The 121,896-nt window shown below is 32.8% G+C and overlaps 3 protein-coding genes across 7 annotated transcripts; 2 read left to right on the top strand and 1 right to left on the bottom strand.

The window, feature by feature from the left end:
* The first annotated feature begins 25,065 nt into the window (after window positions 1-25,065).
* LOC143079260 (ADP-ribosylation factor 4) lies at window positions 25,066-36,793 on the top strand. The gene is made up of 6 exons (XM_076254503.1): window positions 25,066-25,328; window positions 28,164-28,244; window positions 29,116-29,225; window positions 29,859-29,930; window positions 33,371-33,496; window positions 36,599-36,793. Exons 1-6 carry the CDS (start codon window positions 25,262-25,264, stop codon window positions 36,683-36,685), a joined length of 543 nt encoding a protein of 180 aa, XP_076110618.1. The 5' UTR covers window positions 25,066-25,261; the 3' UTR covers window positions 36,686-36,793.
* A 13,126-nt stretch (window positions 36,794-49,919) lies between these two features.
* Window positions 49,920-62,120, bottom strand: LOC143079252 (microtubule-associated protein RP/EB family member 1-like). The gene is made up of 8 exons (XM_076254490.1): window positions 62,036-62,120; window positions 59,168-59,301; window positions 54,497-54,535; window positions 53,761-53,867; window positions 53,100-53,307; window positions 52,247-52,368; window positions 50,910-51,062; window positions 49,920-50,442 (listed from the first exon to the last, which is right to left on the bottom strand). The coding sequence occupies exons 2-8, from the start codon at window positions 59,286-59,288 to the stop codon at window positions 50,380-50,382; spliced, it is 813 nt and encodes a 270-aa protein (XP_076110605.1). The 5' UTR covers window positions 59,289-59,301; window positions 62,036-62,120; the 3' UTR covers window positions 49,920-50,379.
* Window positions 62,121-68,512: 6,392 nt separating this feature from the next.
* Window positions 68,513-119,777, top strand: LOC143079218 (stathmin-like). 5 transcript variants are annotated; one of them, XM_076254451.1, is made up of 8 exons: window positions 68,513-68,614; window positions 94,413-94,455; window positions 96,617-96,739; window positions 110,211-110,368; window positions 112,415-112,606; window positions 117,208-117,354; window positions 117,673-117,813; window positions 118,944-119,777. In XM_076254451.1, the coding sequence occupies exons 2-8, from the start codon at window positions 94,446-94,448 to the stop codon at window positions 119,004-119,006; spliced, it is 834 nt and encodes a 277-aa protein (XP_076110566.1). In that variant the 5' UTR covers window positions 68,513-68,614; window positions 94,413-94,445; the 3' UTR covers window positions 119,007-119,777. The 5 variants fall into 5 exon arrangements, with proteins under 5 accessions (XP_076110566.1, XP_076110589.1, XP_076110573.1 ...); XM_076254458.1 differs by lacking the exon at window positions 68,513-68,614 and adding an exon at window positions 90,083-90,199; XM_076254474.1 differs by lacking the exon at window positions 96,617-96,739.
* Window positions 119,778-121,896: the final 2,119 nt, after the last annotated feature.

The following is a 121,896-nucleotide window of genomic DNA, read 5'->3' on the forward strand; positions in this document are numbered from 1 at the left end:
TGTTTATTTGTCCTTGCAGTTCACTAACTACATCAGTTTTATACTTGTTTACATCTTTCACCGCAGCGGGTGTGTTATTGACAGATTTACTAACAGCAGCCACAAGTGGTACATCGTCCTTTCGATAACCATAAGCTTCGCCCATTTTGGCAGCTGCTAGGCAATTTGCGCTATCACTATGTTGACCTACCCGAACAAAAAAGGCGAGTTGATCAGGCAAACCCTTTATAAATTTAATCAATATTTCGTGATCACTTTTGTGCTAAATTGTTGCTTTTTCAAGTAGTTGAGCATAAAAATCGTCAATTGATTGCCCTTTTGAAAGTTTTAATGTTTCAAATATTTCACCTTCAAGAAGTATAGTTGGACTTCGAAAATCAATATCAATACATTGCTTCTTGTAAACCTGTTCAAAAGTTTGCCATAATTGCTTATTGTCGGCTGGAAGAGTATTGAACCAAGTAAGAGCTGGGCCACAAAGGTGTAAATGAAAAGCGGCAATTTTTCTAGCATCCTCTTCCGGTAATATATGATGTAACACGGCATAAGACTCAAACTCACTCAAAAACTGGAATGCATTTTCATGTGGGTATCCCCCAAATTTACGGCAATTGGCTAACTTTTCCATTTTGTGAAAAGAATTATGTTTAAAATTTGATGTGGAAGGTTGAACTTCGTTGTCAAGTATTGACGAAACTACGGTATTTGGCGTACTAGAATTTGTAAAATCTGAGGTTTGAAATTTATCAAATAGTGTCCAGACAGGGGTAGCTGGCGTCTCTACATTTGGCAAACTGACCGAAGTATTTAATTGTAGCGGAGAAGCCAGTGGTTGCAATAAATAGCCAATATCGGGTTCTATGTCGTCTGTTATTTGGTTATATAATAGAAAATCGTCTGTAAATACAGACTCGTTGTCAGATTCCGACATTTACCCAATAAAAATACAATGTTTTATATATATATCACACGGAAAAATCAGTAATGAGAAAATCTCACATACTGTACGCTCAGCTGTAAGTAGACGAGCAGAAATGAGATAAATCTCACATTCTACATAAATGAAAATAAATACAGGCAATGCATACTATAATTAATCTTTATTTTTGCAATCTCATATTATTCCAATTTACTCCGTCTATACAAGACCATATATATTTGATTATTTCTTATGCAGCAAAAATACTGCAATCTGATTGGTTGACTACCCCGGTGTAAATAACACCCCACCCTCGTTCACCCGGAGATAAAAAAAAAATTGAAAAAATTGAAAAAAATATGAAATTTTGCCCAAATTAAAAAAAAAAAAAAATTGAAAAAAAAATAAAAGAAAAGAAAACTCAAAAGAACACAACAATTTTCTGAATTTTTCCAAAAATAAAGTAAAAAAGTATTTGACAATGTGCAGCAACATGGACATTGAAAAAATATTACGCTGGAAATTTTCCATTACCATTTTTACAATTTTACATCCTGGTTTCAAAATGAGTAAAGGAATTGTTCATAAGAAATAAATTCGTTATCTTGGTGTAATCAGGGGTGTACGGAATTTTACACCGTTGTTGAAAATTCATACATCCATTCGGCTGCGCCTCAGGGTGTATGAATTTTCAACAACGGTGTAAAATTCTGTACACCCCTAATTACACCAAGATAACTAATAATATACCCACGGACGTCCATGATGTTTTCTGACACGGGGAAGAATCATCTACTATGTATAAATGACGATTCAATGTATTAAAATAAATGTCTCTATATATATGTTTGTTTGGATATATAGTTTTAAAATAAATATTTGTTCGAATAATTCACTAGTCTAATGCTCTCATAATGTATCCATATTGACGAATCAACCACGTGTGTCGTCCTCGTGTATGGGGTCTACATGTATTATCAACGGGAGTCACATTTTCAAAAATAATTAAAATGTCTTTTAAAAACAGCAAATATTCTCATAAAATTGATAAAAGTCTCCTAATAATCTTTTTAGGGTCACTCCACCATGTAACGATATCGCCTCGTCTTATTAATATTAGTGTTGGGGTTGCGACTAGCTCATGAACAAAAACACATCTTACGTTAACGACATTTTAATAAGAGAGAGAGTAAAACAAAAAGGCGTTTCCGGACATCACTTGTACAGTTCCGTAAAACATATAAACTGAATTACACATCTATACTATTAAACGAGAAGACCTCATTTTTGGTGTCGCTTCTCTTCTTTCCACAATAAATTAATCAACACGCCTCTGTGTCCTATAGGTACAGTGCATAGTCGCATTTGTCATCCATTCATATGATTATTCAGATTGAGTTATTTTAGGAGAAAAACGAGAAAAAAGGCATCCGGGTATTGTCCCGTCATTGTACGAAATTTTAAATCAGATTAAACTTCCGGTTTGCGTGTTTCTGTATACTTTGAACATACATATACTATGAATAAAGTGTATTTTCAGAATTTTATCTGCTATCATTTTCAAGTTTACTATCCACGGCAGTCACAGAGTTTATTAAATAGAGAGGGTCTGTATACTATATCAATGATCACCATGGATCGATTAGTAAACTTAGAATTGAAAGTAAATACGCTTTATTTATATAGTAATGAATCGGTTCATAATATACAGATAAGCGCTAAAATTATTCATATGAACTTTTGATACTTTTTCTGAAATTCTCCAGTCATTAAATCTTTTACAAAATTCATTGATTACAAAAAAAAAAGAAGATGTGGTATGATTGCCATGTTGAGACAACTCTCCACAAGAGACCAAAATGACACAGAAATTAACAATTATAGGTTACCGTACGGCCTTCCACAAAGAGCAAAGCCCATACCGCATACTCAGCTTCAAAAGGCCCCGAAATGACAATGTAAAACAATGCAAACGAGAAAACTAGCGGCCTTATTTATGTACAAAAAATGAACGAAAAACAAATATGTAACACATAAACAAACGACAACCACTGAATTACAGGCTCCTTACTTAAATAAATGTTCATAACATACTAAATGTATGTTCATATTGAAATTGATAGAAAACCAAAAATTGGGAACTTTGGAAATAAAGGTGGAGGGTAAAAAAAAATATTTTCCTGTCCCCAATAACCTATGACTTATGATACTTTTGCTGAAATTCTCCAGTCATTCTGTATTTAACAAAATTCTTCCAACAACACTTTACATACTGATACTTTAAACTACGCTCTGAATGCCCGCGATTTCGCGGGTGTGTTCTAGTATACATATAATCTATAATACTAAAATTACGAGGTCCAATTTGTCAGCCGTCATCACGTAAAAACGACGAATCACAGAATTCAACTTTATATATAACTAATATAGTACAAAGGTGTAGTTTAAAAATTACACCACTCCAGGCACTTTTGTTTTCCACGTTATTAATATTGCCAATAATTAAGAAGTTCCGGGTCGAGTCTGCTACCGATACCAATAGTATATTCACCTGTTACCTATTACCTTATCTGTACGTTCCGCATCTGACAGGCGCTCCACCAAACGTTGTATTCAGGATTAATATTCTATATACACGGGTCATAACCACAGGGTTGACACTACTAAATTGACAAATTGTTACCTATTGTAGTATTTTAATCAGTAAGACTTTCTAAGATAACAATACAAATACTAAAAATCTGGACAAAAAATAAGGCGTATAGGTACAGTTTTCAATTTGTTAGTGGGCATGACGTAAAACAGCGAAGCAAAGAATTCAACTTTATTTATAACTTATATTGGACAATGCTGTTGATTTAAAAATACTCCATTCCAGGACCTTTTGTTTTCCAAATAATTAATATTATTGTTTCAGTTCGACGGGTTCAAACAGAAAGACTTGAAAGCAGAGAAAAACTGTGTATCTTATAATCGGCATGACTTTATCAGATGACAATACTAATACTAAAATAAGGCTTGCACATAGTTATATACTTTAATTCAGTCACGGACCCGTGATATCACGGGTGTGTTCTAGTATATATCTAAATATATAACATTATCATGACAATATTTTGAAACTTACTAAATAACATAGTATTTTGATACTTCTTTTACAACTTCTTTGATATATTTAGATATCTTGTTAAGTTTTTAAAAATTAAGGAATATTTCTGAAAACTTAACTACTTTCTTTCTTTATATATATATGATTTGTACAAGTAATATTCTTATCAAAGCATGTGGCTGCGATATTTCTCGAGAGTTCACAAAGTTGCTTATCTCTAGTATTATATGTCTCTGGTTGAAGTACTTTTTAATTTGGCAAATTGTAAGATCAATGACTTAATATTCAGGACACAATGATTTTCAGTTCAAACAAAAACATTTAAATATTTGTTCATTATAGATCAAATTCTTTTAATGCATGTAAAGGTCACAGTTACATAAGTTTTCATTTAAAGCATTATCGAAGAATTTCATTTAGCTGAACCATGTAGCCAACCTTTATATATAAAAAATAAAGATAAAACAGGGAATGGGAATAATTCGATATAAAACATCAAACAGCACCAACACCACCAATCAAGACATCAAAATAGAGACATACAGCGACAACACAAAAAGGAAAATGTACAGAAGGAAGAGAGAATTCTACATTGGCTAGAGGTATAGGGGGAGGGTTGAGATCTCACAAACATGTTTAACCCCGCCGCATTTTGCGCCTGTCCCAAGTCAGGAGCCTCTGGCCTTTGTTAGTCTTGTTTTATTTTATTTTAGTTTCTTGTGTACAATTTGGAAATTAGTATGGCGTTCATTATCACTGAACAAGTATATATTTGTTTAGGGGCCAGCTGAAGGACTCCTTCGGGTGCGGGAATTTCTCGCTACATTGAAGACTTGTTGGTGACCTTCTGCAGTTGTTTTTTTTTCTATTGTCGGGTTGTTGTCTCTTTGACATATTCCCCATTTCCATTCTCAATTTTATAATAAATACTAAAATAGTTAGAGGATCTACAGATCTGTACGTTGTTCGTGTACTACCTCTACACAAAATGATACAGTTATATATAACCAATATACCACTTTAAAGCTTAAAGTTGTTGAAAGTCATGGGGTTTTATAAGATTAAGTATATAAAGAAGTTATGCAGTTATCCATTTACGTTCAAGATATGAAGGCAATTTAGTAAATTACAAATAAGTTTTAATAACCAGTTTAGTTATTTCTTTCATTGACTTCCAAACATTCAAGATAATAATCAGGGCCGTAACTAGGGTTCAAATTCAGGGGAGGCAGGGGTTTGGCGACCGCCAATTGAGGCTCCCAAGGGGTTGGGGCGCAGCCCTCCGCTGATTTTTTTTCTCTCGGTAAAATGGCTAAAAATAACCCGTATTCCTTCGATTTCCTTACTTTTAGAAACATCAGTATTGCTTGAACCTGGAAGAAATTTTTATGCAAACAATTATTATCTGTATTTAAAGATAATTTTGTTAGAAAAAATCAAACTGGTAAGTTTTAAAAAAACATTTAAAGCAAGATCATAGAACGCAAGATTTTTTTTTTATCGAGGACCTTGAATTTCAATATCGTTGTAAGCTGAACAGACATGTATATAACTACAACCAGGGACTTTCTATTCTAAGTAGATACTTAGTATAGAAAGTCCCTGCTACAACGAATGGGAGTGTTTAACTACTAAGGCATTGACCATAATGTTCTCAGGCGTACGATTGGGTGACGTAAAAAAAACGATCTAACAATTGATTCAGCCGGTAACGAATTTCCGATATCATAAAAGATTCACAATACGAAGGGAACTTCCTCTGCTTAATTGAGCCCCTAAATGAATGTGAATAGTTAAGTTTTATTCAAAATAGTCGAAAGCAAAGTTTCGTAATTATGTGTTCTCGTACGAATATATATACTGAATAACAGACAGACAGCCTCACGAAAAAATAAATAAAACTATACTGAAACGGTTAACTTTCGATCGAAAATCCGGAAACTGACAGATATATCACGTATCATGATAACACTATTAAAACTGTAAATTTGTGTTGTTTATAATATAAATTCAAGTTCTTCGTGTACATATTTCATTTTATCACTTCAAAAATAAAAGATTTTGATGTAGAAACTTCAGGGCTGCCTCCCCTGCCTCATAGGTAGTTACGGCCCTGATAATCTATTCCAAAGTTAGTATTGCTTCTTATCAATTGTTGAGTTAAATCCAGCCTGCATTGACCACTCATCATGTGTGCAAGGGGTCCAAATATTGGTCTCTCGCCCTCTTCTACATCATTTTGATCCACATAGCCTTCAATTCCATAGTCTTGCAAATTTGCTTCTCCTTCGGTAATTCCTACGGAATTTTGAAGTTGACCTGAAGTCCACAAGCTCAATGGAGATGAATTAAAAGTGCGTAGTCTATGACCAGCCCATGCCTCTGCCCAAAATTGCAGCTTCCTGTTTATTTCGTCCATGAAAACAAAGTGGAGAGCAGCTAAGTTTGTCAGTTTTAGTGGGTCTAGATAACCTTCATCTTCCATGAAATAAAATAAGTTGTAAAAGTAACTAAGCACACCTTCATACACATCTCTCCATAGTCTTTCAATCCGTTGATTATGAGTGCTTTTTCCCGTTACCATACTGTTTGGGCCTTTTTGAATCAACATATAGTTTGCCACAGAAACATTTTCCAATCCTTTGTCAGACCTAACTTTATTGGGTATCCCATACTTTGCAACACCGGAGAAGAAACAATCCAAAACTGTTCTTGATGTGTTGTTGTCGGTACATTTTTAAAATGTTATCAATCGACTAAACCCGTCAATGCTACCTCAATCTAATTAAAAACCGATCTCTCATCGCTCCTGTTTCTGATATGTCGCGTGGGACGCGACATATCAGAAACAGGAGCGATGAGAGATTGGTTTTTAATTAGATTGATGCTACCTACAATTACAAATCTCCACTTTTTAGAACAGACTTTGGAATATCAAATTTCGGAGGGCCGCATTCAGAGTTTATTTTATTAGGAGCGGACGTTCCGTATTTTACACATTCAGTTCTTAACTTCATCATATCTGCCCTACTAGATACACCTAATATTTCCATGTCATGTGTCGAAAGCCTACATACAATGTCTGGAGTGATTTTCTCTTTCTCAAAGTTTGGAAATGCTTGCTGCAAGTTTAATTTCTGTAAAACATTTAACATTTTAGTATTCACAGCCATGGCCGCCATGTTGGTTCGGTGAGATTCAAATACACGCCACGCTTCCGGTTAATCATGGGAACCACCATCGTATAATAAAAAAGCACCTTATAATAAAAAAGCACCTTATAAAAAAAAAGCATCTTAAAATAAAAAAGTACCTTATAATAGAAAACCACCATCTTATAATAGAAAAGCACCATCTTATAATAGAAAAGCACCTTCGTATAATAGAAAACCACCATCTTATAATAGAAAACCACCATCTTATAATAGAAAAGCACCTTCGTATAATAGAAAACCACCATCTTATAATAGAAAACCACCATCTTGTAATAAAAAAGCAATAAAAAAGACACATAAGACAGCTATGGCGTTCCATAAAGAACCATAACCAGAGACATATATGTGTATATATGTCTCTGCCATAACTGATGAACGGTAAAAGTCAAAATCGACATTATTGAACTTGACCTCCATTTTGTCATTAGTAACAACATATTAAAATTTGAAAAGCTTTGGTTGAACAGTTAATGAGTAAATGCACGGACACGACTGGAAAAGCCATTTTTCAATCTTTCAAGAACCATAACTCCTGAACGGTAAAAGTCAAAATCGTTATTATTGAACTTGACCTTCATTTTGTTGTCAGTAACAAAATATTAAAATTTTAAAAGCTTTAGTTGAACGGTTCATGAGTAAATGCACGGACAACATTTGGTTGCCGCCCGGCGCCCGACCGACCGCCCGACTGCCCGCCGTACATCCCCAAATCAATAACCGACATTTGTAAAAAAAATCCGGTTAAAATTCAAGTCTAATATTTATAAAAAAAGAAAAAACAGAAACACTTATGAACTACATTTTTTGTACACTAATAAACGCCTGACAACCACTGAACAACAAGCTCCTGATAATTTTTTGTACATAAATAAGCCTGTTATTTTTCTCCTTTGAATTGTTTTACAATTCATTTCGAGACCTTTTATAGCTGACTATGCTGTATTAGCTTTGCTCATTGTTGAAGGTTGTGCGGTGACCTGTAATTGTTAATTTCTATGTCATTTTGGTCTGTTGTTGAGAATTGTCTCATTGGCAATCATATCACATCTTTTTAGCTCACCTGGCCTAAAAGGCCAAGTGAGCTTTTCTCATCACTTGGCGTCCGGCGTCCGTCGTCGTCCGTCGTCCGTCGTCGTCCGTCGTCGTCCGTCGTCCGTCGTCGTCCGTCGTCGTCGTTAACTTTTACAAAAATCTTCTCCTCTGAAACTACTGGGCCAAATTAAACCAAACTTGGCCACAATCATCATTGGGGTATCTAGTTTGAAAAATGTGTCCGGTGAACCGGCCAACCATCCAAGATGGCCGCCATGGCTAAAAATAGAACATAGGGGTAAAATGCAGTTTTTGGCTTATAACTCAAAAACCAAAGCATTTAGAGCAAATCTGACATGGGGTAGAATTGTTAAACAGGTGAAGATCTATCTGCCCTGAAATTTTCAGATGAATCGGATAACCCGTTGTTGGGTTGCTGCCCCTGAATTAGTAATTTTAAGGAAATTTTGCTGTTTTTGGTTATTATCTTGAATATTATTATAGATAGAGATAAACAGTAAACAGCAATAATGTTCAGCAAAGTAAGATTTACAAATAAGTCAACATGACTGAAATGGTCAGTTGACCCCTTTAGGAGTTATTGCCCTTTATAGTCAATTTTTAACCATTTTTCGTAAATCTTAGTAATATTTTACAAAAATCTTCTCCTCTGAAACTACTGGGCCAAATTAATCCAAACTTGGCCACAATCATCTTTTAGGTTAGTACTTTGAAAAATGTGTCCGGTGACCCGGCCATCAAACCAGGATGGCCGCCATGGCTAAAATAGAACATGGGGTAAAATGCAGTTTTTGGCTTATAACTCAAAACCCAAAGCATTTAGAGCAAATCTGACATGGGGTAAAATTGTTTATCAGTTCAAGATCTATCTGCCCTGAAATTTTCAGATGAATCGGACAACCCGTTGTTGGGTTGCTGGCCCTGAATTGGTAATTTTAAGGAAATTTTGCTCTTTTTGGTTATTATCTTGAATATTATTATAGATAGAGATAAACTATAAACAGCAATAATGTTCACCAAAGTAAGATTTACAAATAAGTCAACATGACTGAAATGGTCAGTTGACCCCTTTAGGAGTTATTGCCCTTTATAGTCAATTTTTAACCATTTTTCGTAAATCTTAGTAATCTTTTACAAAAATCTTCTCCTCTGAAACTACTTGGCCAAATTAATCCAAACTTGGCCACAATCATCTTTTGGGTTAGTAGTTTGAAAAATGTGTCCGGTGACCCGGCCATCCAACCAAGATGGCCGCCATGGCTAAAAATAGAACATGGGGTAAAATGCAGTTTTTGGCTTATAACTCAAAACCCAAAGCATTTAGAGCAAATCTGACATGGAGTAAAATTGTTTATCAGGTCAACATTTATCTGCTCTGAAATTTTTAGATGAATCGGACAACCCGTTGTTGGGTTGCTGACCCTGGATTGTTAGTTTTAAGGAAATTTTGCTGTTTTTGGTCATTATCTTGAATATTATTATTGATAGAGATAAACTGTAAACAACAATAATGTTCAGCAAAGTAAGATTTACTAATAAGTCAACATGACCGAAATGGTCAATTGACCCCCTTAGGAGTTATTGTTCTTTATAGTCAATTTTTAACAATTTTCATAAAATTTGTAAATTTTTACTAACATTTTCCACTGAAACTAATGGGCCAAGTTCATTATAGATAGAGATAATTTTAAGCAGCAAGAATGTTCAGTAAAGTAAGATGTACAAACACATCACCATCACCAAAACACAATTTTGTCATGAATCCATCTGCTTCCTTTAATATTCACATAGACCAAGGTGAGCGACACAGGCTCTTTAGAGCCTCTAGTTTTATATGTATTTGCTAACTATTTGTATGGTTCTATTTATATATCTTTGTGGTGGCTTGTCAGTATCATTAGTAAAACACTTTTGTTGAATTGATCCTCAGATTAGAAGACATTTATTGGTTTTTAGTAATGACAATGCCTAACATGATGCTTGGGCCTGATGAGCTAGAAAGTAAGCTTCTGTGCTGTTTTCTATCAATTCTGTACCGATTATCAGGTTGTCTGCATGTTGATATCGTAAAATATCAGCTGCGAGACATAATATGAAGCTTTTTGTCGAGTAAGCCTTCATATTATGTCGAGCAGCTGATATTTTACAATATTAATATGCCGATAACCTGATAATCGATTTATCGGGCTGTATTTGCGTCTTTTGGAAGTATTGTCTTAGTTTTACCAGCAACCGGAAGTTGACTTGATAAATTCGGGTCAAACTTATCAACGTCGGTTCAAACATTATGACGTCGCTGATATGACCGGGTCAAAGTTATTAAGGCCAGGTCAACGTATTTGACGTCACAAAGCCGTGATATGGAGTTTTATTAAGAGCTGAGGAGATTGATATAGACAGTTGGACGACCGATGATTGATAATATCTCCTTCAAAGCTGGTGAAAGCAAAACAAAGTTTTGACCAATATGAAAATGATATCACCGAAAGAACCTTTGTGAGCATGCTTCAAAGACTCTTATCCCCGGCTTAGTATATATCTAGGATTTTGATTGGTTAACGCACGTCGTTACAAAACCCATAGCCCCTGGGTGTTGCTAGTCTGTTTCCCGGCCGTTATTGAAATTCTTGACAAAAATGTTTCCCCCTATTATAAAATCAAGAATTAATGAGTTTGGGATGTTTCCACGAAATGATCAAGAAATTACTCCAGTCTGACGTTTAACGCCATTTCAACTGGTACTGTGTGTGGACGTCGTCAAACCGGGAACCGAAACGTTCAAGTTCAAGGCCATCATTAGCTCATACCGACCGTTAATATTTTATTTGTATATTCCGAAGGCATACTGAAGGTTTTACGGAGGGGACCAACCTAGGATGTTGCTAACCCATATCCCCGGACGTTTCTAACCATTATCCCGGGGAACTTCACGCAAGTTTTCCTTAGTTCCATGATTGCTCCTAGTGAAATATTGAAATCTGTAGATTATCCATGATGCTTGTAATTAAATATTTAATTCATTAACGATTTTGTCCTATTATGCCGATCATTTTTTACTGCATGTTTATCAAAATTAAAAAAAAATCCTCTATTTACAGTTTTATAAAATTTTGGTCACATAATCTCCCTTCAAAATGAAACAAATTGCTGTTTTGAAAAATAGGGGTCCATGTGATCTCTGCGCCGGAGATTGATGGGACTACTGACCTAGCTATGCAAATTACCAACGTTGACGTCACACCATCTATGGCGTAAAGCTCACAACATTGAGCGCCAAATTTTCTCTGTCTCCGTATTAAGGGCATACGATACAGTTTTGATCCTGTATTTACAAGTTCGTGAAAATTTGCATACAGGCCATTTTATACCTGATTAAATCAAATATGTAATAAAAAATATACCTTCATCATGTGCTACTTTTTGAGTAAAATGAGGTCGAAATTTTGTATATTTGCTCAAAATTCAGATTTGTGGTCGTAATTTCTTTTTCGAAAGAAAGACATAACTTTTTTGTTATAAAAGATAAACACAAATTGTTTTTTGTTAAATAATCGGTAATTTCTGTATTTTATAAGTATCCTAAAAAAATATGCATTTTTTATTAAGAAATAACTCATATTTATCAAATGTTCATGAATTGAGGAAAATACGTCATTTTTTTACTGCATGTTTATCAAAATTAAAAAAAATCCTCTATTTACAGTTTTATAAAATTTTGGTCACATAATCTCCCTTCAAAATGAAACAAATTGCTGTTTTGAAAAATAGGGGTCCATGAACTCGTTTTCAAATTAAATCAGTTTGAATGATAAAAATCAGTCGAAAAATGCATCTTTTCCCGATATGTCACAGTTTGACGTCGCGAAAATAACATTTTACGTTAGCAACGTCATTACCTCCCCTGTAACTGTATCGTTTGCCCTTAAAAACGTCTTATATTTGACTACCTAAAGGGTTCTACCAAAGGTAGTACCCTACACCCCGTTAAAAATATGTAAAATTTCCAAATTTCAATAAAACTTTTTTAGATAAAGTTTGGTGTGGGTTGATGTTGTACATGTTGTATATCGACATGAGATTTGTTTATATAAATAATACTTATTTCCCTAAGTTCAAATAAAATAGATGTGAAAAATTAAAGGAAACCATATGCAAATATATAAAAAAAATATTCGCATTTGTTCTGTTGATTGATAGTTGTACACATATGAAGAAATGGTGAAATCACTTATATATAGTTCTGATCAAAAGTTTCATGATAAACATGCATGGTAAATAAGTAGTAGGTTGTTTGAAGTTTGCAGCATATTCAACTTTGAACATCTTTTTCAAGTCTACAATCCATATAAAAATCTATATATATGTGGTATAATTTCGGAATTCCAATGAGACAGCTTTCCACAGGTTAAAATAACAAAGTTATTATAGGCAACCATACAGCCTTAAAAAGTGAGAAAAAAAACAGTCTAGACATGTTAAGTAAGCAACAATTAAATTAAAAAAAGTAATGTAAAGTGATTTGCAACTTATAAACAACAGGTTTGGAACCCTCCCCCCCCCCCAAAAAAAAAAAAATTGTTCCAATGAAGATAAAGGAAGATGAAGGCAAGCCTGGAGGAGATTCATTACATTTGGAACAACTTTTCTGAAGGATGGATAAGTAAATTAATATATGTAATAAGATTGCCAACTTATATAAGATAAGACAACTACCCACAAATGTTCAAATGACAAAGCAATTATCGGCAACCATACAGCCTTTAAAAATGAGGGAAACTGTCCCAACATGAAAAGTATGCATTAATACAATTGAGAAGAGTAATGGCCTGATTCACAATTCCATTAATAAACAGGTCGGGAACATCTACCCTTCAAATAAACCAGATGCTCCACAGGGCGCAGCTTGATACTACAGCAGAGGTCGAACCCTGAACAGTTAGGGCAAGTATGGACACAACATTAAAGCCTGATACAGCTCTGAATTTGGATTGTGATCAAATAGTCAAAACAGAATAGGTTTCTGACACAGAATGAATGTAGTCTAAAAACTTAAAACATTTAATTTTAAATTGGACTTTTACCTATTGTGGTCCTTTATCCAAAATCTTAATACATGGTTTGAGGCACTTGTCGCAGAAAAAAATCCTATATATAGACTTAAGGGTCGCCCATTCGATATTCTGGTGGGTGGTGGGGGTGCAGGAGCATTTGTTTTTGATCGGTTATTTATTTTTGTAATCTAAGAGGACAAATTATTCATTTTCTGCACTATTGAAGCAAGATTTTTCATTTTCATTAAAGCAAGGGACTGATTATTCATTTTCACAACTGTATTTATGATATTCGAAAACATACAATTTTTAAATGATTTGTTTATTATAAACAAGTGTGGACACAGATGAGTGTGGATAGTATGTATGGATGTTTGACAGTGTCTTATGACAAAATGAGTTCTATGTTTTTTCTATATGGTGTTATTAACTATGTTGCACGATGACAACCAATCTGAGCATTACGAGTGTTATTTATTAAATTTTTTATGCCCCCACCTACAATAGTAGATAGGCATTATGTTTTCTGGTCTGTGGGTCCGTTCGTTCGTTTGTCCCGCTTTAGGTTAAAGTTTTTGGTCAAGGTAGTTTTTGATGAAGCTGAAGTCCAATCAACTCGAAACTTAGTACACATGTTCATTATGATATGATCTTTCTAATTTTAAAGCCAAATTAGACTTTTGACCCCAATTTCACGGTCCATTGAACATAGAAAATGGAAGTGGGAGTTTCAGGTTAAAGTTTTTGGTCAAAGTAGTTTTTGATGAAGCTGAATTCCAATCAACTTGAAACTTACTACACTTGTTGCATATGATATGATCTTTCTAATTTCAAAACTCATAACTGCTCCAAAAGTAATCTGATAGAATTTCAAGCATTTTAAGCCAATATTATCAACATCTACTAATGAGTCTTAATATGTCTACATATCTAAAAAGTCATAGTATTCAAAAGGTAATGCAAAATTATTCCTTTTCATTTTTTTTGTTATATGGATACACATTTGAGTGATACATGTACCAATACAATATTTGTTGTGGTATGAAAGTGCAGTAATTAGCATTTACTGTAACTATGTTAAAGGGAAACTTCGCAAAAAAATCAAAAATTGATATTATGTCCATTCTGTATAAAAATGCTCAAATTTATAGATATTTTAGTTTTATTCCGCTAGATAAGAGATCACCATCGATTTTAAATTTTGAGTATCAATTCTCTACGTTCCGCCATTTTGTCATCTTCACGGATTAAAAATTACGATATGTCTATAAACCACAAAGGACCAAAATTACAGTAACCGATGTAGTCGTAATTGCGTGTCAATATCTTGTCAATCGTACGGTTGTTTTATCTGACTAACTAACTTGATATGGAAAATGTTTTTATTTTTTTAAATAACCATAGTCTGTTATTTTTAAACTGTAATATTTGAATTAGTTAAAAAGTCAAAGTTCAAATCATAAATAAGTGTTCCGTGAAAATTGTTTTCGAAAATCTAATTCGTTCATAATTCTATAAAGTAATAAACTTTATTCAAATAAATTCTGATCTTCTCTCATCTGATCACCAGCATGGCTAAAGGTATTACTCCCCAGGGTATTGTGAGGGGTGTGAGGTGACACATCCAGGTATTCAATCGATTTCCTGTCGGGCTTGCAAGTTCATGCATCGTTTCACTCCTGTAGGTATTGATCAGTGTACACGGCCGATTACTTAAAACTTTCCACTTTGAACTATCAGGTGTATAATATACATCTCTGTCTTGCGTGTCGAAAGTGATATAATATACTAGTCATTACTTAACTCATACGCTTGTTTATAAATAACATTTCTGGTGTAAAGAATATTATTTATAAAAATATAAATAATACCAAAAAAAAAAAGATTTGAAGAAATAAAAATCTATTTACATATTTTTTCCAAGGGTTAATTTGTGAAAATGTAATGTATACTCGTTGTCAATAGTAAAGGACAGATTGGAACATACAAGAAATATTGATTTTAAAAAAGGCCAATTAAAATTAATTGATAGATTTTCATCCCCGCCCGCCCCTCTGAAATCGTCCCGCCCCGATTTTTTTTATTTTGAAAAATTTACGATTTCCGGATTTTTTTTATTTCCGTTACCGGTAACCGTCGATAATTTCGTTTCATTCGAACTTCCTGTTTCAAATTTCGGTTTTCATATTTCTTGTTTCGAGTACTTTAAAACGATTATGTTGACAAACTCTGCTGCTCAATGTTTACAATATCATCTACGAAGAATAGAGATAGATTACCAGAAGGGCATGAAATATTCAGGTTACGAGTAATACGCTGTGTCCAAGAACGCAAACCGCGGTATGTCAAAAATTGGAAATTTCTGTCATTAGAAAACCGTGGATTTTTGAAATAAAACATTGACGTTGTGTCAGCAAATTTGGGCTCTGAAAGATTTCAAAAGCGCAAGAATTGTGAAACACATTGGTAGAAAAAAACATAACTGTATTAAAGAAACTGACAAAAGCACGAACTTGTTAGATCGTATATTAAGTTCAAAAAGTCGGCAAACATATACATTGTGTTACAGAAAGACCTTAGATATACCCATGGCTATTGGTTTTGTTTAAAAACACCAAATACCCTTAAAAGAGTCATTAAACAACTTCATGTTTTACATTCACGCTTCAGTCTTGCATAGCTTGAGAATCTTAAAAGCACAACCCTACTATTACCTACACTGTTTCAGTTCTCATTTCATTCATAATACTTGTGTTGCATACAATTGTATTTGCATAATTTTATGGGGACTACAAACCATCGCTTAAAAAGTAGTCCAACTGAAAAGAGAATTTTTCAATGATTTTACCGTTTACTTGAAATAGGTTTCTAAAGTAGCAATTGCATGTAGAACAATCGTTGCCAATCAGAGATATTTATTTCAGAATTTGAAAAATTATGTACAATTCTTTATACATGTTTACACATGTACATCGTATAAGCTAATTATAACACTTGCATTTATTTAACCCCGCCACATTATTTAGGTATGTGCCTGTCCCAAGTCAGGAGCCTGTAATTCAGTGGATGTCGTTTGTTTATGTGTTGCATATTTGTTTTTCGTTCACTTTTTTTTTATATAAATAAGGCCGTTAGTTTTCTCGTTTGAATTGTTTTACATTGTCTTATCGGGGCCTTTTATAGCTGACTATGCAGTATGGGCTTTGCTCATTGTTGAAGGCCGTACGGTGACCTATAGTTGTTAATGTCTGTGTCATTTTGGTCTCTTGTGGACAGTTGTCTCATTGGCAATCATACCATATCTTCTTTTTTTATATTCACGTCACAAAAAGGTTTCATATTAAATAAAATTTAAAAAATAAAATCCTCCCACCCGCCCAATTTTTTTCATAACTTTGGATGAAAATCTACTAATTAATTTTAGTTGGCCAAATGTACGCACTTGTCGACGATTCGTTTATACGCCTGGATAGAAAGTTACGGAAATATAGCGCAATTTAAAATATATACATGTATATACATTGAACATAAGAAAGAAACATACATTTTGTGTAAATTGGGGTAAAAGTTCTGTAAATAGACTAATCCACGTATGCCAACAGTATATGTAATCAACGAATTATGTGGAGGTAAAGTGCTGGACATGAAACAACAAATAAGAACCATGTTAAAATATGAAGATCCGCCAACTATATTAGTTTTACATATTGGAGGCAATGATATAGGGGAAAAAAGTTCAAAAACTCTTTGTGAACTAATAAGGAAACAGTTCAGTTGGATGCGTCAACTGATGTTGGACACAGTTTTTGTCTGGTCTCAAATTATTCCGAGATCAAGTTGGCGTTACTCTGACAATATTAATGCCATGGAAAAATGTAGAATGAGGGTTAATACCTCTATAGCATCATTTTTAACCAAAACAGATGGTTGTTACCTCCGTTACCCTGATATAAAAAGGCTAATGAATTATTCTTAATGAAAGATGGAGTGCATTTGACGTCTTTGGGAAATAACATTTTTTTGAATACCCTCCAGGGAGGATTAGAAATGATCATCAGGAATCTTGGCATTAATTTAACCTTCCCCGACTGTAAATAGATACAACTGTTATGTTAACATTTTATATCTGACGTTTCAAGTAAGTTACTAGGAAGTAACTTGAAAGTTAATATATTAAATTGTATTTGGCACAGCTTCGCGCAGCTACACCCCCTCTTTTCAGTGGCGGTTGTCCAATCAGATCAAGTTGTTACCCTGATCTTATCGGACAATTTGGCACATTTCGCTGCGCTGGATTTAACATTCATATATTCAGTGAACAGTAATGATAGCCTCTGATTACCAGGGCTCATCAGTCAACTTCTCGTACCAGACATATTACTTAAATATATTTATATTAGTGGTTTGCCATAATTTGCGGTAGCCACATTATAATTTACATATATATTAAATACAGACATTGATAAATATATTTCAGAGCAAGATTGCCAATTTAAATACATATTATATATCATATATGTTATATTTTATTCAAGATAAAGCTGTGGCCAAATACTGCCAAAACCTTATTATCTATTTGTTATGTTTTGGGCCTCGAGGATAATAAATATTCTACTTCAACGACTTTAATTAGTGGAGTAGATCAAATTAAAAAGTCACAATGGTTAAAAACTCCAATGGCAGTCTTTCCTGCTAAAATCTTGATGTGTAGAATGTGATATACCATTTTTGGGTCTATATACTGTCCTTTAAATTTAGGTCATTTTGACACGGCAAAATATGAAAAAAAATGTAAACTATGGTCTGGAAAGCACACAGTTTGTGATATTTTAAGGTATCTTTACTAAGAAAACCTGCAAATCTCAGTGGCAGATCCAGAACTTTTCAAAAAGGTGTGGGGGCTCTGATGGACCAGAGGGTTGCCCACTCCCATCAAGCTTCAATGATTTCTTACATATATGTCATAAGCTAAATTTCCCCCACCACCTTGGTCTGTCTATGCATCTGTTTATCGTTCTGCGAAATAGTACTAATACTAATTTTTCCCCTCCCTTACCTGGCCCTAGACAGTTGCTTACCTTTGTAAACATTTTATAATTATAGTCAGGTATATATTGATTGAGAGTAACTTACATAGTAGTTAATGGGACTCTTTTTCACACGGTTCTGTGAAATATAATACGGCAAATATATACCCGTACATACTATCCGCATAACACAGAAATCTGATAGATTTTCATTCCTCTGGGAAAAATCAACCTGTGAAATGAAATACCATGCCTGGAAAAAAATTACCGGGACAAATTATCCTCAGGATAAAATATCACAGAGGACGAAATAAACCGTTACATTACATGAGAAGCCGGTTTGGTTACAAATAATTATGTCACGTGAAGGCGCACTGACGTCACAATTTGCATTAATTTTGCAATACACTACAGTTCACTCATACAGAACCCATTATCATGCAAACATGCAACGTGAATGTGATTGGTTATCAAATAATACAGAATTTATGCACGTACAGTTAATATAGAAGAAATTAGTTCATCAAATGTGAGTTCGTGATCTTGTGGTTAAGACCGATGGATACAGTGCTGAAAGTCCTGAGTTAGATTCTCACTTGGGGTGCTAAAAATATCAGTACATCAGAAGGGTAATTTTCACCCTCTCACAAACATCTTTGTTAATGTTCCGGGATTGTTGAAAACTTGCATATTCATCAATATTTGATTTTGTGGTTTTAACAATCCAGACAGACAAATAGCAATAAGGTGTTTAGGAAAACATGACCTAAAACCTCCTTCATATATGACAAAAATACATGGGAACTCATATTTAATGGTCAAATGTGTTCAATATGAAAATTGAAATTAAGATGGTAAAATCAAATATTAGCCGTTACTGTAAATGGACTTAAAGTATGACTTTTCAGCAAATTTAAAGGGAAATGACACGGAAGGGGCCAAATAGTGTTCAAGGGGAGCAAATGCTATTTAAATTAGTATGCAGGTTTTAAATATAGAGGGAAGTTGAGTCATCTTTTTGGGTGAAGTTAAATACTGACTAGTGTGTGGTTCTCATTGGGTCTAAGCGTGACCAATATTGACAATTTTTCGCAAGCGTGAAACGTGAAAGTCAAATTATTGTGTCATGAAAACGGGAAATGAGGTCTGTCGTGAAAACGGGAAATGGGGTTCTGCAGGACCCCGGAAATGACAAAAAAATGAAAATTGCTCATGTACATAGTGTAAGCGGGATATGGGAATCTGACAAAACAGTAAGTGGGATCTGGGATCAGAACACCCCCCCCCCCCCCAATGAGACCCCCTTATGTAGATTTACCTTCTAATTCTATATAAAAAAAACACAACTAAGAACTACTTTTAATTCACTTTGACTACTGATATGCAAACCTAGAAATATTTCATAAAATAGTGATTGAAAGATTCATAACACTTTGAAAGGATAATTCAGACACGTGTTACGCGGGGAGCATGTTTTAAATTTGTTTACAAATAATAATGTCACGTGATCGCGCACTGACCTCAAGTTGCATCGCCCTTACAATTCACTAATACATGACCATTTTCATGCAAACATGCAACGTGAATGTGATTGGTTATCATATAATACAGAAATAATGCATGCACAGTTTAAGAAGAAATTAGTTCAATAAATCGATGCGATTTTCACTTTTGACACGAATAGGTCGGGTTGACATTACTGTCATCGGAGATAATATTGAGATAAATGGGATAAAACGGACCGTCAAAAAGGTCTAGAGGAGCACATCAGTAGAACCTTAACATTAATAAGTAATACTTACCAAAATTTCTCTAATTAAAGAACTATATAACTGAAATTTCACAAAGATAACGGTAAACATTTTGTTGATGGTGATGATGCTATTATCGATCCGTTGAATTCAGGGTCAACGGAATTTTTTGCGTTGCGTTTAAATCATTGAGGCCATCTATTTTTATACATATTTTCGAACATCCTGGCACTTTAAATTTCTAGGAGGTGAAATTCTCGGGATTTTACCTCAAACTCTATGGGAAAATACAATTTTTAATTCCAATTTAAAACCAAACGGTAAAAGATATCACAAAGATTTTGAAAACACATGTCTAATATGATAAGGAGATTTGAAAAAAAACATCTCAAATTTAATTTTAATGATTCAACAAAAAAATTAATTGAGTTTTAAGTTTGTGTACCTATATATGGTAAAACCCGAGGATTTGCCACCGCTTCAACTCCAATATTCAAATAGATAAACACAATCTAATTATCTGATTGGTCAATCTTCAGCTGTGATGCAAGCATGAAATTATGTATTGCGGGTTCCACATATATAAATCGGAATTAAAGAAAAAATGGAATGTTGTTAGCAGAATCAAAACAGAAATGATGAACATTGCAACATTTTCAGCAAAATATAAATAGGATGGAGGATCTGTGTATTCACATTATTTGTAAAACTCTCCTTATTCATGTGAAGCGTGTGCTTTACATCGAGGCTTGCTATGCTTATCATTGACGCCACAGTACTTCAACCAATCAGACAATGTTTATTTTGGGCATTTGACTTTTTTTAACTCAGATTTTGGAATATTTTAATCGAAATTATAGAAAAATGGAATGTTGTTAGTACATATAAAATAGAAAATGATGAATACTTTTAGCTAAAGATAATTTGGATGGGGGTTCTGTGTATTCACATTATTTGCACAACTCTCCTTACTGATGCCATATTTTGGAATTTCCGTGACCTAAAATGGTTCGCGAAAATTAATATTTTTATATATAGTATAGTAACAACATATTTGTGTTTCCTTTAATTTTTTATTTTGACATGTTTTTTTTGCATGCTGAATTGATGTGCACGCAACTGCGTGTTGGCGTATAGTTAGCTACCTGTCTGAATACAATTTATAGAGAATAATACATGGCAAAATCCGTATCATATGTCGTATCATCCCGAGACATCAATATCAGCCCAAGGGCCTTTAGGCCCGAGGGATGATATTGGTCGAGGGTGATACGGCATGTGATACGGATTTTGCCATGTATTATACGCTTTATCATATATTTCAACAGAAGAGTATTATATTATATGAACTGTTTTCTGATCCCGATAGATTAGCACTGGGTTACCTTCAGTTCTGCTTTTGTCTTGGTTCAAAGCCTTAAAATAACTGCTTATACAAAGCACCTGGGTTACCTTACCATTTGCCTGCTGCTGTTTTAAAAATATTTTGTTTATTATTGTATTTATTTGAGTGTTTTGTATTTTTTATAGTTGCATTTAGTGTGCTAAAAAATATGCAAACTTGATGTTCGTGACGTCACATACAATATGAAAACTTGACGTTCGTGACGTTACATACCAAACAATGACGTCATTAAAAAAAATGACCTATTTTGAGGTAATTTTTTCTTAAGCAAAAAAAAAACAAAAAACTTTATGTAAAAAAAAAAAAAAAAAAAAAGGTATGCGATACGGGTTTTACCATGCGATACGGGGTATGCGATACGGGTTTAGCTATGCGATACGGGGTATGCGATACAGGGTAGGTGATACAGACTGGAAAAACAACCTTTATTAGATATACAAAATAGCTGTATTTTGTACTAAATATATGATAAAATTAAATAATATATTAAATAACTGGGAATACTCCCCCTTTATAAGTAGAGACAATCCATAACCTACATCTCAGAAATATTAATCTTAAATTTATATAAATGAAAAGTAAGCTTCCATAAATAAAATTCAACAATGTTTCTTAAAATTGGTAAAAGTGGTTTATAGTTATACCCCCCCCCCCCAACATGTTGACCATAGATAGACAAACAATTCACTTGCATTCGATTAGCATATGAACTATGTGTTTGTTAATGTAAACCGTTTCAAATGTGAATTAAACTAATTCAAATTAGTTAATGTTAATCCAATTCAAATTAGGTGTGAACTCAGTATGATTGTCAGGTAGTTTCAAACTGAAAGATACTTTTAAGGTGGCTCGGGCCTATTCGAAGTTTCTATCAGAAGTGCCGTATTTTTTGTTATTTTATTCTTTACAGAAAGTGAATCAAATCGGTCGGAAAAAAATTAGCCGGGGTTAGGCAGCAACCATTTGATTTTTTTTTTTTTTGGGGGGGGGGGGGGGCTATGGATTTTTTTGGAAAAAAAAGTTTGTTTCTAGTTTTTGGAGAGAAAAATAATTTGTTTTTGACCCTGAGAAAAAAAATGTGTTTGTTTCACCCTCAGCTGCAACTATATGTAATGCTAAAAGTGAAAGAAAAAAATTGTTCTAGACTTGTCACGAAAAAAATAGATTGTTTTTCGCCATAGGCGAAAATAAAGTTTGTCCGGAAAAAAAATTCTAATCTAATTCACCATGACTACTGATATGCAAACCTAAAAACAGAAAAAATATATCATAAAATAGTGATTGAAAGATTCATAACACTTTGAAAGGATAATTCAGACACGTGTTACACTCCCCGTGTTTGTTTACAAATAATAATGTCACGTGATCGCGCAGACCTCACATGTTGCATCGTCCTAACAATCCACTAATACATAACCCATTATCATGCAAACATGCAACGTGAATGTGATTGGTTATCAAATAATACAGAAATAATGCATGTACAGTTTATGAAGAAATTACTTCATCAAATAGATCGATTTTCACTTTTGACACGAATAGGTCGGGTTGACATTTCTGTCATCGGGGATAATATTGAGATAAATGGGATAAAACTGACCGTCAAAAAGGTCTAGAGAAGCACATCAGTAGAACCAGAGACATTTAATACAATATAATTGTATTATATGTCTCCGGTAGAACCTTAACATTAATAAGTAATACTTACCAAAATTTCTCTAATTAATAAACTATATAACTGAAATTTCACAAAGATAACGGTAAATAATTTTGATCTGTTGATGATGGTGATGATGCTGGTTAAATTGGCGCGAAATAAATGATATTCTTACTCCTATTGCTTTACTTAAAAAAAAATGTTTAGAGTTGAATTTGACTAAAGTTGAACATAAAAAAACGTGAATATGCAAAAGCCTGGTAATATATTACTGATAAAGTGTGTATAAATTTCCGTAAACGAATTTACCCGTATACTTCAGTTACATAGACATTTGAGCGCAAGGAGATCTTTATTTGTGAATCGGTTTATTAACCCCGGTTGAACTCAGGGTCGAAGTTCAACATGTTTATATTAACGGATTTTTTTGCGTTGCTTTTAAATCATTGAGGCCATCTATTTTTATTACGGGTTTCCAAATCTTTAAATCAGAATTATAGAAAAAATGGAATGTTGTAAGCAGAATCAAAACAGAAATGATGAACCCTGCAACATTTTCAGCAAAACATAAATAGGATGGAGGATCTGTGTATTCACATTATTTGTAAAACTCTCCTTATTCCCGTGAAGCGTGTGCTTTATATCGAGGCTTGCTATGCTTATCATCGACGCCACAGTACTTCAACCAATCAGAAAATGTTTATTTTGGGCATTCGACCTAATTTAACTCAGATTTTGGAATTTTTTAATCGAAATTATAGAAAAATGGAATGTTGTTAGTACATATAAAATAGAAAATGATGAATACTTTTAGCTAAAGAAAATTTGGATGGGGGCCTGTGTATTTACATTATTTGCACAACTCTCCTTACTGATGCCATATTTTGGAATTTCCGTGACCTAAATGGTTTGCGAAAATTAATATTTTTATGTATAGTATAGTAAAGTAATAAATATGAAAAGGATTGAGCAACAGGCACCGCCTATAACATCTCTCTCCATAGTATGGGTGTCAGAGGAATACGATTCCTTGTCAAGCTTAATCTAGTTTGCCTTCTTTTTTTATTCTGCCGCAGTAACCAATTACTCAGTCTTTGCAAGGATATATGTCAGTATATAAATCCTTCGTCTTTGATATCCTGATACTCGCGGTTTTTACTTCGTTTTGCTAGAAGGTATACTGATGTTATGTTGTAGAATTTCTTGATTTCCACACAGTTCTAAACTCCTAGTGATTGACTTCTAAAGCAGGGACAACATTCCGAAAATTAAACTGTCGTAGTAATATTCCAATATTTGTATCAGTTATTTGTTGAGACTAACCGCAATGGGTTTATTGTCAACTGGAACCAATCCGAGTATAGTTTAAGAATATATATCCTTTTTGGGACTAATACATGAATAAGTATTGGCCAGTCACAGTTCAAGTGTTAACCGAAAACTTTGAATGTGGAATTTCTTTTACAGGTTCTATCATGATTAATTTTCCAAATGACTTGGACATACATGGGTTTATCGTGAAAACTCCGTTTAAAAATACTAGGGAAATGTGAAATTCAAGTGTTCATTCGTTTGGAATTCAAAGCACATCTCATGAATTGATTTAGAAACTTGACAACACACTGTTGCGCATGAGGTGCGTGATTCTATATCTCCGGAAAATCCCACTGATAGAAATCATAAGTATTAAATGTTAATTGATTGAGGCCTGAAATATCAGATGCGTTTGTCAAAACGAATGACTCCTTTAACAATATTGGGAAAGTATTGTTTAGGGAGAGAACTATGTTAGCAGAAGTTCATAACTAGTGAAATTAACTTCTGGTTTTTAGGCACATCACTTTGTAGGAAGAATCGGATTTGGAATACCGGATTTAGTTCTATTTTACACCGGAAATTGGGATACGTCACCTAGTCAAGAGAAAATCTGAAATCTGGCTGAAATTGACGTGGCAGACAGCTAAAAAACGTTTGATTTCAAACAAAGAACGTAAAAAAGGAAAGAGAACACGACACCGCCAAACTTGTGATTACTAGCTACACTCCCTTGATTATTTTCAAAGCTTATTGAATCATGGGATTGACGATTTCAAACGTATTCAATCGTCTCTTCGGTAAAAAACAAATGAGAATATTGATGGGTAAGATGCACCTTTTAAACATCTTTATTTTTATTAACTTTACGGGATATAAGCTTTGTTGATTTCATAGACAAGATTTACTGCGATACATATTTAATGCCAATTTACGTCTTCAAGTCCATAATAATTATACCTTTATTAATTCGCCGACTTTATACAAAATGTACCTTAAAAATACTTTATCTTCAGGTCCTTTAATAAGCCAATAGCTTCTACTGATCCCTCATTTTGGATTGTATTATATGAAACAAATGTTACCTGCACCTGTATCTCTGAGAGATAGGTATAATGATAACAAGACTCAGCTAATGTTATCAGGAAGCGTCACTCGAACGCACAGGGTGTGTTTGCGTGTCTAAACAAATACATTTAAGTACGACAAACACAGGTTTCGTCTAGAACTAAATCAGTTGAAACGGGATAGGAAAAATCTTTTAAGTAGTTGAAAAGCATCAGAAACCAAAAGTTCTAATAGGGGTCCGGGACAACTAAACCAAGATTTATGTAATCACACATATTCTTTAGTCTTTAGACATAAGGGTACAAATGTACATACAGTTTGCCACTATCTTTGTTTTTAGTGAATTTTTATCATAACTAATTCAGATAGTTGTCTTATTAGCGATCGCAGTACAGCAATTGACATTTATTTAGTTGGTGTTGCAGGGCTATTTGTAAATTGAATGTGGTCTCAGTCATGTAATCACTCTGTGGTCTTATCCTAAACACAAATATTACATAAAAATCTAAAAACTAAGCCGCACTTACCACAAATGAACTGAAGGGTGATTGTATGTGCTCTTGTAAGGTAACTAATTTATTGTCCCCCTAGTGACACCAGTTTATACCCAGAGTTTATACAAGTTGTGAGAAAATACAAAACAGGCAGAACAGTTGAAAGCGGACACAATTTAAACATACGTTTAATTTGCTCGTCTGTATAAACCAAATTATTAATAAAACGGCTATCACAAATGTAACAATGATCGAAACATATTTAAGATTAGCTGCGGAAACGTAGCTCTTATGTCCTTATGTTATTTTTTGACTAATTGCGGACACTGAAATTGAACATCTCGGTTTGATATAATGCATTATAACATAGGCACTGGCTACGGTTACATGGAAATGTAACAATAATAAAAATATTATTGTTACATTGGAGACTAATTGCCGGAATGCAAAGTTGGGTGAGGAACCGATTAATTACAAATGTAACAATAATTACTGAGGCTACGGTTACATTACGTTATTGTTACATGAAAAACAGCAATGTACGCTAGATTGATTAAACTTAAATCTTCTATAGTTGTATTGCTTCATTCTTTCATATGTACTAAACAATACTTGTAAATTAATACTGATAAATAATAAAATATTATTATTCAACAAATGGTACATACATACAACTTAAATAGTTCTACGTATAAATGGTCTTGATGTTTTTAAAGATACTACTCAAGATTAGGAGTGTGACTGTCAAGGGCGAAAAATATAGTTCAATGGTTTTACTTTTTTAAAGTATTTAACTGCACTCCTACTCTTATTACTGTCATTATACTTTGGACCAATTTTGTTTATGGTGAAAAAAATAAAACTTGGGATGCGTTTTAAACGAAACTAAAACAATATCAAGACATTCATTTCATACAGCTTTATAACTTGACGCAAATTGATAATCAAAAGCAAAGTTTGCTATCTGTAACTTAAATACTAAGAAATTCTGTATGTACACGTTTCCGTGGAGGACGTAATTTTGTTCATCAAAAATGTGTCGGACTTTAAAAACATCTTACTGGATTTGTAGAAATTGTCATTGTAAATAAAAAATTACAGTAAATAAATTGTATGTTATAAATGTATGTTATAAATGTCCTCAACTTTTATTATTTAGCACATATTACTAGTCCCATCGTACATTGCTTTTTTTCATGTATCAATAACGCAATGTAACCGTAGCCTCAATAATTATTGTTACATTCGTAATTAAACAGGTCCTCACCCAACCATGCATTCCGGCATTTAGTCTCCAATGTAACAATAATATTTTTATTATTGTTACATTTCCATGTAACCGTAGCCAGTGCCTATAACATATGCCTAAATTCAATATCTTCATTCTAGTTAATGAAAAAAACAATAAATTAAGGAGCTTGGGCCATAAAAAAGAATAGGTTTGTTTGCCCAAACGCTACCTTCCCAGAAAAAAGCTGCCTACTCAAATTCTTTTATTGTCCTGATTTGAAGAAGTTTTTTTTTTAATCAGATAGGCATGAAGACTAATAAACACTCAATACTTCAATTTCTCTTTTTGAAAAAAAAAAAAAAGAAAATGCCTACCTACCTACCCACTGTCTCAACCTTTGGGTTGGGTTTGGGCAAACCAAAATATTTTTAATTGTGGCCTTGGTGGTGAAAAACCCAATTTGATATTTGCTTGAAGGGTGAATTGGAATTAATAATGCAAATGAAAAAAACTATTTCACTCCATTACATAAAAAATTTGTGGGTAAAAAACCAAATTGGTGAATTCTTATCTGGAGCTCTGATATAAGTTGATTATATTTTTTTGCAGTTCTGTGGTATATTTGTGACGTACTACATGTATGTATGCTAGTCTGTGTACGGCTGTCAAGACAAGTTTACCATGTTTAACAATTCATTAATTAGAGCATTTTGAAGTTGTACATCTAATTAGGGACAAAAATCTTCTGAAGAGTTATTTTAACTTTATTTTACATACATGTATTCTTTGATGTTATTTATGACATTTTCTATTAATCATTTATTTGTTTATGCAATTGTTTTAGTTAATTACTTTAATTTTTATTTTAGTTGGGTTAGATGCTGCAGGAAAAACAACAATCTTGTATAAATTGAAACTTGGAGAAATTGTGACAACAATTCCAACTATAGGTAGGTAAATTTTAATGTTCATTTGTAATTTATTTTTGATTCATTTTATTCTGTGAATCCACATTTCCCTATTCCTATATGCAAGGCAAATGCATTTGACAATCAGCATGATCAGAAGTCATATAAATTCACATTAATATATTAATGTTACATAAAAAGAGGTTAAAGATACCAAAGGGACTATCAAAATACTTAAGCTTACAAGAAACTAATAAAACCATGGTAATAAATGAAAATAGATAAAAGACAACAACCAATAATGTGGAAAGTTAATGATTGAGCAACATAACCCCCCCCCCCCCCCACCAAAAACTGGGGGTGATTGCCTTTGCTTGAGAATGGTAAACAGACCCTGCTCTTCATGTACATGTGTGAAAGGTAAATGTACAATTTTATAGAGAATCTTTCTTTTGTTCATGATTTGCAGTTCATTGTATGCTCCCTGATCAAGCAGTTACCAGTAATATCCAAGTTTCAGGTTTCTCTGTAATCATGGTGATATTTTTAAACACGTAATTAATAAGTCAACCTTGACCAGATCATATGAAAATGTTATGCTTTGAGTTCATTAACCAACTCTGAAGCGTGACTTTGGTACTGGTACAAAAATGTGTATTACATGTTATTGTATATAACTATATTCAATTTGGGGTTCTTGTAATAAATTTTAAAGTTGGTTTTCATGCAACAACTCACAGTCACTGTCTGGTAAGCCTATTAGTCTATACTCATTTGGTTTGCATCCTGGTCTGTTATTTTGATAAAATATTTATTATTATATTATGATTAATGCCTTTCTACAATCAGCATTGGTTTTAATATATTAAAATGTTTATTCTTTTATCATTTTTTAATAATATATTTTTTTTAGGATTCAATGTTGAAACAGTAGAGTACAAAAACATAAGTTTCACTGTGTGGGATGTTGGGGGTCAGGATAAAATTAGACCTTTGTGGAGACATTATTTCCAAAACACACAGGTATAGTAATGGAATTGACGTCTACAGTTTGAAGAGATTTTCCTTTTTGATGAATGCTTGTCCTTAAATATACAATTGCGTACAACTTTTTCATGAAGTAGTTTAAGAAGATGTTAAAAAAAACTGCTTACAGTTCAGGTGTTTTTTTCTAATAATGAAAATTACATCAGGCAGTGTTCATGGTACTGGTATATATAAAAAAAGGTCCTGTCACTAGTGAAAGCTTTAACAGAAATTCATGTGTATATTCACTATTTTAATTAGTATATTTTTCATTACCAATTATAATAAGATGTCTCAATTGAATTTTTTAAAAGGAAATGAGAGAAAAAATGATTATAATAGTTTTATTTTTATACTCTTCGATATTTCTTATTTCGGACAATTTTGCATTATAATGCATAATCTCTCTAATAGTAACATAGCTGATAGAAACTAACCATATTTTGTTGACCATTCTACTGAAGAATACATGTAGCCCTGATGTAACAAAATTACAAATGTGTTCAATTCTAAAATAATTTCAGTAAAAAGTTTCTTAAAGTAGGGGAACCAATATTGACAATGTAAGTACCTGTACAAATGTTTATCTATAATTCAAGTGACATAATCTTATTGCTAATTCTTTTCTAGGGTCTTATATTTGTAGTGGATAGTAATGATAGAGAAAGAGCTGAAGAAGCACAGGAAGAACTTTGTAAAATGGTAATTTATTCTTATAGTGTCTTTGGGAACAGTTTTTGTGTCACCTGTGACAAAAGTCATTGTTAAGTTTTCTGCATAAATCAATTTGATAGGAACCATTTGTGATAGATCAATGATATTTTCTATAAACTTGCTCAAAATTGCATTACTATCAGTACATACAAGTTTGAATTCTGTCTAAGTCCTGCCCCAGTCTGATTAAAATCAAACCACTCAGCGCTCCTATTTTCTGATATTTAACCCACGTGACACATCAGAAAAGAGGAGTCACTCTTTTTCACAATACTTATAACTACAAAAGACAGATCAGGTTTGAATTTTGGTTGAATCACTTTTACTGTTCTAGAGTTATGATGTCCCTTCACAAATGGAAATATAGCTGAATTTTTCGTTTTTGTTCTCCAAGTTAAGATTGCCTCAACTAATTGTTATAAAACGTATACATAATGCTACAATGCTTATTACCACAAAACCTAGAACAAGTACAAATTTGGGTAGTATCACTTACACAGTTCTTGATTTTAGTTTCTTTATTACATTACAATGTAACCTGCCTAATCCGACACCTGAGTATTCCAACATCCTGCTCTAAGCAACACATTTTCATGGTCCAAAAATATGCCTATCCTTGCAGAAAAAACCTGTGTATTCCGACACCCTGCTTAATCAATTTTTTTCTGGTCATCCAGTGTGTCGGTTAACATGGGTTACACTTATATGCAAGCAGGGGCATCATATGTGTCCCATGAACACATTACCTATTTATTTTTATGCCCCACCTACAATAGTAGAGAGGCATTATGTTTTCTCGTCTGTACGTCTGTTCGTCTGTCTGTTGGTTCGTCTGTACGTCCCTTCGTCCCGCTTCAGGTTAAAGTTTTTGGTCAAGGTAGTTTTTGATGAAGTAGAAGTCCAATCAACTTGAAACATAGTACACATGTTCCTTATGATATGATTTTTCTAATTTTAATGTCAAATAAGAGTTTTGACACAAGTAACGGTCATATATTCCGGTCATTTGTATAATGTCCGGTAAAAGTCCGGCTGGGCAAAGCATGAAACGGTCATATACTTTTTAGTTTTCAAGGCTTTTTCGGTCATTTTTACATAATTCACGATCTTTTTGACCCAACCTTTTGCCTTTAACATCAACGCATTTCCGGTCATAAATGTGACATGATGATTAATTACTATCAAAACAACACCTACTTCAATACTTTCTAATTTTAATCAAGGCTAATTAATAGTTGGACAGCTGAAATCTACCTGTTCAGGTGACAGGTGAACTATGTTCAGTACCGGACATCGTATAAATTGATCGGTTTATTCACAATTATTTTCTTACATTTCAGCGGTTTGTTTCTAATTGATTTAGTCCAAAAGATTAAAATAATTAGAAATTAGTTTATCGACATGATTTGATGAAAAATTTAAAAAGGTTTTAAATAAAAAAATCGTCAGAACTACGTCGTATGAACTAGAACACGTGTGCGCATGTGCACAGGTGGGAAATTTAATAATGCATCCTACATTTCTTTAAAAATGCTAAAATTATCATTGATACCTGTATCTAACGTTCAATTCAAGTATTTTGTTGAAGAAATAACATGGAAAGAGCTTCTTCTCTCAGTCGTGCTTTGAAACGTACACGGATTTTACGTATCCGTTTATGGTCCATGTTTTACCATTGTCAAGTCAACATCCGGTTGAAAACGAAAGTAAAGTTTTTGACAATGTCATTTTACACAAATAAAAAGTCTAAGGCAGATAGGAGCACGCTGATGTGCACACTTTGAATGATGCACTGCCAATTTAACAGTAACATCCGAACATCAAATTCATAATATATCAAAGTAAAGTGTAAAATCGTTTTTTTTTAATGTAATGTCAATCATTGGAATGGCCATCTGATTACCATAATTGCCTTTTGTGACTAAGTCTTAAGGGATTAAAATCGGGATCAGATATGAAATGTCCGGCTGGCTCAAATATTTTTTGGAAGCCCTGTTTTGACCCCCAATTTCACGGTCCACTGAACATAGAAAATGATAGTGCGAGTGGGGCATCCGTGTACTGGGAACACATTCTTGTTTATTATATAATAAATTCAAAGCAAACATTTGTTCAATAGATTATGATGAATTTTATAAGTATAGTCTCATGTAAGGTGTAATTCTTTAAGGCCAAATAAAATTAATTAGTAGATTTTCACCCAAATTTTTGAAAAACATGGGGCGGGTGGGAGGATTTTATTTTTTAAATTTTATTTCATATGAAACCCTTGTCACAAATTCTTCATACCGCGGGCTATATGCTAGTGGAAAACAAGCTTGTATAATGTATATATATACATGTTGTATAAGGAATCTGACACTATTTTTTAAACTCTTAAATAAAAATCCCTGATTGGCAACCACTGTTATACATGCAATTGCCCCTGTAGAAACCTATTTATAGTATACATCAAAGGGAAGAGAAATGCTCTCTTCAGTTGGACTAGACCTACACCAAATTTATTTTGCTTTCTAAGCAATGGTAGTCCACATAAAATCAATAAAATGTACTGGTACAATTGTATGCAACACAAGTATTATGAGTACAAAATAAAATGTAAACTCAGTGTGGAAAGTAATTATGATGTAAAACATGAACTTAACCAAAAAGTAGTTGTTGTTTAATGACTAAATTGAGGGTATTGGGACAGTTACAGAGGGTGTTTGCTGTTTGTCAACAAAAACAACAGCCATGGGTAAATATAAGGGAATTAAAATGCGTGTTTGTCAACTTTTTTTCTCAATATACCGTCATAAATCAAACAAATTCGTGCTTGTGTCAATTTCTTTAATCCAGTCATGTTTTTTGTACCAATTTGTTCTACGATTCTTGCGCTTTGGATATCATTCACAGCCCAAATTTCCTGACACAAAGTCATCGTATAAATAAAGAAAAAACACGGTTTTGATTCAACTGTGACTACCGCAATTTGCGTTAAATGACGAGGCGTTTTACTTGTTACTCGAATATTTCATGCCCTTCTCGTTATCAATCTCTATTCTCCCTAGATGTTGTCATCATTGAGCAGCAGAATATGTCAACTCAATCATATCTTTATTAGATTACTCGGAGAAATACAAAAACGAAATTTGAAACAGGAAGTGTTGAATGAAACGAAATTAGCGATGGTTCCCGGTAACGGACATGATAAAATCCGGAAATCGTATTTTTTTTAAATAAAAAAAATCGGGGCGGGACGATTTCAGAGGGGCGAGCGGGGATGAAAATCTAGCAATTAATTTTAATTGGCCTAACATAAAAGGGAAAACTAAACTTGCAAAAACATTGAATACCAAAGACAGCACTTGACTAAAGCACTTCACACTTTGATTTTATTAATTAACTTAATTAAAATTATAATGGTTGAATATATATTTTTTTTGTAGTTGCAAGAAGATGATTTAAGAGAAGCAGCATTACTGGTATTTGCTAATAAACAGGATTTACCAAATGCTATGACAGCAGCTGAAATTACAGACAAATTAAAGTTAAACACATTTAGAGGCAGAACAGTAAGAGACTACCTTATACATTTAAGTTGTTACTAAGGTGACATCACCAATGTGACATTGACCTAGGATACAAAGACATTTTTAGAAGTTTTTATACGACCGCAAATTTTGAAAAAATTTTCGTCGTATATTGCTATCACGTTGGCGTCGGCGTCGTCGTCGTCGTCGTCGTCCGGCGTCCGAATACTTTTAGTTTTCGCACTCTAACTTTAGTAAAAGTGAATAGAAATCTATGAAATTTTAACACAAGGTTTATGACCATATAAGGAAGGTTGGTATTGATTTTGGGAGTTTTGGTCCCAACATTTTAGGAATTAGGGGCCAAAAAGGGCCCAAATAAGCATTTTCTTGGTTTTCGCACCATAACTTTAGTTTAAGTTAATAGAAATCTATGAAATTTTGACACAAGGTTTATGACCACAAAAGAAAGATTGGGATTGATTTTGGGAGTTTTGGTTTCAACAGTTTAGGAATAAGGGGCCAATAAAGGGCCCAAATAAGCATTTTTCTTGGTTTTCGCACAATAACTTTAGTTTAAGTAAATAGAAATCGATGAAATTTAAACACAATGTTTATGACCACAAAAGGAAGGTTGGTATTGATTTTGGGAGTTTAGGACCCAACAGTTTAGGAATTAGGGGCCAAAAAGGGACCCAAATAAGCATTTTTCTTGGTTTTCGCACCATAACGTTAGTATAAGTAAATACAAATCTATGAACTTTTAAACACAAGGTTTATGACCATAAAAGGAAGGTTGGTATTGATTTTGGGAGTTTTGGTCCCAACAGTTTAGGAAAAAGGGGCCCAAAGGGTCCAAAATTAAACTTTGTTTGATTTCATCAAAATTGAATAATTGGGGTTCTTTGATATGCCGAATCTAACTGTATATGTAGATTCTCAACTTTTGGTCCCGTTTTCAAATTGGTCTACATTAAGGTCCAAAGGGTCCAAAATTAAACTTAGTTTGATTTTGACAAAAAATGAATCGGTTGGGTTCTTTGATATGTTGAATCTAAAAATGTACTTAGATTCTTGATTATTGGCCCAGTTTTCAAGTTGGTCCAAATCGGGGTCCAAAATTAAACTTTGTTTGATTTCATCCAAAATTGAATCCTTGGGAAAATTAAACTTTGTTTGATTTCATCCAAAATTGAATCCTTGGGGTTCTTTGATATGCCAAATCTAACTGTGTATGTAGATTCTTCATTTTTGGTCCTGTTTTCAAATTGGTTTACATTAAAGTCCAAAGGGTCCAAAATTAAACTAAGTTTGATTTTAACAAAAATTGAATTATTGGGCCTCTTTGATATGCTGAATCTAAACATGTACTTAGATTTTTGATTATGGGCCCAGTTTTCAAGTTGGTCCAAATCAGGATCTAAAATTATTATATTAAGTATTGTGCAATAGCAAGTCTTTTCAATTGCACAGTATTGTGCAATGGCAAGAAATATCTAATTGCACAATATTGTGAAATAGCAAATTTTTTTTTAATAAGAGTTATCTTTCTTTGTCCAGAAAAGTAGGCAAGAAATATCCTATTGCACAATATTGTGCAATATCAAGAATTTTTTTTTAATTGGAGTTATCTTTCTTTGTCCAGAATCAACTTAAATCTTTGTTATATACAATATACAATGTATATACACTTTTTACTACCAACTGATAAATTTAAATAATCTTTACCATTCAGTGATAACAAACAGTTTTTTTACATCTTAATATTTTATGATGTATTTAAATGAGTAGTTATTGTTGCAAACTCCATTAGAATATTTTAATTGAGATTAGTTTTGGAATAAGGGAAAGGGGGATGTGATTAAAAAATTGGGTTGGAATAAGGGAAAGGGGGATGTGATTTAAAAAATTGGGTTCAATTTTTTTCATTTGAAATTTCATAAATAAAAAGAAAATTTCTTCAAACATTTTTTTGAGAGGATTAATATTCAACAGCATAGTGAATTGCTCTAAGAGAAAACAAAAAAATTAAGTTCATTAGAACACATTCATTCTGTGTCAGAAACCTATGCTGTGTCAACTATTTAATCACAATCCAAATTTAGAGCTGAATCCAGCTTGAATGTTGTGTCCATACTTGCCCCAACCGTTCAGGGTTCAACCTCTGCGGTCGTATAAAGCTACGCCCTGCGGAGCATCTGGTTGATCCTGCAGTTCTATCAACACACTTGTGGCCTTGAAATAGTGTTTAACAATATATATAAATTAAGTCAAATTGAAGTCTTAACCTTTCATTTTTCACATTTTATTCACAATTAAAATAAATCCCTTTACTTCCTAAGTCTATAAAAAAGTTTAATAAAATTGAGAATGGGGAATATGCCAAAGAGACAACAACCCGACCATAGAGCAGACAACAGCAGGAGGTCACCAACAGGTCTTCAATGCAACGAGAAATTCGACCACCCGGAGGCGTCCTTCAGCTGGCCCCTAAACAAATATATACTAGTTCAGTGATAATGAACGCCATATTAAACTCCAAATTGTACACAAGAAACTAAAAGTTAAAATAATACAAGACTAACAAAGGCCAGAGGCTCCTGACTTGGGACAGGTGCAAAAAAGCGGCGGGGTTAAACATGTTTGTGAGATCTCAACCCTCCCCCTATACCTCTAGCCAATGCAGAAAAGTAAATGTTCTCTTTAGCAAGTTAGCTGCTGCTCAATACAATAAATGTTGTTCAGTTACATCATCTGTCTTTCTCAGATGTATTGTTTTTTGTTCTTTGTCAGTGTTTTCACATGTTTTACTTGTTATGTTAGAGTTAGATAATTAAAAATCATACCAAATATTTTTACTGATGTGGATTCATTTAATTTCGTCAATTACTTATACCAACTTTCATCCTGAACATTCATGAAATATTTGCCATTGGATGCTAAACAATCAGCAATCATTCAGATACCAACTAAATCCCTGAAAAGAATCAGATACCAACTAAATCCCTGAAAAGAATCAGATACCAACTAAATCCCTGAAAAGAATCAGATACCAACTAAATCCCTGAAAAGTAATGAATCCACAGGATTTAAGGTTTGCTGAATCATTATAAAATGCTCATCTATTATAACGTTTCTTTTCAGTGGTATATCCAGGGAACATGTGCAACACAAGGAACAGGGCTTTATGAAGGACTAGATTGGCTATCAGCCGAACTATCAAAAAGATGAATAAGACAATTTTTTTTTTTATCTGTACATATTTATGTGAATGTTGGGTCCATGATGACTGGTTGAAATCTAATTTAACAGTAATGAAAAATAACATTATAAAGTTTGTTCCTATTGTTAATAACAGCCTTTTTTTAGCGTGGTGGCCTAGAAGGTCAACGGAAACAAAATATAATTTGTCAAGCAAAATCTTTCATTCTTCTTTTAAAACAAAATTATTATCATACAGTTACGATAGCACTCATAAAAACAAAAACAAATAGTGTTTGGGTAAATCAATCCTATTTATTGGTAGTAGGTCATATATAAAAAAAGTCTAAAAAATACTATTTCTGATCTTACACCCCATTATGAAGATCTAGAGATGTCTTGTCATTGTCATAGTCCTCGGTCATATTGCAGTTACAAGTGACTGGATGGTTTCACAATAGTAAACCATTGCCAACTTTTAAAGACCACACACTTTTGCATGCAGTTACAAGTGACTGAATGGTTTCACAATATTTAACCATTGCCAACTTTTAAAGACCACACACTTTTGCAATACGTGTAGTATAATGGTATAGGGCTGCCAATGATGTTATTGTAGGTGAATAAATAGACTGCAAGTTTTTGTAACTTTAAAGATTTTTCGGCATTTATTAAGGAACTGTTTGTTTATTGAGATTCTAGACAGTATAGATCAAAAAATTTATTTTTCATTATATGTTGATGATTCAGTTTTCTTTGTATTTTATGATAGAATTGAGTAGCATTTTTGGTTGGAGAGACCAATTGTGGTTTAGTTTTGATTTAAAGATTTTTTAGGGTGCTATAAACAGTTTCTTTTAAAAAACTAGGGGTTATTCCCCAACTAAAAATAGACATGGTGGGAAGTCCCTTTTTATCAACATAATTGGTGAAAAAGTATCATGTTTTTTGTATTTGGTTGTAAAGATATGTTAATTAACTTCAATTAAAGCAGATTGAATGATTAAAATAATTTAAAAAATTAGATTAAATATACATGTTTTGAGGGGAGACAACACTGTAAACAGTCTGTTTTTTTGGCAGTGAAAATTGAAAACTTATTTGCAGCCACTGAAGCTCTTTTCAGGGCAGGCGAACGTACCCTGTAGCATGAACTTTTTGAAAGACCAGGTAAAAATCTATGAAATTCATACAACTTTGATTATGAAAAATGTGCAGGTATCATGTCTTCAGGGGTGTGGACATGACCTGATTTCAGGTTTTTTAAGCTTAAATTAGGCAATGTTTTTCCCAGTTTCTCTGGATAAAACTTTTTTATACTATTAAAAGTACACTTTTTTTTTATTCCATTATAAACTAGAGAACATTCTGATTCCAGTGATATCTAGTTTTATACAAGTATCTTTATTAATCAGTCCACCACTAAGGGTCACTTATACATGGTCCCTCAAATTATGACGTCATAGAAAAAAACTGTTGATTGCACCCTTAGTATGAATATCTCTTGTCAAAATTTGTATGGCTGAAGGGGCCAGAACTTGCACTTTTATTTAGTTTAAACGTTTCATTTTTTTTCAGTTTATATGGAGTACATGTATTTGCCTTTAAGTTCTTCTTGACATGCTTTTAGCATTTTTATAGTTTGATTTTGTGTCTACCTATAAATTTCATAACAGTAAGGAATGATAGAGGTAAGGCTACACAGCTTTACTCATTTCATAGAACATGGGCTTTTTATTGAATTTTAAAGGATTTTTTTTCTTTACTTTGTCTTGACAAGAGCTTTAGTTATATGGTATTATTGTTTGAAAATCTTACACCATTTTGATTAATAATGGAAGTCAACAATGTATTAGTTTGTGATATAATGATCAGTTAAAGGGAACCATCAGTGGCAGGTCAATGATATTTGGTGTGCAATTGTATTAAAATTTTCACATCATACTTGTATGGAGATTATTAGACATTGCCCCCTAATTTATGGTCTATTGCCTCTGAAACTTATACTAAGTTTTCAGGGGAAACACCTACTGCGAGGTCAATGATATTAGTTTGAATATGTATAATTGATACATCTCATTTTTACAGAAATTATTTGGCACTACCCCCTTAGTCATGATTTAATGACTTTGCAACTTTTGAGAAGTTTACAAGTTTGTAATAAGGCCAGTTTAAGATGAACCATTTTCATTTCATGGAGATAAAAATATTGTGTTAATGTTAGCTTATTGGCACACACTTTAATAGTTTGATAAGTCAATGGTATTTGATATGCAGTTGTATTAGCATTGGCATTTCTTCTTTCATCAGAGGTTATTAAGGAGCAGAAGAGCATTTATTGTGTCCAATTTTGATCTTTATTGTATTGCTAGAGAAATGAGCTGTAGTAACACAGATATCAATGCTGTCATTGTACATCTATCCTGAACTTTGATAATCCACAACTGCTTGAAAACAGCAGGTCATAATTCAATCAAAGATGCTAAGATTGGTTTAAATGACATGAAGTTATGTACATGCTTTTTGACGAGCCTGCGACTTTTGTCGCAGAAAGCTCGACATAGGGATAGTGATGCGGCGGCGGCAGTGTTAGCTAACTTCTTAAAAGCTTTATATTTTAGAGGGTGGAAGACCTGGATGCTTCATACTTTGTATATAGATGCCTCATGTTACAAAGTTTCCGTCAGTCACATGTCCTTGACCCCATTTTCATGGTTCAGTGACTACTTGATTTTTATGCCCCACCTACGATAGTAGAGGGGCATTATGTTTTCTGGTCTGTGCGTCCGTTCGTCCGTCCGTTCGTTCGTCCGTCTGTCCCGCTTCAGGTTAAAGTTTTTGGTCAAGGTAGTTTTTGATAAAGTTGAAGTCCAATCAACTTGAAACTTAGTATACATGTGCCCTATGATATGATCTTTCTAATTTAAATGCCAAATTATAGTTTTGACCCCAATTTTACGGTTCACTGAACATAGAAAATGATAGTGCAAATTTCAGGTTAAAGTTTTTGGTCAAGGTAGTTTTTGATGAAGTAGAAGTCCGATCAACTTGAAACTTAGTATACATGTTCCCTTTGATAAGATCATTCTAATTTTAATGCCAAATTAGAGAATTTATTCCAATTTCACGGTCCACTAAACATAGAAAATGATAGTGCGAGTGGGGCATCCGTGTACTGTGGACACATTCTTGTTTGTTATGTTAAAATATTCTCTTATTATAAGCAATAGGATAACTATATATAGTATGTGCATACCTTGCAAGGTCCTCATGCCCGTCAGACAGTTTTCATTGACCTCGACCTCATTTCATGGATCAGTGAACAAGGTTAAGTTTTGGTGGTCAAGTCCATATCTCAGATACTATAAGCAATAGGTCTAATATATTCGGTGTATGGAAGGACTGTGAGGTGTACATATCCAACTGGCAGGTGTCATTTGACCTTGACCTCTTTTTCATGGTTCAGTGGTTATAGTTAAGTTTATGTGTTTTGGTCTGTTATTCTTATACATGTACTGTATGCGATAGGTCTACTATATTTGGTGTATTGACTGATTGTAAGGTGTTCATGTCTAGCTGGCAGTTGTCATCTGACCTTGACCTCATTTTCATGGTTCAGTGGTTATAGTTAAGTTTTTGTGTTTTGGTCTGTTATTCTTATACTGTATGCAATATGTCTACTATATTTGGTGTATGGAATGATTGTAAGGTGTACATGTCTAGCTGGCAGATGTCATCTGACCTGGACCTTATTTTCATGGTTCAGTGGTCAAAGTTAAGTTTTTTGAGTTCTGGTCTTTTTTTCTGATTCTATATGCTATAGATCATCTATATTTGTTATATGGAAATATTTTATGATTTATATGTCAGTTGCAGAGTTTTTATTTGACCTTGACCTCATTTTCACTGTTCCATGCTCAGTGTTAACTTTTGTGTTTTGGTCTCTTTCTTAAACCATAAGCAATAGGTCAACTTTATTTGTTGTATGGAATTGAAGAATTGTTAGCTGTACATGTCTGTCTGGCATGGTTCATCTGACCTTGACCTCATTTTCATTGTTCATTGGTCAATGTTTAGTTTTCTTGGTTAATGTAAAGTTTATTTGACAGTTATAATAAAGCTTTATGTTTAGAACTATCAACATAATACATGTATCAATGATAATTAAAGAAGGCGAGACATTTCAGTGTGTGCACTCTTGTTTAATCTGATTATGATACAGATATAGTGTCAACACTTAGCTAACAAGCATCTGAGTATAAGCTGTTCTACTCTCTGTACTTTAAACCTTTTTAGATCCTAAAGCTATGTCAAAAAATTTCAGGCAGGAATTTCATTAGCTGAAGTATAATTACCACAACAGATTCTTGTAAGCAAAGCATTGACACAGGATCTCCGTTTTAATCAGATTGATGTTTTGTTTTAATTTTTGATCAGTTGATTATTTATTTTTCCATAACAAAACATGGAAAAAGTCACTGCTGCTTATAGCAGTTTATAACTTCACAACTCATTTTGAATTCCTTTACAGAGTTCCACTAACTTGCTCAAATTCAAGTCGTGAAGTTTTTTAAAACTGCTATTTTAATTTTTGATTTGAGTGATTTTGGGTTTTTTTTTCAAACCAAAATGGGGACTTTTTTCCTGTTTATATAAAATGGAGGTAACAGGCAACAAATGTCTTAGTTGGAAGACTTGCACATTTTTATTCATGTAGTTGTTGTCATTATTTGTATCAATATGTGAAAGATGAAGCTTCATGGTGCTTACTGATACATTTTAAGCTATTGTAACAGTTGTTTGTTAATGCTTTAGTAATTGAATTCCCTTGCATGATTTAAATTTATTTTCCTACTTATCCATTCTTTCAAAGTTTATTAAGTTTACGAGTATTGTGATACAATGTATTGAGAATCCTTCCCCAATATGTAAACAATCATCAAAACAGCAACATACTATGAATTTTGAATATCTTCAATAAATAGTATGAAAATTATAATGATATTCTGTAGTTTGTGCAGCAATTGACGATTGAAGAAAAAGTAAATTTAATCCAATGAGTTACATAAACTGGATTGTGGCATCAGTTGTTTTCAAATCATACTAGAGGATGAACACATTAAACAAAAACTAATTTTTTATCACTCATGATGTCTTATTGATTGTCAATTCATTAAAAAAAAAGAAAATGATAGCTATTAACAAATTGCAATGATCAAGATAAAAGATATTCACTACAGTTATAAATTGCCTGAAGTAAATAGCTCCTGTGGAGTGGGGGCATAAAGTTTTATCCTGGTATATATGTCAATCCAGAAATTGGTTTCCATCTCTGAAGTTTGCCATGACCAAATGTTATGTTGCTTAAACACCATGCTTATTTCCACTAAACACAGATCAGGATCAAATTAACATGCCATTACTTTCACTGTTCTCAAGTTATGTTGACTGTCCCTCTGGTATCTTTTGTCCCTCTTTTATGTCACTTGATTAATTAAAAAAATGCTGAACTTGCTGTTTCTTTTTCACAACCAAATGTGATAATACTTATACACAATGTTTGTTACCATCAAACACAGATCAATTCATAATTTGGGTGGCTTCACCTTGCTTGAGTTGAGTCCCTCTTTAAATGGAAAAATTAATTTTGTCTCTCTAACTTTTCTTTTCCTCTACCAAATTTTGTGAAACTTAAGCTCAACAGTAACTAGCTACCACCAAACACAGATGGCATCACATTACCTAAATTTTGTCTTTTTGTAATGTAGGAAAAATGCATACTCTTAACTTCTTTTTTGCCTCAAATGGTATGAACCTGATACACAATGCTTATAACCTACTTAACACAGATCAATTTTAACACATGGCATGGCATTACATAACCTACATTTTGTCCTTTAAGCAATGGGAAGATTAAAACATTTGCAGTTTCCACACTCTTTCTTTCTTTGCCTTAACCAAATGTTCTACTGGAAAATTTAATTGATCAACTTTGTTTTCTGAACCAGGGGTAAAAATTGCATGCATGCAATCAAAACCCTTATGAGTCTGAGTTTCAAAAACTTGATCAAAATTTATATCCAATTTTAAATACAGGGTAAATGTTAGTTTTTGTGAATAAAAATCACAAATGATCACAAATGTTGATCAACATAGAGGTATTGGGATTTAAACAGAAATTGATCAATAGTGCATATTCCAGTTTGTTCCCTGAAGTTATAATAGTGGTAAAAACTTTACAAAAACTAAATGTTTTGGAATTATATGTAGGTACAATTTGTTTTTCCAAAATCTTTGTCTTGAAAATTATTTATTGGGTGCCCAACATTTACGAAAATGTTCCACAAAAATAAGGTTATGTATATAAAATTTTGATCCTGGTATCTATGATGAGTTTATTTGTATGCATTAGTCTGTTTGACTTGCACAAAAATGTGCAAGCAGGGCTCCTGCAAGACGAGCCAGTTTTCTAGTTTAATCAGACTAACAGTAAAGTATATAGTCCATCAATTAAATCAAATTAATGGTATAATGATACATTTTGATATGGAAACGATTTTAACAACTGAAAAAAATGTAGGAGGGGACAAAAAGTATGTAACATGAGGGTTTTTGTCCAGCCTGCAACTTTTGTTGCAGAAAGCTCGACATAGGGATAGTGATCCGGCGGCGGCGGCTACGGCGGTGGCGTTAGCTCACTTCTTAAAAGCTTTATATTTTAGAAGGTGGAAGACCTGGATGCTTCATACTTTGTATATAGATGCTTCATGTTACGAAGTTTCCGTCAGTCTCATGTCCAATGTCCTTGACCTCATTTTCATGGTTCAGTGACCACTTGAAAAAAAAGTTCAAATTTTTTGTAATGTTGAATTCTCTCTTATTATAAGTAATAGGATAACTATATTTGATATGTGCGTACCTTGCAAGGTCCTTGTGTCTGTCAGACAGTTTTCACTTGACCTCGATCTCATTTCGTGGATCAGTGGACAAGGTTAAGTTTTGGTGGTCAAGTCCATATCTTAGATACTATAAGCAATAGGGCTAGTATATTCGGTGTATGGAAGGACTGTAAGGTGTACATGTCCAACTGGCAGGTGTCATCTGACCTTGACCTCATTTTCATGGTTCAGTGGTTATAGTTAAATTTTTGTGTTTTGGTCTGTTTTTCTCATACCATATGCAATAAGTCTACTATATTTGTTGTATGGAATGATTGTTAAGTTTATATGTCTAGCGGGCAGATGTCATGTGACCTTGACCTCATTTTCATGGTTCAGTGGTCAAAGTTAAGTTTTTGAGTTTTGGTCTTTTTATCTAATGCTATATGCCATAGGTCAACTATATTTGGTGTATGGAAATATTTTATGATCTTTATGTCAGTCGAGCAGGTTTTATTTTACCGTGACCTCATTTTCACGGTTCATTGCACAGTGTTAAGTTTTGTGTTTTGGTCTATTTTTCTTAAACTATAAGTAATGTGTCAACTATATATGTTGTATAGAAGCATTGTCATCTGACCTGGACCTCTTTTTCAAGGTTCATTGGTCTTTGTTTAGTTATCTTGGTTAATGTTAAGTTTATGTGACAGTTGTAATAAAGCTTAGCTTTATACCTAGGACTATCAACATTATATCAATGATTAGTATAGAAGGCGAGACATTTCAGCGTGTGCACTCTTGTTTGCAACTTTAGAGTTTAATTTGACTTTGGTGAAGTCTAAATGGTCGTTTTGTAGACCAATGAGTCTGTACAATGGTGTTTTATTTGGCCCTCAGAAAACAAATCGTGTACTTTGGTGTTTTGTCAACATGCAAACATTGAATCTTGAACTATGGAGCTTTAGTCAATACGCAAACATTGAAGCTTAAGCTATGGAGCTTAAGTCAACATGCAAGTATTGAATCATGAACTTTGGAGCTTTAATCATCTTGCAAACGTTGAAACTTGAAATATGGAGCATTAGCTAACATATAAACATTGAAACTTGAAATATGGAGCATTTGCTAACATATAAACATTGAAACTTGAAATATGGAGCATTAGCTAACATATAAACATTGAAACTTGAAATATGGAGCATTTGCTAACATATAAACATTGAAACTTGAAATATGGAGCATTAGCTAACATATAAACGTTAAAGCTTGAACTATGGAGCTATTAAAGTCAACATGCAAACATTGAAGCTTGAGCTATGGAGCTTTAATCACCATGAAAACGTTTTACCCTTGTTCGAATTTCCGTCATTCCGCAACAAACCATTATACAGATTTTTTTCTAAACGGCTTTAGATATTGGACTGATTTTTGGTATGTGAGTTAACCATGATGAGTAACAGATCAAGTTTGAGTTTCGTTCCGCTTCACTAATATTTGTCAAAATATCGGGCTTTGGATTTCGATAAATTGTTGAAAATCACAGTTATATAGACTTTTTTCTAAACACCCCCCCCCCCCTAGAATTTGCAAAGCATGGGTTGTTTTCAACTTATTTAAGTATCAGAAGAGACCATTACATCTTTTTTAAAATTCAAATATATATATAAAAAAAAGTCAGTTTAACAGAATAAACTTGATTATACTTATCAACTGACCTACGATTTATTAAAGTTCTATAAATTATTTCTTAGGAAGGTGGCAAATATAATAGGTTTTTTTAGCAGTTAAAGTAAAAACAAATATTACATTGTATTTGCGGTTTTTATTATCAATTTCTTTGATAATCTAAGTTCATAAACATCCCTTACTCACTTTCACAATTTCATCATTGCACGGTCAAGAAAACAGTCGGCAGCCAGGTGAGATTCTTTCATAATATCCGTAATGAAAGATAGAAATACTGTTTCAAGCGAAAGGTTAGCTTATAAATTTGTATCTCTGTGGCTATATTTATTTCTCATTTGCAACCTAAAAATTTAGTCGAATTATGTACCCTATTACATGCTTGAGATCAAATTGATTATATAGGGAATGACGGGGCGGTCCCCTCTTAGGTAGTCAGTGGGCCCCTACTTATGTCAGTTATGAAAAGTTCTTGATCCGCCACTGTTGCTGATAAACTTAGAGGCAAATTTAAGTTCATACATGTTAATGATATATGGTTATACAAAAACTGACAAATGATTGAGATTTTTTTGGTGTTGAAGCTCAAAGTAACAGTCTGCGGGAAGACATGGGCAGAAAAATGGCAATAGTTCACAGTATTGGCCTAAACTTTGGCCGGATTGTAGATACTACTATTTTAACTGATCGTCTTTGGAGTATAAGAGAGGCAGAAGATGCCAAAGGATATTCAAAGATCTTCAAAGTCTTAAGTCGAAAACTATTGTACAGTGCCATGCAAAGAAACGAGAATAACAGACTACAAAACACAACTTTAAAGACTAAAGCAAGAGGATCATCACGAAAACTGGGATATCAGGTGATATGGAAAATTGTTGTGTAAAAATTCAGTGGCAAGGCCTTATTTGGTAGGCCGAAATAAGTGGGAAAAAAGATCATCTTATAACATTCCAACACAGGAGACCAAGACGTGACAGTGTATGTTAAAATAAGGAATGACTTAACTTTACCAATTGGTTAAATAGCTTCATTGTAAGCAGATTTGACATTGCAAGCTCTTGAATATCTTTAAAACTGCGAGATGTATACTCCATGTGCAAGCACTACTTATATGTGGAGCTTAAAATTAGGAAGCTGAAATCATTTCTTTTGTCATGAAGTTTTGTTCTCAACCAATTCTCAATGTCAATTTCTAGATTTAAGTTTAGAAATGATGCAGGCTTAACTGCACAATTTTCAATACCATGTTCTTTGTTAAAAGACAATATGTAATTAAGATACCCAACTCCAATTAAGGAAGATCTAGTTCTTCATCTTTTGTTGAAATTCAAAGGAACGTAGAACTGACCTATGATTCAGGTTTCTCTTTGAGTTGACTTCTGATTGAATTGTAAATACTAAATTTCTTTTAACAAGCAGTTAATGCAATGTGATTTACACATACATACAAATATGAAGTTGTTGCGGCTTTGTCTGTGGGACACCACAGTTGTCATGGAACTAAGACATGTGATTAGTAACATTTGGGACTTTAAATATAGATGTAGCATGTGTATTGATATACCCTTCAGGGTTGTTTTCAACAACCTCATAGCCATAACACAAGCAGAAAGAGTATTTAGGTCTTTATTTATTCGTGTTGAGCCTATTACCGGGCATAATCCTATTCTAAATCCATCAGCATCTTTTTGTTATTGTGTTTCAATTTGATCAATTTAGGCTCACAATATTGTGGGCATTTGGATTACTAACCTTGTAGAGAAGTGTTATAGATGATGTTGAGGAGATGGCTTCATCAATTTCTTAGAAAAACTTCAAAATGAAAGGTTTATCTTGATGTGTGAAATTAAGGGAAGTCGATACAGTCTCTGAGTAGATCAATTATGAACATTTAATGCATAGGTTTTCTTTATGTTTTGTCATTTTCAAATAAAACTGAAGACTAATTTTTAAATTTTGTGACAGTTGCACTGCATTTCTAATTTGGTGAGACAAGATATGAGGCAACAGGAACATTTTAAAATTTCTGAAAATTAAAGCAAGGTAATGGAAACATTTGATGTATTTATTTCAAAATGCACAACGAAAGCCAACTCATATAAAAATACTAAAAAATATAACAATACAAGAACATTGTAAACTGCTCAACGAAGGTTGTCAAATTTAGCATTTTTATCATGTTATATTTCAATCAAAACACAACTTCTGATCTGTTAGTTTATATTTCTGTAATGAATGCTTTATAATAACACCAAAAACATTAAACATTAGTTATAGTTATTTGTTTTCAAAGAAATTAACTTGCCCTACAACATATCTAAAAAATAAAAGAAGACAAAAATAACAATACAATAAAACTGTATCGACTCTCCTTAAGGTGCATGCATGTACTTTTATATGTATGTCAATTTAAGTGTTCCATAAACACATTTGAAGTCTTTTTCTCTTTTTTTGTTGGGGGTTGGGGGAGGGAGGGGATTAAGTTTGACATAAAATCTACAAGTCATGAAATAGTATAAAGAAAGATTGAGAAAAAATTTCCAAACTCTGGTTCAGCACATTTATAAATATTAAATGATGATTTATTTTTGTATGATTTAATATAATAAATAGGCATAGTAAAGGAAAGTACTTTAAATTTGTGTTAGTAGTCATTTTTATATGTACACTGAATTAATTGGAAATTATCCTTACTAGACCTGTATTGAATGGACTAAAAATTTTAAATGATCCCAAACTTGCTGTAGTCCTATATCAAAACATATATTGTTGATTCATTAATGTTTGTAGAGTTAACATTTTAATTAGGTGAACTGTGAATTAAGTGTTCAACAATGTTCAGTTTCATTATAGGCTGGTATTCAATTTATGGCAAACCAAAAATTTAAGGATCAACAAACATTCAATCTTCCCTCAATCCATGATAAATTGGTACTCACAAAGTAAAGGAATTTACATTATATTTGTCACAAGTCAAAATATGTACTTTTTGGAGGTTGAGGTGAAATTGAAGGGGGTCTTAATATTTTTTTTTCCAAAATTAAAATGCATATTAGGTTTTAAAGTTTACAAAACCTTTAAAAGGAAAGTACAATAAGAGCTATTATTTTGCCCCTGAAATGATAAAAAGAGTTAAATTATTCAATTAAAAAATAAGGAGATGTGGTATGAATGCATATGCAACAACTATACACAAGAGTCCAAATGAGGTGGCAGTAAATAACTATAGGTCATGGTATGGACATCAATATTGAACAATATCCATACCTTATAGTCAGCAATTAAAGGCCTATACATGTACATGACATATTGTGAAACAAACAGCCTGATATAATCATAAACAAATACGACAGACTGCAACCAATGACAAAAACTGTTTACAAGCCTTTCAAAATTATTTTAATTTCATAGATAAATCAACAGATTAATATAATCTTGACAATTAAATGCAGAAAGGTCATTTCTGATTTCATTAACATTACAATATTGACTAAATAGACCTGTTAACGTTTTGGGACTAAATAAATACAGGCCACGGAATCATCCAAAAATATTTTACACACATTTTTCCATCTTGTTGTATACATCTTGTTGTAAAATAACTTGAAGGTAAAATCCTTGGTTTTGAAATTTGAAATTTAAAAAATTTAAAAGAAGTTACACAATTCCCTAATTTTAATTGGAATCATTCAAAAATATTAATTTCATAAAATGCAACATCAAGGACTACACTTGGTATCTGTGATGTCAAAACAATGCATAAAATGAAAGAAAAAGGCTTGATTTAACTGATATTTCATAGTTGCAGCATAAAAATATAATTATAAGAATTGATTGCTTCTTTTTAAACAAATTTATAAGGTTATAAAATCATTGAATGTGCACACAATAATTATTTCATGCGAAATATGCCACCATCTTTGCTTTAAAACCATTATAACAAAAAGAAGCATTCAATTCTCAATTGTTAGTGACAATACATGTATCTCAAATTTAAGCTATTTTGGTAATATTTACACTGAATACAAGAAGTTTGAAGCCTCAATGTAAATATGTAAGACAAAGTTCATAAATATAAATACTGATATCTGAGAGACAAACCTCTTTAATATAAATATCTGAAGGATGTCATTTTGAAGCTTAATAATACTTTTTAATATATACCTTCTCCTTTATGGATATATATCATTATTAATAAGCAAACGAATTCTGTAGGGCATGACTTCAAAATAAGTAGTTTATTGCATCATCTGAACATACTCACTATATCTAGATCAACATTTCCCAACAGATAAAATTAGGCCGTTTTTTAATAAAATTCATGAAACCCTTAATATTTTCCTTTCCAGTTAACATAGATATTTTGATAGAGTCAGGTATAAATATCCATGAATTTTGCTACAATGTGTTGCATTTAAGAAGACAGTGGATTTCTTCATGTATTCTTTACATAAAAAGTCATTTAATTGTAAAAAGATAGTATAACAAATAAAGCTACTAAGTTTACACTAAATTTTGTCGTTTCTTCATCGCTTCCACCTTATTATCATTGCATAACAAGCACAGGAATTAAGTTTATTGAAACAAAACAAATATCTCACTAAAAAGCCAGAGGGGGTGATGATGTCTACTGTATAATTTCTTAGGGAATACATCATGCATTCACATTTTGGACTAGAGGCATTATTTAATTACACCCATAATGTATTTTTAAATTATTTATTTGATTATTTTCAGGGACATCATATGTAGTTTCAAGCAATTTCCAATTATGCTTTTATTTTAACCTTTGTACAGTTTTTCTAATCAATGCATTGAATATAATGCTGTAGAAAGAACACATGAGAATGAGGATTCTTAAGATATACTTGAAGATGAATTCAAGCTTATTCTGTTTACTACAGATACGAAACTCTAAATTGTAGGATAATACAGCCAATATATACAATTATGCAGATCTATAAATAATTTGAATACCTATTCTTAGGGACTTCTAACACTGTACCCTGTGACATATAGAATAGCTTGACAGTTAACAGTTGAAATGATATTAAATTTAACTGCTGAATAAATACATAATACCATTGTAGGATAACAAAGTTAGTGAACATGAGAACTGAATGACAGGAAAGTTATAATAATTGCATTAATGTTTATATTGTTTTAATACTCTTCCTCTTCTCCATTATCCACTAACACTTCATCTTCTGGTGGCGCAAATCCATCCTGTTAACATAAAAACAAAACTGGCACTGTAATTTACTCTTTCCCCTAACTTAAAACCTAGTCAATAGGACATGATAACCAACACTACAACTATCAATTCAATTCAATATTTTCCCTCTGTTAAGTGTTACTTTTATTTATTATAATTGATCTCCTTAAGGTGACCTATTTTTTTTAAATGATGTATGGAATTTGATGACTTATCCAAATTGTAAGCAAATCAAAATACAGATTAAAAATACAGACAATTAAAACAAAGGAAAGTACTGAGATGCATGGAAATGAAATTAGTTTCTCCATTACTGATTCATTTAAAACAACAGTTTCTTTATTATACCTTCCCTTTTATATATGTCACTTTTAATAAAACTTTCAGTATTTGATAAGACATGTTTTAGTCGTCATTTGCAAAGATATCCCCCTTTTTCTGAATTGAGGTATATTTAAGTTGAGTTTAAAAAACTTACTTCAGTTTGATAAAGAATGTCACAGACACTTTTCAGAGCAGGCAAATTTTCTTGTTCGTATTCTTGGCAAGTAATTTCAATATCACGTAACTTTCCAAAGTAAAAGTCTCTTTCTTTCTCCAATCCTTCTATTGTTAATCTCATTTCGTTCAACTAAAGAAAAAAAAAGAAACATTCAATGTATACATAGATAAAAGATTCAAACCACATTCTGATAAATAATATGCTACCAATCATCAAGTGATTTTTTAATAATATAAATGATACTTCTTTTTTCTAAGTTATCAATGACAAGAGTGGAAATATTACAGACGATTTAAAAGCAACTGCAATCTTCTGAAAAATCAAATGTTTTGTGTCAACATGGCATTAAAGTTCCTAGAATATTTTTGAAATAAGGATTCTGTTATCAAAAATTTGGTCAAAATATTGATAACTAATATAATGGGTCTAACTGATCATGAGGAACCATGACTATACTTTTAAGAATTTAATGATAAACACTAGTTTATAAAGAAAATAATGGTCAAGATTTGTCCTTTGGATCTTCCCATTGACTGTATAAACATACTAGTTGGCACAATTAACAATTATACAATTGTTGTTTAATCTTTAATTACAACTTCTATTTTTGAGGAATGATATCAATTTGCTATTTACCATTTTTTAAATTACTATTTCTATTTAAAAAGTTCAGAAAAAAAGTGTCAGTGTCTTAAATGGGACTGGGTTGCAATGTTTGAGACCAATGTTTACTTATCTACGATATTATAATTCTTGTAGTATAACTTCTTAAACTACAATTAAAGGTCACATTCACACGGCACTTTCATTTGTATGCCCCACCTTCGATAGTAGAGGGGCATTATGTTTTCTGGTCTCTGCGTCCCTTCGTCCGTCTGTTCCGCTTCAGGTTAAAGTTTTTGGTCGAGGGTAGTTTTTGATGAAGTTGAAGTCCAATCAACTTGAAACTTAGTATACTTGTTCCCTATGATATGATTTTCTAATTTAAATGCCAAATTAAGTTTTTTACCCATTTCATGGTCCACTGTACATAGAAAATGATAGTGCCAGTTTCAGGTTAAAGTTTTTGGTCAAGGTAGTTTTTGATGAAGTTGAAGTCCAATTAACTTGAAACTTAGAGTATACATGTTCCCTATGATATGATCTTTCTAATTCTAATGCCAAATTAGAGTTTTTAATTTCACAGTCCACTAAACAATTAACATAGAAAATGATAGTGTGAGTGGGGCATCTGTGTCCTATGGGCACATTCTTGTTTAATTTTGTTTCTTACCTCCCTTACTGATGTAATGATTTTTTACTAATCTTTTTACCTGTTGTTTTAATTCTTCTACTTTTCCACTATCTCCACCACCTCCAACTGAATTATTGTTTACAGTTCTTTGTGTTGTTGGTTTAAGCTGTGATGGACTTTTTGTGTTAGATGCTACACGAACTGTAAAAAATAAAAAGATACATCATATCAGAAGACAAATTTGTCTTTTTTATTAAATCATAATATTAAAAACTGTGTGTTGCCCTTTGTCTTTTGGTTATTTTAATGATGGGTTACTGTTCTGTTGACATCCCTACATCCTTTATAAGTTTTCCATAACAGAAATTCAGAAAAAACTTAACTGAACCACCATAGTAAATATGCCATTACATTTCCTAAATTATATATCACTTTAAATTAATTGCTGGTCATATATTTTCTGTAGAACAGTATAAAAGTTTTCAGTCTTTATAGCAGTTTACAAAAGGGTTAATAAAAGACATGTTTCTCTTTTTCAAAAAAAAATTAACAGGTAAAAATATTTGTTGATTATGAACATTTCAGTATAAATAAAAAGCAATATTAATGTAACGATTTTTTTTTATGAAATCGGCTGTGAGGTTACTGTTCAAATGACAATCACAGGCTATAAGTCCAGCAATAATCTATTTATAGCACAATTCAGACCAGTTGGTTTTGAAAGGAGGACTATTTGGTATTTTAAATCCCATTCTCTGATGTAAGCTCCAAGCCATTAATTGTCAGGTCAATCATCAACAAGCTTTTATCAAATTGAAACATAATTGAAGATTGTTTCAAAGATACTTATAGATGAAATGTTAAGTTAAAGAGGTATAGAAGATAGATGCAATAAATTTTATGTATATATTTAAACAGTAGGACATGAATACCTGGCTGTCTTTGAGGTGGTGGTTTCTTGACTGCCGGTGACACTCTATTTGTTGGTTTGGTTGTTGCTCCTACTTGCTGTCCATCACGAGCTGCTACAGCATCATACTCATTTCCTTGATAGTTGGCATCAAAAAAACGTTTAAACCATTGTACAAATTCAAAATTATCTTGAAATCGCCCTTTTACTAATCTGTCAACTGGTATTACCTGTTCAAAAATATATTCATGTATTAAAATCAGCAGAGCTGGAATAATCATATCAATTAAATTACAACAGAAAGTAAGTTGAAAATTATATATAAGTCATCAAACAGGTCATCTGTTTTATTCAAAATAGCTGTTTTGAACTTGTAAATTACATGCAAAGCTTTTCTGTTGCTGTTAGAGTCAAACATAACACAGTGCTGAGAAACTGGAGAGACAATTTTTTTCATGGTGACTTCTTGTAGTTCTTTTTGTTTTGGTCATTTTAATTTTTTGCATTTCTCTTTATCTATAATAGTTTTCAGGAAATATTCTGATATAAAAGCAAGTATATTTGACAGCTTACAATTCTTTTTGGTTTTGGAATTCAGAGAGCTTCAAAATGTTCAAAATTAACCTTTATATAAATACAGTCCCCTTCATCTTGAATTATTGTAACTATAGAGTTTGTCTTACCTTGTCTGTTTGTGACTTCTTGAAAGCATTTTGTAGCAATTTGAAATTCTGTATGTACTCATGTTCTAATTTGGTGTTGAATTTAACTTTTTTCAATTGAACAGTACCTGAAAGGACATAAAATACATATATTATAACAGTAAAATATGCATATATCATTCAGTAACACTGTTTGGTGCAATTCTGTTTAAGTATGATGGAAATGTGGAATGCTTTGATGACCATAGACATAAGACCTTACTTGAATGGTGTTGTTTCTTTTGATTAAGTTTAGTCCTGTGCTAGCCTAAATGCCAATGTTAAATCAAACAAACAATTCTAAATATATAGGGGCTCTCCTTTTATTTTCCTAAAACCACAAAATGATGAATCAAGTGACCCTAACTCCAGAATTTATAGCATTAATAGGAGTCTTCAGAGGATCAACACAAATCATTAAAATTTCATTTTTTTGGAAGTAGAGGTGAATGGACAGACTTCAGGATTATTATATATACAACCCTGACTATGTCTAGCAGGGGAATATAAATAAAACCTTGACTGCCTTCACAGACTTCCTAATTTAAGCTCATGGTGTATATGTAATTGGGTATTAAATATATTTGAAATTGACATTTTGTAAAGAAGAAAGTAATCATAATATTATTTCTATACATTGTAGATACATATTTATTGTAAAAGGTCATTTTGGGAATGAGATTAAACATGAATGGCTGTATAATTGATATAAACATACCTGGAAATAATATATCCATGAACTGGCAATATGCAGCACCTGAAATATATAGATGAAAGAAATCATATATGAACCAATAGAAAGTCTTCCAAGCTTGAGATATGTATATTGATCAATGAATACACAGTATATTAGTAAATGATTAGTTAACCTTTGGATGTATTTTATTTTTTGTTTCTTCTAGCTGGCAGTTCATTGATGTTACCACAGATCTCTTTTATTCTAATATAAATAAACTTATTTTTTTAACTCCTTATTGATGCTGTAACAAATATGTTGCAAACACATCAGATTTATTCTTTTGAAATATAATACTTCTATATAACACTTGGAATTAAAATTCATAAACAAATAAGGCATTTGTCTATGGAAATGGGTCTGATACATTTAAAAAACTACAGAGGGTAGGAAATTTTCAAATCATTCGACATATTTCAAGCAGGGGCCAAGCATGCAGAGTAAGTCCCTAAACTTTCCCCTTAGCAATAATCAAAAATGCGTGACAATATGTAGAACACCATGTCCTGCTAACACTTAACCCAAAATCTTGATCAAACCTAAATTTGGCGATTATTTTTAATAGTTCACATCATTACAATGTACAAAATGATGTATATAAATGAACATGAAAAAAAGTTTCAAATTGATATGACTACAACTTAGTAAACTTTCTTCATCCAAAACTTTAACCTGAATACATTTCTATAGTCAAAGAACTTTTAAAATCTAATTTGCATTTGCACCAGAATATATATATATTTTTTAAAATGAAGCTGAAAATATTAACTGTTTTCAAGTTGATGTGACCAAATTTCATGGGAAACTACCTTTATACCAAATATCTCACCTGATTCAGTATAAGTACAGGTCAGAAGGACCTATCAAAGACCTGATAGCTCTGAGGTGGAAGAAGGTAAATAAAAGGTAACTTGAATTACCATAAAAGCAGCCCCCACTAACCCAGCCTGCTTTGTTCCATTATCGTTATGACATATTTTTTTCTTCAAACAAGAATGTGTCATAAGTACATGGATTTCCCATCCAGTGTTCTCCCCAGGCCATTTTAGCGTCGCGGTACCGCGACGCTATTAGTTACACAGTGTGCAATTGTCCTAATACGAGAAATTATCGGGGCAATAAAATTCATATCGGGTGAGGCGAAGCCAAACCGGATATGAATTTTATTGACCCGATAAATTAAGTATTAGGACAATTGAACACTGTGTAACGATTTTATCCTGATTTTGTTATATTACATATTATTGTATTCAAATTCAATGTTAGTACAATATCAATAAATATATTTTAGATATTAAATAAAAAAAAAATGTTGCTTTGTAGTCATAATATTTTTTATTTTTCACACTTTTTTTTATTTAATGACTACAAAGCAACTCAATTGTTTTTTGTTTTTTTTATTAGGTCAATGGTATAAGGGAAATAATTCCAATTGACGTAATAAATAAGGGAGATAATTCCAATTGACGTAATAAATAAGGGAGATAATTCCAATTGACGTGATAAAAAATTGTACTGAAATTTATTAGGACAATATCAGCCAATCAAATTGCGAGAAATTACTCTAAATCAGGATAATATATTTTCTTCCTGTGACGCTATAATAATATCCGCGACGCTATAATAATTCCCGCGACGCTATCATTATTTTCAGGATTTTATTTTTCTCGTTTCTGTATGGCAAAGCCATGTCCTAAATTGTGAACTTTAATTACCGATTATGATCATAAAAAAAATATATCACCGTTAATTGTAATCCCTTGAAGTCAATTTAAAGTGATTACATAGGTGTTAATTGCCCTTTGGGTGATAACTGGTTGGATACTAATACCCCAAGCTGTCACTTGTGACATGATTAATACCACGTGGTATGCAATCGCAAATTTCGACAAGGAGAAAATGTAATCAGAAAATCATAAAATAAATCAAAATATATGTTTGCAAAATAAAAATTCAAAGAAACAAACATTTTTTCTCTTTTGAAAATAGACTGAGTCTTATCTTTTTATTACTTTCAAAATATTAGTAAATATTACTTTCTTTCTCTTTCTATTACTAGTTGTAAATCGAGAGTGAAAATTTTGATTTTGAACTATATAAGTTTTGTACTTTCTTTAGGAAGTGATCATAATTGGCTTAAGTTTGTGTTTCATCCATTTAATGCATTAAAAACGCCATATTCATTCCTAATCTCTTGTCAAACATTGTTTTATTTTCGTATTTTTCATTGCTTTCGGCGGCCATTTAATATTTTAGTGTAAACTACTGATCGGAATCGGACCAGATATGACAAAAATCCGCATTTTACAATAATAACTACATATCCACAAATGGCACAGTAGACAGAAAACAATACCTAAAGAGAAAACTAAGCATTAACAGACTATTTATTAGATAACTTTTTTAAAAAATATGTATCATTTTGATAAAAAGAAACAACTGGGACCATGAACCAATATATTTGATAGACATGATAAAGAAAGTTTTTTAATTTAAATTTTATTCCTATTTGATACTTTCTCTTTCCTTTTTTTTATTATAAGATCCAGTATTTTTTCCTACACATTTAGTGCAATTGTATCTATACACATATATTTTTATTTGGCCTAAGAGGAAAAAAATAATTCTGGAACTATAAATGAATATAGAAAACATTACCTGAAAATACTGTTATCATGGTTTTAGTTTAATTGTATTCTCAGTTATGAATTCAACAATATAGATACAAAGAATAGGGTGGAATAGAATATTTTATTCACCAAAAAAGGGCCTATAGCATACAAACAATATAATACCTTTTGTAATAAACAATAACGTATATAACATAAAGGAAATAGAGCATTACCACGACGCGACAAATTCCATTGAAAAAAATACAATTTATTTTTTACGCCAAATGTGATGCTATCCAAAATTTCTGGGGAGAACACTGCCATCCATACAATCACTTTCTATGTTCAGTGGACTGTGAAAATTAGGTAAAATCTTTAATTTGGCAGCAAAATTAGAGAGATCATATCATAAGGAACACATGTGTACTAAGTTTCAAGTTGATTGGATTTCAACTACATCAAAAACTACCTCGGTAATTAACTTTAACCTGAAGCAGGACAAACCGACAGACCAGAAAACATAATGCCCATAAATGGGGCATAAAATAGTAAGTCTTGTTACATACCTGCCAACTTTTGAAAGTTCCCATGGGGGTTTTTAGTGCGCAACAACAATTTTAAAGGTTACAATTTTTAGCTAAGTGCACGATCTGGATCATTGTCTAGAAAAAGTGTCATATTTGTATGATGGAACTTACATGCCATTTTCTGACGTCTGTTTGCATGATTCTAGTTATTAAATCGGTAGAAAAGATGGACATGTAGCTAGCAGACGAGGGTTTATTTTCTTGTGTAAGAATATTAGATGTTTGTTGAAATTTCCAATTTTGAATTATACAAAGATGGACCTTTAACAGGTTGGGAACAACACTCCAAATGAGGGGTAACCCGCATTGGAAGTACAATTACAACCCACTGTAAAAAATGAGCACCTTTATATTCATATTATTTGATGAAACTTTTCCCCAAGAACTATGCATCTATCAAGTATTAAATGGTCAAAACACGTCAAAAGAATTTTGTGATGATTCTAAACTTATATCTTCTTTATTAACTTGAACCCTCATTTAGAAAAGTTGTTCCAAATATAATGAATTTTCCCACTTTTGACTCTTAAAAATGTTATTTCTTTTTTTTTTCAACAGTACATTGACAACTTGTTTTAGTGACAGTCCCTCATTTAAAGAACACCACTCATGATGGGGGGAGGGGGTCCCAACCTGTTTGTTTGTCTTTGTGAAATAGAATAGTACATTGTTCTTTAAATGAATAATTGAATACAAAATTAAAATATGTTACAACAAGTATTTTGTCAAAAAATTAGTGTAAAAAATACTATTTATCATCTTTATGGTAGTACTGCATCATTGAATTTTGTCAATCAGCCATGCTTGCTTGCAGATGAAAATTCACATGCCATGTTCACTGGCGATTTTACAACAAGTCTTTTTTTTTTTAGAGTTTTTGTAACGATACCCTTAATATTAATATATTTAATAAATGCAACAAATTATTATAAAATGTCCTTGATAAGAGTAAAGAGAATGAACACAGGGCTATACGGGCGAATGAACTCAGGACGAACAGACCAAGGGCAAACATGTAAACAGGGCGAGTTGTCCCTATACCCAAATTCATGCATGCGTACTACAAGTATCTATAATAAAAACATCTGGTTTGAAGTAAACAAATGACGTTCATGTAGATGAGATGAAATCTAATAATTTACATAAATAACAGGGAACATATTTACGATAGTGAATGTCTTTCAATCCTAATTTACAAATTAAATGATTCAGATGCTTAATTATGTTAAAATCGGTGTGAGGAATCGAAAGTTGTTATGAAATTGTAATACACAGAAACGAATGCGGCTTACGAAGAATTAATGATTTTTAAAGTCGGCACCATTGGCCTTCAGAAGACTTGAAGTCTTCTTCCACCAAAAAAGCAATGGGCATGATTGGTGCTCAGAAAGGATGAAAAAAGGGGGGGAGTATGCCAGTACTTCCCAAATTGGCCATGCATAATAAAAATGTACCTGTACATAATTCTTCTATTTTACTGTAATTCGTCTGTATACTATCATTTAACCAAGCTAAAATATCATGTCTACTGAGATTATCTGAAGTCTGATTTGTACTGTATACATTCACTGCCATGCTTATCTAATAGCTGAAACAAAAAGAAACAGTCTATTATAAAAGTAAATTTATAATTAGAAAACTTGAGACTCATTGTTTAAAACACTATATACCTATTAAAAGAAGTTTATATCACATAGACAAATTTTATTTGATAAATGATGCACTACTCTTGGAACACTGGGTCATGTAATAAGAACAAGCTGACGTGGCTGCTATTAATACAGTGACTCTATACTAAAGTTATATTAGTTTGTGTACATGTAGTTGTCAATCTTAACACTGAGAAGACTGTAAATTGTTTTGCTGCTGTTAGTTTGGATTTTCTATAGTATGCTGAAGATCCTTCATGCCCACATTGGACCCTGAAATAGCTACTTTATCTTTTCTGATTGAGTTCTAGGTTTTTGAGTTTTGTTCAGCATCAAAATCCTTCAGATAGATATTTTGTCTTTTGACAATTTAGTTTTGAAAACAACAATTCACTTTTCTTTCATTGCTGGTATTTACTTTTAATCATCCTTGGTGTTTGGCATATACAGAAGACAGATTGAGTAATTGATACCCTATCACCTGTGTATTGGGCCATTCCAGTTAAGGCCAAAAAAAAATATATGTCTGTTTCCTGTTTCCAGACCGACCCTGACTCAAAGCCCCCGACCCTAGATCTTTTTATTCAATTCCGGAAAAAAATCGTTTCAGGTCCGGAAAAATTTGTTTCCGGTCCGATCCAGATCCGTATTTTACTATACCCAAACAATCAAAATGGCTGCTCCCAGCACAAATGTGATACAATTAAGGTTTAAAAAATGTCGGCACTGGGAGGATTATTCAATTAAAGCTTCTTTAAAGAGATTAAATGATTTTAGGGTACAGGACCCTAACCAAACATGACATTTAAGCATCTGCAAATCTGACAGGGAGTAAAATAAAAAAAAAATAAAAAAATCCCTGATTTTTTTGCCTTGACAGCAGGAAACAGACATACTTTTTTTTGGCCTAATGTCTGTTAGATAAAGGGGGATGGATGGTCCTTTCTGAGGGGTGTAAAATTTATACATCTTAGGGGTACATTTTTTTTTTTCATCTGACACGTTTACATTTATATGCAAAAAACTTCTTAGGGTCTTGCAGCAGTAAATAGTTTAATTACATCCAGCCAATAGAACAGAAACTACATCTGATAGGTCTTAACATTTAGATCTGATGGGTAGTTTTTCATGTTGTGTTTTCTGATACATACAGCATTTATAAAAAAAAAAAATCGCCCCATCCATCCCCACCTGTCAGAAGTTAACTGGAATATCCCATCGACTATTGTTAAATAAAACCATTATTACTTGTTAATTATAATTAGCCACTGGCCAGGTCAAAATTTACTCAGATAATGTCAGTTACGTGTCTATGTTCAATACAATTTAGTCTTCAATACCAATGGTTAACATTTGTTAACATCAAACTAAAATAGCGCCAGCAAATTTTCATTTCATAATTTGAATTTATTTATACCAGGATTTTTTTTTCTCTTCAAGGGGAGGATGGGAGTATTGTACTTCCGTTGGGAGGTTCACATGGATGTCAACAGTGCCATTAATAATTAAGATAGTTTGTACAGACATGAAAATCTACCGACTACTGAGTACTGTATGACTTTGTACATGTATCTATGAATGCAAAACTTTCTAACAGCATGAACAGTCGTAGGTTTCTGTTAAGATTTCATGGGATGCAGCAAAAAATTATAAAAGCCTTCCAAAACCGCAAAATTATTTGTATTGAAAACTACTCCAGCCTCTGAATCCTATAGTCGCCGTCACGTAAAATTGGCACCATGTTTTTTGTCAAATTTTTTTTTAATTTCAGCCGCGTTTACTCAAGATGATGTTTTTCATTTAGCGGAATTAAAATCCTTTCCAAATATCCACTACTGTCCTACCTTTTATTGTGTTTGCACTGTATAATCCTGACCTTCACATTTTTCAAGATTATTTACATTGTAAAACCGCCATCTTGGTTTCTATGAGGATCCCTTATGCTATAACATTCGTTACTCTCTGGTAATATCATTGTCATTGATGATACAATTTCCCGCGCTTTTTACGTAAAGATGACGAAAAGCTCCGAGAGACACAAGAAAATGGAGAGCACGTGGAACTCCACGGCAACACTTCCTGTAATAACAATGTCGGATTCCACCATACAAAATAATCTTGGATTATGTGAAGGTCAGGATTATACAGTGCAAACACAATAAAAGGTAGGACAGTAGTGGATATTTGGACAGGATTTTTATTCCGCTAATTGAAAAACATGATCTTTAGTAAACGCGGTCGATATTTAAGAAAATTTAGACAAAAAACATTGTGCCAATTTTATGTGACGGCGACTATACAAAAGGATTAAAAAAAGCAACTTTTAACTGTAAAATACATTCATATTTAAATAATTATCTGTTAAGCTACAACTGTTCTATGTAGTTTTCCTCAGGTCCAAATACATTTAAAAATATCACAAGGACCATTAGCACTAAATTTGCACAGCTATTGCAACTGCACCTATTTTTTTTCATTTGGATGATTCATGTCTTTTCCAGACATGCAAGACTACTGTAAATATTCAAATCCCTGGCGTTTATTCTAAAATCAGAATGATATTAGAAAGAAAATCTTTGAGGCATCTTAGAAATCAAATAGATATTTCACTTAATTTTGAATATGTTTCAAATTTATCCAATGCTTAGAAAACATGGTTTAACTTTCCCCTACCGTCTAATGCTTCTTTACGATGTTTTCGTATATTTTCTGTCTGTGTGTCCGGGATATGTCTTCTTACCACACTACATAATGCCACACTACACCGTAAATGTATTTTTAGGCAGTGGCTTTTTAGTCGGCACCGGCAAATTAGAAAAATGATATTTTGCCGGCCTGGCTGGCTATTTTACCTGCACCAACAATTTAGTGATTTTTTTGTAAAGAGTGGAAATTTAATATTTTCAAAAAAACTATGAAATTGTGCACTGTCTGTCAACCAGGGACTTTCTATACTAAGTTATTGAAGATTGAAGTCCGTGTGTGAACATAAAATATCATTAATACATAAAAGAATCAGATGATTACTGATAACCTATAAAACAGTAGTTAAATGAGCAAACAGTCACAATATTTGAGACACAAAGTGTAATAAAAAAAATAATAAAAAAAAAAAAAAAAATAAAAAGATTGAAAATTATTTCTAAAATCAGTCAGTCTAATCATTAAATGCTACATGTATGCATAAGAATAAACTCATGCAGTTATATATTTGCCGGTGCCGGTAAAATAACCAGAGCCACCAAATTAGCCACTGCCTATTTTTTTTAGTCATATCTAAAATTGTAATAACAAATGGCTTTGATATCTATGATATATGTAAGAATTTTATTATTTTTCATCGTTTAGGGCAGACTTATAGTAAGTCCAAATAAAGCAGGGCGGATCCAACTATTTTCAAAAGGGCCAGAACCAACACCAGCGGATAAAAAAGGGGGAGGGTTTCAACAAAATGTCCCGATTCAAATGGAGTAATCTTCCAACCCAGACAGACCTACACTGGATCCGTCACTGCATAGAAATGAAGCGAAATGAAATGAAACAACAATTAATTCTCATGACATCCTAAAACGTATATCCAAATTATGAAAAAAAGTCTGCTAAAATAAACAATATGCAAGACATGGGGAATACGTATATCATCGTTTTGTGTATATTTCAGTCTAGACTGCATCTAATTAACTATCTTGTTGACCACCGAAGACTGCCGACGGTCATATAAACTCAAATATAGATATATAGAGCAATTGATTTTTCTAGGTTACTATTATATTCAAATTATATGCAAGACAAGATCTCGTCTAAAATTATAAAAAGAAAATATATAACCCTATAGTAAAAAAAAACTGTGTTAACCAAAGATCACTATACAATTTCACCCTTTATATTGGGGCTAGGTGTACATGTATATGGGTTTAATCTCTAAAGGTTCTATAGAAAACCATTAGTAACTCACTAACTTCAATATAAATCATTGAAAGGGAGTCAGGGTTCAATGAAATTTGGAAATTCGTTTAAACTGATACTGTTGATAAGTAAGAAACAGTATCGTTAAAAGTGCTTGCAATCATTTTTGTTTCGTAATTTGTTAAATTTCTAGTTAATCAATAACCCAAAAAAGATGCAAATTGTATTTTATTATTTTCATTATCAAAAACTGAAAATCCTTTGTGTACACCGGCGTTTTGTGAATTTTCGCAGATGGAGAACAAAAATCTAACCGTATAAAATTTTGAATAGCAAAACACAGCATTTGAAGATTCGTTCTTCGAAATCTAAAGTAATATTTATAAATGGTTCTAAAGTGGTAGACCAGTATTATATGTTCTTTTCTTGTTCATAGAACAGACAAAGCAAAGTTCGATCTGCTGATATGAAACAGTATATTTTCAAAGTCGATAAATAACGCGTTGAGATAAAGAAGATATAGATTTTAGTCATGCAGTAAATCAGTCGTACAATAACAATAAAGACAGACCTGCTGATTTCGAGGCTGATTTATGTATTTATTTTGTCCTTACGGTGGATGTTTAGAATAGTTTTCTTATACGCATGCATTTAATTGTCTGTACATAACATATTGTGTTGCCACAAATGGAGAATGATGGAGTGTTACAATATACTCAATATATTATGTTTGGGTTTAAATGACAATACAATTTAAGTGTTTATTTAGCTGCAGACCAAATATTAAAGCACTAGCTCCCCTTCTGAAGGCACAGAAAGCTTCGACACAAATTTTCTTTGTAGAATAAGTATTGCAAATTTCCATTTATCACTGAACAGGAGTTTGAAAAACAGCGGATTTCAAAATTGTTATCGCGCTTGTGTGTATCGTGTTACACACATTTTCTTAATCTAACATACATTATCGAGCTACAGACCAATTTAACCTCTCCAATAGAGCCATGTAAAGTTTGACCTTAACAAATACTTTTGCACAATTAGTATTGTAAAATTTCAAAGTATCCACAAACACGGGAAGTGGTTACACGGCAGATGTAAACGTTGCTTTCTTGCTACAACTCAACAGAACAATGCAAGATGTAGAGCAAATACTATATCATTCCTTTTTTGTGAAAGACAAGAAAACTTTGACAAAAGGTTTTGGACGGTACGCCGGACGGACGGACGGACATGCAGAATTGAGCGGTTACTAAACCTGCTTTCAAATAGCCGTGATATTCTTCAAAATATGTGTAGACAGTATAATCCTAGTTTTATAAAACGAATATAAACGTCTGAATAAATTGCATGCATAAATTTTATGAAAAAATTAAAAAAATCAAATATGTATTTTAGTTGACAGTGGCTATTTGACCGGCACCGGCACCGGCAAAGTAGCAAATTTTGTATGTAACCGACGCCGACAAAATAGAAAACATGCTATTTTGCCGGGTCTGGTTAAAATACATCGTACTGGAATTAAAATGTAGGAAAAATAATGAAATATCAAATTAATTTTTTTATCTAAAAACTTTTGTTACTGTTACTCATATAAACTCTTAAACTTTTAACTATCAAATTGAATATAGTCTAAAAATTGATATACAGTGAACCTGGCTTAACCGAACCTCTTCGATACTTAAGATATTGTTCGGTTATGGCCAAAGTCCGTTTTTATCAGGTTCACAACGCATACAATTTGATATGACGGTGCTTAAGAATATGTTTGGTTTATACAGGTTTTCGGTTTATGCAGGATTCTCTTTAGCCAGGTTTCACTGTACAACTCTCCCTTTAAAGAAAAAAAACCATCATGTACCTGTATATGACTATAAAGGGCAATTCTATTGAAATTTGAAAAAACAGTACTAACCAAATGAACTGAATAAGGGCGAGTACTTTTTGTTGCTGAAGCAGTGTCAGCTCGTTGGAAGATTAACACAGTCAGGACATCACATAGATTATTTGATGACTATATCAGAAACCCAGTCATCAGTGTGTTCTATCATATGACGTACACCAAAAAAAGTGAGAAAAATATCTCAAAGCACAAAATACATGCAGGTAGACACAAATACTGTTACAACAAATGGTAAGTCTTGCATCCGAAGCTACTGGTGGTGAACATCACCAGAGATTAGATATTATTCAAAGCATAACAGATTTTTGGAGTCATCGGAAGAAGTGTATGGTTCTTGACGTTCTAGAATCTGATTCTGTAGAAAGTTCAAGCGACAATGAACACGAACAAACAGACGTGCATGTTGTCAGTTTATTTTCTATTTATGAGTTGGACTGTCCCTCTGGTATCTTTCGTCCCTCTTTTAGTGAGGATATTGAAGACATCAATGATGATTTAAATGTTACAGATAATAAAGAAAATGATTCTTATAATATCCAAATATTTCAAAATTCCAGAGAACTAGTTTGGCAAGAAAAAGAACGAGATACAGCCCAACAAGAACAAGACCTACTGGATTCCAAATGTTGTGGATCGCGCATTTCGCACATATTACTGCCATCAAATATCAAGAAACGAGGATCGCCAATTGTTCACCATTTCATAAGAAAAGTACCAAAGAAATTAGATTCCTTATATTAGAATGGTTTGTTGGAAGCCAAAGCATGCTGTTAATAACAACATTTTAATAATCGACGAACAAGTTGAAACAATACCTGAACTTTTAACTGACTCAATTGTAAACATTGATTTAATATTATAAAGTTATAAATTATTTATTTATGAACATCTTCAATATGTTATTTTTTTTATTGTACTGCATCTTTATTGCTTGCTATTGTGATAAAATTATTTTAAATTATTATTTAGCCTTTTATACTTTTTATTCTCTACTAATCACACCAATCAACAGTTTTATTCAGAGCCGACAAAAATCATTTTTTTCTATTTTGCCAGTGCCGGCTAAATAGCAAATTTGCTATTTTGCCGGTGCCGATCAAATAGCCACTGCCATTTATTTACACGCCATAGTAGATGTAGATGCAGTCACGAAAAACATATACTACTATACATAATAGTAACAAAGACACATTTGTAAATAGAGACAGACTAAGAATATTGACGGGAAGGATACAAAAAGAGCAAAAGAAAGGTCATACATAAAATACAAAGGCTACAGAGTTGAAATCTGTTGACATTTTCAATTCAGACGACGATGACCTTCTTGAAGTACTGTTAGGAGCTGTTAATGATACAGTATACGATCTCGATCCTATAAATTGGTCTGGAATGATGTATTACATAGCAAAACATGTTTACCCCATGTTTAAAAAATTCAGACGTGTATTATTTGAAAACAGGTTTAATTTTGAATTTTGAATAGACTTTGATTGAAAAACGTTGTGTTTTTGTTGTGTATACTAGAATATGTGTATTATGTGTTTATCTAAATGTGTTGTTTTTTTTTTGTTTTTTTTTTTCATTGGGTATTTATCTCAAAATGTATTCTATTTTGTTTATTGTGTAAATAATTATTAATTTCTTTTTGTATGGAAAATCTTCATATACATGGAGGAAATAAAGATTCATTCATTCATTCATTCATTCAAACAAATCAAGCAAGCCAACCAAACCTTTAAACTACATTAGGAAATTAGCTGTAAATTAAAAAAAATCAATGAAATTTAAACCAATTTAAGAAAGAAAAAATACGGTCTATATAGCTTGATGTTTCAATGTTACTTGTAGAATACTAGATTGGCACATACTAATACATGTATATGGATTTTATTTGTTAACGCGTTTTAGTTAATTAAAAATATTTAATTCAAGTGAGATCAAGATTGAACTAAAAAAGGATAGAAAATAAATAAAACACACATGTTTTGGGTAGGAAAGCAAAAATAAGATTACATTAAAAACAAACATTTCAACATTTATTTACCATTCCGGTTCAGAATCTCTGCGCGAAACATATGCCACTCACGGTAACAGTCATTGAAAAATACATGAGAAATAATATTGAAGATACAACACTACAAAAATATTTTTATTATTAGATGAATATGCCATTATAATTCAATGCGAGTGTGAAGACAGAACAGTATAGTAATCACATATTATAGTTGCATAGGGAGATAGACCATTGCTTTTGGATCTGAATCATATATAGTTTTCTCCATTTTTGACAAAAGTGGACATATATATAGCTTTCTCCGTTTTTTACAAAAGTGGACATATATATATAGCTTTTAACATGACTTTATATATGTAGGACTCTGAAGTGCGATGGTCATATATATAACGCTATAAGATTCATACGTCGATTATCAGTAATCAGGTGAGGTTGCCGTATGGTACAAGAGGGAGGGGGTGGGGGTGTAGAAGAGGTCTTGATCCCGAAAGACCGGGCTCACAAGTTAAAAACATAAAATCCCGAGGTCCCGAATTTAAGGAAATTTAAATCCCGACATCCCGAAATTCGAAAAAAGAATTCCCAGATCCCGAAAGGATCAATCCCGAAATCCCGAGATTAAAAACACCCGATGCCGACGTCCCGTAAAAGGTCCTGCCCCCCTCAGTACAATGAAGAATTCTGACTGAGTAGAGAAAAAATATATAGTATCTTTTGACATTGGGTTTCCAAATAACAAGTATTCTTTCAAGTAATTCACAGCAAGTTTAAATACTGTTGGAGAATTACTTTTGAATTGATATAAGCAAGACTTAAGTTATAGGATACAGAAAATATTTTTTTGATCAGAAGAACCAATATTGGATTCACTATACAAATTCTCGACAGAACCATGCCGTGACACACATCTGAGACTACTATAACACATGTGTGTTATTATAGTAGTCTCAGCCGTGACACATACAATTAGTCAATACAATATTGTATGACTCTGATCTGAGACTACTATAACTTGAGACTTCATAACACAGTAGTTTCAGCTATAACACAGTATTATAGATGTCAGGTAGAACAGTTCGGCATAACATTTGAATGAGGTTATCTCTCAAATATTCCGAGTTTAAACGTTTCATAAGTCTTACTACCGTGTGGATGGGGCTAAAATATAAAGAATAGAGAATAAGGGGTTTAAATAGAGAATAAGGGATAAAATACAGAAAATTTCATAAAAGTTTAAGGGAACCGACTTAACTCGATTTATAATAATAATCATAATGAATCCATAATTTAGAGGTTAACAGCGTTCTGTTTAAAACGTATTTCCAACTTTGGGTTTCAGATATTCCCGTCGTCATTTCCTGTGAATCTGAAGGCGCGTAGTACAAAGAACTCGGCAAAACAGTGGGAAATTTGTAATCAGAAGAACACCGAGGTAATTTACCTGGTAGTAAATTTTTACGAATGCTTAAGCATTTAAACAACTCAAAAACTATTTTGTACACACGGACGTAGTTAGTCGTGTGTAATGTTGTGTGTTTTAGACTGTAGAGACTGACAGGATATATTTTCCCAATTCTGTTATCCGAACATACGGGCATTTTTAAAATCAGTTTTCTCCCTTTCTTAGTAACGCCGATTTCCGTTGATAAGGCGGTGAAACATTGTTAGTATGGTTATCGTGTTAATAAAATTTCATCGTGAATTAATGTGTATTTTTTTTCGTGTACTTGTTGTGATGTAGGTTTGTTAAAATCGTAACTTGAAAAGCTGAAATAATTATTAATCTTTAACACTAAAAATGCAGCTAGCCTACAAATTTCCGCTTTAAAATTCAATTCTTTCACTCTCTTGTATATATAATTAATTCATAATCTGCAGAAAAATTAATTACAACCATTCTTATTATTTCATTCATTTTTCTTTCTTTCTACTGTAGTAGAACCGAGACGACTTACTGAGTGAGAATACAATATCACATCTTTGCAATCTTTGCCTTGTTTAATTTTCCTTAATCAAGGTCATGTGCAAATTAAGTTAGGTAATAAAAATGTCGACATCAAAGAAACGTTGAGAAAGGTAAATATTAACCTGGTCATCTGGCCATGGTTGATTTTTGGTATCCAGCCGGGTTATTAGGTAAGTGTGAAGTTAAGGATGACAGTGGTAATTAAGAATACTAGAATTTCTTCTAAAGTTAAACTTTAACAACAAAATGTTGATGTTATGATGTTAATTCAGAAACGCGAACGAAGACATTACTTATTAAAGGTGTATGAATATTCATTGATTGAGATGATAATCATTTGAAGACATTAAAAAAAAAACGCACGTTAAAACATTAACCCACAGAAAAACTTATTTTTGAATATAATTTGGTTACTGTCGAAAGGAATACACATAACACTCAGACGGAGAAAGAAGATAATTTTTCTCATGGGTTGGTGATTTTTTTTATTATAAAATCATTCTACATGGCATATATATCATATACATCTTATTATTTATTTTACTTGTATATCTACATAATGTATATGCATGTCGCGAGCAGAAGCAACCTACCCGGCACCGTTTTCTTCATTGCTTATAGCATCTCAAAGAGTTAAAAATGGGGAAATGCAAGATGATTGTGAAGTAAAAAAATCAACTTCGCATCACCAGATCTAGCAGTGCAAAGTGTGAAATTGGTGTTGAATCGCGATGTATAGTGAAGGAACAAAGAAAATAAATATAAAGCAACTTTTCCTGTGTCACCTATGCCTGTAACAGCATCCATTTCTTCATTGCAATGGGCATCTGAACGAAATATGAGCTTACTATACTGTTCTTGGTTTTTTGGTTGTCAGTAAATTTTTATTTTTTCTATGCGTAATTTGAAGATAACTGTAAAGTTTATTTTAAGCTTGGCTTACAAACAAAGGTGTTTAGTTTCAAGTTACCTTATAAGCGACGTGTAAAACAATCACACCTCTTGCATTTTCATAATCAGCTATTCGTGACATTGACAATATGTACCTTTCAAGAATTATCCATAACAATGTAGAATTCTTACTTCAACCCTTCATGACAGTCATGTTCTGGAGGTTAATAGAATTAATGACGCCAGCAAACAAGTTTATCCCCGCCACATTCTGTGTGTGTCGGGAGTCCAAATTAGGAGCCTGTATTCAGCCGATGGTTGTTGCTGTATATCATATTTGTTTTTCGTTTCTTGTTTTGTTCTTATATCAGGTCGTTAGTTTTCTCGTTTGATTTTATTTTTTACATTTTTCATTTTGGGGCCTTTTATAGCTTACTATGCGTTATGGATTTTTCTCATTGTTATAGGCCGTACGATGGCCTATAGTTGTTAACTTATATGTAATTTGGTCTCTAGTAGATAGTTGTCTAATTGGCAATCAGTAATGTTCAAGTTTTACATGTAATAAGTTAAAGCCCTTTCTACATAAGAAAATGCCTGTACCAAGTCAGGAATATGACAGTTGTTATCCATTCGTTTGATGTGTTTGGGCTTATGATTTTGCCATTTGATTAGGGACTTTCTTTTTTTAATTTTCCTCGGAGTTCAGTATTTAAATGTGATTTTACTTTTTTCAATAGCTTCAAAATTTGGTGATAAAGTGTCGGAAATTGAACATGGTGAGATCATCCCTATTCAATAGTACCGCATATCACTTTCAATGTAACCAACTCCTGCAGTTTGAGAATTTATTGTACATGTTGACTTTGCAATTGTTTGTGCCTCTGAACTCATAATTGTGGCACATAAGTAGTACTGATGCATTTTGATCTTGAGAGAAGCTAGATACATCACGTAAGACAAGTATCTTATTTTTAGCGTGTTTAACATGCAAAGAGTTCTATTTCAGTCAGTGTGTGCTGGTACGTGAAAATTCTTGTTTTCCAACGTAACTGTTTATAGCCGGTCAGTAATGGTGGCGTTGCATCAATTTTTCTACAATTTCTGTATCAAATTAATTAATCGGTCAAAATATGAAATGTTTTTAAAGGTTCACTCTAAATGTACAATAAATATACAAGTAATTGTATAAACGGCTTGCCTTGTACACAGACTACCCGGAATTTGAAAGGTAATTACCAAAGTTTCGAAATATTTATAAAATGACATATAATACTATATAAAATATAAAGTTTATTTTAATCTGGGACATCATATGGTTAGAGTAACAGTCCCAGGTTTTGATAAAATTTGAATCAGATTAATTCAATTTTCGATAAATATAAAAATATACATATGCATCGACTTCATCAGTGCTTCATTCATAAACGTAAGTAAAAATTATTAATCAAAATTAAAATAGTTAATTCAGATTGACAATTGACAAAGATAAAAGATTTTTTTTTTTATCTTTTTCACACCTTGTCACCTGATAACAAATGTTTATTACCAATTAACAGGCTCTATTATTTCAAATACCCCTCGGATATAGGATGATCAGCGTATCGATGGAAAAGCGTCACCTACAGTGATGCCCGGATGCTGTATCTAAGTGCTGCTACGTCACGCCGGATAACAGAATAAATTATAAAAATATTTACAGGTCCAACACAAAAGTCTTATTGAAAAAAGTGCATTTAGCAAGAAAAATTGGATATTATTATATATTTTATGGCAATGTTTATTGTTGAGTTAAGGATATTCTATGTACCCTTGGCTTGTGTTGATTCATAAACAAACGGAACTTTCATAGAAAATCCACAGCCTTTCCCCTTGCAGACTACACGAAATACGTCGGACCGTCGGACAAATCCGGTGAATAATGGATCGGTCTGGTAAAATTTTGTTGAATTCCGGTCCAAATGTCCGGTGTTTTTTTTTTCATGGATTTTTCTAACATTCTAGCAAAATTGCCAAACGATCTCAAATTCATTTTCATCTTTATTATTCATCACAGCGATGTTTATTTTGTTCAACCGCTAGCTTTATGTTGAACATCGCCAACCAGTAATGTGTAAATCCGGGTAAAAACATATCTGACTGCCAAAAACAACAATGGATGCCATCATTGACACAACCGGAAATGTAAATAAAACCGGATCAGATTCTGGGAACAGATAAGGATAATTCCGGGTTTGCCGATTTAAATACAATAAATGAATAAAAATCCAAGCAGATCACAAAATTTAGCTATGAAATATAACCATAAGAATTGAAAACCAAAAGATATATGAAAAAGAAAGAAGAAACAGGAAATAATATTTTATACAGAAACTCTAAATTATGTTTAGTTCACAAACATTGTCAAAATCCAATAAAATAAGACATTACTGTTCACTGAAATGCATTCACGCAATTGTGCACAACTTTCATAACAATATCCCCTCTTGTTACATCATTTTGTTTTAATTTGTGCATTTTGGGGAGGAGTAGGGCACAACAAAGTCATTAGGGGTATGTTTGTTGTTTTTTGTCGAATAATATACAATTAGATGTAAAAAAAAATTGGTCTGGTAAAATTTCATTCGGTCTGGTAAAGCTAGGATGCTTACCAGACCGAATGTCCTGTAAAAATAAAATTCATTCGCGTAGTCTGCCCTTGTATTTTGATATTTGGCAATTTAGTACTTGATAGATAGAGGATTATTACATGCAGTGCTAGCAATGATTTCATTAAAACAAGTTTATAAACTTAGATGTTAAAACAAATAAAAATATGGACCAATTGATTCAAGTACACTGTACACCCTACACCTTCCAGGGTGCACTTGACTTTAGTGATTTGTCAAAAGTTTTTGTTAATTTAAAGGTTGTTGTAATTTATCAAAAGTTGTTTTTTTAATTTAAAGGTTGTTCACAGTTCAGGACTTTTTCTAAACAATTAACACTAGCACATCATAGAAAAACAAGGGAGTAATCTATGTTTAAAATTATATAACAAAAAATTCTGTACTAAAGTCTGAATTTTCTACAAAAATCTTTTGATTTATTTGCCAATAAATCCCCTTTTTGTATTAAATTCAATGAAACAATATATACCCAAATGTAGTAATGCTTTGCACAAAGTTTCCCTTTATTATATGTACAAAATGGATCATCTCTATTATTCATTACTGTAATACATGTATCTTTGCTGTTTTGACAAAATATCTGATACTATTGCAGTTATTAAAATTTTTTAATTCACATGGCCACTGAAGGGTTAACCTTAATTAATACTTAAATCATTGTACCTGATTTATTTGCTCTTTATGGGCCCTGTAATTTGGAAATAAAATATTGTATTCTATTCCAGCCCTCAGTGTAGACTTATGAAATTTTAAAAGCTGATTGACAACTAAACATTTATAAATGGTCGCCATTTGGGCTATTAGAACATTAAAGACCTCGCAGCCGTACATTTTCAGAAATTTTGCCCAGATCCGAGTCTTTTCAAGCACCTTTTAGATTTAAGCTTGATCTTGTCAATTTATCTCTATTTATTATCTTTTAAGTTAGTTTAGCTTGCTATTATTTCAATTGAAAAACCCCAAAGCCTTTTTATCAATATAGTTTTGTCTCCATAAAAGGCGCTTAACTTTCCTTGTCATTTTTAGCTCACCTGGCCCAAAGGGCCAAGTGAGCTTTTCCCATCACTTGGCGTCCGTCGTCCGTCGTCGTCTGTTGTCGTTAACTTTTACAAAAATCTTCTCCTCTGAAACTACTGGGCCAAATTAAACCAAACTTGGCCACAATCATCATTGGGGTATCTAGTTTAAAAAATGTGTGGCGTGACCCGGCCAACCAACCAAGATGGCCGCCATGGCTAAAAATAGAACATAGGGGTAAAATGCAGTTTTTGGCTTATAACTCAAAAATTCGTAAGGGTTCCACGGAACCCGGTGTCTCGCCTACTTTTTCTGTTAATCGCAGACTCAACAAAAATGAGGAAAAACATCAATAAAAATTTCCCTCAGGATACTGTCTTTTGATTGAAAGAAGCTTCCAAGTTTGGTAAAAAAATTCCAGGATAGTTTATGAATCTAATAAATGTTTTATAAACTTTAACTGCAGACTGTATGTAATGTTAACTGGAAGAAAAACTAAGTCCATTTATAAGTAAAATACGGAAAAAGTGAATTTTTTTTTTTACAAAATTTACTTCTAAATAATATCTTATGATCAGAAATAAGCTTTTGTCTAAGTTTGGTAGAAATCCAGGATAGTTTAAGAACATTATAAAAATTTTAAAAACTTAAACCACAGAGTAAATGTTTTGTTTCTGGCAAAAAAACTAAGTCCATTTATAAGTAAAATACGGAAAAGTGGAAATTTATTTTTACAAAATTTTCTTCTTGATACTATCTTATGATCATAAACAAGCTTCTGTCCAAGTTTGGTACAAATCAAGGATAGTTTATGAAAGTTATTAAAATTTTAAAAACTTTAACCACAGAGTGAATGTTATGTTTCCTCGCAGAAAAACTAAGTCCATTTATAAGTAAAATACGGAAAAGTGGAAATTTATTGTCACAACATTTTCTTCTTGATACTATCTTATGATCATAAACAAACTTCTGTCCTAGTTTGGTACATATCAAGGATAGTTTATGAAAGTTATTAAAATTTTAAAAACTTTAACCACAGAGTGAATGTTATGTTTCCTCGCAGAAAAACTAAGTCCATTTATAAGTAAAATACGGAAAAAATGGAATTTTATTTTTACAAAATTTACTTCTGGATACTTTCTTATGATCATAAACAAGCTTCTGTTCAAGTTTGGTAGAAATTCAGTATAGTTTAAGAAAGTTATTAAAATTTCAAAAACTTTAACCACAGAGTGAATATTTGTGGACGCCGCCGATGACGACGACGCTGACGACGACGACGCGGACGACGACGGAATGTAGGATCGCTTAGTCTCGCTTTTTCGACTAAAGTCGAAGGCTCGACAAAAACCAAAGCATTTAGAGCAAATCTGACATGGGGTAAAATTGTATATCAGGTCAAGATCTATCTGCCCTCAAATTTTCAGATGAATCCGACAACCCGTTATTGGGTTGCTGCCCCTGAACTGGTAATTTTAGGTAATTTTTGCTGTTTTTGGCTATTATCTTGAATATTATTATAGATAGAGATAAACTGTAAACAGCAACCAATAATGTTCAGCAAAGTAAGATTTACAAATAAGTCAACATGACCAAAATGGTCAGTTGACCCCTTTAGGAGTTATTGACCTTTATAGTCAATTTTTAACCATTTTTCCTAAATCTTAGTAATCTTTTACAAAAATCTTCTCCTCTGAAACTACTGGGCCAAATTAATCCAAACTTGGCCACAATTATCTTTGGGATATCTAGTTTAAAAAATGTGTGGCGTGACCCTGTCAACCAACCAAGATGGCCGCCATGGCTAAAAATAGAACATAGGGGTAAAATGCAGTTTTTGGCTTATAACTCAAAAACCAAAGCATTTAGAGCAAATCTGACATGCGGTTAAAGTGTTTATCAGGTCAAGATCTATCTGTCCTGAAATTTTCAGATGAATCGGACAACCTGTTGTTGGGTTGCTGCCCCTGAATTTATAATTTTAAGGAAATTTTGCTGTTTTTGGTTATTATCTTGAATATTATTATAGATAGAGATAAACTGTAAACAACAATAATGTTCAGCAAAGTAAGATTTACAAATAAGTCAGCATGACCAAAATGGTCAGTTGACCCCTGAAGGAGTTATTGCCCTTTATAGTCAATTTTTAACCATTTTTTCGTAAATCTTAGTAATCTTTTACAAAAATCTTCTTCTCTGAAACTACTGGGCCAAATTAAACTAAACTTGGCCACAGTCATCATTGGGGTAACTTGTTTAAAAAATGTGTGGCGTGACCTGGCCAATCAACCAAAATGGCTGCCACGGCTAATAATAGAACATAGGGGTAAAATGCAGTTTTTGGCTTATAACTCAAAAACCCAAGCATTAAGAGAAAATCTGACAGGGTTTAATTGTTTATCAGATCAAGATCTATCTGTCCTGATGTTTTCACATGGATCGGATAACCTGTTGTTAAGTTACTGTCCTGAATTGGTAATTTTAAGGAAATTTTGCCGTTTTTTGTTATTATCTTGAATATTATTATAGATAGAGATAAACTGTATACAGCAATAACGTTCAGCAAAATAAGATCTACAAATAAGTTTACATGACCAAAATAGTCAATTGACCCCTTAAGGAGTTATTGCCCTTTATAGTTAATTTTTAACATTTTTCATAAATTTTTGTTAATTTTTAGAAAATATTTTCCACTGTAATTACTGGGCCAAGTTCATTATAGATAGAGATAATTGTAGCAACAAGAATTTTCAGTAAAGTAAGATCTACAAACACATCACTATCACCAAAACACAATTATGTCATGAATTTATCTGTGTCCATTGTTTAATATGCACAAGACCAAGGTGAGCGACACAGGCTCTTTAGAGCCTCTAGTTTGGTCTTTGGCTCGTTTTGACATTTTGTAAACATGCCTTCAGCGAATTGTTGTTTAGTTCTATCAATTATTGATACTCTCTACTGTTATTCTTGTCATCGTGATGAAGTAATAATAATACAAAGAAGTGCAGAGGAAATGCCAGAAATGTCCTCTAATAGGGAATGTCTGGAATAAAGTATGGTATCGACGAAGACCCAAATTTAATGTTAAAAAAATCATGAACATGAACAAGGCAACAGTAACAGTTTAAACACTGTAAATAAAGGTTATCTTAAATATTGTCGGGTTTGGAAGAAGTTATTGTATATTTATTGAAATTGAAATTACAAAATCACAGCAACAATATCCATGATTTTATTTAAAATCATAAAGGCAACTAACTACCAACACCTCTTTGCCGAAATATACACTTTTTAGTTCACCTGGCCCGAAGGGGGACTTAGTTTAACATAGGACCCTATGGGAAATATATTCAAATGTCTTCTTTTAGAGAACCACTAAATGGAATGAAACCAAACTTGGCATGAATGTTCCTTATGAGGTGCTGACCAAGTGTTGTTACTTTGTAGCCGATCCATCGTCCAAGTTGGCTGCCAGCGGGGGACTTAGTTTAACATAGGACCCTATGGGAAATATATACAAATGTCTTCTTTTAGAGAACCACTGAATGGAATGAAACCAAACATGGCATGAATGTTCCTTATGAGGTGCTGACCAAGTGTTGTTACTTTGTAGCCGATCCATCATCCAAGATTGCTGCCAGCGGGGGACTTAGTTTAACATAGGACCCTATGGGAAATACATACAAATGTCTTCTTTTAGTGAACCACTGAATGGAATGGAACCAAACATAGCATGAATGTTCCTAATGAGATGCTGACCAAGTGTTGTTACTTTGTTGTCATTGCAACATCCAAGATGGCCGCCAGTGGGGGACTTAGTTTAACATAGGACCCTACGGGAAATGCATACAAAAGTCTTCGTCTAAAGAACCACTGAATTGAATGAAATCAAACATAGCATGAATGTTCCTTTCCTTATGAGGTGCTGGCCAAGTGTTGTTACTTTTAGCCAAATTTTATATTTTTTTATATGATTTCAAAAACCCAAGTAGAATCAGGCGAGCGATACAGGCTCTTGAGAGCCTCTAGTTAAATTTTGATTACTGTAGTCAATTCAAATGGCCCACTCATTTGACAACATGGCCCATTATTTTTCAAAATGGCCCATTGAATTAATTTTTTGTAAGGGTGTGGCGCGGAAGCCCCCTCCCCCTAAAATTTGCAAATCATGGTTTGTCCTCTGCTTATTAACCCTTAGACTGATGCATTCATCTCTATTGCACTTTTGTATATTGCTGTCAATGCTGAAGAAAATTTTCATCACTGATGAAATAAACATGCTTACTTACAATTGATGTATCTTTGTAAATATTGAATATTCATCAATAAAAGTTATATAAAAAAGTATTGTTAGATTCTTTATTTTTAGCTCACCTGGCCTAAAAGGCCAAGTGAGCTTTTCTCATCACTTGGCGTCCGGCATCCGTCGTTGTCCGTCGTCCGTCGTCGTCGTTAACTTTTACAAAAATCTTCTCCTCTGAAACTACTGGGCCAAATTAAACCAAACTTGGCCACAATCAGCATTGGGGTATCTAGTTTAAAAAATGTGTCCGGTGACCCGGCCAACCATCCAAGATGGCCACCATGGCTAAAAATAGAACATAGGGGTAAAATGCAGTTTTTGGCTTATAACTCAAAAACCAAAGCATTTAGAGCAAATCTGACATGGGGTAGAATTGTTAAACAGGTGAAGATCTATCTGCCCTGAAATTTTCAGATGAATCGGATAACCTGTTGTTGGGTTGCTGCCCCTGAATTAGTAATTTTAAGGAAATTTTGCTGTTTTTGGTTATTATCTTGAATATTATTATAGATAGAGATAAACAGTAAACAGCAATAATGTTCAGCAAAGTAAGATTTACAAATAAGTCAACATGACTGAAATGGTCAGTTGACCCTTTTAGGAGTTATTGCCCTTTATAGTCAATTTTTAACCATTTTTGGTAAATCTTAGTAATATTTTACAAAAATCTTCTCCTCTGAAACTACTTGGCCAAATTAATCCAAACTTGACCACAATCATCTTTTGGGTTAGTAGTTTGAAAAATGTGTCCGGTGACCCGGCCATCAAACCAAGATGGCCGCCATGGCTAAAAATAGAACATGGGGTAAAATGCAGTTTTTGGCTTATAACTCAAAGCCCAAAGCATTTAGAGCAAATCTGACATGGGGTAAAATTGTTTATCAGTTCAAGATCTATCTGCCCTGAAATTTTCAGATGAATCAGACAACCCGTTGTTGGGTTGCTGGCCCTGAAATGTCATATCTGGTCCGGGTCAGATCCGTAGTTTACACAAAAATGTGTAATGGCGGCCGTAGAAAAATTTACGAAAATGAGTCCGAGAATAAACATTGTTTGACAAGAGATTGTGAATGAATAAGACGCTTTTAATGCATTAAATAGATTAAACATAAACTTAAGCCAATTATAATCACTTTTTAAAGAAGTATAAAACTTATTTTAGCTCAAAACCAAAATTCTCGTTCTCGTATTACCGGAAGAGAAAGAAAGTAATTTTTGGAGAGTTGCACAAATAAACAACTTTTAAAAAAAAAATCGTTTCAATCTTTGAAATTTCGTTATACAAAACGTAGATTTCAAATTGTTTTGTGATTGCATTTTTCCATGTCGAAATTGGTGATTGCAGACACGTGGTATTAGTCATGTCACAAGTGTCAGCTTTGGATATTCGCATCCAAACAGTTATAACCCTGAGGGCAATTAACACCTGGCTATTTAATCTCTTAATTGCTTTTAGTGTCCGACTTAAAGGGATTACAATTAAAGGTGATATAATTTTATGATCATAATCGATAATAGATGAAAGTTCAAAATTGAGGACAAGTAAAATAGCATCTTCAAAATAATTTTAGCGTCGCGGGAATTATTATAGCATCACGGTGAAAAAATATAGCGTCGCGGTACCGCGACGCTAAACCGGCCTGGGGAGAACACTGGTGAACATAACTGAATCTTACTGTAGATTAGATTTACAGTGAACATTGCTGACTCTAATTCAATACTGAGGTCTACGGTGCATATTTTGGCAACTCTTACTGAAGTTTAAGATTTACGGTGAGAATTGCTGACTCTAACTCAATACTGAGGTCTACGGTGCAGATTTTGGCAACTCTTACTGAAGTTTAAGATTTACAGTGAAAATTGCTGACTCTAACTCAATACTGAGGTCTACGGTGCAGATTTTGGCAACTCTTACTGAAATAAGATTTCCATTGCACATAACAAACTATCATTGATGATGAGATCTACAGTACACTTTTTTTTTCAATACACTTTGCTGACTCTTACTGAAGACAAGATCTACAATACACATTGCTGATTCTTATTGAAGATAAGATCCCCAGTGCACATTGCTGACTCTTGCTGAAGAAAAGATCTACAGTGCACTTTGTCGACTCTTACTGAATGAAGATAAGATATACACTACAGTACTATTACACATGGCTGACTCTTACTTAAAATCTGATTTCCAGTGCACATAAACGACTTTTATTGAAGATTAGATCTACAGTACGCTTTGCTGCCTCTTACTGAAGATAAGCAGGGGTTTCATTATCTTTCATTTTGACTGGTACTTTCCACGTTTCTAGGTGGTACTTTTCAATTTATTCCATGAATATCTTATATAAAAATTCCTACATTTAGGTGGTACTTGTCAATAGCATAGGAGGGTAAAAGTACAAGGTACCGCCTCCTAATGAATGGCCTGGATAAGATCTACAGTGCACTTTACTGGCTCCTACTGAAGTAAAAAGATCTGCAGTGCACTTTTGTGACTCTCATTGAAGATAAGATTTCCGTTGCACATAACCAACTATCATTGAAGATGAGATCTACAGTACACTTTGCTGACTCTTTTTTAGCTCACCTGACCTGAAAGGTCAAGTGAGCTTTTCTCATCACTTGGCGTCCGTCGTCCGTCGTCCGTAAACTTTTACAAAAATCTTCTCCTCTGAAAGTACTGTTCTAAATTTAACCAAACTTGGCCACAATCATCCTTGGGGTATTTAGTTTAAAAAATGTGTCCGGTGACCTGGCCATCAAACCAAGATGGCCGTCATGTCTAAAAATAGAACACAGGGGTAAAATGTATATTTTGGCTTATATCTTTAAAACCAAAGCATTTAGAGCAAATCTGAGATGGGTTAAATTGTTGATCAGATCAAGATCTATCTGCCCTGAAATTTTCAGACGAATCGGACAACCTGTTGTTGGGTTACTGCCCCTGAATTGGTAATTTTAAGGAAATTTTGCAGTTTTTGGTTATTATCTTGAATACTATTATAGATAGAGATAAACTGTAAACAGCAATAATGTTCAGCAAAATAAGACCTACAAATAAGTCAACATGACCAAAATTGTCAGTCAACCCCTTAAGGAGTTATTGCCCTTTATAGTCAATTTTAACAACTTTATCGTCATTTTTTGTAACTTGTACTAAAATCGTCTTCTCCGAAACTACTGGGCCAAATTTAAACTAACTTGGCCACAATCATAATTGTGATATATAGTTTGAAAAATGTGTCCGATGACCCCACCTACCTAACAAAATGGCTGACATGGCTAAAATTAGAACATAGTGGAAAAATGCAGTTTTTGCTTTATATCTTTGAAACTAAGACATTTAGGGCAAATTTGTCAAGATTTAAATGTCCATCAGAATAAGATCTATCCCCTCACAAATTTTCAGATGAATCCTACAACCCGTTGTTGGGTTGCTGCCCTAAAATTGGTAATTTTAAGGGAATTTTGCAGTTTTTGGTTATTATCTTGAATATTATATAGATAGAGATAAACTGTAAACAGCAATAATGTTCAGCAAAGTAAGATCTGCAAATAAGTCAACATGACCAAAATTGTCAGAGAACCCCTTAAGAAGTTATTATCCTTTATAGTCAATATTGAACAACTTTTCGTCATTTTTAGCTCACCTGGCCCAAAGGGCCAAGTGAGCTTTTCTCATCACTTGGCGTCCGGCGTCTGTCGTATGGCGTCCGGCGTCGTCCGTCGTCGTTAACTTTTACAAAAATCTTCTCCTCTGAAACTGCTGGGCCAAATTTTACCAAACATGGCCAAAATCATTATTAGGGTATCTAGTTTAAAAATTGTGTCCAGTGACCCAGGCCAACCAACCAAGATGGCTGCCATGGCTAAAAATAGAACATAGGGGGAAAATGCAGTTTTTGGCTTATAACTCAAAAACCAAAGCATTTAGAGCAAATCTGACAAGGGGGAAAATTATTGATCAGGTCAAGATCTATCTGCCCTGAAATTTTGAGATGAATCGGACAACCCGTTGATAGGTTGCTGCCCCTGAATTGGTAATTTTAAGGAAATTTTGCTGTTTTTGGTTATTATCTTGAATATTATCATAGATAGAGATAAACTGTAAACAGCAAAAATGTTCAGTAAAGTAAGATCTACAAATAAATCAACAGGACCAAAATGGTCTGTTGACCCCTTTAGTTGTAGCCCTTTATAGTCAATTTTTAACCATTTTTCGTAAATCTTAGTCATCTTTTACAAAAATCTTCTCCTCTGAAACTACTGGGCCAAATTAAACCAAACTTGGCCACAATCATCATTGGGGTATCTAGTTAAGTCTCCCAAACAAAGTTTGGAGACTTATTCAGTGATATTGTTTGCCTCAAATAACAGCCGAAATTCGGCCTTTTCCCCTAGAGAAAATTCCCAATTACTAAAAAAAATGGCTTAAAATTCGTCCCAAAAGGGTTAACATTTCCCCCCAAACAGTGATGGCATTGGTAGTAATGTTTGTAAATATCGTATTCATGTTATTATTTTGATATTATAAAGCACTTTAGAGATCCGGTTTTCTGATCAGAATCATCATGGTGTTTGTAACACAAGTGGTTTTCAATGCATTAAGTACCATCATTGCTTCTGTTTCTTTCCCCTCTCTAAAAAGTACCTTAAGGTTGAAAATGTCTGACAACCAAAATAAAAATGAAAAAACAGTGCAAAAAAGACAGCAAAGGTCAGCAAAAAATCGGAGATGTGTTTAGAATAATATTTCCCAATTTCAGTAAAAAATATGCATTTTTCCCAATAAAAAACGGTAGAGGTAGTTTTGAAAAAAGACAACAATATCACTGCTTATTGTTTTTGGTCAGTTCTTATTATTTTTATTATTCTTCTTCCTCTTCCTCTTCCTCTTCCTCTTCCGCCACTTTAAAAAATGAACTTGTCCGCAGCGTTTCTCCAAAACCGCTTGTCAGATTGACTTAGGATTTCGTAAAATGGTAGACTAATATGTCTAGGTGAGCCATCAATCTTTCGTTTGTGCATTGGGGTCTATTAAGGGCTATTTTGGGGGGTAGAAAGAAGGGAGGGTTTTACTATAGAACCCTATGGGATTTTATTTTCTAAAAATTTCAAATGAATATAACTTGAAAACTGTAAGTGGTAGATACATGCAGTCTTCAGAAATGATTATAGGACAATAAAACAAATCACATGAAATATAGGGGGAGTCCCTGGGAGTTCATCCCCACCCCCTTCAATTTGAGAATATGCTTATATCTTGTAACCGATCCAGATCCCCACCCCTAAACCATATATATTCCTGATTGGGACAATAAAACAAATCAAATGCAATTAAAGGGAGGTCCCCGGGGGTCATCCCCACCCCGTTCAATTTCATAATGTGCTATTATCTTGTAAATGGTCCAGATCCCCACCCCTAAACCATATATATTCTTGTAGGGGACAATAAAACAAATGAAATGAAGTTAAAGGGAAGTCCCTGGGGGGTCACCCCACCCCCTCTTGTTTGAAAACTTGTAAACGGTCAACATCCCCACCCCTAAACCATATATATTCTTGTAGGGGATAATAAAACAAATGAAATGAAATAAGAGGGAATTCCCTAGGGGGTCACCCCACCCCCTCTTGTTTGAAAACTTGTAAACGGTCAACATCCCCACCCCTAAACCATACATATTCTTGTATGGGACAATAAAACAAATCACATGAAATTAAATGGAAGTTCCTGGGGGTCACCCCCACCCCGTTCAATTTGAGAATGTACTATTATCTTTTAAGCGGTCCAGATCCCCACCCCTAAACCATATATATTCTTGTAGGGGACAATAAAACAAATGAAATGAAATAAAAGGGAAGTCTGGAGGGGGTCACCCCACCCCCTCTTGTTTGAAAACTTGTGAACGGTCAACATCCCCACCCCTAAACCATATATATTCTTGTAGGGGACAATAAAACAAATGAAATTAAATTAAAGGGAAGTTCCTGGGGGTCGCCCCACCCTGTTCAATTTGAGAATGTGCTATTATCTTGTAAACGGTCCAGATCCCCACCCTAAAACCATATATATTCTAGTAGGGGACAATAAAACAAATCAAATGAAATGTAGGTAACTTCCCTGGGGGGTCACCACCACCCCCTCCTGTTTGAATACTTGTAAATGGTGGAGATCCCTACTCGTAAGCCATATATATTCTTGGGACAAAAAATCAAATCAAATGAACATATGAATGGCGAGTTATGGGAGCTTTGTTTGGGAGACTTCGTAACAGCATCCTGTTACAATTACTTCTTGTTTAAAAATTGTGTCTGGTGACCTGGCCAACCAACCAAGATGGCCGCCATGGCTAAAAATAGAACATAGGGGTAAAATGCAGTTTTTGGCTTATCACTCAAAAACCAAAGCATTTAGAGCAAATCTGACATCGGGTAAAATTGTTTATCAGGTCAAGATCTATTTGCCCTGAAATTTTGAGATGAATTGGACAACCTGTTGATAGGTTGCTGCCCCTGAATTGGTAATTTTAAGGAAATTTTGCTGTTTTTGGTTATTATCTTGAATATTATTATAGATAGAGATAAACTGTAAACAGCAAAAATGTTCAGCAAAGTAAGATCTACAAATAAGTGAAACAAGACCAAAATGATCTGTTGATCCCTTTAGGAGTTATTGCCTTTTATAGTCAATTTTTAACCATTTTTCGTAAATCTTAGTTATCTTTTACAAAAATCTTCTCTGAAACTACTGGGCCAAATTAAACCAAACTTGGCCACAATCATCATTGGGGTATCTAGTTTAAAATTGTGTCCCGTGACCCGGCCAACCAACCAAGATGGCCGCCATGGCTAAAAATAGAACATAGGGGTGAAATGTAGATTTTGGCTTATAACTCTGAAACCGCAGCCTTTAGAGCAAATCTGACATCAGGTAAAATTGTTAATCAGGTCAAGATCTATCTGCCCTGAAATTTTAATCTGACAACCTGTTCAGTGATATTGTTTGCCTTAAATTACCGGAGAATAAAGGCTTTTTCCCCTGGAGAAGAATCCCAATTTGAAAATAAAATGGATTAAAATTATTCCCCAAAAGACAACTTTTTTCCCAAACAATGCAGTCTCGGTGGTAATTGTGCATTAATACAAACTGAAAAAAACTCATTTAAACATTTTTCATGCCTAAAAGGATTAGGCCACAATTAAAAATATTTTGGTTTGTCCAAACCCTACCCAAAGGTTGAGACAGTGGGTAGGTAGGTAGGCATTTTTTTTTTTTTTTTGAAAAAGTGAAATTGAAGTATCGGTTGTTTATTAGTCTTCATGCCTATCTGATTAAAATAAAACTTCTTCAAATCAGGACAATAAAAGAATTTGAGTAGGCATCTTTTTTCTGGGTAGGTATAGCGTTTGGGCAAACAAACCTATTCTTTTTTATGGCCTTATATGTGCAGATTTGAGGGTCTATTTATGTATCATCACTGACATTAAGGGGTCTTAATTCAAATGAGGGTTTACCTCTTGAAAGGGGGTCTGCAAATTGAAGTTCCAGTCAAATTCATGCTTTGATATAATTTTCCCAATTTGATAAAAATGACGCATATTTTCCCAATAAAAAAGGGTAGAGGTAGTTTTGAAAAAAGCCAACAATATCACTGCTGTTGTTGGGTTGCTGCCCCTGAATTGGTAATTTTAAGGAAATTTTGCTGTTTTTGGTTATTTTCTTGAATATCATTATAGATAGAGATAAACTGTAAACATCAATAATGTTAAGCAAAGTAAGATTTACAAATAAGTCAACATGACGGAAATGGTCAATTGAAACCCTAAGGAGTTATTGTCCTTTATAGTCAATTTTTAACAATTTTCATAAAATTTGTAAATTTTAACCAACATTTTCCACTGAAACTACTGGGCCAAGTTCATTATAGATAGAGATAATTGTAAGCAGCAAGAATGTTCAGTAAAGTAAGATGTACAAACACATCACCATCACCAAAACACAATTTTATCATGAATCCATCTGCTTCCTTTGTTTAATATTCACATAGACCAAGGTGAGCGACACAGGCTCTTTAGAGCCTTTAGTTGTAATGTGTAAAAAAATGTTTTTTTCTAAAACTATAGGCCAAATTGAACAAAACTTGGCCACAATCATTTCTAGGGTATCTATTTTAAAAAAGTGTCTTATGACCCCACCTACCAACCAAGATGGCCGACATCAGTAAATAAGGTAACAGGTGAGCGACACAGGCTCTTGAGAGCGTCTAGTTTTTTCAATACACTTTGATACAGTGCACTTTGCTAGCTCCTACTGAAGAAAAGATCAGCAGTGCACTTTTCTGGCGCTTACTGATGATAAAATCTACAGTGCATATGATATTACTGAATCTTACTGAAAATAAGATTTGCACATTGCTGACTGAAGACAAGATCAAGAATATAGTGCGTATTGTTGACTCCTCCTTAAGATGTTATCTCAGGTGCACATTGTTTTGCCTGATTGATGCCTTTATAAATACACCAAAAAAAATCCTGAAAAATTTGTTAAAGGTGAGGGAAAAACCCATATCAAAATTTTCTATTAAAGGAGTGTTTTCAAATTGTACACTTTTGCCTAACCGGTTACTCCAATAATTGTTCGACCGATTTACCGGTAGTTTAAGTTTATGTTCGAAGGTCTTATCCATAGTACCCTACTAATGTACGTTTTATAATACCATACATGTCATATATGAATTTGTAACTTTTACCTGTTTTGAAAATTGTATATTTCATAACAATTTTTTATTTCATTATTCATGTATGTGTGTCTGTTTGATATTTTGTAATTGTTTGTTATATTTCATTGTATTTTATGAGGGCCTCAGGGAAGATTAGCTTTACAGCTAACTGTGTAACCCTCTTTAAATAAAGAATTATTATTATATTATTATTATTATAATACAATGAATTGAAGTTTGTCCTTTGGCATTATCAGGCTTGTCTGTGAGGATTCCTGGCAGCTAAGTTGTTTGACTTTTAATAATCCAATATACTGTATCTACAATGGCGTTTGTAATACCTTCAGATTGTAAATAAAAGAAACAAACTTTTTGATCTTGTCGAATTGAAGATGTCTGATACCCTGATTTTTCATTTTTTCTTTATGCCTCAGAAAATAATGTGGAGTGTTTCAGTTTGAAATGATTAAAACATGCCAATTTCCAGAAAAGTAAAACGCCGGACAAATTAAGCCTTGAACGATGGAGGTTGCACATTCAGATGTAGGTCTACGCAATATTAGATTAATTGTAAAATAATGAAAGATATCGTAAAATTTAATCTGATTACTTATTTAAATTTACTGTTTTAAAAAACATATATTCTTATTATGTTTACTTATTAATAGGATCTTGCCCTGAGCTGATAGACAAGCTGTCTTAAGTTCTTATAAATTTTATGTTTTTTTATTAACAATAGCAATCAGTATACTGGACAATTGATCTGTCAAACTAATTACCTCTGACAACGATAATTTTTAAATAGAACACAGTTATATATAATTGCAATACACATTTATATCAAATTTATTAAAATTAAAAAAAGCGTTTTAACCATTGACAACACTAGTTAAAAGCAATGATTTTTCCAATTGATCCTTTAGGCCATTTTACAAACTTTTTTTAGGGTATGTATTACATAGTTTTGACAGTAGACACTTATGGCCTTATTTATGCAATTTAACTAATAAAAAGACATTCAGAAAACACTGATAGTACATGTACATAGATGCACAATTAATGTGAAATTTAAAACTGTTCAAATGCAAGATGCATATTTTCACAAAAAAAAACCCTTTTTGTCTGACATACATCATTACATGCAGAATCCAGCCATTTTTTCTAAAATAAAAAAAAACCTGAACTATTCAGAAATAACACCTAATTGTTACATACTAATTATTGTAAGTGAAGAAGAATAAATGATTCTGATATCATTAAGAAAAGACATCACTAAATTTATCAGCTTAAAACTAACTTACAAGAGGGTGGTAAAGGGGGGCCCTGAACACAGAAACATGTGAAATAAAAATCGTGACAACGTTGCACGGAAAATAAAAATCTGAAAAAACAAAGCACGAGAAATAAAATCGTAAATATTAATGTAAAAAGTTAAGTAATTTATTAACCAGCTGTTCTTGGAGATCATCTAGTCATTATATAATGGACATAAGACCCTGCAGTCACCTATTAGCGTCCGCTATAGTTGCAACTGATTTGAGAGAAAAATATTATTCATATCATTAATTTGATAGCCATTTTAAATATTCTGGGAACACATAATTTAAAACAATCTGCGGACTGACTTTGAATTAAGTCCTGGTTTACTTTTTAATCAACGCGGGAAAAGCACGAGAAATTAAGAATACCGACACGAAACACGGAAAATAAATAAAGGAAAACACGAGCCACGCACGTCTAACCAAACATGAGAAAACGAGAAATAAAACGTCAAAACATGAAAACACGTGAAATAAAAAGGCCAAAAACGTTGCACGAAAATAACCCTTTTCCACCCTCTTACAATAGTTAAATTTTTCTCAATTTTTATGGCCCCGCAACTAAGTTGTCGGTGCCATATAGTTTTACCCTTGTACGAATTTCTGTAATTCCAATATTCCGAAATTCCATAATTCCGTCATTCTGTCATTCCGCAACAAACCATTATACAGAGTTTTTTTCTAAACGCCTTCAGATATTGGGCTGAGTTTTGGTATGCGAGTTACCATGATAAGTTACAGATCAAGTATAGGTTTTGTTCCACTTCACTAATTTTTGCTGAAATTACAGACTTTGGACTTCGAGAAATTGTTGAAAATCACAGTTATACAGACTTTTTTTCTAAACGCCTTCAGATATGGGACTGATTTTTGATATGTGAGTTAACCATGATGAGTTACAGATCAAGTATAAGTTTTGTTCACCTTCGCTAATTTTTACTGAAATTACAGACTTTGATAAATTATTGAAAATCATAGTCATGATAGTTATACAGATTTTTTTTCTATACCCCTCCAGATTTTGAGCTGATTTTTGATATGTGAGACTACCATCATGTTTGTGTCCACATGTGTTACATGTATTTAAATTGCAGATTTTTCAACTTTCGGGATGGGGCCATTCGTGTCGCTTTGACACATCTAGTCTTTTTATGACCTTTGAGATCTTACTCTTTTTAGGAGTAATAAGTTCATTCTACACAACTCTTAGAATTGAATTGGAGTAGAAATTGACACTTTTGTGTATTATAATGTACATGTGATGTATCTTAAACCATTGTCTACATTTTCTTAATGCTTGGTATCTTTTTGATGACAAAGTCTAATGGTTTGCATTTTGAATATTATTTTAAACCAGTTAAAATCTGGACAAATCAGTCGAAATTCAGTTATTTTTGTACTTATGGCCTATACAGGCTATTTTTACATTGTCATTTAGGGGCCTTTCATAGCTGACTATGGGGTATGGGCTTTGCTCATTGTTGAAGGCCGTAAGGTGACCTATAGTTGTTTATTTCTGTGTAGTTTGGTCTCTTGTGGAGATTTGTCTCCTTGGCAATCATACCACATCTTCTTTTATATATATCTATCATTTAAGGTTTAAGAATGATGAATCTTGACATTATATTAGGCGAATGATAAGACATTCCTTATGTCCCTTTATACAGTTGTAGATTTATACAAGTATTTTGTAAAAAGAATTGTAAATTTGGACTTGATTCCACATTGTGAAATTTTCCGTTAATTATTTATGCAGATGCACAAAGGTGAAAAATTTCAGACTTGTTGGAAGCAGTGTTTATTTTAGAGTTCAAATATGTATTGCAATCAATATATCTGGACTGCATTAATCTCATGATTAATATAAAATATATTTCCTCTGTTTTGTGGAAAAAGACTCCTACATGCAATTTAATCAATAGTGCATTATATGTTTTCTTCCCAGTATTGGAAATCTTTGCATAATGATTATGTATTGAACATTTAACTAGCTTTCAGCTACATTGGTCGGATAGTATGCAACTGGTGATTCAGTAATGTAGTCATAGACAGCTTGTATGACTCATCCTAATCTATATTCTGCTGTAGGATAACCAGCTTTGGAAGAAATTGGATGAAGGCACAATTTGGTACTGTTCTTTTTTCATTTTCTTTTATTTATTTAAAGAAATTCAGAAGCTGTTATCATTTCATCTAATTTTGGAAATCATTATTTTTGAAAATGCATTTTTTAAACGCTGCTTAAAACATGTAAAAGAAAACTAAGGATTTGAAAATATACATATATAGTATTAAATGCTGCTTTTAAAAGGTCTTATAAAATATAAGTTTTGTTTTTGGCAGCTGATAGTGGTACAGTTTTTTTTATATTTTGATATAGAAATTTAAGTAAATTCTATGAGCCTGAAAATTTTTCAAAAATATTTTCAGTTCAGTTTTTATATGTATTGCCAATTGTAGCATTTCTCATTTGATATGCGGAGACTCTTAGTCTATCTGTCTGTAAATCCAGACAGTGCTGGAACAAACAAGTATTGGTTTCTGTATTTTTCAATTCATTAGAGTATAACCTATGAAATGACATTTGCATAAACTACCTACAAAATATGACCGAGGGGATTTTTAGTAGAATATTAGAAATAACAACTAAAGGATTAATTTCTACAAAAAAATCACAACTTATTTATATCTTAATGACTTTCCACAAGATTGATTTGCAAACATACAGCCTACTTGATAAACCAAATAAGTGAACTAATTTTCAAAGAAGTTTCTTCAAGCGTAAATTAATTTTCAAATCATTGGATAGAAGATGATCAGAAAATTAGCTCACATTTCCCTACTTTATATAATGCTCATGTTAAACTTGTCAATCCACCAGTCTGTTCTAGAAATTTTTCATATTATCATTACAAAATTGTTGAATAATATCATATGTTCTATAAAACAATCCCCCTTTTTAGCTCACCTGACCCATTTTTTCACATCCTGCGTCCGCTGTCCGTAAACTTTTACAAAAATCTTCTCCCCTGAAACTACTGGGCCAAATTTAAAGAAACTTAGCCACAATCATCAATGGGGTATCTAGTTTAAAAATGTGTCAGATGACCACGCCAACCAATCTCATGCTTTTAATTGGTTGATTAACATTATTAAGTGAAGATTTAACTGCCCTGAAATTTTCAGACTAATCAGGCAATCCGTTGTTGGGTTCCTGCCCCTGAAGTGATAATTTTAAGAAAATTTTGCAGTTTTTGGTTATTATCTTCAATATTATCTTTGATAAAGATAAACTGTAAACAGCAATTATGTATAGCGAAGTAAGATCTACATATAAGTCAACTTGACCAAAACAGTCAATTGACCCCTTAAGGAGTTATTGCTCTTTATAGTAAATTTTAAACAATTTTCGTAAATTATGTAAATTTTTGTGATCTTTTACAAAATATTTTCCTTTAAAACTACTGAGCCAAGTTCATTATAGATAGAGAAAAATTTTAACAGCAAGAATGTTCAATAAAGTAAGATTGACAAACACATCATCATCACCAAAACATAATTTTGTCATGAATTCTATTCTCATCTATTATGTACAATGTATGTCCTTTCAGTGTTTAGTATGGACATAGACCAAGGTAAGCGACACAGGCTCTTTAGAGCCTCTAGTTACTTTTGTCTCAACCTCATTGAACTATTAATGTTACAACAGGCATTATTTTTCCAAGGGAAGCTTTAACAATGGATATACAATAACTTTGATATCATTCATTGCCTAGGATCACAAATAGTTGTATAGAGCAAGTTCAGGGTTAAACTTTGACTGTCAGTCCCTTTCATCTGACCATAACTTTAATTGACCTAGATAAAGTCTGTTTTTCAGTAGCTATAAACTATAACTTATGACAACAATGTGTCACCCATTTTGAAAACTTGTTTTGAAATTTAAGAGTGCTAGCTAAATCATTAACATTGTGTGTGGTATTGAGTTGAACTGAATATGTATGTCTGACATACATAGTGTATGGCCTTGACCAGTTGACATCAATTTAATACTCATCTGGTTAAGTGTTAAGGATGAGACCTGTTTTAAGTTTTTTATTTTACTAATTTTATATTGTCAAGGAAATATTAAGCTTCTCAATGATCGAAATAAGTGTTTTTCAAACTGCAATATATCCAATGAAATTTTTCCAACTAAGTGTGTGGTTCTGTTTTTCGGTATCATATGTTACATGGACGGTAGTTTTTCTTTCAGATAATATTACATACAATCTGCAATTAAAGTTCCTAAAACGTTATTACCTTCATAAAGTAGGCGAGACACTGGGTACTGAAGAACCCTTACAATTTTTTTCTGAATGTTTTTTGTGAAGAACAGTGGAAGATCCAGCCATTTGAAAAAAGGGGTTCCCAACCCAGGACAAAGGGGGGGGGGGGTTCCAACTATATGTCCCCATTCATATGCATTGATCGTCCAAAAAAAAGGGGGGTTCCAACCCCTGGAACCCTTCCCCTGGATCTGACACTGAAGAATCATACAAGTGAAGGGAGATAATTCAAATAGGATATTTATTTACACATTCAATTTCAGGTAAATATTACTAACATCTTCAAGTATATATATATATTATTAAAGACAGTTGTACTAGGGGTTTCGGTGGCTGAATGGTCTAAGTAGTTACTACTGCAATCACTAGCCAGTCAACACTGAGGTGAGTTGGAACCCCGCTTGTGCGAGTGCACTTGACTCCAATCTTATTTGACTAGGATTGTCAGTTTTCCTATCAAAGGTCTGTGGTTTCGTCAGGCACTCCAATTTCCTCCACCAATAAAAACTGGCCGATACAAAATACATTTGTAGCCTAAATGAGGTGCTTAAGGGCATACGATACAGTTTTGATAAAAATTTCCATATTGACAATTTTTTACCTGTTTTAATCAAGTATGTAATAAAAAATATACCTTCATGTGCTACTTTTTGAGTAAAATAAGGTCGAAATTTTGTATATTTGCTTAAAATTCGGATTTGTGGGCGTATTTTCCATTTCAAAAGAAAGACATAACTTTTTTGTTCTAAAAGATAAACACAAATTGTTTTTTGTTAAATGGTTTGTAATTTCTGTATTTTATAAGTATCTTAAAAATTAATACATTTTTTATTCAGAAATAATTCATATTTATCAAATGTTCATGAATATAGAAAAAAACATCATTTTTTTCTGTATATTTGTCAAATTAAAAAAAATTGCACTATTCACGTTTTCATGAAAATTGGCACACATTATCTTCTCACGTAATCAAACCAAATGGCATTTTAAAAAAGAGGGGTCCATGAACTCGTTTTCAAGTTAAATAAGTTTGAATGATAAAAATCAGTTGAAAACAGCATCTTTTCCCGATAAGTCAAAGTTTGACTTCGAGAAAATAACAATTTACGTTAGCAACGTCATTACCTCCCCTGTAACTGTATCGTATGCCCTTAAAAGTGGCCTTTAAATCAATCAAAATCAATGTATCTAGTACATGGATTATTTGGGAGGAGTATATATTTGTGTTGTGTGTGTCCATAAGACTTATGTTTACATTGACCAGTAAAGTTTGTTGTATGAAGCTTAGAACAGAAGAATACATTCTTGTGAATAAATTTCATGTAGATGAATATGTGCTCCTCATAAACCATTTAACTATTGAGTTGACAAACCTTATAGTTTGAGTGTTCATATCCTATAAATGTACATGTAATATATGTGATTTCTTCCAGTAGGAGGGTATGCTCAACTTTGCAGTTAGCTTATTACATAACCTTTGATATAATAAATCTAGTCTGAAGATGACTCTTGTGTCTTGCTATGAAATGTTTTAGGAGTTATGTACCAATTGATATAACTTACAATTTACATTTAAGAGGTTACTTCATTAATGTTATTTACATGTTAGGAAAACTTAATAATTCATTACTCATATAGCTCAATTATATTATGGAATTGTAAGTGCCTATCAGCAATACTTTTTTGTTGAATTTGTATTTAATTCACTTGAAAGCCTTATATAGCTAAATAATATCTCATGAGGGTTTGAAGAATAGACTTTAATGATTAGTAAAAAGGGGAGGGGGGTTGGGGAGTGATTATATTAGAAAAGTACTACCAACTATTTTATATAATCACCAACAAAAAAATCATCAAAATATATAAACAGTATTTTAGACCTATCTTTTGTCAGTCTATAGCTATCTTCTCTTCATGGTTATGAAACAACAAAAAAAATCTTGAAAGAATAATAAATTTAGAGTTTTTTTTTATATTTGAAAATAGATTAAGATGAATGAATTATTTCTTACAGGGACCTGAAAAGTAGAGTGCCTTTTACAGAACAATGTCAACAGGTTAGTGTACATGTACATGGTTTACTCTTACTAATAAATTGCGACTTGGAGAGTTGTCTCATTGGCACCCATACCACATCTATGTTAACTCTACTCTGCTCAGTGTTAAAATTTCAGTGTTAGGTTTTACACATTTTGAAAATACTTTTAGTCAATCTCAGTTTAAAATTATTTTGTAATTGAAATTTAAAGCTGAAACCATGACATGCTCATTTTGGGATTCACTTATTGAAGTGGCTAAAAGGATATGTTTATCAGTTCACACCAACGTTAAACATCCAGTCATGCAGTTTAATGACCTGTCCCATAACTCTTGAACTAAAACACTGTAGCTAGTACCGCTATCCATAAAATCTTTGGAAAAAGTTGTATTTGTATATGAAAAGTGTGACAATTCATATATTGTTTCTGCTTTAGGGACTCTCCTGAATCATGGGGAAATGATATCAAACATTTTAACTACACATCTCAGATGCATACTACAAGTTAAAAAAAATGTAGTAGAATAGTCTTTGAGGAAAACAGCATCCTAGAACATTTTAAAAGTAAATCATAACAGTTGATTTATATTTGAATTGAATTATGATTATAACAACCCCAATAGTAGGCCACTGTCCTAGTTTACATTTCATTGAGATATATTACCGGTATATATATTTTTATGGCCCCACAACAAAGTTGTCAGTGCCATATAGTTTTACCCTTGTCCTTCATTCCGAAATTCCATCATTCTGAAATTCCGTCATTCTGTCATTCTGTCATTCCGCAACAAATCATTATACAGAGTTTTTTTTCTAAACGCCTTCAGATATTGGGCTGATTTTTGGTATGTGAGTTAACCTTGATGAGTTACAGATCAAGTTTCATTCCCCTCCGCTAATTTTGCCAAAATTAAGGGTTTACAACTTTGAAAATCTACCATCATGTTTGTGTCCACATGTGTTATTGAAATTGCAGATTTTTCAACTTTTTGAGACAGGGCCATTCGTGTCACTTTGACACATCTAGTTAGCTCACCTGACCTGAAAGGTCAAGTGAGCTTTTCTCATCACTTGGCGTCCGTTGTCCGTAAACTTTTACAAAACTCTTCTCCTCTGAAACTACTGTGCCAAATTTAACCAAACTTGGCCACAATCATCCTTGGGGTATCTAGTTTAAAAAAATGTGTCCGATGACCTGGCCATCCAACCAAGATGGCCGCCATGGCTAAAAATAGAACACAGGGGTAAAATGTATATTTTGGCTTATATCTTTGAAACCAAAACATTTAGAGCAAACCTTACATGGGGGTAAAATTGTTGATCAGGTCAAGATCTATCTGCCCTGAAATTTTCAGATGAATCGGACAACCTGTTGTTGGGTTGCTGCCCCTGAATTGGTTATTTTAAGGAAATTTTGCAGTTTTGGTTATTATCTTGAATACAATTATAGATAGAGATAAACTGTAAACAGCAATAATGTTCAGCAAAGTAAGATCTACAAATAAGTCAACATGACCAAAATTGTCAGTCAACCCCTTAAGCAGTTATTGCCCTTTATAGTCAATTTTTAACAACTTTTCTTCATTTTTGTAACTTGTACAAAACTTCTTCTGTTCTAAAACTATGGGCCAAATTTAACCAATCTTGGCCACAATCATTACTAGGGCATCTATTTTAAAAAAAAGTGTCTAATGACCCAGCCTACCAACCAAGATGGCCGACATCAGTAAATACAGTAACAGGTGAGCGACACAGGTTCTTGAGAGCCTCTAGTTTTATATCTGACAGTCTACATGTAGTTTTAAGATTTTCTACACCAATTTAATGCTTCACTTCATATAAAAAAAGTCATTTTTAATTTGATCGAACACTGCTAGATATTTTCAGGTTTGTAATTAGAAGACAACATATTTTCTTTTTGGCCTGATTCATATTTGAACTTCGATTCACCTTCAGTCTATATTTAAAGAGAAATTCTGTTCATATCTATACACCAAACAAAATTACAAGGTTTGTTTCCAAATGAAGTTGATGATTTTATATTTATATTATGTTGTCATCTTCATCGATTTGTTATAAGATCAATTGAATCTCATTTCTTCTGAAACATTTATGTTTTTTTCTTCATTTCAAACTGTTTCAATGCTAACCATAAATATGTGTTTCTTTAATGCTGCCAGCCTGCAGTTATTGGATGACTATATTTTCTTGTATGCGACAAAATCCTCGCAAAATAAAGTCATTGGACCTACAGAAACCAAACAGATCTGCGTTTGATGCTATAATTGTTTGGAAAGGCAAAGGTGATGATGGTGTTGTAACTTTATTGTATATTCATTTTATTTCATGTGATTAATAAACATAATATGCATACATGTCAGTTTATTTATTGAGTGTACACTGAATTTTTAGCTCACCTGGCCCGAAGGGCCAAGTGAGCTTTTCCCATCACTTTGCGTCCGGCGTCCGTCGTCCGTCGTCGTCCTGCGTCCGTCGTCGTTAACTTTTACAAAAATCTTCTCCTCTGAAACTACTGGGCCAAATTAAACCAAACTTGGCCACAATCATCATTGGGGTATCTAGTTTAAAAAATGTGTCCGGTGACCCGGCCAACCAACCAAGATGGCCGCCATGGCTAAAAATAGAACATAGGGGTAAAATGCAGTTTTTGGCTTATAACTCAAAAACCAAAGCATTTAGAGCAAATCTGACACGAGGTAAAATTGTTCATCAGGTCAAGATCTATCTGCCCTGAAATTTTCAGATGAATCGGACAACCCGTTGTTGGGTTGCTGCCCCTGAATTGGTAATTTTAAGGAAATTTTACTGTTTTTGGTATTTATCTTGAATATTATTATAGATAGAGATAAACTGTAAACAGCAATAATGTTCAGCAAAGTAAGATTTACAAATAAGTCAACCTGACCCAAATGGTCAGTTGACCCCTTTAGGAGTTATTGCCCTTTATAGTCAATTTTTAACCATTTTTCGTAAATCTTAGTTATCTTTTAGAAAAATCTTCTCCTCTGAAACTACTGGGCCAAATTAAACCAAACTTGGCCACAATCATCATTCGGGTATCTAGTTTAAAAAATGTGTCCGGTGACCCGGCCAACTAACCAAGATGGCCACCACGGCTAAAAATAGAACATAGGGGTAAAATGCAGTTTTTGGCTTATAACTCAAAAACTAAAGCATTTAGAGCAAATCTGACATGGGGGTAAAATTGTTTATAGGGTCAAGATCTATCTGCCCTGAAATTTTCAGATGAATCGGACAACCTGATGTTGGGTTGCTGCCCCTGAATTGGTAATTTTAAGGAAATTTTGCTGTTCTTGGTTATTATCTTGAACATTATTATAGATAGAGATAAACTGTAAACAGCAATAATGTTAAGCAAAGTAAGATTAACAAATAAGTCTACATGACGGAAATGGTCAGTTGACCCCTTTAGGAGTTATTGCCCTTTATAGTCAATTTTTAACCATTTTTCGTAAATCTTAGTAATCTTTTAGAAAAATCTTCTCCTCTGAAACTACTGGGCCAAATTTAACCACACTTAGCCATAATCATCATTGGGGTATCTAGTTAAAAAAATGTGTCGGGTAACTCAGCCAACAAACCAAGATGGCGGCCATGGCTAAAAAAAGAACATGGGGGTAAAATGCAGTTTTTGGCTTATAACTCAAAAACCAAAGCATTAAGAGCAAATCTGACAGGAAGTAAAATTGTTGATCAGGTCACGATCTATCTGCCCTGAAATTTTCAGATGAATCGGATAATCGGTTGTTAGGTTGCTGCCCCTGAATTGGTAATTTTGAGGAAATTTTGCTGTTTTTTTTGTTATCTTGAATATTATTATAGATAGAGATAAACTGTAAACAGCAATAATGAACAGCAAAGTAAGAACTAAAAATAAGTCACTATGACCAAAATAGTCGATTGACCCCCTAAGGAGTTATGGCCCTTCATAGTAAATTTTTAACAATTTTCTTAAAATTTGAAGATTTTCAATAACATTTTCCACAGAAAGTACTCTTATAGATAGAGATTATTGTAAGCAGCAAGAATGTTTAGTAAAGTAAGATCTACAAACACATCACCATCACCAAAACACAATTTTGTCATGAATCCATCTGTGTCCATTGTTTAATATTCACAAAGACCAAGGTGAGTGACACAGGCTCTTTAGAGCCTCTAGTTGTTTTAGCTCATCTGTCTCCTAAACATTGTATTTTTTAGCTAGTTTTTTTAAATTTTATTTTGCAGAATTTTTATGTAAATATCATGAGGTTTTTATACTTTATCTTTTTGTTGTCCAACCCACAATCATACGTTCAATGAAGTGGAACTAATTTAACTTCCGTCATCAGCAATGTCAACATTTAGGTTCAGTTTGTGGTTATTAGGTCACCTGGCATAAATGAAAAATTACGAACAGATATTCTTTTCAAGTGTGAAAAACATCAACAAAATTTAAACATAATCGGGAATGTCCTTATTAAAATAGTCTTCGTCTCACAACGTATAACACTTTAGCTATTTGACCAACAATGTTTAAAAAAAAAAAAACAGAACAAATTTAATGTCATTTTTCCCTATTTTTGAATGTAATTATAAGTCTGTTTTAACTGGCAAGAATACCCCTAAAGCGGACAACCTGTATATTGTTTAAATTGCTGTCATTGAATATCAAGAAAGAAAATAGATCCCGAAATTGATTTGAAATTTTAATACTCAATAGTTTTCCTGAAAAATATTCCTGTCCCTTGGGCATTATTAGTGTACGTCCAGATGACCAAATGGCCGAATACAGAGAATTGATAGTCTAAATTTGAAATAGATGGTGATCTCTTTATCTAGTAGAATAAAACTTTAATATCTATGAATTTAAGCATTTTTATACAGAATGGACATAATATCAATTTTTGATTTTTTTGCGAAGTTTCCCTTTAAGCCAAAAATTGGTAAAATTTTGTAAAACCAATTCAATTGTTCACTCCTATCTTTGCTCTGTATTGATTTTTACAGTAGACTTGGTAGAGAGACATTGATTTTATGTTACATCATATCTGTATTAGTCTGCAAATTCTGTGCAATAAACCAGATTGGAACAAAAGTTATTTCAATGCATTCTATAGTGCATTCTTTAAATTTCCTGGAAACTTCTACAAATGGTGATTACTTTCACCTTCATTGAAGAGAAAAAAAGTATCGTGTAGAATTTTACTACCATATTTGAAATTGTATCATTAATTGATATAGGTATTCAAACGGTTCTAACATTAATCTTAGAGGGAGAAATATTTTTAAACATAGTTTTTCTCAATTCAAAACCAGACATGAGGTACTTCAGTAAGAAAGGTGCCTATTAACATGTAAGCAATATCTTTCACTCTTTTTGTTTTGGGCACAAATTTTGTACTGTTAGTTCTGAGTTAAGTTTTAAACATTAAAGGTTCTTCAACAGACTCCATAGTGCATTATTAAAATAAAAGGGATGAATGAAATTTTTTTAAATGCTACAAGGTTCTACCTTCGTGTGGCATACTTTTTACTGGATATATTTTCCTCTACATCCATTTTACCTTTTTTTTATGCCCCACCAACGATAGTAGAGGGGCATTATGTTTTGTGGTCTGTGGCTCCGTTCTTGCATCTGTTCGTCGGCACTTCGTCCGTCCGTTCAGGTGAAAGTTTTTGGTCAAGGTAGTTTTTGATGAAGCTGAAGTCCAATCAACTTGAAACTTAGTACACTTGTTGCTTATGATATGATCTTTCTAATTTTAAAGCCAAATTAGACTTTTGACCCCAATTTCACGTTCCACTGAACATAGAAAATGCAAGGGGGAGTTTTAGGTTAAAGTTTTTGGTCAAGGTAGTTTTTGATGAAGCTGAAGTCCAATCAACTTGAAACTTAGTACACTTGTTGCTTATGATATGATCTTTCTAATTTTAAAGCCAAATTAGTCTTTTGACCCCAATTTCACGGTCCACTGAACATAGAAAATGAAAGTGGGAGTTTCAGGTTAAAGTTTTTGGTCAAGGTAGTTTTTGATGAAGCTGAAGTCCAATCAACTTGAAACTTAGTACATATGTTCCCTATAGTATAATCTTTCTAATTTTAATGCCAAATTAGATTATTACCCAATTTTTACAGTCCATGGAACATGGAAAAGGATAGTGCAAGTGGGGCATCCGTGTACTTTGGACACATTCTTGTTTATTGAGAATTTAAAGTTTTGTTTATTCTATATTTTGAACTTTAAAATAAATGAGTTTCACTGAAGACATATACAGGATATATTTTGTCAAAGTTATTCATTTCATTTATGTTTTAAAGGTTGTACAATTACCACTTGTTCATATATTTAAAAATCCGGTAAAGTTATATTTTATTCTGTAAGGTTCAAGCTCAACCTTTGGAGAACATGTCATGTTTAGCTTACTTCTATAAAATGACTATTTCATTCCTTTATATATCAGCCTTTTTGGAACACTTACATTCTGCTAACACTTTATGTAACAAAATATAGTTAATCAATAGAACTAAATGAATAGGGATTTGAATATCAAAGGTTCATATTTGGCCTGGTTTATAGTTGACCTTACAAGGTATTTGTCTAAGCAGCTTATGAATTGAGTATGATAATCTACCAAACTTCCCAATTACTTGGAACTTGATGATATTTTAAATTTTAAGATGGTACCAAACACCTTGACTAAAATTGATTTGGTTCATTTAATTTTTGGAAAGATTAGAACTTGTTCTAAATTTTTACTAAGGCACCAACCTCCCTAACAACACGACAGGTTAGCTACTGTTACTAAATGTATTCACACTGAAATATAGTTCCCTATGGTTCTCATGTATGTGCACATATACACTTATAAACTGAAAAAATGGGTATATTATCGGAGCAGTTCATTCAAGAATGTATGTCATAAAGGTGTGTTGATGTGCAGGCTTTTTTTTAAAAAAAAAATTTGATTAGGTAATTGGGTATTGATACAATACTAGTATGATTGACAACTGTCATTATCACTAAACAATCAGAGACAAGGTGGACCTTTAATTACAATGCCCCACCTCCTAAACTGTCAATCAAATCGACCACATTACTTATCAACCTCAGTCTTACATAACTATACAAACCCTGCAATATACAATTTAATATACAAATATTTGACCTAATAATTGAATATACAAATGTATATATTAGATGTTTGATATATATAAGGATGATAGATTCATTTATTGCCTATTACTTTTGATCTACATTACATAAAGTGATTCTGTAAATTATATCTGAAAGATAAATGATTAATGGATTAACAAGATCTTTAAAAAAAAGAATGGAAGATGAATATAAATATGAATATATAAAAGGTATTTAAGTAAGGCATATAATTTACTTGATAAATTTCCAATAATCATCTGTAATTAATCAACAATTAAGATAAGTTCACTTTTTTTATGGCCCTGCAACGTAATTCCGTCATTCTGTCATCCTCCAACAAACCATTATACAGAGTTTTTTTTCTAAACGCTTTCAGATATTGGGCTGATTTTTGGTATGTGAGTTAACCATGATGAAATACAGCTCAAGTTTAAGTTTTGTTCTGCTCCACTAATTTTTGCCGAAATTACGGGCTTTGGAATTTGAAAAATTGTTGAAAATCAGAGTTATACAGACTTTTTTAGCTCACCTGGTCTAAAAGGCCAAGTGAGCTTTTCTCATCACTTGGCGTCCGTCGTCCGTCGTCGTTAACTTTTACAAAAATCTTCTCTGAAACTACTTGGCCAAAGGAGTAGGGGCATTAAGGCCTGGTTTTGGCCCAAGAAAATAAAATGTTTGATAACTTTTTCAAATTGGCACATAATCTTTAGAAATGCATAGGGTCAAGAAATATAAATGAAAAACATTAAGATTCTTATGTGATGACGTCACAATTACGTCATAATATGTACTGTTTTCACAAAAACAATGAAAATTCAGAATTTATGCAGTTTTTGTCGAGCCTGCAACTTTTGTTGCAGAAAGCTCGACATAGGGATAGAGATCCGGCGGCGGCTACGGCGGCTACGGCAGCGGCGGCGGCGTTAGCTAACTTCTTAAAAGCTTTATATTTTAGAAGGTGGAAGACCTGGATGCTTCATACTTTGTATATAGATGCCTCATGTTACGAAGTTTCTGTCAGTCACATGTCCAATGTCCTTGACCTCATTTTCATGGTTCAGTGACCACTTGAAAAAAAAGTTCAGATTTTTTGTATTGTTAAATTCTCTCTTATTATAAGTAATAGGATAACTATATTTGATATGTGCGTACCTTGCAAGGTCCTCATGTCTGTCAGACAGTTTTCACTTGACCTCGACCTCATTTCATGGATCAGTGAACAAGGTTAAGTTTTGGTGGTCAAGTCCATATCTCAGATACTATAAGCAATAGGTCTAGTATATTCGGTGTATGGAATGATTGTAAGGTGTACATGTCCAACTGGCAGGTGTCATCTGACCTTGACCTCATTTTCATGGTTCAGTGGTTATAGTTAAATTTTTGTGTTTTGGTCTGTTTTTTTCATACTATATGCAATAGGTCTACTATATTTGTTGTATGGAATGATTGTAAGGTGTACATGTCTAGCGGGCAGATGGCATGTGACCTTGACCTCATTTTCATGGTTCAGTGGTTATAGTAAAATTTTTGTGTTTTGGTCTGTTTTTTTCATACTATATGCAATAGGTCTACTATATTTGTTGTATGGAATGATTGTAAGGTGGACATGTCTAGAGGGCAGATGGCATGTGACCTTGACCTCATTTTCAAGGTTCAGTGGTCAACGTTAAGTTTGTGAGTTTTGGTCTTTTTATCTAATACTATATGCCATAGGTCAACTATATTTGGTGTATGGAAATATTTTATGATCTTTATGTCAGTAGTGCAGGTTTCTTTTGACCGTGACCTCATTTTCACGGTTCATTGCACAGTGTTAAGTTTTTGTGTTTTGGTGTATTTTTATTAAACTATAAGTAATAGGTCAACTATATATGTTGTATAGAAGCATTGTTAGCTGGACATGTCTGCCTGGCATGGTTCATCTGACCTTGACCTCATTTTCATGGTTCATTGGTCTTTGTTTAGTAATCTTGGTTAATGTTAAATTTATGAGACAGTTGTAATAAAGCTTTATACTTAGGACTATCAACATAATATCAATGATTAGTATAGAAGGCGAGACATTTCAGCGTGTGCACTCTTGTCTATCTTTATTTCTGTTGTGGAAACATCGTGCGCAGCCAAGAAACAACAAAATAATTTAACTGAAGCTTTATTATTACTATTGACAAAATCTCACGAAATATAAAGTTGTTTCTTGGGTGCGCACATACTTTTTCAATCGAAAATATACTTAAAAATTTGATGAAAAACAAGGAAAAACACAAAATTTACAAAATATGCAAATTAAGGCATGATTTGTTGCCATGGTAACTTGTTCAATGTCCAAAATTATTTAGTTTTTCTGAATACCTTCTACCTGAGATACTTTTCGGTAATTTTAAAATATGTATGATAACTTTTAAATTTGCAGTAATTTTTGGGCCAAATAAGGGCCTTATTGCCCCTACTCCTTTAACCAAACTTGGCCACAAACATCATTGGGGTATCTAGTTTAAAAAATGTGTCCAGTGACCCGGCCAACCAACTAAGATGGCCGCCATGGCTAAAAATAGAACATAGGGGTAAAATGTAGATTTTAGATTATAACTCTGAAACCGAAGCATTTAGAGCAAATCTGACATGAAGTTAAATTGTTTATCAAGTCAAGATCTATCTGCCCTGAAATTTTCAGACGAATCGGACAACCCATTGTTGGGTTGCTGCCCTGGAATTGGCAATTTTAAGGAAATTGTACCAATTTTGGGCTATTATCTTGAATATTATTATAGATAGAGATAAACTGTAAACAGGAATAATGTTCAGCAAAGTAAGATTTACAAATAAGTCAACATGACCGAAATGGTCAGTTAACCCCTTTAGGAGTTATTGCCCTTTATAGTAAATTTTTAACCATTTTTCGTAAATCTTAGTAATCTATTACAAAAATCTTCTCCTCTGAAACTTGGCCACAATCATCTTTGGTGTATCTAGTTTAAAAAATGTGTGGCGTGACCCGGCCATCCAACCAAGATGGCTGCCATGGCTAAAAATAGAACATAGGGGTGAAATGTAGATTTTGACTTATATCTCTGAAACCAAAGCATTTAGAGCAAATCTGACGAGGTAAAATTGTTCATAAAGTGAAAATCTATCTGTCCTGAAATTTACAAATGAATTGTACAACCGGTTGTTGGGTTGCTGCCCCAAAATAAGTAATTTGAAGGAAATTTTGCAGATTTTGGTTATTATCTTGAATATTATTATAGAAAGAGATAAACTGTAAACAGCAATAATGTTTAGCAAAGTATGATCTACAAATAAGTCAACATGACCAAAATTATCAGTTGACCCCTTAAGGGGTTATTGCCCTTTATAGTCAATTTTGACCAATTTTTCTTAAATTTTTGTAATCTTTTACAAAAATCTTCTCCTCTGAAACTACTGGGCCAATTTTAACCAAACTTGGCCACAATCATTATTTGGATATCTAAATTAAAAAAATGTGTGGCGTGACCTGGCCAACCAACCAAGATGGCCACCATGGCTTAAAATAGAACATAGGTGTGAAATGTAGATTTTGGCTTATATCTCTGAAACCAAAGCATTTAGAGCAAATCTGACATATTTCAAATTGTTTATCAGGTCAAGATCCATCTACCCTGAAATATTTAGACAAATCGGACAACCTGTTGTTGGGTTGCTGCCCCTGAATTAGTAATTTTAAGGAAAATTGGCAGATTTTGGTTATCTTTAATATTATTATAGATAGAGATAAACTGTAAACAGCAATAATGTTCAGCAAAATAAGATCTACAAATAAGTCAACATGACCAAAATTGTCAATTGACCCCTTAAGGAGTTATTGCCCTTTATAGTCAATTGTTAACAATTTTCATAAAGTTTTGTTAATTTTTGTAAATTTTTAGGAAATATTTTCCACTGTAATTACTAGGGCAAGTTCATTATAGATAAAGATAATTGTAGTCACAAGAATGTTCAGTAAGGAAAGATCTACAAATACATTACCATCACCAAAACACCATTTTGTCATGAATTTATCTGTGTCCATTGTTAATATGCACATAGACCAAGGTGAGCGACACAGGCTCTTGAGAGCCTCTAGTTTTTAAATGCCTTCAGATATTGGGCTGATTTTTGATATGTGAGTTAACCATGATGAGTTACAGATCAAGTGTAAGTTTTGTTCCTCTCCACTAATTTTGTCGAAATTACAGGCTTTGGACTTTGAGAAATTGTTGAAAATCACAGTTATACAGACTTTTTTTCCAAATGCCTTCAGATGTTGGGCTGATTTTTGGTATGTGAGTTAACCATGATGAGTTACAGATCAAGTTAAAGTTTTGTTTTGCTCCACTAATTTATGTTGAAATTACAGGCTTTGGACTTTTGAGAATTTGTTGAAAATCACAGTTATACAGTCTCTTTTTCTAAACGCCTTCAGAAAAATGCACATTTCAATAAAATAATTTTTTTAATTTGTTTACATTGAAAAAGTACATTTCCAACGCCCTGTGTTGAAAAATACTTTAAAAATTGATCAAAAGGCACTCTACAACCTTTAATCTTCAATGTCTTATTACCTCTGTTTCAACTTACAAAATGCCTCAAAACAACATTTTTAGATTATTTTTGTTGACACTTAAAAGTTCTTAGCTGTTGGTCTAGAATTTATGTCTTACATGGATAGTTGGTAACATTTACTAGAAGTTTTTTTTTTTTTTTAAACATGTTCAGAACAGGCAATATTTTTTGGGTAAGATATAAACTGCAGTTTAAATAAAATTGTGCAAATTAAGAGACCCATATTATTTAATTTGAGCTCATTTTATCCTCAAACTGTAAAATCACTTTTCCTTCTAAATACCATCTGTTAATGCAATTTTCAGCAATAGTGCTTTATTGATTTTCATATTTCCCCACCATACCTTAATATGAAATTATTCAAACTACTCTTCTAATCTTTCCATGAGTGATTTTCATCACTTTGATTATAAAAGTTATTACAAAATATCTATTTTGATTCTGTGACAAAAATAAAAAAGTTTCAAAAAACTTGAACCACACAGTTTATCAGTAAAATGTCATTGGGATATATAGGGTGCAACAAACAGTTTGGTATAAAAAAAAAAAATAGGGTTTATTCCCAACTAAAAATAGACGAACAGAGAAATCCTTTCTCCTTTTTTTTACATAATTGGTGAAAAAAGTATCATGTTTTTTTTGTATTTGAATGTAAAAATTAGTTAATTAGCTTCACTTAAAATCAGAGATCAGGCATCCCCAATTCTCTAGATAGAACTTTTTGTGTGAACCCTCTGAAGGCGAGTTTTGGAAGTGTCTATGGACTACTCAATATCCTTGGAATCATGATTCTCAGAAGTTCTCAAAAAATTTCCATCATTTCAAAGGTAGTTATTTATGTCTTTGGTGGTCAACCCCTTCGGACCACCACTTATTGAGAACTTTGTTATCCATATTTGACTTATGAATGGACTTAGTTTTTTTTGCCAGTGAACATTAAATAGAGTCTGCAGATAAAGTTTTTAAAACAATTTTTGTCGAGCCTGCAACTTTTGTTGCAGAAACCTCGACATAGGGATAGTGATCTGGCGGCGGCGGCATTACAAGGGTTTCATTATCTTTCATGTTGACTGGTACTTTCCACATTTCTAGGTGGTACTTTTCAATTTATTCCATGAATCTCTGATATAAAAATTCCTACATTTAGGCGGTACTTGTCAATAGCATAGGAGGGTAAAAGTACCGGGTACCGCCTCCTAATGAATGGCCTGCATTAGCTCACTTCTTAAAAGCTTTATATTTAGAAGGTGGAAGACCTGGATGCTTCATACTTTGTATATAGATGCCTCATGTTAAGAAGTTTCCGTCAGTCACATGTCCAATGTCCTTGACCTCATTTTCATGGTTCAGTGACCACTTGAAAAAAAAGTTCAGATTTTTTGTAATGTTGAATTCTCTCTTATTATAAGTAATAGGATAACTATATTTGACATGTGCGTACCTTGCAAGGTCCTCATGTCTGTCAGACAGTTTTCACTTGACCTCGACCTCATTTCATGGATCAGTGAACAAGGTTAAGTTTTGGTGGTCAAGTCCATATCTCGGATACTATAAGCAATAGGGCAAGTATATTAGGTGTATGGAAGGACTGTAAGGTGTACATGTCCAACTGGCAGGTGTCATCTGACCTTTGACCTCATTTTCATGGTTCAGTGGTTATAGTTAAAGTTTTGTGTTTTGGTCTGTTTTTCTCATACTATATGCAATAAGTCTACTATATTTGTTGTATGGAATGATTGTAAGGTGTACATGTCTAGCGGGCAGATGTCATGTGACCTTGACCTCATTTTCATGGTTCAGTGGTCAAAGTTAAGTTTTTGAGTTTTGGTCTTTTTTTCTAATACTATATGCCATAGGTCAACTATATTTGGTGTATGGAAATATTTTATGATCTTTATGTCAGTCGTGCAGGTTTTATTTGACCGTGACCTCATTTTCACGGTTCATTGCACAGTGTTAAGTTTTTGTGTTTTGGTCTATATTTTTCTTAAACTATAAGTAATAGGTCAACTATATATGTTGTATAGAAGCATTGTTAACTGAACATGTCTGCCTGGCATGGTTCATCTGACCTTGACCTCATTTTCAAGGTTCATTGGTCTTTGTTTAGTTATCTTGGTTAATGTTATGTTTATGTGACAGTTGTAATAAAGCTTAGCTTTATACTAAGGACTATCAACATAAAATCAATGATTAGTATAGAAGGCGAGACATTTCAGTGTGTGCACTCTTGTTAGATAGATAAGCCATCTTGGATTTTTACCAAACTTGGACAAGCTATTTACAATCAAAAGATAGTATCTACTGTAGTAGAAAATCATTAATGATTTTCCAAATTTTTGTTGAGCTTGTGACTTACAGAGAAAGGAGGCAAGACTGGGTTTCTATAGAATTTTTTTTCAAATGATATTCCTTTTTTGTTGCAAAACAGGGTTTTCTTTTTCAATTTAAACTGGCTTAAAATGATGTTTTTTCTGTAGCTCTTTATATATTTATGTCCTGAATCTCTTCTCTAATTTTTGTTTCGCCGGAGTCAAAAAGCGAGACATAGTTATGCTGTTTCCGGCGGCGATGGCGTCAACAATTGTATTAGTTTGTGATTAGGTCTAGTTTATGGTGAACCAAAAGTGGTAGGTCAATCATATTTGGTATGCAGTTGTATAAGCATTGGCACATCTCATTTCTATGGAAATTATTTGGCCTCGTCCCTCCAGTCATGGTCTATTGACTTCGAAACTTTTGCTTATTTTAAATATATTAGTTTGTGATTGGGTCAGTTTATGTGGAACCACAAGTGGTAGGTCAATGATATTTGGTATGCAGTTGAATAAGCATTGGCACATCTCATTTCCATGGAGATTATTTGGCCCTGCCCCTTCAGTCGTGGTCTATTTATTGACTTCAAAGCTTTTGCTTATTTTACATGTATTAGTAAGTGATTAGGTCAGTTCATGTGGAACCACAAGTGGTAGGTCAATGATAGTTGGTATGCAGTTTTATGAGCATTGGCATATCTCATTTCCATGGAGATAATTTGGCCCCACCCCCTTAGTCATTGCCTATTGACTTTGAAAATTTTTCAAAGTTATCTGTCTTAGTTTGTGATTAGGTCATTTCAAGGGGAACCATTAGTGGAGTTAATTGGTATTCAGTTGTATAAGCATTGGCACATCTCATTTCCATAGAGAATATTTGGCCTCGCCCCTTAGTCACAGTCTAATGACTTTGAAACTTATCTTAGTTTACATGTATTAGTTTGTGATTAGATCAGTTGAAGTGCTAATGTTAAGTCAATGATATTTGGTATGTATATTTATTGGCATCTGCAAGTATCATTTCCATGAAGATTATTTAGTCCCACCCCCTCTTCATGGTTCATTGACTTTGAAACGTTTTCATAGTTTACAAGTTAATGATTGTATTGGTTTGAGAACGACTTTTGATAAGTCAGTGGTATTTGATAGGCAGTTGTATTAGCATTGGCACATCTCATTTACATGGAGATTGTTTATCCATAAAACTCGGTCATGGTTCATTGACTTTGAATATTTGAATAAGTTGTGTAAGATGTCAGAGTATTGCTATTTTGATTTCAACATTTGCATAATCAAAATTACAAAAAGGTGAGACATATCTCTGTGATAACAGTTTATGTTGACATTAATAATAATTCTTTATTTGCAAAACAGACAAAAACCAATTTTGGTTATGGCAAATACATTGACAAACCAAAACATGATGAAACATAATGAAAACTCGTTAATATTATAAGGATCTATAAGAGATATGATAAAAACAGTTATTGTTCTCCTTTCCTCAGTTAATAAGGACCCCAATATTTGATTTTTATCTTAGTGAAATACATTTTAATCATAACTGATATTTTACAATTTGACAAGACCATAGGATTGCCCAGTGTGGGTGTTTTTTGTACTTGGCATGAAAAGGTTACTTAGGAATGTCACTGCATGGTTTGTGAAATGATTTGACTTCAGAATTTCTTTTACAGAAGGAGCCAAACGTAGTACTGGAGGAGTTGCTTATGATTACATTCTTAAGCCAGCCACAGACAATGTCCTTCCTAGACCAATATCACCCCCTAAAGAGAAACCTATTACCCAAGAGGAAATCTTTAGAAAGTTGAAGGCAGCAGAAGAAAGAAGACAGGTAGGTAGACATATTGTGTTGATGCTTTATGAGCTCACTTTGCACATTTTAAGATATCATTTTCCAAACTTAGTTAGTTAAAAAATAAAAATATGACAATTGAGTACAGGCTTATCATATGTCATGAAGTTTCTATCTGACATATGATCATTGTCCTTCATGTCATTTTAATGGTTTAATAACTTCTTGATTTTTTTATGCCCCACCTACGATAGTAGAGGGGCATTATGTTTTCTGGTCTGTGGCTCCGTTCGTGCGTCAGTTCGTCTGTACTTCCGTCCGTTCAGGTTAAAGTTTTTGGTCAGGTAGTTTTTGATGAAGCTGAAGTCCAATCAACTTGAAACTTAGTACACTTGTTGCTTATGATATGATCTTTCTAATTTTAAAGCCAAATTAGACTTGTGACCCCAATTTCACGGTTCACTAAACATAGAAAATGAAAGTGGGAGTTTCAGGTTAAAGTTTTGGGTCAAGGTAGTTTTTGATGAAATTGAAGTCCAATCAACTTGAAACTTAGTACATATGTTCCCTATAGTATAATCTTTCTAATTTTAATGCCAAATTAGATTATTACCCAATTTTTACAGTCCATGGAAAATGGAAAAGGATAGTGCAAGTGGGGCATCCATGTACTTTGGACACATTCTTGTTTTTTTTTTTTGTTTTATCGATGTGAATTTCTCACTTGTTATGGATAATAGGACAAATATATCTGGTATATGGGTTCCTTGCAAGGTCTACATGTCTATCAGACAGGGTTTACATGACCTGGATATCATTTCATGGTTCATTGGTCAATGTTTAACTTTGTAATTATGCCTGTTTCTCTGATACCATAAGCAATGAGTTAACTATAATTGGTGTATGGTATGATTTTAAGGAGTGCATGTCTTCCTGGCAATGTTCATCTGACCTTGACCTCATTTGTATTGATTATTGATAGCATTCATTTTATTTGTAACTATAAAAAAAGACAATGTGGTATGATTGCTAATGAGACAACTGTCCACAAGAGACCAAAATGACACAGAAATTAACAACTATAGGTCACTGTACGGCCTTTAACAATGAGCAAATCCCATTAGTAGCTTTCAGAAATTATATTTCCATGGAGATTATTTGAATCATCTTCCTCAGTCATGGTCTATTAACCTTGAATCCTTTTGTTCCGTTGAAAATGAATAAGTTTGTGATTTAATAGGTCAGTGATAAGGTAACCAATAGTTGTAGGTCAGTTATATTTGGTATGAAGATGCATTAACATTGCCAAATCTTATTTCCATGAGGAATATTTTGCACCACCCCTCAGACTGGATCTATTGACCTTGAATGTTTTTTGTATAGTTTTGCATTGTTTTATATGTCAAATAAGATTAAATAAGGTTAGTTTGAGTACATTGTTTGTAAGTCAATGGTAATCGGTATTCAGATTTATAAGCATTGACATTTCTCATTTGCATTGAGGTTTTTTGACCTGGTGCCTTCGGTCATGGTTTATTGACTTTGAATGTTTTACATAGATAACGTGATATATTTTGCCATTTTATTTTTCAATATTTTCATTACTACCAAAATAATATAATGACAAAACATAACTCTGTCAACAATTTGCTTAAAAAAAATCAATAATTTTGAGAAAAATCTTTTTGTGTTAGGATTTCAATGAAAATTCAAAGTGGTTGGATATTCACCAAAACTCTATATTTATGGAGAAGATATCCAGAATTTATTTTTGGTGTCAAACTTTACAGAAAAATTATATCTAATTAATTCTTTCTGTTCCTCACAAAAAATTGTTAGCAGTTTCCTTCCTGACATATCAATTATTCATTGGATACCAATTTTCATGGGTTTCAGGGGCACAGATGGACCAAGAAATTAAATGCTCAAGGAATGACAAATCTTCTATAGGCTTGTATGCAGACTTTGGCAAAACCATAAAATTAAACATCCACTGACATATAAGTTTTTCTTAATCCACAAAAATTGGTTCCCACGAAAATAAATGAATCCACAGTATGTAGTTAATCAAACTTTTGTTTTTAGTCATTAGAACAACAAAAAGTACAGTTTGCTGCCAAGGAGAAAAACAGAGTACAAGAAGTATTAGCCAAATCAATGGAAGAAGAAGAAAAATTTGCCAGAGAGGTTAAAGCTAAGTTGAGAAGATCTTTGGAAGTCACTAAAGAAAATAGAAATATGCAGATACAAGCACTGCAGGAAAAGTTAAGAGACCATGTAAGTCTTTTTAAACATGAATGAAAAGTTATTGTTTTTAAAGTCACTTATTAAATGATATGATTATTAAAGTTGCAAAATGAGGAAACTATGTGAAATTGGTTTTTAAGAATCTCTTTGTCTGTATAACAGTTTAGATAATAGCCTTTGCAGTTGAATTTCTTACAGAGAATTCACAAATGATGTAGGATTATTTGAATGTCACTGTTTTAAATGTTCAAATAGGTCAAGACTTCATTCAGTGGGATGATGAGACACTTGCCAATGTTATTTTCATACAATGTCATATAGGGATCCTTGTGATGGATTCCAAAGAAGCTTCACATACAGTTTATGTATCATATGACTATGAATGAAGTGAAATGACTTTGGTCTAATATGTCCTGCTGATAGCTAATTTTTATTCTCCAAATTCATCAACTATGGGATTACAAAAATGGATATAATGCTATTTTTTAATCCACCCATCTGATAATCCTGCTGAAGGTTAAGTTGCAGATTAAAGTGGAAGCTAGACACACAATTATTCTTATTAATTTTATTTTTAAAATTGATTTTAATATTTGCCCAATATGATTTTATTAAATAAAACAAATATGTTATCCTTTTTGTCGAGCCTTCGACTTTAGTCGAAAAAGCGAGACTAAGCGATCCTACATTCCGTCGGCGTCGGCGTCGTCGGCGGCGTCAACAAATATTCACTCTGTGGTTAAAGTTTTTGAAAATTTAATAACTTTCTTAAACTGTACTGGATTTCTACCAAACTTTGACAGAAGCTTGTTTATGATCATAAGATAGTATCCAGAAGTAAATTTTGTAAAAATAAAATTCCATTTTTTCCATATTTTACTATAAATGGACTTAGTTTTTTCTGCGGGGAAACAGAACATTCACTCTGTGGTTAAAGTTTTTAGAATTTTAATAACTTTCTCCAACTATCCTGGGTTTGTACCAAACTTGGACAGAAGCTTGTTTATGATCATAAGATGATATCCAGAAGTAAATTTTGTAAAAACAAAATTTCATTTTTTCTGTATTTTACTTATAAATGGACTTAGTTTTTCTGCGGGGAACCATTACATTCACTCTGTGGTTAAAGTTTTTAGAATTTTAATAACTTTCTTAAACTATCCTGGGTTTGTACCAAACTTGGACAGAAGCTTGTTTATGATCATAAGATAGTATCCAGAAGTAAATTTTGTAAATAAATAAATCCATTTTTTCCATATTTTACTTTTAAATGGACTTAGTTTTTCTGCAGGGAACCATTACATTCACTCTGTGGTTAAAGTTTTTAAAATTTTAATAACCTTCTTAAACTATCCTGGGTTTGTACCAAACTTGGACAAAAGCTTATTTATGATCATAAGATTGTATCCAGAAGTAAAGTTTGTAAAAAGAATTACTCCGTTTTTTCTGTAATTTACTTTTAAATGGACTTAGATTTTCTTACAATCATATAATAGTAACAAAAGGAATATTTTATTGATTTTTTTTCTCATTGTTGTTGAGCCTGAGATTTACAGCAAAAATAGGCGAGACACTGGGTTCCGCGGAACCCTTACAAATTTTTAATGCCAATAATTAAATATTTGTGCAATGTTACTAAGGGGGAGGGTTTGCCATTTGTTATAGACCCCTTCCATCCGTCAGTCCTTCCAGAATAGGTATTATCTGGGTAACTGTTCAACAAAATTTAAATGACAGTACATATTTTTTGTAATAACATCATGTTACAGTTTTCAAACCAGATCCCTAAATATTTACACAGTGATTGCACAAATATATTTGATATCTTTTAAAGGAAAATTTATCTTTTCCAGACTTACTCTTGGAAAATTTGTAATTTTCAGCCAAATTTTAAAAGGACAGTGCTATATTTGTTTCCTATTTTATAACATGACCTTGTCAGGTATTCTATCAGTTGGCGTCTGGCATAATCTATCAACAAACTTTAGCTATAAAAAAACTTTTGGTTAAAATGAATTTCTTGTCCTATATTTCTCAAAAACTAAAGCAGTTAGACTGTAAATGATCTCCTTTATAATAATAACATTAGACAACCATCATAGAGTTATTGCCCCTGATTTTTTGGTGCACATTTCAGTTTTTGGTTATTGGTAATTTTAATCAATAAAAATGTCCTTAAAAGTTTCGATCTACATATATGTTAACAAAAAGTAAAATCACAAAAATACTGAACTCAGAGGAAAATCAATTCGGAAAGTCCATAATCACATGGCAAAATCAAATAATAAAACGCATCAAAAACGAATGGATAAGAACTGTCATATTCCTGACTTGGTACAGGCATTTTCAAATGTAGAAAATGGTGGATTGAACCTGGTTTTATAGCTAGCTAAACTTCTCACTTGTATGACAGTCGCATCGAATTCCATTATTCCAAAGAAGAGATCATCAATTAAATTAACCAAATACGACAATAAGTTTACCTTAATCAACGAAAATTGGTACCAACGAAAATAAATGAATCCACAGTAACCCCTTATAAAATGAAAGGATGTTGAAATTTTCATGTTTTTGGGAGGTGAAATTCTGTTAATAGTTTGTTGGCTAATTACTTCTACAGATTGCAGAACTTTGTTATTATACCAATTTCTGTGCTGTACATATACTTATGATGTGCATATTTATTATTTAATGGACTAATTTTCTCTTTTCCACAAATGATAGGATGCTGATTTGTTATTGACTAAGGAAATATATGGGCTATAATAGTAATATTGTTTCAAAACCCCAAACCCTTTCATTTTATTTCCCGTATAAAAGGAAATTTTAAAGAAAATGTTATCTTACATTTGAGTTACATACATACTGTACAATTATCAGATATAAGAGTATATCAGGTAATAGAATAGGAATATTAATGAAAATCCTGATAAAACCATGCACAATCACATATTTTCTAATGTTTTTAGTCAGCAAATGAACCCAGTAGTAATTATGTATAATCTTGCAGACAAGAATATTTTTTTTTAACTTAATAAAAAGAAACTATTTTATTCATTATTCATTGTCTTCCTTTGTGACGTGCATTGAATTTTGAATAGTTTGCTTTGATTTAAAATAAATTAATAAAAGTGTAGTCAGTACATTGGAGAAATTTTGATTAGATTGTGTTGACAGAATCCGAGCATTCTGACATTTGTTAGATATAATTATGTAACATGTGCAGGTGGGCCACATGTCATATAGTATACCACATACATATGGATATAACTTCATTTATGGAACAAATAGAGACAAAAACTAGGGATGGTAGATATTTAATCATATATATATAATAGAACATTTGATTTATTTAATAAACACATGACTCAAAAGCAGTAAAAAAATATAAGCTGATCATTTTTGATACATACATTATGGTGATGTTCAAAAGAAATCTTCCTGTCCCTATATAGCAGTAGACAGGGCTTGTAACATTCCAGGATAAGGTCAAGCTCATAAATTGCAGAGGCTTACATAATGAATATATGTTTATGGTCTAATCAGATATAGGGAAATGTGATTTTATTTTTGGGTAACATTTTGAGTACTGTAAGTTCAGAAATTAATGTGAGGTTTTTTTATTGCGAAAAATGCGACTGAGTTGTAAACGCAATAATTTAAACTCGCATTTTGAAATATTTTATATGAATTTAACAGAATTTTTCTCAAAATCGTAAAAATTAAAATCGCATTTAAGTCTAAAATGACAAAATCGCAATAATAAATACATGCAATAATTTCTGAATTTACAGTATCTGATTTGCTGGAGTCTATTGTATTTGATGAAATTACGGTTGTTGGTTTCTTGGTTTGTCTGACTTACTCCTATGAATATTAAGATTTTTTTTTTATATTATATGCAGTGTTACCATGATACCTTGAAAACTGAAAAAAAAAATGGAAATTTTATTTCAGTCAATTCTGGAATGCTTTTAAAATTGACAAAAATAACCAAAAAAAGAATGAATCCAAATGTTTTGTAACAGGTTTTAAAGTTTCATTTATTAACCTTAAGCAATTCTGTGTCTACTTCAGATTCATTTGTGTAGTCTTGGAAGCTTTTGTTTAAGGCAGATTTTTGAGGACTGTGATTAAAGCATTTAGTTGCTACCATAATCAAGCTTACAGTCAAGAGTAACTTATTAAATCTAAATTTGATTTGCCATAAAAAAAAAAAAACCACCACACAAATCAAATTGAAAGCTATCTGCTGTAGCCTTGCACACAACTATTATTTTTAATTGATTTTAACATTACATTTGTATGGGAATTTTTAAGCTTTTAATAATGATATTCATACATGCATGTTCATATTCAGTGTCGATATCGATTTCTTCATATTATAAGAGTGGGGTAACCAAAGCTATTTGACAGGTTTAACTCTTTCAAAAACTCTTTAGATGCTGTGGGGAGCTCATACTCAGCTGTCACTGAACTGCCTAAGGTGTCAATTTTCAATTACTCAAAAGGAGAAATCTCCACTTCACAAAATAATTTGTAGTTAAGTTTTATATTGCCAATGTTTTGGTGGAGAGGTTTTGTTCCTTTATTTAAAGTAACACTCATTTTCCCATTTACAATCCATACAGTTGACAAAAGTAGAAGAAGTGTATAAAAAAAGTGATACCATGGCTAAAGACTTGCAACTAGAGGAAAAAATTACCCAGAAATTAGAAGCATCAGAAGAGAACAGAAATGCTAAGATACAAGCCCAGCTTACCCGCCTTAGAAATCATGTAAGATATTGATAAATTCTTTTAGGTTTAAATCAAGCCCACCAAAACCAGTAGGACCATTTTAGGTGATTGGCCTGTTGTCTGTATGCTACAAATTTATTTTCTGAAACAAACAAGTTGGCGTATCCCAGAGTGGAACAAAAAGGACCTCATTAGAAATGCATTTTTTTAAAAGCTTTTTCTTGTAAACTGTTTTAACAGTTATATTAATGTTGTTCATTGCTTGTTTTCAAATCTTTTTTGAGCAAAATCTGTTGAAATTACAATTTTATATACAATTCCAAAACATGTCATTTTATTTGTCAATGAAATTTGCAGGCAAAACATATTGAAGATGTGTGCAAGGCTAGTGAAAATTTAGGCAAAATATCAGAGGAGAAAATCATTCTAAAAATGGAAAATGCCCTGAAAAATCGTGAGGAATATTACAGAGCCCTACAAGATCGCTTGAAGGAACATGTAAGAATGATTTTAAAAAGTGTTAGACATTTGTATTTTACATAAGAAGCTGGAAACATTAATTGTTAGAATTTTACAGTATTAGAAGTAAACAGTGTGGTAGCACATAACATTTGGTGTTTTAACCAACTGTTAGTATTTAGTTCTTTTGTATACCCCACACAACAAAGTTGCATAGGTAATTTTTTTTTTACCCTTTTCTTTCTAATTACTTGGTTGTTGTCAGGAAAGCCCTTTCATTTTTGGTCTGATCCCCCTTTATAATGGAGGTTTCAAATCATCAAACCCCTGGATTAGTTTGATAGTCTGAAATCTGAAACCATTGTTGATAGCCTTTACATCAAAATCATTTGATAATAACTGAAGACTTTACAATAAACTTTTTGGAATCTACAGGCCGAACCTGAATGTTACGAAAATTTTAGTTCGATTGTAGTGGCCTGTAGAGGTGATTTTTACAGGCCCAACCACGTTTTACATGCTTGGACTTAGCTGTGGTTGAATGCAAAGACTGTGTCAGAAATGAACACAGTTTGAAAAAAAATGATTAGTAACCAAAAGCCACTATCTCCCTGGGGTATTAATTTGGTGGGCCTTTTGGATAATATAATTTGTAATATATTGAAACTGTTCGTTTCTTTTTTTTTTTTAAGAAAAGACAATCAATATCCAGACAAAAACACACTGACTTCAAAGAGATTTTATTAATAAGAAACAACAAAATATTCCCAGAATAAAGCTATTATGTGAGAATTTAAAGACTAACCATGTTATGAATTGAACAGCAATCAGATCCATATTGTAAAAGGAGAAAATAAGTTGCAGGGTTATTTTTGCTTATTTCATTTTCATGTAAATGCTTAAAATATCCCCAATGTGAATAATTTGTATGAAACAACAATATTAATGTGGTGCACTTAAAGTTAAATGCACACTTTAAACTGACATGAACGCTAGTTCATTGAAACAGCAAAATAATTGACTTGCTAATAGATTTATCTGTACAATAGCAGTCTAGACCACTCCAGTCTAAACTCCAGATCAGGTGGTTTTATAAAGTAATAAAATTATGTAATGCTATAAAGAAAGGAGCCTTTAAATGACAAGTGAATTATTGATTTTTTTTTCAGGAAAAGAAGATAGAGGAAGTACGTCGGAATAAGATGTCAATTTCAACAGGTTCAGTCCAGTAAACCACTGCTCATTTGACTTCTTGACGTTTACACGGAACATTTCATAACATCAATTTTTGACCAAATTCTTATTTGCAGTTTGCCATTTTTATTTGCTAAAATTTTGATATATTTGTTGTAATGAGTAGCATTGCATTATTTGAATAGATATTGCTATGTATTTACACAATGTGAGTACACGTTGAATTTAAGTAAGAATTGTTCAGTAAATGTGCACAAGACAGTTTTTCGATAACATTTGAAGGGAAATCTTTTACATCACTCAAAGTTTCATACCAAAAGCCAAATCTAAAATACTCTGATTATACAAGGAAATGATACTAAGATCTAATCTTGCAGCTAAATAAAAAGAAACAAAGTCATGGAAACTCAACCAATAACATGTACATGTATTTCTTTGGATACATAAAGTTAAATCTTCAGAAGTATGCTGATTTGTGTATTATTGAAACTGTTTCAAACAGCAGTAGTCAGACAAATGCCTATAACAAATATATTGCACAATTACAAACACATACAGATTCTTACGATTTTTGTAAAAAAAGGTATTCTTGATTATTGGTACAGTGGATTCACTATTTTTATATTGTATGAATATACTAATTTTTGTGGAGTTCATAAGAACATGTAAACTACTAATTCAAGTATTCAACAAATGCAAACTCCTTAACAAGAACAAGGAAATAAGAAACCATCATAATTGTGAAACTCACAAAATGTGTTTTTTGTATAACAATGAAAATTTGTATCGATTAAAATGAATGAATCCTCCTTGTTTATCTTCTTTAGATTTTAATTTAATTTTCTCTTGAGTTGGCAACAATGAGGGGTAAGGATGAATGGATGGATTGTTGATATTTGTCAAGAGGCAAATGTTACACAAAAATAATATGTGGTATGATTGCCAATGAGACAACCCTCCACCTAATGACATAGAAATTTACAACTATAGATCACTGTATGACCTATAACAATGAGCAAAACACATACCTACTGCTTAGTCAGCTATAAAAGGCTCTGAAATGACAAGAAAGGCTCATCGGGACAAGAACATGTTGATGGGATATTCATGAGAATATGAACCCTGCTTTGTACTAAACCAACAGGCTGAGTTCACACAGTTACTGTTTGTAGTAGACTTGTCATCAAGATAGCAAGCTGATCAGCCTTTTTTTAGCTCACCTGGCCCGAAGCCAAAAAGGCTAAAAATAGAACATAGGGGTAAAATGCAGTTTTCGGCTTAAAACTCAAAAACAAAAGCATTTAGAGCAAATCTGACTTGGGGTAAAATCGATTATCAGGTCAAGATCTATCTGCCCTGTAATTTTGTAATTTTCAGATGAATCGGACAGCCCGTTGTTGGGTTGCTGCCCCTGAATTGGTAATTTTAAGGAAATTTTGCTGTTTTTGTCGAGCCTGCGACTTTAGTTGCAGAAAGCTCGACAAAGGGATAGTGATCCGGCGGCGGCGGTGTTAGCTAACTTCTTAAAAGCTTTATATTTTAGAAGGTAGAAGACCTGGATGCTTCATACTTTGTATATGGAGGCCTCAGGATACGAAGTTTCCGTCAGTCACATGTCCAATGTCCTTGACGTCATTTTCATGGTTCAGTGACTACTTGAAAAAAAAGTTAAAATTTTTTGTAATGTTAAGTTCTCTCTTATTATAAGTAGTAGGATAACTATATTTGGTATGTGCATACCTTGCAAGGTCCTCATGCCCGTCAGAGAGTTTTAACTTGACCTCGACCTCATTTCATGGATCAGTGAACAAGGTTAAGTTTTGGTGGTCAAGTCCATATCTCAGATACTATAAGCAATAGGTCTAGTATATTCGGTGTATGGAATGATTGTAAGGTGTACATGTCCAACTGGCAGGTGTCATCTGACCTTGACCTCATTCTCATGGTTCAGTGGTCAAAGTTAAGTTTTTGAGTTTTGGTCTATTTTTCTAATACAATAAGCAATAGGCCAACTATATTTGGTGTATGAAAATATTTTATGATCATATGTCAGTCGAGCAGATTTTATTTGACCTTGACCTCATTCTTACTGTTCATTGCTCAGTGTTAAGTTTTTGTGTTTTGGTCTGTTTTTCTTAAACTATAAGCTATAGGTCAACTATATTTGTTGTATGGAAGAATTGTTAGCTGTACATGTCTGCCTGGCATGGTTTATCATGTTTATCTGACCTTGAATTCATTTTCATGGTTCATTGATCAATGATTGGTTTTCTTGGTTAATGTTAGAGTGCATTTGTTTCTAACCCGAAATTTTGTCATCGATGACTATCGTTTAGTAAACGTTAAGCTGCTAGAAACAAATACATCGTTTAATAAACTTTATCGACCCCACGTAGTCAGACAGAAATAGATTACACTCACGCACATTTTCCACTGAAACTATTGGGCCAAATTCATTATAATTATAGATAGAGATAATTGTAAGCAGCAAGACTTTAGTAAAGTAAGATGTACAAACACATCACTGTCACCAAAACACAATTTTGTCATGAATCCATCTGCTTCCTTTGTTTAATATTCACATAGACCAAGGTGAGCCACACAGGCTCTTTAGAGCCTCTAGTCTTACTCCTAAATGCAACATTCTTAATGGAGTAGCAATTTTCAGATGGGAGTAAGTGTCCAAAATGGTGTTATGTTTCTTACAGTGTGCTTGTCAGTCATACTTTTTCGACAATTGGACAGGGTGTACCTGAACTTGATTTCATTTCTTGGTTCAGTGATCAGTTATTCAACTTTAGTGATTACGTGAGTATGTACCTAGATACCAAACAAAAACTATTATTGTGGGAGAATGAAATTTCAATGGAAAAATTTGTTGATGGTTTTTGTCGCCTGCAAGATCGACATAGGGATAGTGATCGGTGG

This window comes from Mytilus galloprovincialis, chromosome 1, assembly GCF_965363235.1.
Source record: "Mytilus galloprovincialis chromosome 1, xbMytGall1.hap1.1, whole genome shotgun sequence".
NCBI lineage: Eukaryota > Metazoa > Mollusca > Bivalvia > Mytilida > Mytilidae > Mytilus > Mytilus galloprovincialis.

What these genes read in the sequence shown, in the direction of transcription:
- LOC143079260 (XM_076254503.1), top strand. Translation starts at nt 25,262, where the DNA reads ATGGGATTGACGATTTCAAACGTATTCAATCGTCTCTTCGGTAAAAAA. An exon ending in ACAAATGAGAATATTGATGG is followed by an intron (nt 25,329 to 28,163) that starts GTAAGATGCACC and finishes TTTTTATTTTAG; the next exon opens with TTGGGTTAGATGCTGCAGGA. An exon ending in ATTATTTCCAAAACACACAG is followed by an intron (nt 29,226 to 29,858) that starts GTATAGTAATGG and finishes ATTCTTTTCTAG; the next exon opens with GGTCTTATATTTGTAGTGGA.
- LOC143079252 (XM_076254490.1), bottom strand. Translation starts at nt 59,288, where the DNA reads ATGGCAGTGAATGTATACAGTACAAATCAGACTTCAGATAATCTCAGT. An exon ending in AATAGAAGAATTATGTACAG is followed by an intron (nt 54,536 to 59,167) that starts GTACATTTTTAT and finishes TATATATTTCAG; the next exon opens with GTGCTGCATATTGCCAGTTC. An exon ending in AGAAGTCACAAACAGACAAG is followed by an intron (nt 53,308 to 53,760) that starts GTAAGACAAACT and finishes ATTTTTGAACAG; the next exon opens with GTAATACCAGTTGACAGATT.
- LOC143079218 (XM_076254451.1), top strand. An exon ending in AATTGTTTGGAAAGGCAAAG is followed by an intron (nt 96,740 to 110,210) that starts GTGATGATGGTG and finishes TTTCTTTTACAG; the next exon opens with AAGGAGCCAAACGTAGTACT. An exon ending in TTACCCGCCTTAGAAATCAT is followed by an intron (nt 117,355 to 117,672) that starts GTAAGATATTGA and finishes TGAAATTTGCAG; the next exon opens with GCAAAACATATTGAAGATGT.